This window comes from Rhinatrema bivittatum, chromosome 3, assembly GCF_901001135.1.
Source record: "Rhinatrema bivittatum chromosome 3, aRhiBiv1.1, whole genome shotgun sequence".
Lineage (NCBI taxonomy): Eukaryota > Metazoa > Chordata > Amphibia > Gymnophiona > Rhinatrematidae > Rhinatrema > Rhinatrema bivittatum.
Window position 1 is genome coordinate 291200458 of NC_042617.1, and position 121896 is coordinate 291322353.

General features: G+C 47.6%; 1 protein-coding gene across 1 annotated transcript; it reads left to right on the top strand.

The window, feature by feature from the left end:
• Positions 1 to 36146: 36146 nt before the first annotated feature.
• Positions 36147 to 115192, top strand: LETMD1 (LETM1 domain containing 1). The gene is made up of 9 exons (XM_029594948.1): positions 36147 to 36372; positions 49269 to 49420; positions 69974 to 70089; positions 85999 to 86081; positions 91447 to 91633; positions 93113 to 93214; positions 95706 to 95858; positions 107562 to 107658; positions 114353 to 115192. The coding sequence occupies exons 1-9, from the start codon at positions 36296 to 36298 to the stop codon at positions 114424 to 114426; spliced, it is 1041 nt and encodes a 346-aa protein (XP_029450808.1). The 5' UTR covers positions 36147 to 36295; the 3' UTR covers positions 114427 to 115192.
• The last annotated feature ends 6704 nt before the right edge of the window (positions 115193 to 121896 follow it).

The following is a 121896-nucleotide window of genomic DNA, read 5'->3' on the forward strand; positions in this document are numbered from 1 at the left end:
AGTTTATTTTCCTTGTTTTTTGTAACTTTCCCTCTCCCTTTTTCTGATTCACTGTATTTAAAGTTCAAGGTTCTTATTGAAAATATTGTTTTTTACGTTACGTTATGCTTTACACTCCTTGTTATTTGTAAACCGGGTTGATGTGATGCCTATCATGAAACTCGGTATAACAAAAACAATAAATAAATAAATACTCCTCCCTCTTTTCTGTCCTTTCTTAATAAGTTATACCCTGGGATGGCCATATTCCAATAATGAGAATTAGTGAACCATGTCTCAGTAACAGCAACAATGTCCAAGTCCGCCTCCACCATTAGGGCCTGCAGGTCTGGGATTTTTGTTGCCCAGACTACAAGCATTTGTACTCATAGCTTTCCAGCTGCTCTTCATAGTCACTCTTTCTGCTTTTTTTAACTGATTGATTTTGTTACTTACTTTTCGTTCTTCCTGTTTTGCTTTGGGGTGACATGCCAAATTCACTGGCCACGTCCCATCACCCCTGTTCCCTAATTTAATTGCCTGATAATGTATGATCTGAATTTTTCACTTAACATCCTCTTTCCTGCCACAGACAAATGAAGGCCATTCTTACATTATACCGTATATACTCGTGTATAAGTTGAAAAAGTTTGCCCCAAAAATCGGTCCTTAAAATCTCGGAAATTTTATCCACGGGTCAATCCACATTGATGCTGGTAATTCAAGAAGCATGATTGAATCGTTTGCTCGCTCCTCCTCCTGATCCCTTAACTCACCCGCTGCTTTGAGGATGACGACGAACTTGCGGATGCTCAGGCGCATCTTCTCTTCTCCCTTGTGGTGTTCCACTGAGGCATTCGGACAGCTTCTCCTCAGAACACCTCTCTATTCCTTAACTCACCTGCTCGCTGTTATCAGAACGACGACAGGATTTGAGGTTGCACAGGCAAGTCCTCCCTCCTTCCAAGCCAGGACCTGATTGGCGTACTTAGAACCACATGGTTCAAAGCACACCACTGGTACCCCACAGGGGAGGAAGGAGGAAGTGCCTGAGTGACCACAAGTTTGTCGTCATCCTCATAGCAGCAGCGAGCATTTGAGTTAAGGGATCCGGAGGAACTGTGGGGGGAAAGCTGTCCTACCGCCACAGTGGGACACCACGGGGTAGGAGGAAGGTCGTTCCTGAGCATCTGCAAGTGCCATCATTGTCCAGATAACAGCGGGTGAGTTAAGGGATCAGGAGGGGTGAAGGATTCAAACAGGAGTGGCAGCCATAGGAGAGGGAGGAAAGGAGTCAGACAGCAGGACAGCCATGGGGGAGGGAGGGAAGGATTCAGACAGCAGGGACAGCCATTAGAATAATGACTTTTTACCCTCAGGAAAATGAGCCCTGAGAAGAAAAAGAGAGCATCTTACACTGCATCACTGAAAATGAAGATTATTGAACATGCAAAAGAGGCCAAAAATTGTGTAGCTGCAAGAGAATTTGACATTAGTGTAAAACTCATTAAAGATTGGAGAAAAAATTAGGAAAAGCTGATAGAAATGCCAAAGTCAAAGAAACCTTACATTTCAAAATTGCACCTTTTGAAGGAATGGAAAAGGATTTGAATGGCTGGGTAATGGAATGCAGAAAGAATGGCTACATTGTGACTCGCTTGAACATAAGGATTTATGCCCTTCAAATGGCAAAAGAAGAAAAATATTCAGCAAATGAAGGTCTGAAAGAATTCACAGCATCATCTGGTTGGTGTTTGCGGTTCATGAACAGAGATGGATTGTGCCTTTGTCAGTGGCCAAAGATTTCACAGAAACTGCCTAAAGAGCTTGATGAAAAGATCTGTTCGTTCCACAAATTCATTATTCAGCAGAGATTAAAGAATCATTTCGATATGAATAACATTAGTAATATGGATAAAACGCCAATGACATCTGATATGCTTGGCAATCGCACTGTAGCTGGCGTTGGTAAGAAGACCATGATTGTAAAAACAACTGGTCATGAAAAGACCCCGTTTCATGCTGGTCCTGTCTTGCCTGGCAGATGGAACAAAACTGCGTCCAGTGATAATATTCAAGAGGAAAACGATACCAAAGACCCTAAAAATTCCAGCAGGTGTAACTGTTTGGGTTCATTCTAATGGCTGGATGGATGAAGAGGGAATGAAATGGTGGCTGTGTGATATGTGGAGTAGACGACCAGGCATGGGGCTAAGAAAACAACTGTCACTATTGGTGTGGGATATGTTCTGCGCATATATAACAGAGGATGTGAAGGATGATGCAAAGAAAATGGCAATCACGTTAGCAGTGATTCCAGGTCTGACATCAATGTTCAGCTGTTAGATGTCTGTCTCAACAAGCCTTTCAAGGACCAATTGCAGCATATGTGGCAACAATGGATGTGTTCTGGTCAAGCAATGTTAATGAAAGGAGGGAACCTGATGAAACTGACTTTGAGTTGGTAGTGAAATATATAAAGGATGCCTGGGAGTCAAGTCCATCAGAAATGGTCAAGAAGTCATTCCTGAAATGTGGGATTAGCAATGCTATAGATGGATCAGAAGACGACGCCATCTATGAAGACAAAGATGAATCAGCATCAGATGATGGTTCAACAGATGGAGACAGCGAAGACAACATTTACGCTGATGGCATCACCAGAGAACAGTTCCGTGATTTATTCGGACATTCATTTAATAACTATCAGTACCAGTAAATAAAAGAGTGCATATTTCTTATGAGACACTTTATTCTGCTTTCAAAAAATAATAAAATCAATTTTCTTAAGTTATCAGTTTCTTTCTTAGTATGATTTCACCATTTCATAAGCCCTCTAGGTTTTACCCTCGACTTATCCACAGGTGACAGATAATTCTTGATTTTGGGGCCCAAAAAATACCCTCGACTCATACATGTGATCAACTTATACACGAGTATATACGGTAATCTTTTATTGCTCCATTCATGGCCCCAACCCCCAATATATCCAAAATCACTTTCTTTACACCAGGTTTTGAGTCAGGCATTGAAACTATCTATATGGCAAAATCTTTCCTTTCCCTTTCCATGAACAGGTAATACTTCTGAAAAGGCAATAGTATTTGCCATGTGTCCATCTTTTTCCCTAGATTTTGCAAATCTTTTTGTTCTTTGGGGACACCGTTTCTAGCAAGGTCATTGATCTCCAGATGGATGATAACAATATCAGAGTTCTTACTTTCTTCAATAATTGCGTTGACTACCTGGTTTGCATTTCTATTAGCTGTGGATCCTGGATGCATTTAACTGAGATAAAGCAAACTATATTGGGAAACTTAGCCAAAACAGGAACCAAGTAAGCTGTGCAGCATTCAGCTAGATCACATGTGCTAGCATATTATGTATAACTAAAATTTAGTAGTGCTTGATTTGATTACCCCTTGCTTTGCAACTGATTACACCACACCCAGAAAATCTGGTAGGTAGGGTCCTGTGTTCCTCTCTTAAAAAGACACAGGGATTTAAAAAATAGTAACTAGCAAGATAATACCATAACACACCAGACAGAGTAAGAACCTGCAGAAATAAGACCACTCTCTATTGGAGACTTTTTTTTTTTTTTGGAATATTATTCAGCCACACACAAGACAGAAGCGGAACAGGAAAATTAAGCAATATCTATTGGAAAACAATAATTCTGCCCTCCACAAGAACAGATTCAAAACAGCAGAAATAAAGCAAAATATATTGAGAAAAATACAGAATAAAGTTATATTAGGCTATTAAACTTAGCTAAAACAGGAACCAGGTAAGCTATTGTGAACGCAGGGTGGGCGCTCGAGAGCATGAGCCCCTGTGCCGCCATGCGACCAACACAACCCCGGGTCTGGCCATGGTCCACGCCACTGGTGGGCGAGCGCATCCAGGCACGGGCTGACTAAAACAGAAAACTCTCTAGACTTGGAAACAGGAACATTCTTGACTTGGAACAGGAACACTTGGCCATCCAACACGCTCCAGGTACTGAGAACCAGCAACCCATGCTGGTCTCTGGGGTAGCCCTCTGGCCACTTGAAAGCCCTTTCCGACTGCTGCTTGGAAGTGGTTAGAGCATGAGGACAGACAGAGGCTGAGGACTCAGAAGATGACTCTGGAGACGTGGACAAGATGCTGAAGACTTGGAACAAAATGAAGGCTTTGAGAGAGGCCTGTGGTGCTGCTGCACACCCTACACAAGCCGATAGCAGCGCAGGCACTGGACTCAAGGTCTTGGAATAAGATGGAGGCTGGAACAAGAACTCTGAAGACCAGGGACCGGACTCAGAAACTCGTATTCAGGAACTCAGACTTTAAAACCAAAGAAGGACTTCTGAAGACTTGAACCAGCAATGAAGACCCAGAAGACTCTAGACAGGATGAAGGCTTGGAACCAGGAACAAGGCAAAGATTTGGATTCAGGAACAAGATGAAGACTTGGATTCAGAAACAAGACGAAGAGACCACAGGAACCAGGAACACGAAGCAGGAAACATGGAGGACCTTGAAAGCACTAGCAGACTTTTGCGAAGGCCTGGAGCAACGGAGGAAGTGGCCTTTTAAAGTCCCAAGGTAATGACATTATCAGGAGAGGCCGTGGGGCTTTTTCTGCCGCGGTCCCTTTAAATTTCAAGCAGAGGCGCGAGCACCTAGGAGGACAGTGCGCCATGTCAGGGATCGCCGCAGCATTTCAGGCTGCATAGGAAGCAAGAGTGGCATTGGCAGTATCTCAGTGCTGCAGGGATCAGGAGTCGTTGGGGACAGTGGTGCTCCGGCTGCGGGAGAACGCTAAAGTGGTGACAGGGCCGTTAAAGAGCAGAGCCAGCTGGCAGTGGTGAGTGAGGCCGTTCGCGGGGCCCTCCTGCAAGCAGAATCGCAGCAGTTGTGCAGCCTTCAGCCAGACCACATGTGCTAGAATCACAAGTATCAGCTTGTGTGTGTGTGTGAAAAAGTATAAAACTGAACATGAGTGTGTATGAGTGAAAGTTGGTGTGCAAGCTGCTGCTGCTACTGCTACTGCCCTGTGCTCTCCCTTCCCTACCCCTCCTCCAAATCCATGACAATCTCAGGGTGAGTGGAAATCAAACGTTCCCAGGTATGTCAGTCTCCCAAGACTGTTGTCCATCATTTCCCTTGACTTGGACCCAGCGACAACTGGGGAACTCAATCCTAAAAAGGGATGTTGCCCCAAGAACTTCCCTGCTTCTCCAGCTGTTCCGGAGTCTCCTACCATCTGCTGGAGGCAGAAAACTACCGACACCTTCCCAGCTGTACCAGGATATATATAGGGAAGAGAGATGCCAGATCAAAGATGGCACTCTGCCTCCATCTGTGGGTTGGGAAGAACAAATCCCACGTTTGGACTGGTCTACACGACGACGAGGAAACAGTTTTGCCAGGTAGACTTGGCAAAGCCATTGCTTATCCTTGAATGTGAAATAGATCAATTATTTGGGATCTGCCAGGCATAGGCGTTGGAACGGGGAAGGCCGCAGGGGCCACGACCCCACCAAAATTTGAGCCAGCAAGCCAAAACATGTTTATCAGGCCGCAGCAATTCCTTCTTGCTCCTCCGAGCTCATCCTCCTACATGAGCAGCAGAAAAGTGCCATGATCCACCCCCTTCTGTGCAGCTTGCTTGCAGCGGAAGTTACATCTGTTAGCAAGCTTAAAAACAAAGCCAGCATGCCTGGGCTCTTTTTATTTTTTTACCGCCAAACTGACCTGTGTTGCAGTTGATACTGCCTTGCCTTTCCTTCGGTTATTTACTCTTTCGGATAGTAGAAAGACTAGGGGGCACTCCATGAAGTTAGCATGGGGCACATTTAAAACTAATCGGAGAAAGTTCTTTTTTACTCAACGCACAATTAAACTCTGGAATTTGTTGCCAGAGGATGTGGTTAGTGCAGTTAGTATAGCTGTGTTTAAAAAAGGATTTGATAAGTTCTTGGAGGAGAAGTCCATTACCTGCTATTAAGTTCACTTAGGGGCGGATTTTAAGAGCCTTGCGCGCCGGTGCACCTATTTTACATAGGCCTGCCGGCGCGCAGAGCCCCGGGACTCGCGTAAGTCCCGGGGTTTTCCGAGGGGGGCATGTCGGGGGCGGGGCCGATCGGCGCGGCGTTTACGGGGCATGTCGGCAGCGTTTCGGGGGCGGGCCCGGGGGCGTGGTTTCGGCCCGGGGCGGTCCAGGGGCGTGGCCGCGCCCTCCGGAACCGCCCCCAGGTTGCGTCTAGGCGCGCCAGCGGCCCACTGGCGCGCGGGGATTTACTTCTCCCTCTGGGAGGTGTAAATCCCCCAACAAAGGTAGGGGGGGGTTTAGACAGGGCCGGGGGGGTGGCTTAGGTAGAGGAAGGGAGGGGAAGGTGAGGGGAGGGGGTTAGCGAATTCCCTCCGAGGCCGCTCCGATTTCGGAGCGGCCTTGGAGGGAACGGAGGTAGGCTGCGCGGCTCGGCGCGCACCGGCTACACAAAATCGGTAGCCTTGCGCCCGCCAATCCAGGATTTTAGCAGATACGCGCGGCTCCGCGCGTATCTACTAAAATCCAGCGTACTTTTGTTTGCGCCTGATGCACCTACAAAAGTACGCGAGGGCGCCCTGTTTGAAAATCTACCCCTTACAGAATAGCCACTGCCATTAGCAATGGTAACATGGAATAGACTTAGGGGCGGATTTTAAAAGCCCTGCTTGCGTAAATCCGCCCGGATTTACGCGAGCAGGGCCTTGCGCGCCGGCGCGCCTATTTTCCATAGGCCTGCCGGCGCGCGCAGAGCCCCGGGACTCGCGTAAGTCCCGGGGTTTTTTGTTGGGGGAGTGTCGGGGGCAGGGCCGATCGACGCGGCGTTTTGGGGGCAGGACGTGGCGTTTCGGGGGCGGGCCGGGGGGCGTGGTTTCAGCCCGGGGCGGTCCGGAGGCGTGGCCACGCCCTCCGGAACCGCCCCCGGGTTGTGTCTCGGCGCGCCAGCGGCCCGCTGGCGCGCGTGGATTTACATCTCCCTCCGGGAGGCGTAAATCCATGGACAAAGGTGGGGGGGGGGTTTAGATAGGGCCGGGGGGGTGGGTTAGGGAGAGGAAGGGAGGGGAAGGTGAGGGGAGGGCGAAAGAGAGTTCCCTCCGAGGCCGCTCCGATTTCGGAGCGGCCTCGGAGGGAACAGAGGCAGGCTGCGCGGCTCGGCACGCGCCGGCTGCCCAAAATCGGCAGCCTTGCGCGCGCCGATCCAGGATTTTATAAGATACGCGTGGCTACGCGCGTATCTTATAAAATCCAGCGTACTTTTGTTTGCGACTGGTGCGCCAACAAAAGTACGCGAACGTGCATTTTTTTAAAATCTACCCCTTAGTTTTTGGGTACTTGCCAGGTTCTTATGGCCTGGATTGGCCACTGTTGGAAACAGGATGCTGGGCTTGATGGACCCTTGGTCTGACCCAGTATGGCATTTTCTTATGTTCTTATGTTCCCTTGCTGCTGACTGTGGGACCTGCCTTCTGTGCCGCTGTCTGACCTGCAACGCTCAGGGGGAGGGCAAGATGGAAGAGATGAGGTCAGGAGGGAGAGAAAGCAAGAGGATGGGAGGGGTGGTAACAGAAGGAGGGCATGGGAGGAAGAGGTGGAAGAGAAGGGGTGGGCACTGGGAGAGAGAGGAGGAGGAATGGGAGCTGAAAGCAGCCAGTGATAGGAAGGGAGAGCAGGCTGTTGGCAGGGTGGGGAGGAGAGGGCTGGGAGCAGAGGGAAGGGGATGGTGGAGGAGGGGAGAAAAGAGAAGCCTGGTTGCTTTTGTGTGGGGAGTATTATGTTGGGGGCCGAGCCTTCATTGTTCTTTTGGGGGACAGGGCTTTTTTTTCTTTCCCCTCAGCCCACTCTTTTTTTCTTCTGGCCCCCAGCCCTTTCCCTCTGCTCCCACCTTAGGCCCCTTCAGCACCCCACCTCTCTCCTTCATTCTTTCAGCCTCTCCTTCACTCCCTCTCCTCACCCCTCTTGCTTTTACCTCCTGCCCTATTCTCTCCCCTCAGCTCCCCCTTCTCTCCTCCTTTTGGCCTCCTTCCTTCTCCTCCCCCTTCACCCCCCTCTTTCCACTGCTCCCACTAGCTTTCTCTCCCTCCTGTCCCCACTCCTATCCTTACCCCTATCTCTTTCCCACAACAAAAACTACAATAGCTCACAGAGAGCTCACAGAGAGCCGGGAGAGGGGGCTCCTGCTCTCCCGGCATGTGCACAGGACACTCTCCTGTGCGCACGATACAGTAAATTAATTTATTTAAATTAGGCCCGGCGGTAAAAAGGTGCTGGGGACAATAGCGCGTCCCTAGCGCCTCTTTTCAGACAGGAGCAGCGGCTGTCAGCAGGTTTGATAACCGACGCTCAATTTTGCCGGCGTTGGTTCTCGAGCTGACAGCCACGGGCTCGGAAACCGGACGCCAGCAAAATTGAGTGTCCGGTTTTCAAGCCGCGGGCCTATTTCAATTTTTTTTTTTTTTTTTTTACTTTTTTAAACTTTTGGGACCTCCGACTTAATATCGCCATGATATTAAGTCAGAGGGTGTACAGAAAAGCAGTTTTTACTGCTTTTCTGTGCACTTTCCCAGTGCCCGGAGAAAGTAACGCCTACCTTTGGGTAGGCGCTAATTTCTGAAAGTAAAATGTGCGGCTTGGCAGCACATTTTACTTTCTGTATCGCGCAGGAATACTTAATAGGGCCATCAACATGCATTTGCATGTTGCGGACACTATTAAGTTCGGGGGGGGGGGGGTTGGACGCGCGTTTTCGACATGCTAGCTTTACCCCTTATTCAGTAAGATACTGGGGAAGGGGAGAATGCTGAGGAAGAGGAAAGGGGCATGTTCTGGGGAAAAGAGAGAAATAAAGGATTGGCGGAGGCAAAAAGTAAAATAAGGGGTAAAGCTATCGCGTTGAAAAAGCGCGTCCAGTCGCGGGTTAACAGTGCGCTCCGCCGAAGCACACTGTACTTTATTGGCCTGTATGTTGGGACTGCTGAGCCGTTGTTGTTTTGCTTGTGGGGAGTGTTATGTAATAACGGCCCTCCCTCACTCCTCACAAGAACAATGTCTGGGGATTGCCTTCATATAGAAGGAAATACATTTCTGTTTCTAGTTCTCCAGCATTGCATGCATGCAGAGTCTGGCTTCTTGGGGATTGCCATTTTAGTTTTTGTCTGCATATTTCTGTTTCTAAGAAGTGATCACTTATTTTGTATTTGATGAGGGTCATTTTGCATGTGACTAAACTGCTAGCACGTAGTTTCTGTGTAGGGATGTGTTGCAATCCAGCTTGTTGTTTTTTTCCAATCTGTACCTCCCAATAGATGTTTTGATGTTCTAGAGTATGCTGCAATGTTTGCAAGGCTGTTCCGCTTGACAGATCTCACTGAAATTTGATAACAATCTTGCCAAGGTATTATAGTAATGATGTCAAATTTCAGAAAGATTGTCCAAGTGGAAAGGTCTCTGAGGTGTATTTTGTATGGTGAGTCGGAGAGGGGGAATGCTTTGCACCCATTGTTGGTGGTGGTGGGGGGTGCAGTGTTTATTTTATTTGTTTTGGCATACCATGACAAAAAATGAACATGTGTAAGCCAATCTCAAATTTACTGCTAATGCTCTTAATATTGCATTAAGCCAAACAGTTTCTTTCTGAAGCATTATTATAATAATAATCAATTATACTTTACATGGTTTGTGCAAAGAATGTATGTAAGAAAGATTGATATTTATTTTATTTATTTATTTGCTTTTCTATACCGACATTCTATTCAAAATTTCACATCGGTTTACACATAACAGAATTGTCTCCAAGTAAACTACGAAGACAGAATACAGTAAAACAGTTAAACATACTAAATAAAATTAAATATAAAATTTAAATCAATAATAAAATTAAAAAAAACAAACCCCAAACCTATATAAACAAGAGAACCAATTGTTCATCCATTATGAATGTAAAGGTTGGAGATGGGGGTTGAGTTGTAGGGCAATTTGCATTGCCATGGCAACCAAAAAGGTGTTCCGTTGCCCCCTTCTGCTAGGTACTTGTGCCCCAGACTGGCCATGGTCGCAGACAGGATGCTGGGCTCAATGGGCCTTGATCTCACACAGCGTGGCACTTATGTTCTAATGTTCCAGAATAGAAATTCTGAATTAAATTAATGTAGCTTGATGGGACACTGCTGCCCTTAAAGGTAATGGCAGTGTCCACACAAGTTAGCATGCGGCACATTTAAAACTAATCGGAGAAAGTTCTTTTTCACTCAACGCACAATTAAACTCTAGAATTTGTTGCCAGAGGATGTGGTTAGTGCAGTTAGTATAGCTGTGTTTAAAAAAGGATTGGATAAGTTCTTGGAGGAGAAGTCCATTACCTGTTATTAATTAAGTTGACTTAGAAAATAGCCACTGCTATTACTAGCAACGGTAACATGGAATAGACTTAGTTTTTGGGTATTTGCCAGGTTCTTATGGCCTGGATTGGCCACTGTTGGAAACAGGATGCTGGGCTTGATGGACCCTTGGTCTGACCCAGTATGGCATGTTCTTATGTTCTTACGGATAGAAATTCAGCACGGTGCCTGATGCCAAGAAGACTGAAGACATCATTTGCAGTAATCAGTAAACTATTTGAGCCCTTTATAATGTAAGGTGTATTGGAAAGGCTGTGACATAAGAGGCAAGTCTTTAAAGACTTAAAGTCTTTAAGTCAAACTATGATATATCTGCTAGAGTTTGCCTGAGTTGAATACTGGAGAGCTAATCTTCATTAAATCATTACCAGAAGATTGTTCAAGCCGTTGGAGGCTGGATACCTGCATGCAAAAGGCCACACCCTGCTCATAGTTGGTGAATGTTGAAAGAACTCTCTATTGTCTTAATCATGTGAATCTATGCATGGCTGGGCAGCCAAGCTTCACAAGGTTGCTGTGGACAGCACTCATACACACAGCTCAACTAAACTAAACTATATTAACTTTAGGTGTAACATTTTTGCATGGGGTGCTAACATGCACAGAGCGGCAATTGCTACCCTTAACAGAAGGCATGGGAGGTAGCTGCATGGAGCGGCAGTTACTACCATAAGTAACTTGCTGTATAGACTTAATGGACCATTGGTCTTTATCTGACATCTATTAATATGTTACTATGTAAGCAATCCCTCCTGTCCAAGTACATTCCCCTGCATGGAGAACAGAGGATCGGTGGCGAATAGTATTGATGGGAATCTCTGAACAAGCAGGCACTCCTGTTGGAAGTTGGGGGCCAAGCATAATGGCCCCCAACAGCCTACTGATGCCAGACAGAGATCAACAACTGCGTGCGCAGAAAGCCCTATCTGCAATCATAGTGTGAGCTTTTGCATGCTTCCCCCACCTTCACTGCTGCTGCCTCTAGCCCTGCTGCTGTGGTGACCTGGCACTTCTGGGTTTGGTACTCTCCCCAGATCTGCAGCAGGAGCAGTCACCTTTGTTCCCTGCCCACCACTGCAATCAGCTGTTTTCCCATAGGAGCCAGCACTGAGGCTCCAGGCAGACACTACTGAAGGGAAGGGTGAGAGGATTGCAGGGGCAGATACTGCTGATAGGTAGGAAGCAGGCAGGCAGGCAAGAGCAGATACTGGGGAAGGGGGAGAATGCTGAGGAAGAGGAAAGGGGCATATTCTGGGGAAAAGAGAGAAATGAAGGATTGGCGGAGGCAAAAGGTAAAACATATGGAGGGCTAGGAAAGGAGGAATTAGAGGCATGAGGACTTACATATGTGTAAATAGAGGAATAGAAGGAAGTGAAAGGGTTAGGAGACAATGAAAGGGAGTGACAGTGTAAAAGGGACAAAAATCAAGAGAAGGGCTCAGTGAGAGAGCTGAAAGATGTGAGACAAGCTATGAAGTGACAAGAGATGGCAATGAAAGGAAAATAGATGGAACCTGAAATGAGAAATGGGGGGGCAGAGTACCAGGGATCATTCCCAGGACAGAGAGAGAAAAAGCCCCTGGTATTGGTTGGATGGAGAGAAACATAGAAATGACGGCAGAAAAAGACCAATCAGCCCATCTAGTCTGCCCAGAAAGCTTTGATTCTTATTTTCCCCATACTTATCTGTTTCACCAATCACCAACTTCAGGACTCTTGTTGGTAACTGTTTGATTCAAATTTCTTGTCATCTCCTGTCACTGATGCAGAGAGTAATGTTGGAGTTGCATCAAAGGTAAGCATAAGGCTTATGGTTAAGGGTTGAAACCGCCGCATCAAGCAAGCTACCCCGATGCTTGTTCACCCAGACTGCACAGATCGATGCCTAGTTGGATGATGTCTGAATGCAAATCCTGTTTTCCTAACTTCCCCCTACCGTTGAAACAGATAGCAACGCTGTATATACTTTCAAAGTGATGTATCAGGCTTAATTGGTTTAGGGTATAACCACTGTAATAAGCAGCTACCCAGATTGTTTACCCAGATTGTGAAGTTCAGTCCTTATTGGTTGTTGCCTGAATGTAAATCCTGTTTTCTACTTTTTTCCCCCTGCCGTAGAAGCAGAGAGCAGCACTGGATATGTACTCAAATTGATGTATCAGGCTTAATTGGTTTAGGGTAGTAACCGCTGTAATAAGCAAGCTACCCCCATGCTTATTTGTTTACCCAGATTATGAAGTTTAGTCCTTGTGGGTTGTTGTTTGAATGCTAATCCTCTTTTCCACATTATCCCCTGCCGTAGAAGCAGAGAGCAATGCTGTGTATGCATTCAAGTGATGTATCAGGCTTAATTAGTTTAGGGTAGTAACCGCCGTAATAAGCAAGCTACTCCCACGTTTATTTATTTACCCAGATTGTGAAGTTCAGTCCTTTTTGGTTGTTATCTGAATGCAAATCCTCTTTTCCACATTTCCCTTTGCCGTTGAAGCAGAGAGCAATGTTGGAGTTGCATTAACCGTGCAAGGGATGTTTTTTAAGTAAGGGTAGTAATCACCAGGTAGTAAACATTCCAGCAAGCCACCCCATAGGTCTACTCTTCATTCCCATCCTCTAGCCTTTATGGATCCACAGTGTTTATATCCCACATCGCTTTGAAATCTTCACAGTTTTAGTCTTCACCACTTCCTCCGGAAGGGCATTCCAGGCATCCACCACCCTCTCCGTGAAGAAATACTTCCTGACATTGGTTCTGAGTCTTCCTCCCTGGAGCTTCAAATCATGACCCCTAGTTCTAGTGATTTTTTTTCCATTGTAAAAGGTTTGATGTTGACCATGCATCATTAAAACCTTTCAAATATCTGAAAGTCTGTATCATATCTCCTCTGCTCCTCCTCTCCTCCAGGGTGTACATATTTAGGTTCCTTAATCTCTCCTCATAAGTCTTTTTATGAAGAACATCCACCTTTTTGGTCGCCCTTCTCTGGACCGCCTCCATCCTGTCTCTGTCCCTTTGGAGATACGGTCTCCAGAACCGAACACAGTACTCCAGGTGGGGCCTCACCAAGGCCCTATACAAGGGGATCACCACTTCCTTTCTCTTACTAGATATTCCTCTCTCTATGCAGCCCAGCATTCTTCTGGGTTTAGCTATCGCCTTGTCACATTGTTTCACCAACTTCAGATCGTTAGACACCATCACCCCAAGGTCTCTCTCCTGCTCTGTGCACATCAGTCCTTCACCTCCCATCAAATACAATTCTTTCGGATTTCCACACCCCATATGCATGACTCTGCACTTCTTGGCATTGAATCTCAGCTGCCATATTTTCGACCACTCTTCCAGCTTCCTTAAGTCATGTCTCATTCTCTCTCTCCTTCCGGCATGTCCAATCTGTTGCAGATCTTAGTTTCATCCGCAAAAAGACAAACCTTACCTTCTATCCCGTTGGCAATGTCGCTCACAAAGATATTGAACAGGACAGGTCCCAACACTGATCATTGCAGCACTCCGCTTAACACCACTCTCTCTTCAGAGTAAGTTCCATTTACCGTAACACATTGTCTTCTGTCTGTCAACCAGTTTGCAATCCAGTCCACCATCTTGGCACCTACTCCCAAGCTTCTCATTCTATTCACAAGCCTCCTGTGCGGGACTGTATCAAAAGCTTTGCTGAAATCCAAGTAGATGATATTGAGTGCTCTTCCTTTATCTAATTCCCTAGTCACCCAATCGAAAAAGGCAATCAGATTTGTCTGACAGGACTTTCCCCTGGTGAATCCATGCTGCCTCTGGTCCAGCAGTTCTTCCGAGAAAGAGAAAGGAACTGTGATGGAAAAGGGAATGGGAAGAAAAACCCTGAATTTAATTGGGGAGGGAGGTAGGAATCCAGAGAAGTAATAAAGGAGAAAGGAAACGAAGAATGGAGGAGATAACATTGTGGGGGGAGGAGGAGAGGATATGCAGGAAGAAACTAGAAGCAAAGAAAGAAAAGCAGAGAGAAGGAAGAAAATATTAAAATATCCACTCTGAGGGAAAGAGACAACTGAAACAGAAAAAAAGGGGAAACATCAGAAAGAATGAAGAATAATTGATGGAACTAAGTGAAGATGGAGAACAAGCAGAGATAATACATCTAAGAACATAAGAAGTTGCCATACTGGGTCAGACCGACGGTCCGAGTCCAGCATCCTGTCTCCAACAGTGGTCAATCCAGGCTACAACTACCTGGCAAGTATCCAAACATTGAAAAGATCCCATGCTACTAATGCCAGTAACAACAGTGGTTATTTCCTAATTGGATAATTTTAAAAGAACATAAGAACATAAGAAATTGCCATGCTGGGTCAGACCAAGGGTCCATCAAGCCCAGCAGAGGCCAAAACCAGGCCACAAGAACCTGGCAATTACCCAAACACTAAGAAGATCCCATGCTACTGATGAAATTAATAGCAGTGGCTATTCCCTAAGTATAATTGATTAATAGCCAATAATGGAATTCTCCTCCAAGAACTTATCCAAACCTTTTTTGAACCCAGCTACACTAACTGCACTAACCACATCCTCTGGCAACAAATTCCAGAGCTTTATTGTGCGTTGAGTGAAAAAGAATTTTCTTCGATTAGTCTTAAATGTGCTACTTGCTAACTTCATGGAATGCCCCCTAGTCCTTCTATTATTCGAAAGTGTAAATAACCGAGTCACATCTACTCGTTCAAGACCTCTCATGATCTTAAAGACCTCTATCATATCCCCCCTCAGCCGTCTCTTCTCCAAGCTGAACAGCCCTAACCTCTTCAGCCTTTCCTCATAGGGGAGCTGTTCTATCACCTTTATCATTTTGGTTGCCCTTCTCTGTACTTTCTCCATTGCAACTATATCTTTTTTGAGATGCGGCGACCAGAATTGTACACAGTATTCAAGGTGCGGTCTCACTATGGAGCAATACAGAGGCATTATGACATTTTCCGTTCTATTAACCATTCCCTTCCTAATAATTCCTAACATTCTATTTGCTTTTTTGACTGCTGCAGCACACTGAGCCAACGATTTTAAAGTATTATCCACTATGATGCCTAGATCTTTTTCCTGGGTGGTAGCTCCTAATATGGAACCTAACATCGTGTAACTACAGCAAGGGTTATTTTTCCCTATATAAAAGGAAACGAGTGTGTGCCCATAAATGTGCGTATTGGTGGGTGAGCAGAAATATGCAGCAATTTTATATCGTGTGCACAAGTACGTGCATATTATTTAAAATCCTCTTGCCACGCATATGCGTGCACATAATCTTAAGAGGTGACTCGTGTAAATGTCCCGCGTGTATTTCTGCTAGGGCTTTGGCGGCTTTTACATGCATATGCAGGCAGATTTTAAAACATCCTCGCAGTTTTCCAATTAGTCCACCAGTTTGTCCAGTTGACATTGAGGTCTTCAAGATCCCTCTGGTTCTTCATCCTGTAAGCCCCCCACTTGACCCCAAACCTTCACGCTGTGCTGAAATCCCTAAAACTCGAGATCTCTAGTCTTGCTCCTCATCAGGACCTGCAGTAAAAAAAATTTTTTAATTTGGAGTTATGTAAGTCATGGCCCCGCCCCATAATGTCCATGCTCCGCCCCTTGATGAGCACATGGGTGGGGTTTTTTAAACTTTTTATTTAGTGAACAGGGAGGACATCAACATAAATCAAGAACTTTTGTTTCAGATCAATGTTTTACAACAATTTTAGATATGCAGCTCTTGTAGCATGAAAAAAACACTTTGTGAAAGAACCTTGCCCTCCGAATCTAGAACCTAATGGCCCCAGAAACTTAGGAACCCACCACATTCCTTGAGCTACCATACTTCCAGTAAGACTCCCATATTCTATCATACAAATATTCTTCTTTTGAAGGGAAAAAGTCAGCATGAATCAAATGGTTACCATAGCTTACGCTGTGCTCCTACTAGCTTAATGTCAGATCAGAGCACTACAAGGCAAATAGTAGGGATGTGCATTCGTTTTCAACAAATGTGTTATCCACAACAAATAGGTCCCTATTCGTTTGATTCGGGGGTCCGTGAAACGCATGGCAATCCCCCAAGAATGAAACATATCATATTAGTTTCATTTGTTTGGTTCGCAGTGCTTTCTTAGTAGCCTTTTGATTCCCGATTTCTTTTTTTTTTTTAAAGGAGCTGCTTGCTCACTTCGCGGAGCGGCCCCCAGTCCCTCGAGCAATTTATAGAAACATAGAAACATAGAAATGACGGCAGAAGAAGACCAATCGGTCCATCCAGTCTGCCCAGCAAGCTTCACACTTATTTTTTCTCATACTTATCTGTTTCTCTTGGCTCTTAGTAACCTTATGTTCTAATTCCCTTCACCCCCACTATTAATGTAGAGAGCAGTGATGGAGCTGCTTCCAAGTGAAATATTAAGTTTTATTAGTTGGGTAAGCGGCAGCATAGCTCTCTGCCATGAAGCAGAGGGCAATGCTGGATATGTGTGAAGTATTAGTTTTTCTTCTCCCCTGTCGTTGAAGCAGGGAGCTATGCTGGATATGCATTGAAAGTGAAGTATGCCTTGAAAGTCACATTAACTATCATCAAATATTGAAAAGCCTAATAATTGGTAATACCTATAGCCCATGAACCCATTTTTTTTCTTTTTTTTTTTTAATTGGGAGATGGCTGCCCTTCATCCTTCCGCTCCGTGAAGGTGGAACACCTACCACTGGCCACTGGCATCCTGCTTCGTGAATGCCTCTGTGGCTACTGCCGCTCCGTGCAGTGTTTTACTACCTGCTCTTTATATGCGTCCTCTAGACCTGATGGATCCCATCCCTGTTGTTTTTTTTTTTTAATTTAATTGGGAGATGGCTGCCCTTCATCCTTCCGCTCCGTGAAGGTGGACACCTACCACTGGCCACTGGCATCCCGCTGCGTGAATGCCTCTGTGGCTACTGCCGCTCCGTAAAGTATTTTGCTACCTGCTCTTTTATACGTGTCCTCTGGACCTGATGGATCCACAATGTTTATCCCACGCCCCTTTGAAGTGCTTCACAGTTTTGGACTTCACCACTTCCTCCGGAAGGGCATTCCAGGCATCCACCACTCTCTCCGTGAAGAAATACTTCCTGACATTGGTTCTTAGTCTTCCTCCTTGGAGCCTCAGCTCGTGACCTCTGGTTCTGCTGATTTTTTTCTGTCGGAAAAGGTTTGTCGTTGTCTTTGGATCGTTAAAGTTTTTCAAGTATCTGAAAGTTTGAATCATATCACCCCTGCTCCTCCTTTCCTCCAGGGTGTACATATTTAGATTCTTCAATCTCTCCTCGTATGTCAACCGATGAAGACCCTCCACCTTCCTGGTCGCCCTTCTCTGTACTGCTTCCAACTTGTCCTTGTCTCCTTGTAGATACGGTCTCCAGAATTGAACACAGTACTCCAGGTGAGGCCTCACCAAGGACCTGTACAAGGGGATAATCACTTCCCTTTTCTTACTCGATATTCCTCTCTCTATGCATCCCAGCATTCTTCTGGCTTTTGCTATCGCCTTGACGCTTTGTTTCGCAGACTTCATATCATTAGACACTATCACCCCAAGGTCTCTCTCCTGCTCCGTGCACATCAGCCTTTCCCCCCCCAACGAATACAGTTCATTCGGATTTCCACTCCCCATATGCATGACTTTGCACTTCTTGGCATTGAATCTCAGCTGCCATATCTTCAACCACTCTTCCAGCTTCCTTAAATCCCGTCTCATTCTCTCCACTCCTTCCGGCGTGTCCACTCTGTTGCAGATCTTAGTGTCGTCCGCAAAAAGACAAACCTTACCTTCTATCCCGTCCGCAATGTTGCTCACAAAGATATTGAACAGGACCGGTCCCAACACCGATCCTTGCGGTACACCACTTAAAACCGCTCTCTCTTCAGAGATAGTTCCATTTACCATCACGCATTGTCTTCTGTCCATCAACCAGTTTGCAATCCAGGTCACCACTTCGGCACTCACTCCTAAGCTTCTTGTTTTATTCACCAGTCTCCTGTGCGGAACCGTATCAAAAGCTTTGCTGAAATCCAAGTAGATGACATCTAGCGCTCTTCCTTGATCCAATTCCTTGGTTACCCAGTCGAAAAAGTCAATCAGATTTGTCTGACAGGATCTTCCCCTGGTGAATCCATGCTGCCTCTGGTCCTTCAATTCTCCGGACTGTAGATAGTTCACTATTCTCTCTTTCAACAGTGACTCCATTACTTTTCCCACCACCGAAGTGAGGCTAACCGGTCTGTAGTTACCAGCCTCTTCTCTGTTCCCACTCTTGTGAAGCGGGACCACCACCGCTCTTCTCCAATCACTCGGCACCACTTCCGTTTCTAGGGATCTATTGAACAGGTCACACAGTGGACCCGCCAGCACATCTCTGAGCTCCCTCAGAATCCTTGGATGAATCCCATCAGGCCCCATGGCTTTGTCCACTTTCAGATTCTTTAGCTCTTCCCATACATTTTCTACTGTAAAATGATTTTCATCTATTCCACTTCCCTCCAGCTTCTTGTGTAGAAATGGTCCTTCTCCAGGGTCTTCTTTAGTGAACACAGAGCTGAAGTATTCATTTAATATTTCTGCCATTTCTTCGTCTCTCTCCACACATTGATCATTTCCACAGATGAATTTACATTCATCTGTGTGAGTCCTTTGGTGATTTTGTAGGCCTCTGTCATTCCCCCCTTATGATTTTCACCTCTCCTCCCGCAGGGTCCAGGCAGCGCCCAGGGAGGGCGAGTGCGGCAGGAGGTGTACGGAGCGGCCGCTGGCCATCGCCCCGCGGGTCAACGAGCGAATGTGAGAGCGTTCGGGCATGCATGGTAAGGTGCGCCGCCCGTGCCAGAGTCTCACGATTACCCCGCACGTGCCCCAGCCGGTCCAGCGTGAGCACATAAACCCAGCGCTAATCCGTTCTCTCGGGCGTACATATGCACGTGTCCCCACCCCCAGCTCATCCCTTTCCATCCCCCAGATTTTCTCCTCGGCCTGCGACGATCCCCCGCAGCCCTTGCTGATCTCTGCCTGCTTCGTGAATAGCACCCCCCCTTCAGCTCTGCCAGCCTGTCTTGCCCCTATCAACCCCACAGTGACCTGACTACCTCAGCTCTGCCAGCCTGTCTTGCCCCTATCAACACCACAGCGACCTGACTACCTCAGCTCTGAAAGCCTGTCTTGCACCTATCAACCCCACAGCAACCTACCTGAGCTCTGCCAGCCTGTCTTGCCCCTATCAACCCCACAGTGACCTGACTACCTCAGCTCTACCAGCCTGTCTTGCCCCTATCAAAACCAGAGGGTCTAGACTACTTCCGCTCTGCCAGCCTGTCTTGCCCTATCAACTTTGTGCCACTCTGCCTTGCTGCCATACACCAAACGACTCTACTCCTTGTGGTGTTCTTGCCACTATTATGGTTCCTCAGTGTGTTGATGCTAGTCTTTCTTTGCTGCTTGTCCCTTTATCGGCGCCTTGTTGTTTTTTCTGACATCCTTTCTACTTGCTATGTTCCCCCTTCAATGTGCTGTAAGATGTTGATGCCACTTGTCTTGCCACTTTGCCTCTTGTGTTGCCTTTGAGGGTTCATGCAACTGTTATCGGTGCTCTCTTTTGAAGCTGTGGTGTGTTTTTGACACTCTTGCTGCTGCTTTGCACCTCTGTTAAAGCACTCTTGCCACTCCTGGTATCCCTTTTCCCCTTTACAGTGCCTTAGGCTAATCATGCCACTTTGGTGCCACTTTGCTACAGTCTAAGTACCTTGGAGCTTTCTCATTCTGATGATTGCTCCACAGAAGTTTCATCCGAATTGACAAGAAAACCCCAATTCTGCAGCCAAAAATAGGCTGCAAATACTTCTCCCATTGACTTTAATGACAAATGGAAATGAATGAAACTAATAAACGAATTGTTTTTTTCCCTATGAAACTAATGAAACAAATTTGGGTCCCCACGAAATTAAAATATGAAACGAAACAAATGTTTTCCTTCTGCACATCCCTAGCAAATAATAGGCTTGAGAGCTTCTTGCATCCCAGAATGTCCGCAATCCTCTGCCACCCCCTCCCCCAGAAAGTCCTCACTTGAGGGCATCCCCACCAAACTTGTGGGTAGGAGCCCTCCTGTCCATACCCTCTCAAACACAATGGGGATGAAGATTGATATATGGGTAGCCTAACATGAAGACTTTGGTTCAGGACTTTGGTCCACTCAGTTTATCCAGAATCCTTTACTTTCTTGGCCTAACTGAAACTGCTGGCATACAAGGAACTCAGACTGACCTGAGCGTGAATGGCTACTGGGAGATATCTGGAATGAATTCAGACCTAGCGAGATATGATGAAGGGTCATGAGGTCACAACAAACGTATGGACCAAGCTATGTTCTCACAGAATCCTGTCTCTGCTGTCTCGTCTGAAGAGGCCCAGTGTAATTGGATATTCCCATAAGATTAGGAGTCTGATCAAACAACTTGCACAGGAGTGACAGAACACAGAACTGCTAAGAACTACTAGAATGATTGAGAGCCATCATCAGACACGTGGCCTACTGAAACTAATCATCAGACATGCGGGTCTCTGCTAGGCCTAATTGGATTTTAAAGTGGGAGGGGGGATCAGGGAGGCTTAGCCATAGGTCTCTGATGTGGACACATGTGGTACCTGATTCTCTATGCAGTCCTATTAGGGATCATTGTATGTTTTATCTATAAAACGTCAGCCCTCACTTACAAACGGGGAGATAGGCAGGCAGAGCTTGGAAAAATATAAAGCTCCCTCTCTATCTCCCAGAGATCTTATATGATTGACTTTTAATATTAAATAAACTTAAATTGGTTTGTATTAAAGTTGGACCTCTGTGTATTATTAAAGCAGCACAGTTAAGCTACTTTTAATGGCACTAACCAATTAGACAAGATGAGGAAAACTTTGTAAAAAATAGGGGGTACTTTTATGTTCTCCTAAGCAGTTTATGCATACGTTCCAACCTGTGGCTACATATGGATATCTTATGTGCCTTTTTCCATATTATGCTCCAGTCTTTGTCTCCCATCCATTTTCCCAAATTCCTATTCCAACTGTCCACCAGCCTACCCATTGGATCCAACTCCTCTAACATTGAGATATAAGCTTTATATATCAAGGAGATTACGTTCCTCTCAGATCCCTGTAGCATAAACACCTTCTCCATACCATTAGGTGTTCTCCTGTCCTAGGAAACCTCCTCAGTCCCTCAAATGTACACCTTAATGTTTTCATATATTTCCCGCAAATCATTCTGCAACTCAAACTCCTCCTGTAATTCTTCAACGGAGAGCCATCCCTCTACATCCCATAGCTACCTAAGGAAATGTAGGCCGGCCCTCCACCAGTGTGCAGTGGTATTATGAAAGGTGGCTGCAGAGAGAAGTGGATTGTCCCTCAGTACAGTCAGTGGTGTCCAAGTCCCGTCCCCCCCCCCCCCCCATTTCCACTGAGCTCTTGCACATTTCTCTCCACACATGAATTGTGTGCTCCACAATTGGGCATAATTTGGAGGCTAATCTCGCTTGCGATGAGGCAGGTTGCATAAACAGTAAGAGTGCCAAGTCCTCCCCTCCCACCACCCCGTCCTCCAGAGACAGCCAGGGTTGTGAATAATCCCTGCTCAGCCAATTTTTAAATAAAGCAAGGCGGGCAGCCCCATAATACCCCAGGAGGTTAGGTAATGCCATCCCCTCCCTACATTTCGTTCTCCACAACATGCTTAATTTCACTCTGGGAGTTCTCCCCTGCCAGATAAACCTAGAGAAATGCCCACTAAGATTAGACAAAAATTTGTTAGGCAACCCTACAGGGGTTAGGTTGAAATAGTTACATTAGCCTGAGCAAGATATTCATTTTTAGGATCCCCATGTCCATGCCCAGGTTACCAGCAGACCTGACCAATTTTGCAGATAATCGGATGTTAAGCGTCTTGTTGTGCGGTATCTGGAGGCCTCTGAGTCTTTTTGAAAGATGGATCGCCTGTTTGTTCTCCAAGGTGGGAGTGCAGGCCCAGGAGGATGCAGCCTTTGCATGTGTGGTGTCTAGACAAATAGACTCAGGACTAGTGGGATGTACCAAAGCTACTCCCCAATAGGGTGGGAGGCTGCCCATGGACCAGTCAACACCGCACGTGCAAAGGCTGCACCCTCCCGGGCCTGCATATCCAGATGATAAAACCTGGAAAAAGTTTGTAAGGAGGACCACATCGCAGCTTGGCATATATTGACGGGAGACAACAGACTAACCTCCACCCATGACACTGCCTGAGCTCTAGTGGATTGAGCCCTAACCTGAGTAGGCAACGGCTTTCCAGCATCCACATACACGACTGTGACCATCTCCTTAATCCAACGAGCTATGGTAGCCCGCGAAGCTGAAGCACCCTGCTTACTCCTGCCATGGAGAACAAACAGACGATCTTTCTTTCAAAAAGACTCAGAGACCTCCAGATACCGCACGACAAAATGATTAACATCCAAGGAGCGCAAAAGACGAAACGCCTCCTCATCCCTGACCTTATCTAGGGATGGCAAGGAGATGGACTAATTCAAATGAAAGTCCAAGACTACCTTGGGCAAGAAGGATGGAACAGTACACAGCTGTATCGTCCCCGGAGTCACATGAAGGAACAGTTCCCGGCAAGACAAGGCCTGCAGCTCAGAAATCCGATGCGCAGAACATATAGCCACCACGAACACAGTCTTCAAAGTCAACAACCGTAGGGAAAGGCTACGCAGTGGTCAGAACATAGGGCCCGCCAAAAAGTCCAGCACCAAATTAAGACCCCACAATGGAATCGGTAACCTTAAGGGAGACCTAAGGTGCTTCACTCCCTTCAAAAAGATGGGCCACATCAGGATGAGACGACAAGGAAACACTATTAACCAGGCCTCTGAAACAGAGCTGCAACCTGCACCTTCAAGGAATTAAAGGCCAAGCCTTTATTCAATCCATCCTGCAAAAAATCCAGAATGAGAAGGATCTTAATTGAACAAGGAGGAACACCCCGCTCCTCACACCAGGCCTCAAAAGCTCTCTAAGCCCACACATAAGCCAAGGAAGTAGAGAACTTGCAAGCGCGGAGTAAAGTGGCAATCACTACAGAGGAATAACCACGCTTTTACAGACAAGCCCTCTCAAGGGCCAAACCATAAGACAGAATCGAGTCGGATCCTCATGAAGAACTGGTCCCTGATGAAGCAGTTCTATGTGCGGTGGAAGACGAAGGGAGGCCTCCACCAGGAGTCATCGCGAATATGCATACCACGGACGCCTGGGTCCGTGGTATGCATATTCGGCGCCACCAGGAGTGGTATGCATATTCTGGCGCCACCAGGAGTACTAGTCCCCTGTGGCCTTTGATCTTGCAAATTACCTTGCCCAGCAAGGGCCACAGAGGAAAGGCATAAAGCAATCTGTCTTCCAGCCAGACCTGTACAAGAGCATCTATTCCCAGGGACCACGGATCTCTCCTGCGACTGTAGAAGCAAGGAACCTTCGCATTTCGAGAAGTCGCCAGCAGGTCTAGGAACAGAAGGCCCCAGCGATCCACAATCATCTGAAATACCTCAGCTGACAATAACCAGTCTCCTGGGTCCAGACTCTCCCCGCTGAGAAAGTCCACTCTTATGTTACCTTTTCCTGCAATGTGAGAGGCCGAGATGATCTGCAGATGACCTTCCACCCATTCCATCAGCTGGTCTATTTCCTGTGACACTTGCTGGCTCTTAGTTCCTCCCTGGTGATTGATATAGGCCACCATTTGTTGTGTTGTCCGACATCACATGAACTGCTTGATTCCACAGCCTGTGGCTGAACTGCAAGCATGCCAGTTGTACTGCCCGGGCCTCCAGGCGATTGATGTTCCAGTGGGACTCATTGGCATTCCAGTGCCCCTGGGACGTTAACTCCAAACAGTGAGCCCCCCAACCATGGAGACTCGCATCTGTGATTACCAATCAGGCCGGAGAGGACAAGGGAACTCCCCTTCTCAGATGATCCTCCTGCAACCACTACTGGAGGTGGGAACAGATTTGCATCGGCAAGCAGAGTCGAACCACATAATCCGGAGACTGAGGGTTCCAACAAGATAGCAGAGAGCGCTGAAGAGAACTCATATGCACTCTTGCCCATGGCATCACTTTCAGGGTAGCTGCCATTAAAACCGAGTACCTGTAGTAGGTAGGACCACACCATTGGGCGTATGGTGTTCATTAACTGACGCACTAGAGACATCAATTTCTGGATCCGAACTTCTGGTAGGAAAACTCTGTCCTGTCCCTTGTCGAACCGGAACCCCAGATACTCCAATGACTGGGATGGTTGAAGATTGCTCTTGGTCAGGTTCACCACCCAACTGAGTTCCTGCAATAAGGAGATCACCTTGTGTGTCACCAAATGGCTCTCTTCCTCACACTTAGCTCGAATCAGCCAGTCGTCCAAATACAGGTGCACCAGGATTCCTTATTTTCACAAGGCTGCCGCTACCACCACAATATTGGAAAATGTTCTGGGAGCGGTGGCTAGACCAAAAGGCAGTGCCCGAAACTGATAATGGCACCCCAACACCGCAAAGCGTAGAAAGCGCTGGTATTCCAATCGAATGGAAATATGAAGGTAAGCCTCTGACTGAGTCAAGGTCAGAAATTCCTCCGACTGCATTATTACAGAGCGTAAGGTTTCCATTCGAAAATGAGTCATCTTCAAGTGATGGTTGACTTTCTTGAGATCCAAGATGGGACGAAAGGATCCTTCTTTCTTGGTCACAACAAAATAAATGGAACATCGCCCCATACTTTCTTGAGACGAAGGCACCAGAACCACAGCCCTCAGTCTGGGGAGCCTCTGAAGCTTGAACTCCACTGCCTGTTCCTTCTGCGAGGAGGGGCAAGGGGACACCATGAACACGTCCCAAGAAATACTGCAAAATTCCAGTGCATACCCTTCGTGTATCACCTCCAGGACCCACTGGTCCGATGTGATCTCGACCCACCTCCGATAAAAGAGAGAGAGTCCTTCCCCTATTTCCTGTTCTGGAAGGTGGGTTGGCAAACCTTCATTGGGAAAATTGGGAAGGACCACCACCCAAGGCCACTCCTTTCTTGGGCTGCTGGGGACAAAAGGACTGAAATCTACCGAAAGGCCAAGACCGCTGAAAGGTCGCCCCTCTGTAGGGATGAAAACACCTGGAAACCTGAAAACTGCCCCTCCTACCAAAGGGGCACTGTAAAGAAAAATTGGTTCTTACCTGCTAATTTTCGTTCCTGTAATACCACAGATCAGTCTAGACAAGCGGGTTTTATTCATCTCTACAAGATGATGGAGGTAGAGAACAAAACTTTGGGCACTGCCACATATATGAGAGTGCCAACTGCAGTCCCTCAGTATTAATCGATACCCAAGCCAAGATAAGAAAAATAAAGAGCGAACGAGGCTCCCAACATGGATACCCCTGACCAACTAGATAACCATGCAGAAAACGCTAAACCTAGAAATTGAAGCAAAAAAATGGCAAATATGCTTTGCAAATAAATACAGCAGTAGACCAAGCAGTCTTTCGGCAGAGATCCTCAGGGTGGGCCTCTGGACTCATCTGTGGTATTACAGGAACGAAAATTAGCAGGTAAGAACCAATTTTCCTTTCCTGAACATACCCAGATCAGTCCAGACAAGTGGGATGTACCAAAGCCCTCTTACACTGGGCAGGAACCCGAAAGACCCGCTCAAAGAACATTCTCTCCAAAAGGGGGCCACCTCCGGGGCCCGCACATCCAAACGGTAATGCTTGGTAAAAGTGTGCAATGAAGACCACACCGCAGTTCTACAGATCTCTTGGGGAGACAACAGCTGACACTCAGCCCAGGATGGTGCCTGAGCTCGAGTCGAATGTGCTCTAAGACTCACTGGAACCACTCTTCCTTTTGATACATAAGCTGCAGAGATAGTCTCTTTCAACTAACGAGACAAAGAAGCCTTAGACGCCTTTTTGCCCTTTTTTGCTCCCCCGAACAGGACGAACAAATGATCAGAATGACAAAAAGCATTAGTGACTTTCAAGTAACGTAATACCATCCGTCTCACATCCAAAAGGTGAAGTTCTCAGCCCATCGAGGGATCCCGAGCCCAATCCGGAAACCCGGGCAACTCCACTAATTGGTTTACATGAAAAACCGACACCACCTTAGGAAGAAACGAAGGTACCTTACGCAAGGACACTGTATCGGATGATATCCGGAGAAATGGATCTTGGCATGAAAGAACCTGCAATTCCGAAATCCTTCTATCCGAACAGATAGCTACCAAAAAGACCGTCTTCAGACTCAGGAGCTTCAAAGATACCCGATTCAGAGGCTCGAACGGCTCCTCGCAAAGGTCCCGTAGCACGAGATTAAGATTCCATTCTGGACAAATGCGACGCAGAGGTGGACGGAGATGCTTGACTCCTCATAGAAAATGCACCACATCTGGATGGGATGCCAAGGCCTTCCCCTGGACTCTCCCTCTGAGACAACCCAAAGCGGAAACCTGGACCCGAAGGGAACAATGGGCTAATCCTTTGGATAAACGCACCTGCAAAAAAGACACCTGAAGAGGGTCCAATCGCTGTTGTCCATACTAAGTCTCAAACACCTTCCATACCCTGGAATAGGCTAAAGAGGTAGCAGGGCATCTCGCTTGGAGCGGTGTGGTAATTACTGGTTCCGAATACCCCCTCACGCGCAATCGCCTCCTCTCAAAAGCCAGGCATGAGACAAAAGCGATCCTCCCGATCGGAAATATAGGACCCTGACGCAGGAGATCTGGTAAATGGGTCAGGCGTAGCAGTCCGTCCACTCCCAGCCACACCAGATCTGCAAACCACGGTTGGGGAGGCCATTCCGGAGCCACCAGAATCACTGACCCCGTGTGGTCCTCTACACGCCTGAGTACCTTTGCTATCAGCAGCCTTGGAGGAAAGATGTACAGGATACTCCGATAAGCCACGGACATACGAGGGCATCAAGCCCCACCGCCCCAGACTCCCTCCGGTGGCTGAAGAACCTTTGCGTCTGGTATTGAGACATGTTGCCATGAGATCGAACTGCGCAGAGAAGGTCCCAGGCCCTCTGAGAGAATTCACACTCCCCCGGATCCAACTGCTGCCAGCTGAGGTAATCCACCTGGATATTGTCGACTCCTGCGACATGGGAGGCAGCGATTCCTTCGAGATGAAGTTCTGCCCATTCGAACAGCAGCTGAGCCTCCTGCGCCACCATGGGACTCTTGGTTTCCCCAAGCGGTTGATGTAAGCCACCGGGGTCAAATTGTCCAAGAAATCTCGCACCATCCGATCGCGGACCAAGGGTAGAAACTGCTCCAGAGCTCGGTGCACCGCTCTCGTCTCCAGGCGATTGATGGACCATGTCTGTTCCGACATCCACCAAAGGCCTTGAGCAGACCTGCCCAGACAAACTGTCCCTCAGCCCCGAAGACTTGCATCCGTGGTGACCACCACCCACTCCGGGACCTCAAGAGGCATCCCCTTCTCCAGATTGTTCCATGTCATCCACCAGGCCAGACTGACCCTGGCTGACTCCATCAGAGCCAGGGGCAGGAAATATTGTTGCTACAGAGGATTCCAATGGGACAACGAGGTTCTCTGCAGAGGCCTCAAATGGGCAAACGCCCAGGGCACTAGTTCCAATGTGGACGCCATCAAGCCCAGGACCTGTAAGTAATCCCAGACCTTCGGCACCTGAAGACGAAGCAGATGCGCTACCTGCCCCTGAATTTTGTTCACCCTGTCGTCTGTAAGAAACATTCTGCTCCACTGGGTGTCGAAATGGGTTCCCAAGTATTCGAGGGAATGGGAGGGGACCAGATGGCTCTTCTGCACATTGATAACCCAGCCTAGAGATTCCAGGAGCGACCGAACTCGGTCCACGGACCATACACATTCCTCTAGTGACTTTGCCCATATCAGCCGATTGTCCAAGTACGGGTGCACCAGCAATCCCTCCTGTCACAGCGCCGCTGCCACTACCACCATCACCTTTGTAAAAGTCCGCAGGGCGGTGGCCAACCCGAAAGGCAGCACTTGAAACTGATAGTGCTGTCCCAGAACCATGAATCTGAGAAACGTCTGGTGCTCCTGATGGATGGGGATATGCAGATAAGCCTTGGTGAGATCCAGAAACGCCAAAAACTCTCCTCCCCCATACCGCCGCAATTACAGTGCACAACATCTCCATCCGAAAACATGGTACCTTCAAACTCTGGTTGACTTTCTTCAGGTCTAGGATAGGTCGGAACGTGCCTTCCTTCTTGGGCACCACAAAATAGATGGAATATCTGCCTTGTCCCTGTTCGGACACTGGCACCGGTACAACCGCCTCCAAACTTAACCGCTGAAGTGTTTCCTGGACCGCTGCCCACTTGCTTCGGGAATGGCAATGCGACTCCAGAAAGACCGACCGCAGTGGGCGAGAAAATTCTAAGGTGTAGCCGTTTCTCACCATGCTCAACACCCACCGGTCGGAAGTGATCTTGGTCCACTCCTCGTAGAACCGGGCCAGCCTTCCCCCGATTACCAGAGACGAAGAGTGGACCTGCCGGGTCTCATTTTGAGGACTTATTGCCACCTGCACCCTGGGTGGATCCGCCTCTAGATGACCTTCCAGCCCCTCGAAAGGACTGTTGCCTATGCGAGGACTGTCTTGGGGCTGAGGCCGCCGAGGACCTCGTCTGACAAAAACATCTGGACTCCCGAAAGCGAGGCCGAGAAAAAGGTTTCCGGACAGACTTTCGTTCCTCTGGCAGCCTATTGCCTTTGTCTCTCCCAGCGACTTCACCAGACGATCGAGGTCCTCACCAGACAGCAGTTTCCCCTGATAGGGCAGATTACAGAGCTGCGATTCTGATGACAGATCCGCTGACCAGTTGCGTAGCCACAAGTGTCATCTGGACGCCACCACAGACACCATAGCACGAGCCGTGGTTCTCACCAGGTCATATAAGGCATCCGTGCCATAGGCAACCCCTGCCTCCAGGTGGGCCACCTGGACGGAGGAAAGAGTCCCGGAGGCAGACTGTTCCTGCGGCTTCTGGATCCAACATAAATAGGCCTGCTGCATCAGACTTGCACATACCGCCACCCACAGGCCGAGCTTCAGATACACTTCCAACTTCTGATCCTGAACATCCTTCAGAGCGGAAGCTCCAGCTACCGGAATAGTGGTCTTCTTAGTGACTGCCGAAACTGCTGCATCCATCTTCGGAACCTTGAGAATGTCCAGATGGTCCTGCAGAAGGGGATAAAGCTTCGACATCGCTCTGCCAACTAGCAGACCCGAGTCGGGGGAATCCCACTCTTGGTTGATCAATTTCGGGATTTTCTTCGGAATTGGGAAAGCACTGAGGAGTCTCCATAGGCCATCCAGAACCGGATTAACCCCATCAGCATCTGAATCCTCCAGGGTGAGCTTAATCCCCAGCTCCTCCAACACCTGAGGTTTAAGCAGGTGAAGCTCCTCTCTCTTGAAAAGCCGGATCCCCCGCGGATCATTGCCTTCAGCCTCCAGACCCTCCAAGGTCCCCTGTTCAGTTTTAGAGTCCGCTGGGTCCAGAGGAGGACCCCCAATCGGGTCCCCATCCTGATCGGCCTCCGAGGAGACCTCATCCTCCTGCTTAGAATAGTCCAAATCTTCCGATTCCAATCGCGCTAGCCGTCCCTCGGGAGGCAGAGTTCTCGAGCCCGTGGAACCTTTAGTGGGGACCTTCCCCTGCTTTGCCGAACCCGTCGGGCCTTCTGTGACACCGCACTTACCTGCCTGCCTAGCCAGGAAGGCCTCGTGCAGTAAAAGTACGAATTTGGGCGAAAGCCCCCCCCGGGGCCCCCAAAGGGCACTTGGGGCCCAAGACATCCGGACCTTTTTCCCCAGGTCGAACCATGGGAGACAGGAGTCATGGGGACCCCCCAGACCGAAGCCCCCCTATCCAGCTCCACTTCTGCGGCCATAGCCACTCCTTCCTGTGATCCCAGCGCCACTGCCGCGGTCCATAAATGCCTCAGCGGCTTTGCTTGCCTTTCAGACTCCGTGCAGAGGAGGAGGAGGTGGTCATTCAGGCTGACTGCTACCACAGGCCCTGCAGGTCTCTCTGAGCTGCTTGTCTGTCATAACAAGCACCAAGAAATAAAGCAAGGCAAAATAAAAATCCAAACTGGCAATCCTATGCTTGCCGCATTTTCCCGCGGTCCAGATTGCGAGGGGGAGGGGCACATCACACGGCAGCTGTCAAACCCTGAAGAGGGCACACTGCCCCAAGAATTTCCCGCTGGCACAGTGAACAGGCCGCTGCCGCGACTGAAAATTGTGTGGTTCGTTCGGGAGTCAGCCAGCCCCCACTAGAGTGAATTTGCCCCAACAATGACCACCTTCCTCCAAATGATCCCCCGATCCGCCCACTTACTGCCCGGCCTGCACCTGACAATCTCGCCGAGGATTTCAGCCTGCTAGGCCGCACAGCCTGTCGCAAGCTTCTGCTGCTGCATTCAGCCTGCTAGGCCGCACAGCCTGCCACATGCTTCTGCTGTTGCAAAAGCAGACAGCTGCCGGTGACTTTTTTTTTTTTTTTTTACAACAAAGATTTAAAGGCCCAAACACACAGGAAAGCACAAAAATAAAAGTAAGGGTACTTCCCTGTCCTGGGCAGGCGGAGGGGCTTCAGGCCCACCGAGGGAACCAGACCACTGGCTGTCAGGGGTCGAGGAGCTTGTCACCTTGGGGAGCAATTTTCCTTAAAATATCCAGTTAGTCAGTACTGCAGGGTTAGCACCTCTACCATCTGCTGGAGGTAGAGAAATACTGAGGGACTGCAGGTGGCACTCTCGTATATGTGGCAGTGCCCAAAGTTTTGTTCTCTACCTCCATCCGCTGGTAGGGATGAATAAAACCCGCTTGTCTGGACTGATCTGGGTATGTTCAGGAACTGTTTCTTATCTTCCGGCAACTGAGGCACCGAAGACTCGCCCCACTTACTGGCCAGTTTCTCCAACTCGCTCTCAAACAAGAGCGAGCCTTTAAAGGGCATCTTGATAAGATTAGCTTTGGAAGCTGTGTCAGCTGACCAATTTTGCAACGAGAGTTGACACCTGGCTGCTATCACTGAAGCCACTCTTCTGGCCAAGGTCTGGACTAAATCACAGCCTGCGTCTGTTAAAAAGGCAGCAGCAGGTTCCATAACTGCTCTGGAATTCCCTCCAGACTCATCAACCTCCTGAGAGAGAAGCAGACAAGATCTCGCCACTAGGGTGCAACAGAAGGCAATCTGTAAATTCATCGCCACTGCCTCAAAGGCTTGCTAAGAATAGCCTCAATCGTTCTATCATGAACATTCTTCAAGGCCGCTCCTCATTCTACGGGGATAGTCGTCCGCTTAGACTTGGCACATACCAGAGCATCCACTTTGGGAAAACACAAACACTCTCTCACAGCCGGATCCAGGGGGTACAGGCCTTCCAATGTCTGACCTCCTTTAAAATTTGCCTCTGGAGAATCCCATACCAGATCAATCAATTACTGGATCGCATCCATCACTGGGGAAAAACAAGAGGCTTTACATAAGGAAACCAAAATGGAATTTTTCCTTGGCTCTGACATAGCATTCCGAACCAGGAAAACCCAGCTGTTTCAAGGTCTGGGAAATCAGGGCTGGCAGTTCATAAGAACATAAGAAAATGCCATACTGGGTCAGACCAAGGGTCCATCAAGCCCAGCATCCTGTTTCCAACAGTGGCCAATCCAGGCCATAAGAACCTGGCAAGTACCCAAAAACTAAGTCTATTCCATGTAACCATTGCTAATGGCAGTGGCTATTCTCTAAGTGAACTTAATAGCAGGTAATGGACTTCTCCTCCAAGAACTTATCCAATCCTTTTTTAAACACAGCTATACTAACTGCACGAACCACATTCTCTGGCAACAAATTCCAGAGTTTAATTGTGCGTTGAGTAAAAAAGAACTTTCTCCGATTAGTTTTAAATGTGCCCCCATGCTAACTTCATGGAGTGTCCCCTAGTCTTTCTACTATCCGAAAGAGTAAATAACCGATTCACATCTACCCGTTCTAGACCTCTCATGATTTTAAACACCTCTATCATATCCCCCCTCAGTCGTCTCTTCTCCAAGCTGAAAAGTCCTAACCTCTTTAGTCTTTCCTCATAGGGGAGTTGTTCCATTCCCCTTATCATTTTGGTAGCCCTTCTCTGTACCTTCTCCATCGCAATTATATCTTTTTTGAGATGCGGCGACCAGAATTGTACACAATATTCAAGGTGCGGTCTCACCATGGAGCGATACAGAGGCATTATGACATTTTCCATTTTATTCATCATTCCTTTTCTAATAATTCCCAACATTCTGTTTGCTTTTTTGACTGCCGCAGCACACTGAACCGACGATTTCAATGTGTTATCCACTATGACACCTAGATCTCTTTCTTGGGTTGTAGCACCTAATATGGAACCCAACATCGTGTAATTATAGCATGGGTTATTTTTCCCTATATGCATCACCTTGCACTTATCCACATTAAATTTCATCTGCCATTTGGATGCCCAATTTTCCAGTCTCACAAGGTCTTCCTGCAATTTATCACAATCTGCTTGTGATTTAACTACTCTGAACAATTTTGTGTCATCTGCAAATTTGATTATCTCACTCGTCGTATTTCTTTCCAGATCATTTATAAATATATTGAACAGTAAGGGTCCCAATACAGATCCCTGAGGCACTCCACTGTCCACTCCCTTCCACTGAGAAAATTGCCCATTTAATCCTACTCTCTGTTTCCTGTCTTTTCATCTCTATGAAAAAACAGCAAAATGGTTCGATATGGTTCCAGCCATCTTCCAGGGAATCAGGATCAACCTCATCATCAGTGCCATCCGGATTCCTGTTGGGAACACCCGCAGGGAGCTAAGGTGAGCCCCGGCGCTTAAGCATAGGACTGGAAGAGGGAGGAGCCACCGGCTGAGGGTCCAACCGAACAGAAATGGGGGAAGCGGAGGACTGCAGCTTAAGAAAGGCTTGTAAGTCTTGAAAAAATTCCACCCAAGAAAAAGTAGCTGGGTTCAGACCAAGCCCAGAAGGAAATGGAGCTGGTCCCACAGAACTGCCCTCAGTAGCGGAGGAGCCAGTCAAGGGAGAACCAAGATCTGGCATCCCCCCAGTCAAGGCTGTGACCAACCCATCATCAGAATGGGAAGAGCCAGGCTTAGCAAAATCCAAGGAAGACAACTCTCCCTGAGCGTCTGAGCAGCGTTGACACAGGTTAGAAGCCAGGTCAGGCTGAGAAGCCCTAATATGACAGGCAACACAAATAGGAAGGCGCTTAAGCTTCTTGTTTACCGGCGCCATTCTATGGTAAATGTGCGTCAGAACGGCTCGCGCTCAAAAATGAAAATCGCCCATAAAATAAGCGACTAGAAGAAAACACAGCAAGGTGCATGCATAACCTGTGCGCCAAATTAAGTGTGGAAAAAAGTTTATGCAAGTAAAAAGCACGCCTAAAAACCGAGCACACAATGCATGCACAGAGCCGACACACTGCACACACCAACGGCCTATAGAGGGCAGCAGAACATGCACAAGAGTGCTCGAAAATGGCCACCGCGGCCTACCACAAGGCGTGTAAGAAAAAGGCTAAGTGCGGGGCCTAGCCCACCGGGGGCCACTCAACCCGCCAGGCTGCCCAATTCCCCAACCGGAGCAGGAACGAATGTCGGCAAGGCGGGCCAAGAACGGGGACTGGAGGAAGTCCTGAAACCCCTCTGTCTCAGATTCAGGTAAAACTTTCTCTTTTTTTTTTTTTTTAAACCTTACCCGAGGTCAGCGCTTACCAGCTGAGTACAGACACAGTCCCTGGCTGCTGGGGGAGAGGGCATCTGCAGTCACTGCTGCGCTCAGCCTCCTGCACCCGCTGCCTTTCAGCTGAAGTAGTAGCTAAATCCACGCCAGGAAACCCAGCTACTGGACCAAGGAAACTGCCTCAGGAACTTTGAACTGGGAAAGGGATCTATAGGTATCACTGCAGGAGAGCGGGGCTTTCTTTTCCTGAATTTAGAATTTCAAATGTCTCCTTTCAAAAAGCTCAAAGCAATCCCCAAAGGGAGATGCACATCCACCATTCGCTGGAGGCTGAGAATACTGGCAGGCTGGGGTCATTGCATGGTTATATATATATGGTGATGTCAGCTTGCTCCGTCTCCATCTGCTGGCAGGGGAGCATAAACCCACTGGTCCTGAGTCCATCTGTCTTCACGCTAGCAAATATGACATTCTCTGTTTTATTCACCATTCCATTCCTATTAATTCTTAACATTCTGTTTGACCGCCACAGCACACTGAGCTGACAATTTCAATTTATTATCCACTATAAAGCCTAGATCTTTCTCCTGGGTGGTATCTTCTAATACGGAACCTAACATCTACAGCATGGGTTATTTTTCCATATATGCATCACCTTGCACTTGTCCACATTAAATTTCATCTGCAATTTGGATGCCCAATCTTCCAGTCTCGCAAAATCCTCCTGCAATTTATCGCAATCCGCTTGTGATTTAACTACTCTGAATAATTGTGTCATCTGAAAATTTGATCACCTCACTTGTCGTATCCCTTTCCTGTTTATAAATATATTGAAAAGCACAGGTCCAAATACAGATCCGAGGCACTCCACTGTTCACCTTTTTCCACTGAGAAAACTGACCATTTAATCGTACTGTTTCCTGTCTTTTAAACAGTTTGCACTCGATGAAAGGACATCGCCTCCTATCCCATGACTTTTTTTATTTTTGTTAGAAGCCTCTCATGAGGGATTTGCCAAATGCTTCTGAAAATCCAAATACACTACATCTATTGGTTCACCTTTATCTATGAACCTTCAAAAGTGAACCAGATTTGTGAGGCAAGACTTCCCTTGGGCAAATCCATGTCTTTATATATGTTCTACGATTTTGTTCTTTAGAATAATTTCCACTATTTTTCCTGGCACTGAAATCAGTCTCACCGGTCTATAATTTCCCAAATCACCCCTGGAGCCCTAAAGATACATAGGTTGCAAATTTGTTTATTTGAATATTGGCAAGGATTTCTCGCCTTTTTCCCTGTTATAAGAGGCAAGGTGCTCAGTGAGGTAGGGGAAACAGCCATTATCTGCCCTTCTCAGTCATCCCTGTTCTCACCGATGTAAATAAGGTATTTTTCTGGAAGGAAGGAGATGGGGATGATAGAGAAGGAGGATGGTGGAGAGAGTTAGCAGAGAGTGTAGGCATGCTAAACCACGGCTTGAAATAGAAACAGAGAAATGACGGCAGAAGACCAAATGGCCCATCCAGTCTGCCCAGCAAGTTTTTTCTACCTCTTAAAACTTGCTGCCCCTTGGCAGCTTTACTAACAAGACAACACTACAGTACTCCATCCTCTTCTAGAAATGCTTTCTGGTGAAATAAAATTTGGGAAGCATGACAGAAGGTGACATCATCTTCTCAACTCCTAGGACTCCCAACCTTAAATTCAATCGTTCAACAGAAAGATGAGCCCTCTATTTCCCCGCCTCTCGCGACTGCTCCCCCAAACCCATTGCCCTCCCGGCGCTCAATCTTCCAGCAGTGCCAGAACCAATGACGGCTGCGACTACCCGGCCTTATCATGTGACGTGTTTTCCGCCTGCCAACTTCGGAGCTAGCAAGGAGGGGGGCGGTGTGTGACGTCATCGCTGGCGCCGCAGGAGACCTTTGACTTGGCGTCGGTATCCTAGCGATAACCTTGCCGTCCCCCCCCCTCCCTCCTCCCCCCCCATCATGGCGCTGTCCAGGCTGAACTGCTGCCGGTGGTTGCTGTTGTACGGAAAGGGCGAGAGCAGGCCGGTGAGAGGCTGGTGAGTGTCTGGAAAGCAGCAGCAGGGATCTCAACCAGGAAGCGGCGTAGATAGGGGCAGGGGTGGGGAGCTTTACGATAATAATTATGAATTTTTTAATTTGCTTTTTTTTTTTCAGTGCCTAAAGCCTCCCACCTATGAGACACGAGGTGGTACTACTTAGCAAATAGAGCTGTGTTTACTCTGAAAATGGAGGGTTTTCTATGCTTTCTCCCTCCCGAGGCAGGAGTGAGGATCTCTCCTCGGGGGGGGGGGGGGGCTATTCCGCACCGCTCTGGACTTTGCTAGAATGAATGAAGCGAGAAAGGGATTCGAGCTTAGTTTTACCTGAGGAAAGTCACTCATGTCATCATGAAAGTGCCTTCCTGGCCAAGTCCAGGGCCAGTGCTAGCTTTTTTGCTGCCCTGCGCAAACAATTACTGTGCTGCCCCCCCCCCCTTCACTCAAAAAAGCCCAATTCTCTCCAATGATACAAACTTTAAAAAGTGACCCCCCCCCCCCCCCCCCACACACACACACACACTCACTCTCTCTCTGGAATTCAAGGCTGGTGCAAGGGTATTAGGTGCCTTAGGTGAACCTCATAGCCTTGCACAACACCTCCCCGTCCCATTCCACACACACAGTTAAGAGTTATACATTTATATTTTACTTGAAAAATATCAAAGTACAGTATTCTGAGGTAAAAATATCACATATTTACATGCACTGCTGTGATCTAACCAGAAATCCCTGCAAAAAAGACACTTGGAACCTATATGGTATTAGGCCTTGGAACCTATGGTATTAGGTTGGGTGTGGGCTTGACCCTCTGAAAGCCCGAATATACCACTACACTTCCTATTAGGAAAATGCCTCACCTCAGCCACACATGCAGAACATAAACAACCCCTCATTCAATACAGAATAGAGCAACCATTAAGTAGAAATACAAACACGCAGACAAAAACTGAACTGGAAATTGCAAGAAGCCAGACACTATGTAGTACAACAATGAAAATACAAAACCATCACCATTCCTCAATCATCAAACAAAATCAAGAAATAAAATAAATATATAAACATAATACTAAAAACATACTAATAATATTATTTAAAAAAATCTGATGAATAAAAGATCAAATAATTAAAAACTCATAGACAAGTTTTTTTTTAAATGTCCCAAACATCAATAAAATATTTCAAAACAGCAGACACATCAAATAACACTTGAAAAATAAAACTAAAAAGGATTTAAAAAATTCATGGACTCCATACCTGGGAACTTTTGATTTCCAGTCGCCTTGAGATTGTCATAGAAAGTGGGAGTGGGATGCACAAATGTTCTCCTTTCTTTCTTATATACACACAAGTTCATATACACATACGTTCCCTCTCTGACAAACCCACAGACATTTCCAGCTCTTCTTTGGTTGGGATCTGCCAACAGCCCCAGGCCCTTATCTTCATTTCAGCTGCTGGCAGGTTGGAATCCCCCTGCAGCCCACATTCTCTCTCTCTCACACATTCACCCATCCCAGGCAGGCTCCCATTCACACACATACATACACCCATCCCAGGCAGGCTCCCATTCACACACATACATACACCCATCCCAGGCAGGCTCCCATTCACACACATACATACACCCATCCCAGGCAGGCTCCCATTCACACACATACATACACCCATCCCAGGCAGGCTCCCATTCACACACATACATACACCCACCAGGCAGCCTCCCATTCACACACATACATACACCCAACCCAGGCAGGCTCCAATTCACACAAACGCATATGCAACCCAGGCAGGCTCTCATTCATATCCCAACCCATTCCAGGCAACCTCCCATTCACACACACCCTCACCCACCCCAGGCAGCCTCCCATTCACTCACACATACATGCAGTCCAGGCAGTCAGGATCCACGGTTCATTCCTCCTCCACTCCTGCTGCCAGCCTGTACCTCTTCTTTGTGAAGAGCATCTGTCCTGCAGCTCTTCATGTTCTGGCCCCACAGTAATTCAACACTCGCAGTGCTAGTACTTCCTGTATTCTCATCTCATGCATCGTGAATACCTTTTTGAATACCACGGGGCCAGCACATGAGGAGGAACTGCAGGATGAGCTTCCTCTTCTGCTGTGGCCTCCTGCTTCTGCCTCCGGTGGGATCGGGTCCACCAATGGCACTACAAGTCTCTTGCTTCTGTTGCTGGTAGGATTGGGTCCACCAGTGGCAGAACGGGCCTCTCCCTGTTCTTGCCCTGTGCCTCCCACCACCACCGGGTGTGCTGCCTTGTACAATTGCACACCCAATGGTGCAGGCCTGGCCAAGTCACATCAATACAGAAGTCTCTTGAGGGATTTTGGTTGTACCTCTTCTCCAGTGTCTCACCATCTTTTGTGCTTGCATTGAATCGGATGACCAAAAAATCAGGTGTTCCCTGTACGTACCCGGATCAGTCCAGGACAGCTGGGTTTTGCCTCCCCTCCAGCAGATGGAGACAGAGAAGAACTTTGCGGACTCCATTCTATACCCCTGAGGTGCCACCTAGAGTCTGTCAGTATTTCTCTGTCTTCAGCAGATGGTGGAGGTGCAAAATCTAGAGTCTGGTGTGTCAGTGTTAGGTGTTTTGTGCTGTTCTCTAGGGTTAAGTAGGTTAACTGGAGTAGAGAGCATAAGCATAAGTTTTGGGTTAGGAGCCCTTTTTAAAAAAAAAAAAAAAAAAAGAAATTAGAGGAGAAGTCAGTGTTTTTAGCCTCCCAGGGGGTTGTCAGGTCCTGGTGGGACCATCCCCCTGGTATTAGAGGCTCGAGAGCAGAGGGTTGGGAACCCTGAAACTGCCAGCAGCTGAGGGTGACACCGGAGGTCCTGGTTCACTCACCCTTGGAACAAGAAAGAAAAAAAAAATTAGAGGTATTTATTTTGCTTTTATTACTGGCCTAGCGGTCACTTTGCTTCCTTGTTCCTTCCCAACGCTGTTTTCGCCGGCCGATTCTGCACTTGGGAGCCCGTTTTCGCCAAGGTTCTTTTTTTCGGATAGATTTCTACTTGAGGCCGGGGATCATGCCTCATGGCGTGGCGCGCGTGGCTCTCCCGCGTTGGGATTTGTACAGCTTGTCTGTTGGGAGGGGAAGGCCCGTCGTTGGAGGCTTTTCAGCACAAGGCGCCGGGAGCCTGAGAGGCCCGATTGGCAGCGTCAGACCTCAGATCCTTTTAAATTGAGCACGGGGTCTGAGGCCTTGTTGCAGTCTGTTAGATCTCAGGAACGGGCAGCGTTGGGGGAGTGGACATTCCCGCCACCTCTGTCCCTGGGGTGGGGGGGTGAGGCTCTGGAGGATCGGGATGGTTCCTCAGAGGAGGAGCAGGGACAGGAGACTGAGGGGGTCTTCCTCCTTGTTCTCCTCAGAGTTTGTCATGATGATGCACAAAGTTTTTAAGGCCCGCAAGGCGGCAAAGGGCCTGCGTCACAAGATCTCACGGCTGCCCTCAGGGACGTTGGGCACTGGGAGAGGGTCCTCTTCGCACAAGCGCGCCAGATCTTTTGGGGCCAGAGGGGACCCCAAGGCAAAACGCCCTCTCCAGTCTCTTTCATGTCCAGTGGGCAGTTCAGCTCTGGACACATTGGATGAGGGTCATTTCCCATTGATAGCAGGGCTGAATTAGCTATGCTGTCATGGGATCTGTCAATCAGGCCCGGTAGGCGGAGCTTGTGTAGTAGAATACAGAGCTTTGCTCTGTGCGCCTGTGCATGCCTTCCCGCGCAGCAGAACAGATTCTCCTCAGTCTGTTCTTTCCGCGCGCGGGATCGCATGCGGGGCTTAGTAGTTCTCCTCAGAAAAAAGTTTTTTCAAGATGTCAAAAAAGATAGATCCGAGGCTGTCGGGCTTCAAGCCCTGTTCCTGTGGAAAAATCATGTCCATCACCGATGGACATGATTTTTGTTATCTGTGCTTGGGCGCCGAGCATGAACAGGCCTCTTGTCTCCACTGCGGCCATATGTCCCCTCGGGCTAGAAGGCAGAGAGCAATAAAGATACAGCAGCTCCAGGTCGCAGCAGGAGGACCGTATGCTCCCCCCTTGGAAGCCCATTCCTCACCGGGGCCTAGAAAGAACAAGGCCCCGAAGGTAAGAAGTGGAGCTCAGTGGAGCTGTCCCGGCATGGGGGCAGTTTAGAAGAGGCACATCGCCGCAAATCCTCGGCCGTCCGACCATCGTTTCCCCCCCGCCGACTTCAGAATCGTAGAGCATATAGAAAGACATGATTTAATGGAACACAGTCAACATGGATTTACCCAAGGGAAGTCTTGCTTAACAAATCTTCATTTTTTTGAAGGGGTTAATAAACATGTGGATAAAGGTGAACCGGTAGATGTAGTGTATTTGGATTTTCAGAAGGCGTTTGACAAAGTCCCTCATGAGAGGCTTCTACGAAAACTAAAATGTCATGGGATAGGAGGCGATGTCCTTTCGTGGGTTACAAACTGGTTAAAAGACAGGAAACAGAGAGTAGGATTAAATGGTCAATTTTCTCAGTGGAAGAGGGTAAACAGTGGAGTGCTTCAGGGATCTGTACTTGGACCGGTGCTTTTCAATATATATATATAAATGATCTGGAAAGGATTATGACGAGTGAGGTTATCAAATTTGCGGATGATACAAAATTATTCAGAGTAGTTAAATCACAAGCAGACTGTGATACATTACAGGAGGACCTTGCAAGACTGGAAGATTGGGCATCCAAATGGCAGATTAAATTTAATGTGGACAAGTGCAAGGTGTTGCATATAGGGAAAAATATTGCTTGCTGTAGTTGCACGATGTTAGGTTCCATATTAGGAGCTACCATCCAGGAAAAAGATCTAGGCATCATAGTGGATAATACTTTAAAATCGTCGGCTCAGTGTGCTGCAGCAGTCAAAAAAGCAAATAGAATATTAGGAATTATTAGGAAGGGAATGGTTAATAGAACGGAAAATGTCATAATGCCTCTATATCGCTCCATGGTGAGACCGCACCTTGAATACTGTGTACAATTCTGGTCGCCGCATCTCAAAAAAGATATAGTTGCGATGGAGAAGGTACAGAGAAGGGCAACCAAAATGATAAAGGGGATAAAACAGCTTCCCTATGAAGAAAGGCTGAGGAGGTTAGGGCTGTTCAGCTTGGAGAAGAGACGGCTGAGGGGGGATATGATAGAGGTCTTTAAGATCATGAGAGGTCTTGAACGAGTAGATGTGAATCAGTTATTTACACTTTCGAATAATAGAAGGACTAGGGGGCATTCCATGAAGTTAGCAAGTACCACATTTAAGACTAATCGTAGAAAATTCTTTTTCACTCAACGCACAATAAAGCTCTGGAATTTGTTGCCAGAGGATGTGGTTAGTGCAGTTAGTGTAGCTGGGTTCAAAAAAGGTTTGGATAAGTTCTTGGAGGAGAAGTCCATTAATGGCTATTAATCAAGTTTACTTAGGGAATAGCCACTGCTATTAATTGCATCAGTAGCATGGAATCTTCTTAGTGTTTGGGTAATTGCCAGGTTCTTGTGGTCTGGTTTTGGCCTCTGTTGGAAACAGGATGCTGGGCTTGATGGACCCTTGGTCTAACCCAGCATGGCAATTTCCTATGTTCTTATGTTCTTATTACACACCTTGGACTGTAAAAGAGCGTTGGTGTACTATAAGTCAAGAATGCACTCTACCTCCAGACCGTCACAACTATTTGTGTCTTTTAACCCTATTACGCCGAACCTTCCGGTTACTAAGCGAACGATTTCCAGTTGGATTGCACAGTGCATTCAGTTTTGCTACCAGAAGAAAAAGGTACCTTTGGTTTCTACTCCAAATGCACACCAGGTACGGGCAATGGCGACCTCCATAGCGCATCTTCGCCATGTACCACCAGTGGATATTTGTAAAGCAGCTACATGGTCATCTTTACATACTTTCATATCACATTATTGCTTAGATCAGCAATTACGAGTCAACACCAAATTAGGGACAGCTGTCTTGCACTCTCTGACCTTTTAAGTTCCCCTTGCTTAGATCACGCAAAAAAAAAAGAAACAAGGGGGGTTTCATTGGTGTAATAGACACGATGTCTCTCTAGTGCGTGATCGGGAGCTTGGAACTCCCATGACAGGATGGCTAATTCATCCTGCTATCTACGGAAACACCGTTTACGGTAAGCAAACTTGCTTGTCTCCTCTGCAGGCACCAGGGGAGGGGCCAGATGTGGATCCAGAACCTTTGCTTTAGCCAGCTAAGCCAGGAAGCTCACCTATGGTGGAGGGCGATGACTCCAAAGTAGTGCGGCTATTCCAGAAAGATGAGCTTGGTCCTCTTATTCCCGCCATTCTGGAGGAACTGGGTATTGAGGTTCCACCAGAGGATACTAGATTCGGGGCCATGGATCCGGTCATGGTTGGCCTCAGGGGCCCCGCTCGGTCTTTCCCTTTTCATATGTCAGTTACGGACCTTTTGTTTAAGGAATGGGATAATCCAGACCTTGGCTTGAAAGTAGGCAGAGTTATGGACAAGTTGTATCCACTTCCGGAAGAGGCTTTGGATTTGCTCAAGGTCCCCAAGGTAGATGCCGCAGTCTCAGCGGTTACGAAGAAGACAACTATTCCTGTCATGAGGGCCAATGCTCTGAAGGATTTGCAGGACCGTAAAATTGGAGCTGCTACTTAAGATTTTTGAGGTTTTGGCTCTATATGCAGCAGTTTTGCGCAACAGGCTTGTCTCCGTTGGGTACAGGATTGGCAGGCGGAAGCTTCCCTCTCAGATGCGGAGGCGGTGCAAGCTGGTCGTCTGGAGGCTGCGGTGGCGTATAGCACGGATGCTTTATAATATATTTTCCGTACGTTGGGCAGGACAATGGTCTTGGCGGTTTCAGCTCGCAGGCTCCTCTGGCTTAGAAATTGGTCAGCGGATGTTTCCTCTAAGGTGCAGCTGGGTTCGCTACCATTCAAGGATAAGCTGCTTTTTGGACAGCAGCTGGAGGACATGATTAAGTCTCTCGGAGAGAACAAGGTCCACAGGCTGCCGGAGGATAGGCCCATGTCCAGAGGGTCTTTTCCTTAGTGGGCGAGATTTCAGGGAAATCGTCGTTTTCGCTCTTCATGGTCCGCCGGATCGTCGTTTCGCCAGGGCTCCGGCCGCCAATCTTCCTGGAACCAGTCCTTTCGAGGTCGCAGGCCTGCCAGAGACGGAGCCCCAAGGCCACTCAATGAAGCGAGGACAGTCCACCCTTCTGTCCCAAGGATCGGGGGAAGGTTATCCCTGTTCCTGGAGGAGTGGGCCAAATTGACCACAGACCAGTGGGTCTTCAGATATTAGAGCATGGCTATGCTTTTAGATTTTGCACAACCAATCAAGGAGCATTACATAGTGTCCCCTTGCGCGTATCACCAAAAACGCCGGGCGGTGTTCCAGTTCCAGTGCCTGAAGGGCAGCTAAGGCACGGGCGCTACTCCATCTACTTCATGGTACCAAAGAAGGAGGGCAACTTTCGGCCCATCCTCGATTTAAAGAGAGTAAATCGCGTCCTAAAGGTGCCGCGATTCAGATGGAAACTCTTCGCTCTGTAATAGCGTCCGTGCACAAGGGGGAATTCTTGGCGTCTCTGGACCTCACGGAAGCATACCTGCACATAGCAATACATTTGGATCATCAGAAATATCTGAGGTTTGCAATCCTCGGGCGTCATTTTCAATTCTGCGCCCTCTCATTCAGTCTAGCGATGGCACTCAGGATTTTCACCAAGGTGATGGTGGTGATAGCAGCAGCCCTGAGAAGAGAGGGGGTATTGGTACATCCCTATTTGGACGATTGGCTGATCCAGGCAAAATCAGAGCGCCTCTGCATGGAGGCGGTCGCGAGAGTGCTCCGGATGTTGGACTCCATTGGGCTGAGTGGTCAACCCCGAGAAGAGTCACCTGATTCCCTCCCAGACTTTGTAGTTTTTGGGGGCTCACTTCGACATGGCCTTAGGAAAGGTTTATCTGACAGAGGAGAGGATTTCCAAGCTCACATCGCAGGTGGTGTCATTGCACTTTCTATCTTGACCCAGGGTCTGGGATTACTTGCAGGTCCTGGGTTCAGTGGCTTCAAAGATCAATCTAGTCCTGTGGGCCTTTGCGCATATGCATCCTCTTCTATCAGCCTTGCTCTCCCGGTGGGATCCCCCACTCGCAGAAATTTCATCTTTTTCTGCCCCTGATGGACAAGGCACGCTCTATTATTTATTTATTTAAAGGCTTTTATATACCAACATTTTTGATAAAAATCAAATCAACTCGGTTTACATCGAACAAGTAGGAACTATAACCAACCAAAAAAATAGAGACAGTTTGAAGGAGTATAAAGTTACATTATAACCAGGATGTGTTAACTTGGAGTAGGAAATGAGAAGGGGTACGAAGAAAGAGTATAATATACATTGGAGTATATGAGGGAGGCAAGGGGCAGTCTTCAAGGTAATTTGTAAACGTCCTCATAATAATAATTTATATACATGATTTAGTGCTAGCTTATATGCATAATAGCTAGAACAGTTATAAGTCAGGCTGTTGGGCTGGTGTCGGTGAAGGCTTGGCAGAACAGCCAAGTATTTAATTTCTTTTTAAATGTTATTAGACAAGATTCCTGCCTGAGGTCCGGAGGCATGGCGTTCCAGATAGAGGGACCTGTGATGGAGAATGTCCGGTCTCTGATGTTTGAATGTTGTATAGCTTTGATAGATGGTACATGTAAGGATCCCTTGTAGGCATCCCTTAAAGGTCTAGTCGTTGAGTGTAGTTTGAGGGGGTATAGCAGATCAAGGGGGGTCTGCTGGTGAATATATTTGTGGATAATTGTAAGTGATTTATGAAGAATCCTGAATTGTACTGAGAGCCAATGAAGATTTTTTAGAATGGGAGAAATATGTGCTCTCCGATTGGTATTTGTTAGAATTCTCGCTGTTGCATTTTGGAGTAACTGGAGGGGTTTTACAGTGGAGGCCGGGAGTCCTTGCAAAATGGAATTACAGTAGTCAATTTTGGTAAACAGAATGGCTTGGAGGACAGATCTAAAATCATAATGGAATAGGAGCGGTTTGAGTTTTTTGGGAGCCACCAGGGAAGCTCTAGTCTTCCCTGGTGGCTTTTGCCGCACAACTTGTGCCAGGGGGTGGATTTAGAGATTCCCTGTTGGATAGTGGTGACCACCAATGCCAGTCTCTCCGGATGGGGGGCGGTTTGTCAAGGGACGGCAGTCCAAGGACAGTGAACCAGAACGGGACGTCTCCTGGTCTATCAATCGCTTGGAGACCAAAGCGGTTCGGTTGGCGCTTCAAGCTCTCCTCCCTGTGGTACAGGGCAAATTGGTGAGAGTACTGTCCGACAATGCAATGACGGTGGCGTACATCAATCTCAGAGCGGAACTCTGAGCCATCTGGTGGCAACGGAGGCTCGGCTCTTGATCACCTGGGCGGAGAGGCACCTGTACCGAATAGCAGCCTCTCACATTGCCGGGGTGGACAATGTTAAAGTGGATTTTCTAAGCAGTCACCAGTTGGATACAGGAGAGTGGGAGCTTTCTGACGATGCGTTTCGTCTTCTGTGCGACCGCTGGTCCAGGCCCGCCATGGACCTGATGGCGACGTTTCGCAATGCCAAGGCTCCCCAGTTCTATAGCCATCGGCGGGAGCCAGGGGCTGAAGGGGTAGACGCTCTGGTCCTTCTTTGGCCGCAGGACATTCTCCTATATGTTTTTCCACCGTGGCCGTTGGTAGGCGAGATTCACGCAGGCAGAGTCATTCTAGTGGCGCCGGAGTGGCCACGGCGACCATGGTTTTCAGACCTTCTGAATCTGGCAATAGACGGTCCGCTGAGATTTTGTCCATCTCCGACTCTTCTACATCAGGGTCCCGTTTGTTTCGGGGAGGCAGAATGCTTTTGTCTAGCGGCATGGCTTTTGAATGGCGCAGGTTGAGGAGTAAGGGTTATTCGAATGCAGTGGTGGCTACACTTTTACATTCCCGTAAGACGTCTACCTCCAGGGCATACGTTCGAGTTTGGGGAGTGTTTGAGTCTTGGTGTCTCTACCACGGGGTACAGACGTATAGAGCTTCAATCCCGGATGTTCTGGAATTTTTACAGGCAGGTCTAGCTAAGGGACTGGCATTCAATTCCCTGCAGGTTCAGGTGGCAGCTTTTGGGTACAGGGGGTTGCGCTAGCCTCTCATCCGGACGTAGTTCGTTTTCTGAGAGGAGCTAAGCATCTGCGTCCCCGGTCCGGAGTCCTTGCCTCTCGTGGAAACTGAATTTGGTTCTCCGCGCTCTTTGAGGTGCTCCCTTCGAACCTTTGAAGCGAGCGACCCTGAAGGATCTGACTTTAAAGGTGGTTTTCCTAGTGGCTATTGCTTCTGCGAGACGGGTTTTCAAGCTTCAGGCATTATCTTGTAGGGAGCCTTTCTTATGGATTTTGGAAGCAGGAGTTTCCTTGAGAACAGTTCCCTCATTTCTCCCGAAAGTGGTATCCTCTTTTCATTTGAACCAATCGGTGGAGCTTCCTTCCTTTACTGGTCTAGATTCTTCTTCTCCAGAGTCTAAGGATTTGCGCAAGTTGGACGTCAAGGGGGTACTCTTGCGTTACTTGGAGGTTACAAATAGTTTCCGTCTTTCGGACCATCTCTTTGTTTTGTGGAGTGGACCAAAAAAGGGGCAAAAGGCTTCCAGAGCCACGATCTCTCGCTGGTTAAAAGAGGCTATTGTTTCGGCGTACCTGGTTCAGGGCCGTCCGATTCCGTCTGGTCTTAAAGCGCACTCCACTCGGTCACAGGCGGCCTCATGGGTGGAATGTCAACAGGTGTCATCTCAAGAAATTTGTAGGGCGGCTACCTGGAAATCTTCGCATACTTTCACGAGGCATTATCGACTGGATGTCTGGGCTCCAGAGCCCAGTTCTTTCGGAGCTAGTGTTCTCCGAGTGGGACTCTCTCGGTCCCACCCTGGTTAGGAAAGCTTTGGTACATCCCAGCTGTCCTGGACTGATCCGGGTACGTATAGGGAAAGGAAAATTGGTTCGTACCTGCTAATTTTCGTTCCTGTAGTACCACGGATCGTTCCAGACTCCCGCCCAGGAGGAAAAGGAGAGTCCGCTTGACTGGTATATTCTGCAAGTGTATTAAGTGCCCCCTTGTTCAAGGTACAGATATGGGCATAGTTGAGTTGAATAAATTTCAGGTTGCTTCACTCCCTCTGCTCTTTGGGGGGAGAGGTTAGTTGTGTGAAGTTATGGTTCTGGTTGTTCCTTGTCTGCTTGGGTGCAGTGTAATACTGGCAGACTCTAGGTGGCACCTCAGGGGTATAGGACGGAGTCCGCAAATTTCTTCTCTGTTTCCATCTGCTGGAGGGGAGGCAAAACCCAGCTGTCCTGGACTGATCTGTGGTACTACAGGAACAAAGATTAGCAGGTAAGAACCAATTTTCCTATACCTTTTCATTGGACTAACTTAATATATTTCTCGACTAACTTACTCCCTGCTCAGGTCAGAATAGAAATTAATTGAATAGATTCCGTTTTCACTTGAGGAAAGGAGTAATAGCTCCCAAAAGCTAGTCGAGAAATGTATTAAGTTAGTCCAGTAAAAAGGTATTACCTTTTTGTGGGGGGTTTTTTAACCTTTATTTCTGTGCATTCAAGTGAACTAACAAAACAACCACTCTACTTTATTTAGGGAAAGTGTTGGATATGCCACATTGAACTGAGACACAATGCACATACAGATTCCCATGCTCATATTTCTGCTTTTCTTAGTGACGGCCGGTCCTAAAAATAACAATTTAAACAATCAAGAACTCTGCAGATCAAGACTAAACCATACTTTCATTGATGGCTCTGTTTTTGAGGCCCTAATCCATTCTATGACATGTCCTGGCACTACGAATGCAAGTTAATGAAATTGCTAGGAGGGAAGTATCAGTGTGGATGGTTTCAAATGATCAACTGAGTATTTGATGTGTATAGTTAATTATTGTACACCTTGAGGTGCTAGCCAATTGTGAGGCAGCTCAGCATAGCTCATACTTGATGACATCATGGGGCAGTTGTGCTGTTTTTAAAGCAGAGTTTTCTTCTGTAAGAAAATTTAAAATAAATTACAAATTACTACCATAAGAAGTTGCTGGGCAGGCTGGATGGACTATTTGGTCCTTTTTCTGCCATCATTACAATGTTACTATGTTAAATTGTGTTTTGTCTTGTAAACCTAGGAAGATATGTTCTTTAAACATGAGACTTAAGGGAGGCAAAGCACCCCTTTAAAACATTTATTTATTTATTTATTTATCTATTTAATTGATTTATTTATTTTGAAGTATTTATTACCCGCTCCTCCAGTGTTTGGGGAGGGTACAGTAAAAGCATTCATAAAAACAATTATGACAAAACAATAAGACAAAACAAAATTCAATATTGAGGCTGAGCAAAATTTAAAAAATGGGAGTGTTTGTTCTGTGATAGACTTTATCCAAGGGTTGCAGAGATTCAGGGCCAGTACAAGAATATTTGGCACCCTAGGCAAACCGTTCGTCATGCACTCTCTCTCCCTCAACTTACCTCCCAGCACAGCACATCCTCCTACTGGCAGCAGTACCTCCAGTGCAGCTCCCTCTTCTATGGCGGTATTACCTTTGGCACTGCACTCCTTTGAGCCTCATACTGGTGGGATTTGGCTCCCTCCCCTCTCAAATTTTGGCACTCTAGGCAACCCTCTAGTTTGCCTAATGAAAGCACTGCCTCTGTAGAGGTTTATCACTGTATTCATGTATGTTTTGCTTCTCATATCTACACTAAGCATGGCAATCTCTTTAGGGGAGAAATCTGAATTCTTTTTCTGTTATATTTTTTTTTTACAATTGCAGGCATTCATCATGTCGGTTATCTACAAATACAAATCCTGAAAGCTTGTTCTCTACTATATTATCTAGAGTCAAATATGTGAATGAAAAATACAAGACGTTTTTGGAAAGGAATTTTCCTAGGTTCTATTCTTTGTATTCAATCTTCACCAAAGGTAAACACATTTTTAAAAAAAGGATTTTGTTTTAAAATATTTGACATATCCAGTAGCTGACTTTTAGGTTGAGCATAAGTTTTTTAAATTCAAAGCACTTTGACTGTAGTTTTTTGTTTTTTTTTTTAATTTATTGATCAGGAAACATCTTGTTGAGGCACTGGGAGATAAAGTGACTTGCTCTACTGCCCCACACTGCAAATCAGAAGGGAGTTTTGAAATCACATTTGATGACTTCAGAATTGTATTTGAATGTTTTCTCGTCGATAACAGGGCTGAATTACCCATGCTATCTGGGGAACATCCTCCAGTGGCCCTGAGGCGGAGCTTCTCTTAGCGATCACAGAACCTTGCTCTTGTACGGTTGTGCGTGTCTTCATGCATGATCAGCCATCTTCTTCTCAGTCTGTTTCTTCCATGCTGCCATCCGTATGCGAAGTAGTTTCTCATTTCTCCTCAATTTTTTGCCTCACTCAGAAGACCCAAACAGCACTTTTCAGTGCTAACATGGCCCTCAAACTGCCTGGCTTCAAGTACTGCCATTGAGGTAAGGCAATGTCAATCACAGACAGACATAACTACTGGGGCTGGACCATGACTAGTCAACATGCTGTAACTGTTTTTGCATGTCGCCGCGGGCCCAGAGACAACATGTGCAGAAAATTGTGTGCCTCAGGGAAGGAGGTAATGGCTCCCTACCTGGATGATTGGTTATTGGTAGCTCCAAACAAACCAACCCTCAAGTTGCACCTTCAAAACACAATCGATTGCTTGCAGGTGCTGGGATTCGTAATCAACTACAAAAAGTCCAGCCTCCAACCAACTCAAGTTCTACAGTTCATCAGAGCAAGAATAGATACCACAAGACAGAAAGCTTTCCTGCCTGAAGACAGGGCAGAGACCCTCAATGCACTGGCAAGTCAATTACAGTCCTGTGCAAGACCCTTGGGCATTTGGCAGCGGCAATATATGTAGTCCTGCACATCCGACTTCACATGCGTTGCCTATAGTGGGGCCTAAAGAGTCAGTGGACACAGTTCCTTAAACTATTATCGGACACAGTACTCCTTCCCTGAGCCATGAGAGAGGATATAAACTGGTGGTAGGCCCCAGCAACACTAGTGGGGGCTTTGTTCCAAACTCCGGGGCAAGAGCTAATTCTCACTACCGATGCCTCCAGCAGGGGTTGGAGAGCCCGCCTACAGACGCAAGAATTGTGGTCAGCTGTGGAGCGCACTCAGCAGATAAACCTACGAGAACTGCGAGCGATTCAAAATGCCCTCCTCACCTTTGTCGACTACATTCGGGGCAAGAATGTCATGGTACACACAGACAACCAAGTGGCCATGTTCTACATAAAACAAGATCTATGCAGGGAAGCGATTTCAAATTCTAGAATGGGCAGAGAAACAGTTCATCTCGTTGCAGGCCACCTATCTTCCAGGAATAGCCAACTCCAGGGCAGATTGTCTTGGCAGGATATTCCACCCCCACGAGTGGTCACTGAACCAGAGAGTGGCGGACGCCATCTTCTGAGCATGGACCTCTTTTCAACAGAGTTCAACAGGAAAGTCCAACAATTTTGTTCAGTGTTTCTGAGTCCAGAAAGATCAGCACAGGATGCCTTTCTAATCTCATGGAAAGGAAGCCTTCTCTACGCTTATCTTCCGATTCTGCTTCTATCTCGAAATATACAGAAGTGCAAGGAAGACATCGCTGATCTAATCCTCATAGCCCCAGCGTGGCCAAGGCAATCCTAGTACGTTTATCTGGTCAGACTATCAATAGCTCCTCCTCTACCTCTGGGGGAGGGGACAGATCTGCTGTCGCAGAATGGGGGGAAGCTGCTGCACCCCATGCATTCCTCACGTCATCCTGCAGCCTGGAAGTTGAAAGGACGATTCTGAACCATCTTGGCGTGTCATCAGACGTTCAGAACATCCTGATTTCCTCTCGCAAGGGCTCCACCAGGAAAACTATCAGCTCAAGTGGCACCGTTATTTGGTCTGGTGCCAGACACAACAGGTAGATCCATTCTCCTGTTTGCCAGAAACCCTACTGAATTATCTACACACTCTTTACCAGTCAGGGTTGGCAACAGCTTCAGTACGGGTCCACATCAGCGCTATAGCAACATATCACCATCTACACAATGGCCTTCCAGTGTCGAACCACCTATTGGTTTCTTGATTCATGAAAGGTCTCTTGCGCCTCAGACCTCCAGTCAACAAACCTCTGGTTCCCTGGGATCTGAATCTGGTGTTGGAACAGCTCATGCTCCCACTGTTTGAACCATTGACATTTGCCACATGAAATATTTGACTTGGAAGGTGGTATTCCTGGTCACTCTGATGTCTGCCAGATTAGTCAGTGCATTGTAAGCCTTGGTTCACTATCTGCGTATCTATAGTTCTACCATGACAAGGTAACCCTTCGGACTCACCCTTCCTTCCTGCCCAAAATGATTTCAGTGTTCCACCTGAACCAGTCTATCACGTTGCCAATATTTTTCCCTAAACCGCACAACAACGAGAGAGAACGCCTCCTACATACGCTAGACTGCAAGAGAGTGTTGGCTTACTACAAACGTTGAATGGAGTCTGTAAAGAGGACTTCACAGCTCTTTGTTTCTTTCAACCCTAACGCTCCTGGTCTTCCAGTAGCAAAAAGAACCCCTCGATTGGATTTTGCAGTGAATCCAGTTCTACTATTCCAAGCACTCGGCACCACTCCCTAGTAAAGCCAAGGCGCATCAAGTACGAGCGGTGGCCACCTCGATTGCTCACCTGCGCATGGTGCCATTATTGGACATTTGCAAGGCAGCCACTTGGTCTTCGCTACATACCTTCATGTCTCTCTACTGTCTTGACCAACAAGCATCCTCGGATGCGGCTTTGGGTTCGGCGGTGCTGAGAAATTCAACGTGATAAAAATTTTCTATGGTTGTCCATGGTAAGACAGATTGGACTCGCATTACTCCATAGGATGCGGAAGTGAGGAGGCATGGACCCGTCACTGGGTGAGACACAACCCGATAGCTGGAGACTCCCAGACAGCAAGGATAATTCAGCCCTGCTATCGACAGGAAAATAGTAAGTTTACTTACCATAATTGGTGTTTTCCGTAGATAGGATGATTTAGCCATGCTGACCCACCTGCCTCCCTGGACAGCCTTTCCGAAGCATCCACTGTGGATGAATTATTGTTATGATACAGGCTGAGGAGAAGATGGCCGATCGCACAGGATGACGTGCACAACTGCACAGAGCGAGGCTCTGTGATCACTAAGAGAAGCTCCGCCTCAGGGCTGCCAGAGGACGTCCCCCTAGACAGCATGGCTAATTCATCTTGCTAACTACGGAAAACACCATTTACGGTAAGCAAACTTGCTTTTCCACCCACTACACAACATCTTTCAGGACCACAAAGTTACCATTCTTTGACAATGCCCCGAAAACTAGTGTCTTAAAACCATTATCAGCCTAGTAAAAAGTGTCATTTCTGCTCAACCACTTTAGTCGTCTTTTTAAAAATATTCGCCAAGGTTTTTCTTTCATTCCAAGGCTATAGGAAAAGATCTTGATGAATTAGGTCCTTAATGAGCTTGCACCATGCTCCCTTTCTTTTAATTCTATCAAGAGCCTATTCCTCTTCATCCAGTCAAACAATGAGTTATGCATACCAACAGGCTTGTTGATGTCACCCCTTATATGCATCCGTGTTGACCTCTTCCTGCCCGTATTCTCTGCTCCAGCAAATGGAAGACAAGTATCCTGTGCAGGATACTGAGGCCTGCTTAGGCTGGATGAATAGTAATGTGGATAGAGTGGTTCCAGAAGTAAAAGATTAGCTCTTCCTCCCTTGGTTGAGCACAGCTCTGAGGCAGCTCCTGTAGTGACAGGCTAGACCTCCCTCCCTCAGTGGTGCCTGCCTGAGCCAGGGGGAATTCTAGTTAGAAGTAGGGTAAGGATTTTGTTCTCTCCTTCTCCTCCCCTCCCCCTTTCCTCAGGGGCAGCAAACATTTTTTCCTAAGTTGGCTTAGTCTTGTAACTTCTTTTCCCCCTCCCTTTCTCCCTCTCTCCTTTTTGCTCTGAAACAATGGAAAGTTTTTCCTAAGTCAGCCCATGAGATGACAGGGTCCTTCTCTACATCAGTGGAGCAAGCCTGAGCCAGAGAGAGCTTCCACTTGGCTTGCTGGATCTTATAGCCTATACCTCTCTCCTTCCTCCCCCCTCCCCTAACCTGATTTCAGAGATACCAGGATAATTCCTAAGGCAGCTTCTGAAGTGACAGCGTTCTCCTCTCTCCCTCAGTGGCCTATACCTGAGTCGAGGGGATTTCAGTTTTTTGTTTTACTGGACCAGGGCTGGGGTCAAGTAGCCGAGGAAAGTCACTCATGAATGTGCCTTCTTGGCCAAGACACATCAATACAGAAAATCAGTCTCTCCCCCCCCCCCCCCCCCCCCCCCAACCTTGTCTTCTAGCCTTTGGGCCTCTCATGGTATCTATATTTTCGTGCCAATAAAGTTTAAAAAAGAAAAAAAGACATTGAAGGAAAGCAATTGGATTGCAGTTGTCAACCAGAGGAGGTGTAGCTGGGTGGGTGGTAAATTTCCTGATTAGCTACAGCAGAAGGACTAGGGGATTTCACCCCCTTTTTTTGGTAGGGAGATGTGATCACTGCAAAATTCCCTGGACTTAAGAACATAAGAAATTGCCATACTGGGTCAGACCAAGGATCCATCAAGCCCAGCATCCTGTTTCCAACAAGAGGCCAATCCAGGCCATAAGAACCTGGCAAGTACCCAAACACTAGATCCTAGGCTATTGATGCCAGTAATAGCAGTGGCTATTCCCTAAGTCAACTTGATTAATAGCAGGTAATGCACTTCTCCTCCAAAAACTTATCCAAACCTTTTTTAAAACTAGCTACACTAATCGCACTTACCACATCATCTGGCAGCAAATTCCAGAGCTTACGTTTCTAAGATTGTATTTTTAAACAATGTCCATGCCTGTTGTACTCCTTTTACCCTTTGCAGCTGCACCTTTCAGTTTTTTTCTAACTATTTGCCTCATTTTATCAAAGTTTCCCTTTTAAAGATTTAGTGTTAGAGCTGTAGATTTACATATTGTCCCCCTTTCAGTCATTTAGTTCAAATTTGATCATGTTATGATCACTATTGCCATGTGGCCCCACCACTGTTATCTCTCTCACCAAATCCTGCATTCCACTAAGAATTAAATCTAAAATAGTTCCCTCTGTCGTTGGTTCCTGAACAATAAAACCTCCTCTCACTAGCACTAACTCGTATGCAATAATGGAATGTAAACACGAATCAACCAACCTCAAACCCTCTCTCACTAATTCCTGCTGAATATTTATCATACTATTACCATTCACAACTGTGTCATATTTATTCATTTGATTACCTATGTACCGTTTCATAGTCTTATTTTTTCACTTGCTATTCTAATGTATCAATAGGCTGAAATGTAAATATTGTGCTGTTCAATTTCTCCCCTTCCATCCCAAGTTTATTTTCCTTGTTTTTTGTAACTTTCCCTCTCCCTTTTTCTGATTCACTGTATTTAAAGTTCAAGGTTCTTATTGAAAATATTGTTTTTTACGTTACGTTATGCTTTACACTCCTTGTTATTTGTAAACCGGGTTGATGTGATGCCTATCATGAAACTCGGTATAACAAAAACAATAAATAAATAAATAAATAAATAAAATTGCTCCATGAAGCAGTCGTTTCTTCCATCCTGGAACTGTATGTCTCTAGCATGACCTGATGTTACATTTACCCAGTCAATATTGGGGTAATTAAAATCTCCCATTATTACTGTACTGCCAAATTGGTTAGCTTCCCTGATTTCTCGTAGCATTTCATCATCTGTCTGATCATTTTGGTCAGGTAGATGGTAGTATACTCCTATTAATATACTCTTATCCAACATACATGGGATTTCTTCACATATAATTCTATTGAGCATTTAGTCTCTTATATGATCTTTATCCTGTTGTACTCTATACCCTTCCGGACATAGAGTGCTACACTCCCACCAAGTTGATCCTCTCTATCATAGCAATATAATTTGTACTGTAATGTAGCACTGTCACATTGGTTATCCTCCTTCCACCAGGTCTCTGAGATGCCAATTATGTCTATCTCATCATTCACTGCTATACTCTCTAACTGTCCCATCTGACTTCTGCATTGGCATACAGCCATTCAAAATGCATTTTTTGTTTGTATTAATAACCTGTTTTTCAGTTGACAGGGATAATTAGGAATTCTTTAGCTCAGGTGATTCTTTACTTACAGGCACATGGACTACTTTTGCTTTTATTGGGACCTTTCTGTTGTGATGCCCTAACTCCTGTTTCTTTAGTATTCTTCAAAGATACATTCATCTGAACCATGCACTGCTGAGTGACTGTCGGCTTTCCCCCTTGTTGTAGTTTAAAAGCTGCTCTATCTCCTTTTTAAAAGTTAGTGCCAGCAGCCTGGTTCCTCTCTGGTTAAGGTGGAGCTCGTCCTTTCAGAAAAGTCTCCCCCCTTCCCCAAAAGGTGTCCAGTTCCTTACAAAACTGAATCCCCTGCACCATCGTCTCATCCATGCATTGATACTCCGAAGCTCTGCCTGCCTTTGGGGACCTGCCACCCTGGAGATTCTGGATTTCAGCTTTCTACCTAAAATCCTAAATTTGGCTTCCACATCCTCCCTCCCACAATTTCCTATGTCGTTGATGCCCACGTGTACCACTACAGCCGGCTCCTCCCCAGCGCTGTCTGTAATCCTATCTAGGTGACCCATGAGGTCCACCACCTTTGCACTAGACAGGCAAGTTACCAGGCGATCCTCACGTCCACCAGCCACCCAGACATCTACATTTCTAATAATCAAATCACCAACTATGATGGCTGGCCTAACCCTTCCCTCCTGGGCAGTAGCCCTGGGAGACTTGTCCTCAGTGTGAGAGGAACAATGCATCACCTGGAGAGCAGGTCCTTCCTATAGCATCACTTCCTGTTACACTAGAGTGGTGTTCTCCAACCGGGAGACCGTTCTGATCCAAAGCAGCACAGGGGCTTGAATGCCTAGTGCTGCAGGTTCAATCCCTGCTGCCTCTGACAGCCAGGGATTTCAGGTATTATCCTTATGGGCTCTGAAGAAGTTTTCTGGATTTTCATTTGGCCAACAGGTGATTATACAAAGAACAGAGAGAATTTCTGGCATCCATGGCCTGGACAGAGACTTATATTCATAGAAACATGATGATAGATAGACCGTATGGCCCATCCAGTCTGACCATCTGTCTAATTAATTAATTTGGCATTATAAGTCTCATTACCTCTTTAGAGATCCCCTGTATTTATCCCATGCTTTCTTGAATGGGATAAATACAGGGGATTCTTGTTCTAGAGCCTCCTTTCCATTGAAAAAGACTAACCTCCTGTGCATGGAAACCTTTGAGATATTTGAATGTTTATCATATCTTCCCTATTTCACATTTCCTTTTCTAGGGTATACATGTTTAGATCTTAATCTATTCCCATATACTTTAGAATGAAGACCCCTGGACAGACTCCATCTTGTTTATATCCTTTTGAAGGTGTGGTCTCCAGAATTGTACACAGTATTCCAAATGAAGTCTCACCAGGGACCTAAACAAGGGCAATATGACCACCCTTTTTCTGCTAACCATTCCTCTTCCTATGCAGCCAAACATCTCTCTGACTTTTACCGTTGCTTTATACATCTGTTTGGCTACCTTAAGATCATCAAATAAAATTACCCCCAGAACTCGCTCTTCCTTTATACTCAGAAGTTCACCTCCAATACTATACCTTTCCCTTCTGCATTCCAAATCCAGATGGCTTCTCGGTGCTTCCTCCAGCTTGTACTGCTGGATTGGTATTTTCACTTTCAGGTGCTGCCCTTTTGGCTATCTTCTTCCCTTAGCATTTTTTCAAAGGTAATGGTAATGGTAGTAGCAGCGACATTGTGCAAGGAAGGTATTTTAGTTCACCCATATCAGGACGATGAGTTGTTAAGGATGAAGAGTTTCTGGAGAGCATTTCTATCACATATCTGATGATACATTGTTACAGTAGTTTGGGTAGATTTTCAATTTCCACAAGAGTAATCTGCAGCTGTTTTAGACACTGGAGTCTCTGGGAGATCACTTTGTTATGAAAATGAAACATATTCGACTAACGGTCCAAAGAATTCAGAAGTTGAGTGGTCCATTCTGAGCAATTGGATCAATCAGGAATCCAGAGGTATGGTCCTACCTGCAGGATCTTGGAGCCAAGGCAGCAGCATTGGACCTGATGCTGTGGGTGTGGATGCACTTGTCCTCTGCTAGGGTCTTGCTTTTCAGATGGAATTCCCAGGCTCAAGACTATTCCAGGTGTCTGATGTTGCTGGAGCCAGCAATACTGAGCTTGCAATGATGGATGGACTGCAGTCACTTAGAATGGGAAGTGCACTTGGTGACCCCAGTCCGAACGTTGTGATGTCTGATACCAGTCTATTGGGCAGGGGTGCACTGTCAGGAGCTGTTTGCTCAGGGTTGATGGACTCTCGAGGAAGCAAGCTGGTCCATCAATTTTTGGAAGCCAGAACTAGTCGGCTGGCTTACCTGAAATTCGCAGTTTGGCTAGTGGGGCAGATGGTCCCTGCATGCCCCCCCAACCAAATCCACTCACGATCTAGCCACAAGAGAATGGGCCTTCTCTATAGCAGGACCAACCATTTGGAATACTATTCCCCCTGAACTCAGACAAGAACCCTGCCTGTTGATATTTAGAAAAAGGCTTAAGACTTGGTTATTTAAACAAGCCTTTCCCTAAATTCACTGATTTGCCATAGCTAAGGTCACCGATTCACTACAGCGAACATTATGGAACACTCAGCACACTGCAAATAATTTTCCTTATATTTGAGTTTCCTATGCTTTGTCGTCTTCTTCCCCCAGTTCTATCACCCCTGTTTTATTGTAACTTTTGCTTCTCTTTACTATGTTAATGTTTAAGGTTATTGTACCCCAGTTTCCAGTAAACAGACATGATATGATACTATCATGAATGCCGGTATAAAAAAGCACCAAATAAATAAAAAATAAATGGTCAGACAATGCCATAATAGTGGCATACATAAATCATCAAAGGGGAACCCAGAGTCCTCAAGTTTCGTTAGAGATGGATATTATTCTTCTTTGAGCAGAAATGAATCTACAGGCTTTGCTGGTGTCATACATTGCAGGCATAAAAAATGTCCAATTGAATTACCTCAGTCACAGTGTAATAGATCCAGGGGAATGGTCCCCTTCTCAAAGGACCGTCGATTGGATTGTCGTGAAGTGGAGCCCACAGGACTGGGATCTGAAGTGACCAGGCAGAATGCAAAGATACAGATTTTTCACTTGCAAGAGAGAGACTCGTTCAGGATCGGTGCCCTAGTTCAGGCATTTGCCCACGGAGGGGATATTACACATTTTTCCTCCTTGACCCATGATAAGGCAGGCTTCTTCAAAGAATCGCTGGGCATCCAGGGCTAGTACTGCTGGTTGTTCCGGATTGGCCCTGCTGGCCATTGTATGCATATTTCTAGCTTCTGCTGGGTGCGAGCTCTTTATCTTCCACCTCACAAGGAGTTACTGTGCCAGGGTCCAATGTTTCATGAGTTCCTGGATCAATTTTGTCTTATGGTTTGGCCCTTGAGAGGGCATGATTAGTGTAGAAGGATTACTCTCAGGCCAAAGCAGTTTCACTACTGAAAGCCAGAAAATTCTCCACTTCCTTAGCTTTTTGGGTTTGGAGAGGATTGGTGCTCTGGGTGTCAGTGTGCCTCTGGGGCCACACCTGTTCCATTGATTTTGGTATTCTTGCAAGAAGCCCTGTTAAAGCAGTTGACTCTTAATATGTTGAAGGTGCAGGTAGCAGCTCTCTCTCTTTATTATAGAAATTGTATTCATGGTAGACCGGTCTCTCTTCATTTGGATGTCTTTCGATTTTTGAAAGGTGGTTAAGCATGTTAGATTTCCGCTTCAGATTAGCGTTCCATCTTGGAATCTGAATTTAGTTTTATCGTCCTTGATGGGACTTTAGTTTGTTCTTCTTAAGGCTATTTCTTTAAGGCTGCTTACATTGAAAACAGTCTTCCTAGTCACTATTTGTTCAGCTCAGAGGGTGTCTGAATTGCAAGCATTTTCTCATAAGGAGCTTTTCTTACAGATTACAAAGGAAAGTGTCCAGATTTGTACCATTCCTTCCTTCCTGCCAAAACCTTGATAAGAAAGGCAAAGAGAGAATTTAAAAAGAAGCTTGCTATGGAAGCAAAAAATCATAATAAAATTTTAACAGGAACATTTGAAGAAGAATGTTTGCAAGGGAGTCAGTTGGACCACTGGATGATCATGGGGTAAAAGGGGCACTTAGGAAAGACAAGGCCATAGCAGAGAGACTAAATTAATTATTTGCTTCAGTCTTTACTGAGGAAGATATAAGGGAGCTACCCATACCAGAAATTATATTTAAAAGTGACGATTCAGAGGAACTGAAACAAATCTCTGTAAACTTGGAAGATATAATAAGGCAAATTGACAAACTAAAGAGTAGGAAATCACCTGGACCAGATGGTATACATCCCAGAGTGTTGAAAGAACTGAAAAATGAAATTGCAGACATACTATTAGTAATTTATAAGCTATCTTTAGAATTATCTACAGTACCTCAAGATTGGAGGGTTGCCAATATAATGCAGTTTTTAAAAAAGGGTTCCTGTTCGTACCCCATATCAGTCCAGATAAGTGGGTTTTGCATCCCTACCACCAGATGGTACTAAAACCTTTGAGGCACTGCTCCATAACCGAGGCTACTACCTGCAGTCCCTCAGTATTTCTCTGTCTCCAGCAGATGGTAGAGGTACAAACCTGCAGTTAAGAAGAAAGAAAGAAGGGAAAGAAGAAAAGTTAGAAGACGCTCCACCATGTGTTAGGTTCCTTTGTGGGCGAGCGAGGGGTTGGTAATCCCTGATTAGCTTTAGCCTGCAGCAGATCCAGGGGTCTGACAGCCAGGGGTCCTGGTTCCCAATTTTACCCTGAAGGCTCCTTCCCGGAGGTGTTGCCAGCAGGAGGAAAGTATTCCTTTTTTTGCTTGAATTTCTTCCTTTGCTGTGGCTGCTATTTGTTTAAAAAAAAATCCCTTCCCCAGGCCCGGGCTGGGGAAGGGAGTAGTGTAGCGCCTCTGTTCGTAGCTTTGAGCCATGTTCCTCTTCCTCTCCCGCAAGCCAAGATCATGTGGCTTCTGTTCCTCTGCAACAGGCTCGGCCGCGTGGAGACAAGATGGTTCCAACAACGGTTTCCCAGTGCAGGAAACTTGTCAGACCAGCGGCCTGGCTTGGGGACAGCTGAATGCAGCGGCACTATGCCACGATTCATTTTTGGAGGGGAAGGACCCTCCAGGGGAAACCAGGCTGGTAAGAGATCCACAGATTACCAAAACCCTGTCAAGATCAATACTGGGAGCCTAACAGCCTGTCAGACAGGAGAAGGGCTACAGCTCGGAAGGTGATGGACTGCCAGGAGCCCAGGGACTCCTCTCCCACATTGTCACTGGTGATCCCATCGGGGGGGGGGGGGATTTGGAGGAGGAGTTGCAAGCTCTGGGCGGACAGGGGGAGGATGAAGTGGAGTTTTCCTCAGAATTTGTCTTGCTTATGCATAAGGCCTTTTTAACCAAGAAAAGCACTGGCTATAAAAGGGCATTTCTGTCAGCTGTCTTGTCCTGCTGCAAAGAGGCCGAGGGGGCTCCTTAGCCAGGATCATCCTGAGGGGCCTGATGGCTCAGATGATTTGGGCTGAATGACTCGGAAGATGGTCTTGGGTGGATCAAGATGACCCAGCAGATCTCACGGCAGATGTCGATCAGGGAGGAGATAAGGACATGGCTGATCTGGAAGAGGGCCCAATAACGGAGGGAGATGACCTGCGGGTGGTTCATCTGTTCCATAGGGAGGAGTTCAGAAGGAACTGGGGATTAAGGTGATCCAGGATAAGTTGGTGTCAACAAAAAAGATAGATGCCGGACATCTTTTGAATCATTTATTGTAGTGGAGACGCACAAACTGCCCGACTCAGGCCGAGTTTCGCCACTTCTCAAGTGGCTGCCTCAGGGGCTGACTAGTTCTAAATATGAACAAACGTATGTCGTTCTGTATTAAGAGTGAACCAGCACCAGTCAATACATTTCGTTTTGACAGTCTTCACTTTTCCGGCATCTATCTTTTTTGTTGACGCCATTACGACTTTCATAGATCGCCTCCCTTCTTGCTTTGTGGGTCCAGGATAAGTTGGACAATAAAGGGGTGGATCCGGTGTTGGTTGGACTCTAGGGCCCACTGAAATCCTTTCCTCTCCCTAAAAAGATCAAGAAGCTGGTGAACCTGGAATGGGACGTCCCTGAGGCAGGCCTCAAGGTGGCTAGAGCTGTAGCAAAGTTGTATTCCCTCACGGAGGATATCCTGGAGCTGCTGGTGTTGCTTAAGGAGCATGCTTTGATCTCGGCAGTCACTAACAAGATGACCATGTGAGTTTGGCAGCGTTAAAGGATGTGCAGGACCATAAGATAGAGATTAATTGGGAGAGGATGTCTGAAGCCTCGGCACTGAGCCTGCGAGCGGTGATCTGTGGAAGTCTGATGCAGAGGGCCTGTTTACGCTGGGTCCAGAAGTCTGAGGAGAAGTCTTCAGCCAGGCAACTAAGATGGAGGCTGGGATTGCATATGAGGCTGACATGTTTTATGATTTGAGCTGGACTTCGGCCAGGAATATGGTCGCGGTGGTCTCGGTGCGACGTTTGCTATGGTTGCGGAATTGGTCAGCTGATGTATGGTCCAAGTCTCAGCTCTGAAATCTTCCCTTTAAAGGAAGGAAAATTGTCGTTCGGGGAGGACCTGAACAATTGATGAAGATTTTGGGGGAATCTAAAGGGAATAAGGTGCTGCCGGAAGATAAGATGACAATCAGGAAGTCTTTTCCACCTCGCTCTAGGTTTTGGGAGGTGCGGTGGTTTTCATCCCACTAAGGTGGTTTTCATCCCGTTGGTTCCATGTAACATTCCTAGGCGATGTTAAGTTCACTGTTAACCAGATTGTTCTATGTAACGCTCCCATGCGATGTTATGTTTATTGTAAACCGGTGTGATTTGTATCCTATACAAGAATGTCGGTATATAAAAGTTAAAAATAAATAAATAAGAGTTCTGCACTGTCTTTGGGGCAGAACCAGAGGTCCGGTAGGCAACAGTCCTTTTGAGGCACCCGTAGATTTCCCTGAGAGGGCTCCGATCAGGGAGCCGGTGGAGTAAAGAAGCCAGGCTGGTCCACTCTCTCGAGATGGTGGTAGAAGGCTGTCTATCACAGTTTTACAAAGCGTGGGCCAGGATTACCTCAGACCAATGGGTCCTAGAGATAATAAGGGACAGCTATGCTTTAGAATTTTTTCGCCTTATCGCAATGTCCGAGGCAAGCAAGCGGCGATTTGGGACATGTGTGTCATCTTCAGTGGCTAGCATGATAGTACCAGTGGTGGCCAGGGAGCATGGTCACAGGAGGTACTTGATTTACTGTGTTGTATCAAAGAAGGAAGGAGTCTTTGCCCATCCTTGATCTGCAAAAGGTGAAATATAATACTGTGAGTTCCCCGTTTTTCCACATGGAAACGTTGCAGGTAGTGATAGCGGCAGTTCGTCATTTGGAGTTTTTTTTTGGCCTCGCTGGATTTGACGGAAGCCTATCTGCACATACCCATTCAGGAAGAACATCAAAGTTTCTTCGTTTTATGGTTCTGGGGTAACTTTTCCATTTTTGGGCTCTCCCGTTCGGTTTGGCGACTGCATCTTGCACTTTCACAGAGGTGATGGTGGTGGAGGCAGAGGTTCTTTGCAGGGCGGGGATCCTAGTTCATACATTACTGGATGACTGGCTTATCCGAGGAAAATCGGAGGAGGTATGCCAGCAGTCTGTGTGCACGGTGATGGATATGTTGTGGTCCTTGAACTGGGTGGTGAATTTGGCAAAGAGTCACCTACCTAGATGCTGGAATACTTGGGGGCAAAGTTCAATACTCAGCTCGGCAGAGTGTTTCTCACCTCAGAGAGGATTTGAAAGTTACAGTCCCAGGTGATGCAGATTTTGCAGATGCCAGTGCCTAGGGCTTAAGATAATTTTCAAATCCTGGATTCAATGGCATCTACATTGAATTTGGTGCCATGGGCTTTTGCCCACATGTGCCCTCTAAATGGGGCATTGCTGTCACACTGGAATCTATTGTCAGAGAAATTTCATTGGTCTTTACTGCTGCAGGGTACTTCCAGGTACAGTCTCTCGTGGTGGCTGTGTCGGCACAGTTTGGAGAAAGGATGGGCCTGGAGGTTCTGGACTGGGTTATAAGGATCATGGATGCCAACCTCAAGGTTGGGGGGCGATCTGTCAAGAACGGGTGGCACAAGAACTGGTTGCCAGTGGAAGTATCCTGGTCTATCAATTGCTTGGAAACAAGAGCATTGTGCAGGCGTTGGTGGAATTCTTTCCACAAGTCCGAGGTCAAATGATCAGAGTGTTTTTGGACAATGCAACAACGGTGGCTTATATCAGTCGGCAAGGGGAAATGAAGAGTCACACGGTTGCCCAAGGAGCCCAGGACCTTTTTGTATGGGTGGAGTGATATTTGCAGGGGATAGCTGCTTCACATATTGCAGGAGTGGACAATGTGCAGGCGGACTATCTCAGCAGGCAACAGTTAGACCCGGGAGAATGGGAGCTGTCGAAGGAGGCCTTTGGCCTTATCCAGTCTCATTGGGGCAGTCCCTATCTGGATCTGATAGCATCAAGGAGCAACACCAAAGCAGCAAGTTTCTTCAGCCACAGACGATAGGTCGCCGCCGAGGGCAAAGACGCTTGGGTTCTTCCATGGCAGATAAGGATCCTGCTGTACATGTTCCCTCCATGACTGTTAATAGGTTGAGTGTTTAGGCGCATAGAGAGGCATACAGGCTAGGTGGTACTGGAGAAGCTGCTTTGTCTGCGGTTCGTGGATTTGGTTCAGAGCTCAATTGACAGGACCTGAGATTGGCTCATTTGCAGGGGCTGTTAAGACAAGGTCCTATTTTCTTGGATCAGGTGGATCACTTTTGTCTTGGGACTTGATTTTGAGAACAGGCGCTTGCAACAAAAAGGATACTCTGAGCCCATGGTTTTCAAGTGCTTAATTTACAATTCCTTGTAGGTTCAGGTGGCAGCCTTGGGGTATCTCAGAGGTATACTCCATGGAAAAAGTCATTGGCCTCGCATCCAGATGTTGTGAGGTTTTTGAAGGGGGTTGAGCATCTGCGGCTGCCAGTGCATAGATTAGGTCTAGCACAGAGTTTAAACTTGGTCTTGCAGGTACTTTGTGGGCCTCCGTTTTGAGCCGTTGAGGAAGGTGTCGTTAAAGGACCTCTCGCTGGTATTTTTGGTGGCGATTTGTTTGTTCAAAAGGATCTTGGAGCTGCAGGCTTTGTCCTGTAGGGAATCATTTCTGACTATTTCGGGCGAGGGGGTGTCTTTGCGCATGGTACCCTCGTTCCTATCGAAGATGGTATCTTCGTTTCACCTGAATCAGACTGTTGAGCTCCTGCCTTCCCAAATTGGTCTGCTGAGTCGCCGGAGGCAAAGGTCACAAACGTTTTTTGGTGGCTGGATCATTTGTTTGAGGGCATGATAGTGCGTTGGCCGAAGGAAGCTATTGTTTCAGCCTACCTTTGCAAGGGAGAAGAATTCCAGAGGGCTTGCATGTGCACTCTACTAAAGCGCAGGCAGTGTCATGGGCTGAGTTTAGTTAGTATTGCCTGAGGAGATTTGTAGAGCGGTGACATGGTCTTCTCTTCACAATTTATCTTGCTATTACCATTTAGATGTTCAGGCTCTGGAAGAGCCAACCTTTGGCAAAAGTGTGTTGAGAGGGGGTCTTTTGCGGGCCCACCCAAGGTAGGCGTGCTTTGGTATATCCCATTTGTATGGACTGATCTGGGATACGAACAGGAAAGGAAAACTGGTTCTTACCTGCTAATTTTCGTTCCTGAAGTACTCCAGATCAGTCCAGAGACCCAGCCCCTTAATGTTTTCAAGGCTGTTACGGCAAGTCCATGTTTTGTCATGCTTACTGGAAAGAACTTTCAGAATGTATATAAACAGAACCTAAAGAAGTTTGCCAGGTTGTGGTTAGCCCCTTGGGTTGATTTGTGGTTTTTCTGTTTGGGGGGCTCCAACGTTTGAGTTTGGAATTCACCCTCATTTAGGGGGTTGTTGAGGAGTTGTTACTCTATTGTTGCTTGGGTACAGGTCAATACTGACGAACTGCAGGTAGCACTCTCGCTTATGTAGCAGTGCCTCAAAGTTTTTAGCTCTCTGTCTCCATCTGCTGGTAGGGATGCAAAACCCACTTGTCTGGATTGATCTGTGGTACTTCAGGAATGAAAATTAGCAGGTAAGAACCAATTTTCCTTTTTTAGGGGTGTTCCCAGAAACTGATGTCAGTGCTGGGCAAAATGATAAAAATAATAAAATTACTGAGCATATAAATAGTCATAATTCAGTAGGACAAAGCCAAGGGAAGTCTTGTCTCTCCAATCTGCTACATGTTTTTGAAGGTGTAAAGAAACGTGGATAAATGTGAGCAGTTGATATAGTATATCTGGGTTTCCAGAAAATGGTTGACAAAGTTCCTCATGAAAGACTTATGTGGAAATTAAAAAGTCATTGGAGGCAATATTCTTTTGTGGATTGAGACCTGGTTAAAAGGTAGAAAACAGAGAATAAGGCTAAATAGTCAATTTTCTCCATGGAGAAAGGTGAATAGTGGAGTACCCCAGGGATCTGTTCTGGGTCCAGTGCTTTTTAACAAATGGGAACGAGTGAGGTAATTAAATTTGTAGATGACACAAAATTATTCAAAGTTGTTAAATCACAAGAGGGTTGTGATTAATTCCAAGAGGACCTTGCAAGACTGGGAGAGAGAGTATGGAAAAGGCAGATGACATTTAATGTGGACAAGTGCAAAGTGATGCACTTGGAGTAGAGCAATCTAAATTTTAGCTACACAATGCAAGATTCCACATTAGGAGTCACCACTCAGAAGAAGGATCTAGGCATCAGCATGGATAATATGTTGAAATCCTCTGCTCGGTGGGTGCCAGCAGCCAAGAAATCAAATAGAATGCTAGGAATTATTAGGAATAGAATAGAGAATAAAACAGAGAATATCATAATGCCTCTGTATCACTCCATGGTGTGACCACATCTTAAGTATTGTGGGCCAGATCTTAAAATCTACGCGTGGGTGTAGATTTGTTCGTGCAACCCGGTATGAACAAATCTATGCCTGATTTTATAACATGCGCGCGCATGTTATAAAATCCACACTCTCGAGCCTGAGGGGAGCCCCAATGCCTTTCCCCGTTCCCTCCAAAGTCGCTCCAAAATTGAAGCGGCCTTGGTGGGAACTTTTTTACGGCCCCACCCACCCTCCATCCCTAACTAAATCCCCCCCCCCACCTTTACTCCTAAAGTTACGCCTGCTGGCAGGCTGCCAGCACACTATGCCAACACACTCTACTCCGCCCCTCGACCACCCCCGGCCTGCCCCTTTTTGCAAGCCGCCAAGCCTATGCAAAATAGGCTTGGGCGCACTGGGGCAGATTTTCTCGGGTTACATGCGTAGCTTTTGAAAATCTGCCCCTTATGCAGTTCTAGTCACTATATCTCAAAAAAGATACAGCAGAATTAAAAAAAAAAAAAAAAAAGGTACAGAGAACGGTGACCAAAATGATAAAAGGGATGGAACGATTCCCCTATGAGAACAGGCTAAAGAGTTTAAGGTTCTTTAGCTTAGAGAAGAGACAGCTGAGGTGAGATATGAAAGAGGTCTATAAAATAATGAGTGGAATGGAGCAGGTGAATGCAAATTGGTTGTTTACTATTTCAAAAAGTACAAAGACTAGGGGTAATGCAATTAAGTTACCAAGTACTACATTTAAAACACATAAGAGAAAATATTTTTTCACTCAGTGCATAATTAAGCTCTGAAATTTGTTGCCGAGAATGTGGTGAAAGCTGTTAGTGTAGCTGGGTTTAAAAAAGATTTGGGCAAGTACCTGGAGGAAAAGTCTATAAACCATTATTAAGATGGACTTGGGAAATCCACTGCTTATCCCTGGGATAAGCAGCATGGAATCATTTTACAATTTGGGATCCTGCCAGGTACTTGTGACTTGGAATGGCCACTGTTGAAAACAGGATTCTGGCTTGAAGGACCTTTGGTCCAATATGGAAAATCTTATAATCTTATGTTTCAGATTTTCATTTGAATCAGTCAGTCTCCTTGCCTTCTTTTCACAGGCAGGCAAACTCTGAAGACTATGCACTCCTTCGCTCCTTGGATGTGAGGAGACATCTTTTAAGATATCTAAAAGGTCACTAGTGGTTTCAGGTGTTCTGTTTATTTCTTTGTTCTGTATGGTGGAATGCGGAAAAGTGAGGCAGCATCACGGTGGCATGCTGGATTAAAGAAGCAATTATAGCAGCTATTTTGGATTCTGGAATCCCTTTGCTGAAACAGGTATGGGCTTTTTCGGCAAGCGTGCAGGCTGATTCTTGGGCAGAATTAAGATTTGTCTTTCCTTTGGAGATTTGTAAGATGGCAGATCTTTGTATACCTTTTCTAAGTATTACTATCTGAATGTCAGAGCTCAAGAGGATGCCTCCTTTGCCTCAGTGGTATTGCATAGGGCTGGGGCAGCATCTTGCTCTATGAGGATGTAGCTTGGGTACATCCCACTGTTCTGGCCTGGTCTGACTGGATGAAAAGGAAGGAGAAATTACTACTTACTTGATAATTTCCTTTCCTTTAATGCAGTCAGATCAGGCCAGGACCCTCTCTATGTGCCAGTGTCCTTAATATGTTTATACGCAATGAAGCCAATGCTATAAATTGTACCCAGCCTAGTACATATTTGTACATTTATTTATTTTATTTTTATTTATTTATGAACTTTTAATATACCGATATTCGTGGGACACATCATACCGGTTCACAATAAACTCTTGGAGAAAAGGAAATAGAAATTACAAATAACTGGGAAGGGGGAAGGGGAGCAGAGGAGGAAACGGGAGAGAGGGGGGGTAGGGAGACAGAGCCTGAGGGGCGAGAAGAACAAGAGTAGGAGAGAAGGGAGAAAAGTGGATAGGAACTGAAAATAACTGTCTTGATTGGATGTGCCTTTTGGACGCGCTAGAGTAGCATCCAATGCAATAAGGAGATTAGCGGGACTAAAACAAGCGCCCAAACAAATGTGTAGCCGATAGTGCCCATCACATGTAGATGAGGCTATTAACCAATTCCCAGCTATAGAAAATCACTGGGCACCTGATGCATACTTTAATGTAGCAAATGTATCTCTAGCCCCAGAGGTGGTGTAAAGGATTCATGAGAAATTTAAAAATACAGTCCTCTGTGATTCCTCCTACTTAATGTCATTGTGATACTTAAATTTACTGCATGCAGTGTTGAAAAATACATGTATATTGGCTTGATTTAAAAAAAAAAAAAAAATCTTCTGGATACAGAATTTAGATGCCCATATCAAGGAGCGCTTAGCTATAGGCATCTTCAGCAACCTCAGCAAAATCAACCAGAAGCGGGATAAAACAGATGCTCGTATTGAGTGCCCATTGCAATTGTGGATGCCTGATGCATTTGAGCCCTAGGGATGCACAATTCTCCCCTAGCATGTCCTTTTTTTACACAGCCCCTCATTTGAATACTGCATCAGGTGCCCAGGGAATGTGACTGCATGCGGGTTAAGAAAATGGGTGCTCAATATCGGTGCCCATTTTCAATGTGCATCTTATTGCATCGGCCCCAGTCTGCCTGACAGGTAGTTTTAGGTGCAAGTAGGTAAGTGGAGTTGCAGATCAGAATGTGTATATATCTTGCTGCAGGTGAGTTGTTTCTGGTTTATTGTTGTGAGTTCTTCCCTCATTTCTTCCTTCATTTCTGATTCCTTGTTCTTCTGGAAGTCCATTGGTTTAAAAAATAAAACGATCATTTGAAACTGAGATGCATGGGGGTAACTTGCATGGCGCGGCAGATACCACCATAAGCTTGCTGGGCAGACTGGATGGATCATTTGGTCCTTTTCTGCCGTCATTTCTATTTATGTTTCTATGTATGTGAGTATGGTTGATGGTGGTGAGCTTATCCATAGTTAGCTGTACAGGAATACTGGCAGGTTGGTGTCAGCACGGATGCATATAAGGGGTAACATCAGTGAGCCTGTTGGTCTCTGTCTCCATCTGCTGGTTGGTGTGCATAACCCACTGGTCTGGCCTGGTCTGGTCTGACAGTATTAAAGGAAAGAAAATTCAGGTAAATAGTAATTTCATCTTCTCCAGTCATTTCCTTTGATTAAATGGTATCTTTTTTTTATATCTTAAAACACAGGGTTTCGACTCTTAATTTCGGATGGAAAAGAAATAAGAAAAATAAGGGAAAAAATGTCTCACCAGGGATTAATGTTTTACCAGCTTCCTTACAGGGAAATAGAAAAATTAAGACAGGTATGAAGAGGCCAGTTACTGTTTAGTACTTAAATAACTAGCTGATGTTGAAATGCACATAGCATTGTCCTTGAAAAGTATGCAGTAATCTATTGCACGCACCTACCAAATGCCTTGCCATTATGGAGTAATAAATTGTTAAAAAGAAAAAAAAGAAAATGTTCATTGTTTTATTTATGATATGCTTTTCCATAAAGAGAGTACAAAGCAAGATACAACCTGTTAAGCAGCAGCCCTTAATAATGGCCAAATAGCAAGCCCAGACCTTTATGTTCATTTTTTAACACATTTCACTAAAGCTGGATTGGACCTGTAGTCAAGGCTCCCAATTTCTCTTGGCATCTTTTTTTGAAATTCTGCAGCCATTCTTTGGCATATATGCATAAATTTTACATATGACTATATTACTTAATGTGTACAAAAGCTCCATTTTATTGAAAGTCTTAACTTTTAATATTAAAATAGTTTTCTAACCTTTATTACAGGAGTCAAAATAACTTTTCTTTTTACATTTTCCTTTTTTTATTTCTTTTTATTTATTTCTTTTATTTGTTAGGCTTTTATATACCGATGTTTGGACTTGCCGTCACATCGGTTTACAGACATTTCAAAAGTTAGAAACACAAATTTCAACAATGCATAAAATAAGAGGTCAATACAATCATAAAAACCGGCATTAACACATACACGTATTTAAAAAATAAAATATGAGTGTTAAAAATACCATAAAAATACAATATTAAACTATTGCTATAATACAATTAATAAATCATGCACATAACTTAACCTATGTAAATTATAAAAACAATAAGCCGAGACATGGTCTTAAGAACAGTCCATATAGCAAAAATATAAAACATTTGTTTTATATTTTTATTTTTCATTCTTTCCACCTCCTTTCTGCTTTCCTCTTACCCCACTCTCTCACTACAGTCCACTTCTTGCCTTTCATTGGTTCTTCAGTGAATTCTACCTGTCTCCACTCTCCCAGTCTCTTCCCCTCCAGTTTTTTCTTCCTTTCCTCAGTCTTGCCACCTCTGCCTTTCCTCTATTCTGTCATCCTTTTTCCTGGGTCTCTCTTCTCTCCCATTTCTTCTACTGATCCTCCTTCCTCACCTTCTCACGAGATGCTGCTGCCCCCCCTTCACCTTCCTTTCACTCTCTTTCCATCCAATTGCTAGCCGTCTCTGCTTTTCTGTCCAGCTTATGACCTCTTCCTTGTCTCCCTGCAATTCACTGGCTGCATCTTCCTAGCCCCGATCCAGCTTCTGTTATGGCCTCCGGCCTCTGCGACCGGGGCCGGGCTGCACTGTTATGGCCGCCGGCCGCAGTGATCCTTGACCGGGGCCAAGTACCTGTCCACAAAGTCGGGCCGTCTCTGGGGCTCCTATGGGAGCGGGCTGCTCCCTTCGACGTTCTCCATGCAGCCGCTGCTGAACCCGGCTGCTCCTCAGACCTTGCCTTGGGATTGAGGCTCTTGAGGGAGTTTGCATGTGCTCCGTGTTCCTGGTTCCGTTCTCCGTCCTGCTCCTGCTTCCGATTGGACTGCTTCCTTGGCTTTTGACCTTCGGACCGGCTGCGGTGATTTCTTGGTTTGACCCTGGACTGGCTTCGGACCTTTCTCCTGATTTGCTCCTGGACTGGCTTACGGACCTTCTCTGGACTTCGACCCTGGGACCGGCTCTTGACTATTCTTCGACTCCCACTCCTGGACTGTCTACGACCTGCTGGAGGCGCCAGCCGTCTGGAATCCACGATCTGCAGGAGGTGCCTGCATCCAGACCTACATTCAGTCTTCGGTGAGTCTCCTAAGTCCCAGCGGCCAGGTTCCTACGGGCTCCTCCTGGGGGAACCATGAGCTTCCAGGACGAAGTCTTCATTCAACTACTGAATCTTCAAGCCTTGCCCTCCGACGGTAGGGACCAGAGCGGGTTGATTCTCTCTTTGGTAGTATTAACCTTACCTCAGAACAAGGGTCCACCTCTGGACTCGTAACTCTGGACTCGTAACTCCTTTTCCTCACTCCACCACTAGCCTTCTCTCCTCTCCTCTCCTTTCCTCTCCTCTCCACTTTTGAGCCATTGACCTCAGCTCCTGTCTTCAGTTTTCACTGGCAGATACTGGATTCCTGCTCTCTCTCTGTCCCAACTTCCGCCCTATGGGGACAATTCTCCCTTCTTCCTATCTCTACCCCATATATACAGGCCGCTCTCCTTCACCTCCACTGCCAACTTCTGTGCTGGCAGCAGTGGTACTTGCCGCTGATATGGCACTGCGCCATCCTGTTTATTGTGAGGTGTGCGGTGCCAGTGCTAACTCTTGTGAGATCAGAGACTTTGTATTGACACCATGCACCTTGCTGTAAACAGTTCTACAGCTTTGGAGCAACAGTGGCACTTAGGGCAGCAGCCTAGGAGAGAGGGAGGATGGGGATTTGAGGTGAAAGGTCAGTATCTCAGGGTATGTGAGGGGGTAGAGGGAGACAGGCTATTTCGGGGAGGTGAGGCAATTTCCTGTGGAAAAGACAAATTATGCAGAACTGTGGAAAAACTGGATGCTTTTGTTGCATACCAGTATTTTACTATTGAGAAAACTGTTGTGCTGAATCCTGGCACAACTTAATACAATGAATAGTGTGTTTCTAATCACATTGGTTTGTAGGTTCATATATATAGCCTATAATCTCTGCTGATAAAAGTAGGAGGGGCAGTCAAACAGCATACTTTTCTATCAGTAATGTATTTTGTGACATGTATTCTAAAGGGCTTTATAATCGCATTATAATATGCTTATAAGAGACTGCAAAATGCAGTACATTATTATGCCATACACACAGTACTTATATCAGTTATCAATTGGAAGGCAGAGAGAGTTCCCTGAAAGCAGCTTAAATAAATAGTTTATTTTAGGTTAGAAAATTATTTTAAAATTTAAAGTGGAGTTTCAGTAAAATGGAGCTTTTGTGCACATTAAGTAATACAGGTCTCTGCAAATTTCTGCAGCTATTTTTTAGCATATTTGCATCATTTAAAAAAAAAAAAAAAGGATTCCACAGACGCTACCACTTTGGGGCTCTGTTGTGTGCAAGAGAAATATCCAGTCCAATAAATAAATAAACGGTAGATGCTGCAATGCTGGCTGCAGAAAATTGTTTTTGTGGTTGATCACATCTTGCCTTTACTGCACATATAGGGCCTGATTTTAAAAGCATTTACATGCTGAAAATTGGGTTTTACATGTGTAAATGCACTTTACTCGAGTAAGTGGGCTTTTGAAAATTGCTACAGTATATACCATTGGATTATCCATAGGAAAGGGAAGTAATAGAATTTTTTTTTTCTTCCTTTGGGCGGTCCACAGCAATAACCAACTGATGAAATGGCATTTCATTACTGCTTTAAAATGTTTTCCTGCTCTCTGCCATAGGTTCAAATAAAGCTTTATTTCCAGATCTAAGATGGCCACCATGTGTGTCATGCTTCCTTATCAATAGGAACACAGATTTGCAGAAAACCAAATTTTCTTCCCCTTTATCTCTTTAGACCTACGTCCTGGGTCCTGGTACTCCGTATTGAGCTCTTGGAGAGGAAAGAGGGAAAGAAAGACACTTTAAAAAAAAAAAAAAAAAAAAGACCTGCTTTTCCTAGCCTCTTTTTTTTTAAATCAAGGCACACACACAAACTAAAAGAAATTACACGACTTTCCTAGCTTTTAATCAAGGCACAGACACTAAAAAGTAATTTACCCCACAATTTCTTGTCTCTCCTCAGTATTACCCAGCAAGTCCTGCTTGTCCACAGAGAAAGCAAGCTTGCTTACCTGTAACAGATGTTGCAAGTATGCAGCAGGACAAATTAGCTACACAATCCCACCCTTTACCCATCAGAGTTGAAACTCAGGAAAAAATTTGAGGAGACTGGTGCAGGACTTTTCTTTTTGAGCTCTGAGAGAGCATGTTCAGATTGGTGCTGTTGGATGATGTCACCCAGTTGTGTGACTGATTTGCCCTGCCATCTGCGGAGTATAGCTGTTACAGGTAAGCAACTTCGCTTTCCCTGTACGTACCAGGATCAGTCCAGACTGCTGGGTTATGCCTCCCCTCCAGCAGATGGAGTCAGAGAAAAGCTGAAAGCACCCTCTAGATATACTGGTGTGCCACCTGCGATCCCTCAGTATATCTCTGACTCCAGCAGATTGAGAGGCATAACCTGCGGTCCTGATCCTATTCTGATTATCCATTGTTTGTACAGGTTTGACTGTCTTGTTGGACCTTTGACAAGACCAAAATTTCTTTACTTGTTTGCTGTTTAAAAAAAAGGGAACTTTGGCTCTTATTAATTTTGTCCACTGTTGATTGTGGCGCTGACTGCATGGGGGTTTTTCCTTACGGCAGGCTTGGCAGGGCAATGCTCTAACGCCAGGTACCCGGAGTGTTCATATCCTCGGTGGCCTGGGGAGTATTTACTGGTGGGCTGGTCACTCTCCCCAACCTATTCCAGGGGTGTTTCTCCCCTGAAGGGGGCTTGTAGTATAATCTCCATGTGATTTAGTCAGTCAGCAAGACTATGTTTTTCAGGGCTTGTGCAAATTCTCTTTAGTTGAATTCTTTTAAAAAAAAAAAAAAGAAGAAGAGAGAGAAGTTTTTTATATTTATTCGGCCCTGGGCCTCCGGAGGGGGTGGATTTTGTCACCCGGTTCGACACAGGACTGCCTTCTTGTTTTTTCACGCGCTTTCATGGTTGGGCCCGCCTTTGATATGCCACGGGCCTCTGCCTGAACGGCCTGCAGGGAGTCGGGGGCTCGGCTCTCTCGGGAGGGTCTTTGCTCCCGGTGAATCCCCGGGAGCGAGGGACCCTCTCGATGGCTGGTAGCTGCCCACGGCTCTCCTTTATCGCGGCCGCGTGAGCCGCGAAGGACTTTGCCGGCTCGGGGACAGAAGTCTGTCCCGCTCCCACGGCTCAAGGGAGTGGCAGCCATTTTGGCCGCGCCAAGTTCAGACGCCCAGGCAGCGTCGGAGGGAGAGGAGGACCCGCCTGCCTTAAGTCCTCAACATTTTGGCGATTTGGATGCAAATTTGGACCCTCCCTCTCCCCACCCAGCTCCGGGAGGGGGGGGGAGGTTAAAGCGGCCACATCTGTTTTCATTGAACTTTATCCTCTTGATGCACAAAGCCTATTTAGAGGCTGAAACTGATTGGGAGGACTCCCCTAACCTCCCTCCTAAGCGTCCCAGGGCCGGGCTGGATCAGGGAAGGACAGGGGTCCTTCTTCCCCACCCGGCAGCGGAGCCTGACTTGTCTGAGATTACGGGTCCCTCACACTGGTGTCCCAGATATGGGGGGCGATGGGGATGCTCATGTTCAGGTGGAAGGGGATGATCCCCAGATCCTTCGTTTGTTCAGTAAGGATGAACTAGACCCCTTGATTCCACAGGTGCTGCGGGAATTAGAGATTCCGGCTCAGCAGCCTGATATGGATTCCGCTCCCAGAGATTCTGTGTTAGTGGGGCTTAAGAATCCACCGCAGACTTTTCCTTTCCACCCTAAGTTGTTTCAGATTGTTTCCCAGGAATGGGACTTTCCAGAGGCTTCATTACGAGTCAGCAGGGCTATGGAGAAGCTATATCCCTTGCCGAGCGATTCCGTAAACCTCTTAAAGCTTCCCAAGGTAGATTCGGCGGTCACGGCTGTTGTTAAACATACTACCATTCCCAGTACGTACCAGGATCAGTCCAGACAGCTGGGTTATGCCTCCCCTCCAGCAGATGGAGTCAGAGAGAAAACTGAAAGCACCCCCTAGATATACTGGTGTGCCTCCTGCGGTCCTTCAGTATATTCTCTGACTCCAGCAGATTGAGAGGCATAACCTGCGGTTCTGGTCTGGTCAGTTTCTCGGTACTGGGAAATAGAAAAAAAAAAAAAAAAAAAAGGGGGAGACAAGGGACAAGATCAATTAGTTCATCTTTCTGTCCTCTGTCTGCCTGTTTGTCTTTGTTAGTTTGTCTTGCGCTGCGAGTCTGTAGTTCAGTGTGGGGCAGGCTCGGAGGGTAATACCCTCCTCTTATTCCCGGGATAGAGTGTCCGTGTGGCTGGGGGAGAGCTTACCGGTGGGCCGGTCACCCTCCCCCCCCAATACCAGGGATCTGACCCTGAAGGGGGTTTAAAAAAAAAAAAAAAAAAGTTCACCTAAAGAGTCATTTAAGACCTGTTGGGGACAGGCAGTGAGCTCCCCTGCTTTACCCCGACCAAAACAGCCTGCCCGTGCCTTTCGGACCCCGGAGGGGGTGGCTAGTTCACCCGGCGCGCGTTCGCTGGCCGAATTTCTCCTCACCAGTTTTTTGGCGCCTTTTTTCGCCGTCAGTGCAGGGCTCCCTCTTCAGATGCCGCGATCCTCAGCTTGCCGGACATGTGGGGAGGCGGGGGCGCGACTCTCCCGCGAGGGTCTCTGCCCCCGATGTATTCCAGGGGGTGAGGGACCCTCGGGGGGGCCGAGCGCTGCCCGCAGCCGCTCTCCTCGCCCCTCTGCGTCGCGGCACAGCAGTGCCTCCGGCAGCCGGTCTTCGGCCCCTCCTCCCTCGGGGAGGAGTGCGGCGGCCATCTTGGCCACGCGGCAGGATGAATTTTCAGCTTCGGAGGATGAGAACTCCCCTCCTCCCTCGCCGGACGCACGCAGCCCGCGCTCTCAGCCCAATGTGGGGTCTCCTCGGGGCCCCTCCTCGGCGGATGCCCCGAAGAAAGGTTTAAAAAGGTCAGTGCCTTTTTCGTCGGATTTTGTGCTTTTAATGCACAAGGCGTTTTTACAAGCAGAATCCGGCTGGGAGCCGGAGGTGCCCCCTCCCCCGAAGGTGCCCAAAACGACTTCCTTGCCCCGGGGGAGTCCGCCGGGGGTAGGGTCGGCCGGGGCTACGGCTCCCCGCCCGCGGGGGGGAGGCGCTGAGGACCTGAGCGATACAGGGGCCGCTCCAGAGTCCCCGGGGGCTCCGGATTTGCTAACGGCGGACGAGCAGGGGTCCGTAGAGGGGGATGACCCTCAGGTGCTCCGTTTGTTTGCTAAGGAGGAGTTAAGTGCCCTTATTCTCCATGTGCTGCAGGAGCTAGAATTAACGACACCGCCTCAGGAGGCGGACTCGTCCACAGGGGATATCGCGATGGCAGGGCTTCGGGCCCCCCCTCAGACTTTTCCTTTCCATCACAAGGTCTTGCAGATTGTCTCGAAGGAATGGGAACTGCCAGAGGCTTCCCTGCGTGTGAATCGAGCCATGGAAAAGTTATATCCCTTACCTAAGGATTCTTTGGAACTGTTGAAGACACCCGCGGTAGATTCGGCTGTCACGGCTGTGGTCAAGCATACGACTATCCCCGTGACGGGGGGTATAGCGTTGAAGGACCTCCAAGACCGCAAGCTTGAGGTCTTATTAAAGCGTATTTTTGATGTGGCGGCACTGGGGGTCAGAGCGGCGGCTTGCAGCAGCCTGGTGCAGAGGGCCAACCTCCGCTGGGTTCAGCAGCTGCTGACCATGCAGGAGCTCCCTCCGGGCGAGGCTGAGCAGGCAAATTGTGTGGAAGCAGCGGTCGCTTATACAGCGGATGCCTTGTATGACTTGTTGCGCACATCGGCTCGCATTATGTCCTCGGCGGTCTCAGCCAGGAGGTTGCTGTGGCTCCGTCGTTGGTCGGCGGATGCCACCTCCAAGGCGAGGTTAGGTTCCTTTCCCTTTAAGGGCAAGTTGCTGTTTGGCGAGGAGCTGGATCAGCTCATTAAGGACCTGGGTGACAACAAGGTTTACAAGCTGCCGGAGGACAAGCCTCGGCAGCCTCGGTCGTTTGGTAACGCCAGGGCTCGTTTTCGGGGACAAAGGCGTTTCCGTGGGGGAAGAGGGGGTTCCTTTTCCCAGCGGCAGCAGGCGACGAGATCCCAGGCCTGGTCTTCTTCTTCCTTTCGTGGCAGGAGGCCTCTACGCGGAGGCTCCTCCCAAGGTTTTGCTGCCATCAAGCCCGCACAATGAAGGTGAGCGGGCCCACTCCTCCGTTCCCGTTATCGGGGGCCGGCTGTCCCGGTTCTGGGAGGAGTGGGTCAAAATTACTTCGGATCAATGGGTCCTCGACGTGGTTCGGTACGGCTACGAGTTGGATTTTGTACGTCCCCTCCGGGATCTCTTTATGGTATCGCCGTGCGGCCCGGTAGAAAAACAAGTAGCTATAGCCCAAACGGTCGCTCATCTACAGGCTCTGGGGGCGGTGGTTCCGGTTCCGCGGGACCAGCTTCGGACGGGTCGGTATTCCATATACTTCCTGGTTCCCAAGAAGGAGGGCACCTTCCGGCCCATCCTGGATCTCAAAGGAGTAAACAAGGCGTTGCGGGTGCCTCGCTTCCGAATGGAGACCCTCCGGTCTGTTATTGCGGCCGTCCACAAGGGAGAATTTTTGGCTTCTTTGGACCTGACAGAGGCCTATCTACACATCGGAATAAGAGAACGGCATCAAAGGTACTTGAGGTTCATGGTGATGGGGGACCACTACCAGTTTTGCGCCCTCCCCTTCGGGTTGGCCACCGCGCCGAGGGTGTTCACCAAAGTTCTCATGGTGGTAGCGGCTTCCCTCCGCCGGCAAGGCGTCCTTGTGCATCCTTATCTCGACGATTGGCTCATTCGAGCGAAGTCGCATGCGGCCTGCACCCGGGCGGTCTCCTTAGTGGTTCACCAGCTGCAGGAGTTGGGTTGGGTAGTCAACTTCGCGAAGAGCAGACTCGAACCGACCCAACAGCTGGAGTTCCTGGGAGCTCGGTTCGACACCTTGGTGGGCAAGGTTTTTCTCCCGCAGCAACGCATGCTCAATCTCATGACTCAGGTACGGCGCCTATTGGAGCTCGAGATTCCCACAGTCTGGGATTATTTACAAGTCATTGGTCATATGGTGTCTACTATGGAAATGGTACAATGGGCTTTTGCGCATATGCGTCTGTTACAAAGAGCACTTCTGTCTCGGTGGGATCCCCGCTCGGAGGAGTACGGGATAGAATTGCCTTTGCTAGAGCCGGCTCGCTCCAGTCTCTCTTGGTGGTTGGCTCCGGACAATCTCCTACAGGGGGTGGACCTCGAACCCCCGTCTTGGTTGGTGGTGACAACGGATGCCAGCCTGTCGGGCTGGGGAGCGGTCTGCCAGTCCCGTGCAGTCCAGGGCACCTGGTCAGCACTCCAAGCGACTTGGTACATCAACCGCTTGGAGACCAGAGCGGTCCGCCTGGCCTTGCGTTGCCTCCTGCCACTGGTACGCGGACGAGCGGTACGAGTTCTGTCGGACAATGCGACCACAGTGGCGTACATAAATCGACAAGGAGGCACGAAAAGCCGAGCAGTAGCGACGGAGGCGGCGCTGTTGATGTCCTGGGCGGAAAGGCACCTAGAACGTCTCGCGGCCACCCACATTGCCGGCGTGGACAACGTTCAGGCGGATTACCTCAGCCGGCAGCACCTAGATCCAGGAGAATGGGAGCTCTCGTCGGAGGCGATGGCTCTCATCACGCGGCGTTGGGGGACCCCGCGCTTGGACCTCATGGCGACCCGTCGAAATGCAAAGGCGGTGCGCTTCTTCAGCCGGAGGAGAGAGCACGCGTCAGAAGGGGTGGACGCGCTGGTCCTTCCGTGGCCTCGTCACATTCTTCTTTACGTGTTTCCTCCGTGGCCTCTGGTAGGGAAAGTGTTAAGGCGCATAGAGTCCCATCACGGTCCGGTGATTCTCGTGGCTCCGGAGTGGCCGCGGCGTCCGTGGTTCGCGGATCTGGTCAACTTGGCAGTCGACGGACCACTGCGTCTCGGGCATCTCCCCAATCTTCTTCGTCAGGGTCCAGTATTTTTCGATCTGGCGGATCATTTTTGTCTGGCGGCTTGGCTTATGAAAGGAAGCGGTTGAAGAAGAGAGGTTATTCGGATGCGGTGGTGTCTACTCTCCTTCGGGCGCGTCGGTCTTCCACTACGCTCGCTTACGCGAGGGTTTGGAAGGTCTTCCATGATTGGTGTAACACGGCAGGTGTCTCCACCAGACGTTCGTCCGTGGCTGATATCCTTATGTTTTTACAGGACGGCCTGAAGAAGGGGTTGGCGTATAATTCGCTGCGAGTTCAGGTGGCGGCTCTGGGCTGCTTGAGGGGTAAGGTCGAAGGCTCTTCCCTTGCAAGTCATCCAGATGTGGCACGTTTCTTGCGAGGGGTTAGAAACTTGCGTCCTCCCGTCAGGCTTCCCTGTCCGTCCTGGAACTTAAACTTGGTACTCCGTGGTTTGTGTGCGGCTCCGTTTGAACCTATCAAGGCGGCTTCCTTGAAGGATCTGACTCTCAAGACGATTTTCCTTGTGGCCATTTCTTCGGCTCGCCGGGTTTCGGAGCTTCAGGCTCTCTCTTGTAGGGAACCTTTCTTGCGCATCTCGGCATCGGGAGTTTCTCTACGGACTGTTCCTTCCTTCTTGCCTAAGGTGGTTTCCACGTTTCATGTCAACCAGACGGTGGAATTGCCGTCCTTTTCGGACGAGGACCTCCAGTCTTCTCAAGGCAGGGATTTGAGACGTCTCGATGTTCGAAGAATTCTTTTGCGATATTTGGAAGTTACCAACGAATTTCGAAAGTCGGATCACCTTTTCGTGTTGTGGAATGGTCCCAGGAAGGGGCTTCCAGCTTCCAAGGCTACGATTGCACGCTGGTTAAAGGGTGCTATTGCGTCTACGTATGTTGCCTGTGGTAAGCCGGTTCCCACTGGGCTAAAGGCTCATTCTCTGCGTTCTCAAGCGACTTCATGGGCAGAGAATCACTTGGTCTCTTGCCAAGAGATATGCAGGGCGGCCACATGGAAATCCTGGCATACTTTTTCCAGGCATTATCGCCTGGATGTCCGGGGGCCTCCTGCAGAGTCCTTTGGGAGCAGTGTGATTCGAGTGGGACTCTCAGGGTCCCACCCCAGTTAAGGCGGCTCGGGTACATCCCAGCTGTCTGGACTGATCCTGGTACGTACTGGGAAAGGAAAATTAGGTTCTTACCTTTGCTAATTTTCATTCCAGTAGTACCATGGATCAGTCCAGACGCCCGCCCGTGGTGCTTCTGGGAGTCCGCTCGTATTCTATTGTTTCACCTTGCAGTTTTTTGTCTTGTGTCGGTCGCCACAGTGTCATAGGGCCGGTTGCCATTTTATTGTGTTCTTGTTGTACACTTGTGGTGTCCTGTTTGTTGTTTCTGGTTTTTACCTGTTTTCCAGGATGTGGCTATTTGATCTGGTCACTGTTTAAAAAAAAAAAAAAAAAAATTTTTGGGGGGGGGACGTTGTGTGTAGTGCTTAAGTCATTTCTTCTGCTTTGATATCACATATACTGAAGGACCGCAGGAGGCACACCAGTATATCTAGGGGGTGCTTTCAGTTTTCTCTCTGACTCCATCTGCTGGAGGGGAGGCATAACCCAGCTGTCTGGACTGATCCATGGTACTACTGGAATGAAAATTAGCAAAGGTAAGAACCTAATTTTCCTTTCCTGTGACTGGCGCTTAAGGATCTTCAGGATCGGAAGCTGGAGGTTCTGTTTAAACGCATCTTTGAAGTTTCTGTGCTCGGTGTCCAGGCTGCGGTCTGTAGTAGTCTCATGCAAAGGGCCACTCTTCTTTGGGTTCAACAGATGCTTACGACCCAGGACCTGCCCCCGGAGGAGGCAGAACAGGCTAACCGCATGGAATCGGCGGTCGCTTACACAGCAGACGCCCTATATGATCTTTTACGGACTTCTGCACGCACAATGTCTTCGGCGGTTTCTGCAAGGTGGCTTTTGTGGCTCCATAATTGGTCGGCAGATGCCTCTTCCAAATCCCGGTTGGGTTCTTTTCCTTTCAAAGGAAAATTGCTTTTTGGGGAAGATCTGGACCAGCTTATTAAGGATTTGGGGGACAATAAGGTTTATAAGCTTCCCGAGGACAAACCTAGACAGTTTCGCAAGTCCGGCACCTTTAGAGGCTGGTTCCGAGTGCAGCGACGTTTCTGGATGGGAAGGGGTTCTTCCTTCACACAGAGACAGTCTGCACCTCGGTCACAGGCATGAACTCATTCCTTTCGAGGCAGAAGACCTCAACGTTCGGGGGGGCCCTCATAGTTTCACTCTCAACAAGACTTCACAATGAAGGAACGCTTGCCCATTCCTCCGTTCCTCAAATTGGCGGGAGGTTGTCCCTCCTTCGGGAGGAATGGGTCAAGATTACATCGGACCAGTGGGTTCTCGATATTATAAATCATGGTTACGCTTTGGATTTTGCTCACCTACTCCGTGATTTATTTCTGGTGTCGCCTTGTGGTCCCCCGGACAAACAGGTTATTGCTGAGACGCTCTCTCGGTTACGAGCGCTAGGAGCCGTGGTTCCAGTCCCGTCAGCCGAGTGCAGGACCGGGCGTTACTCGATTTATTTTGTGGTTCCCAAGAAGGAAGGTGCGTTTCGTCTCATTCTGGATCTGAAGCAGGTCAACCGGGCCTTGCGCGTTCCACGTTTTCGGATGGAAACGTTGCGGTCAGTCATTGCAGCCGTCCACAAGGGCGAGTTTTTGGCTTCTTTGGACCTGACGGAGGCTTATCTGCACATAGGCATTCAAGCGCATCATCAAAGGTTTCTCCGGTTCATGGTCCTAGGACAGCATTACCAGTTCTGTGCCCTACCCTTTGGGTTGGCGACGGCGCCCAGGGTGTTCACCAAGGTGATGGTAGTGGTTGCAGCTTCCCTACGGCTCCAAGGGATTTTAGTTCATCCCTATCTGGACGATTGGCTGATCCGGGCAAAGTCGGAGGATCTTTGCAGAATGGCGGTGCAGTCTGTGTTGGACAAACTGCGGTCGCTGGGATGGATAGTCAATTTTGACAAGAGCCATCTTGCACCGTCCCAGAAACTGGAGTTTCTGGGGGCCCTCTTCGACAGTCGGGAGGGCAAGGTGTTCCTACCCCGCCAAAGGATGGAAAACTTAATGTATCATGTTCGGTGCCTTTTGGTTCTCCCTTTGCCCACGGCGTGGGATTATTTACAGGTTATTGGGCATATGGCGTGTACACTAGCATTGGTCCCATGGGCCTTTGCTGATATGCAACCTTTGCAAAAGGCACTGCTTTCCCGTTGGGATCCCAAGTCCGAGGACTATCGGCTGCAATTACCGCTCTTGGAGCCGGCCAGGAACAGCCTCAATTGGTGGTTGGTACCGACGCATCTTCTTCAAGGGGTGGACTTGGAACCTCCACCTTGGATCATTGTGACGACGGATGCCAGTCTGACAGGTTGGGGAGCAGTCTGTCAGTCCAGGTTGATGCAGAGGCGATGGTCACCTCGTCAAACCAAATGGTCAATCAACCGGCTGGAAACCAGAGTGGTTCACATGGCCCTCCGTCACTTTCTTCCCTTGATTCATCGCTGCGCAGTACGGGTTTTCTCTGACAATGCGACAACGGTAGCATATATCAGTCGGCAAGGAGGTACAAAAAGTCGCCTAGTGGCTTCCGAGGCGGACTTGTTGATGGCCTGGGCGGAGCGTCATCTAAGCCGTCTCGTGGCTTCTCACATTGCAGGAATGGACAATGTCCAGGTGGATTTTCTCAGCCGGCAGCGACTAGATCCAGGAGAGTGGCAGCTGTCGTCTGAGGCGTTGTGTCTCATAACTTGCCATTGGGGGACCCCATAGTTGGATTTGATGGCGACTCAGAGCAACGCCAAGGCGGCTCGCTACTTCAGTCGCAGAAGAGAGCCCGGCTCAGAAGGGGTAGATGCTCTGGTGCTTCCGTGGCCTCAAGACATTCTCCTGTATGCATTTCCTCCTTGGCCACTGGTGGGGAAAGTTATACGACGCATAGAATCCCACCGGGGGCTGGTTATTCTAGTGGCTCCGGAGTGGCCGAGGAGACCGTGGTTTGCAGATTTCGTCAACCTGGCGATGGAAGGTCCCTTACGTCTGGGGCAAGTCCCGAATCTTCTACGGCAGGGACCCATATTTTTCGATCAAGCTGATCGCTTCTGTCTAGCGGCTTGGCTTATGAAAGGAGACAACTGAGAAAGAAGGGTTATCCGGAAGCCGTGATTTCCACTCTTCTTAGGGCCTGCAAGGCCTACTCTTCCCTTGCCTATGTTAGGGTCTGGAAGATTTTTGATTCATGGTGCAGTGGGTTGAATGTAACCCCACGGTGGGCTTCTGTAGTTCATATTCTAGCCTTTTTGCAAGAGGGCTTGAGAAAGGGCCTGGCCTATAATTCTCTTCGGGTACAGGTGGTGGCATTGGGCTGTCTATGTGGTAAGATCGAAGGTTCTTCTGTTGCAGGTCATCCGGATGTGGTTCGTTTCCTACGCGGTGTCAAGCACTTACGTCCTCCGGTGCGAGCGCTTTGTCCGTCTTGGAGCTTGAATTTGGTTCTTCGTGGTCTCTGCGCCTCGCCGTTTGAACCCATCAAGCGCGCCACTTTGAAGGATTTAACTCTCAAAACAGTTTTTCTCGTGGCTACTTGTTCGGCGCCTCGTGTCTCCGAAGTACAGGCGTTATCGTGCCGGGAACCATTTTTGCGTATTACAGACTCGGGAGGGTCCCTGAGGACAGTACCCTCCTTCTTGCCTAAGGTGGTCTCGGCTTTCCACATCAATCAGTCAATAGACATTCCATCCTTTTCAGAGGAGGATACTCATTCTGCTCACGGTCGAGACTTGAGGCGATTGGATGTCCGGCGGACCCTTTTGAGGTATTTGGAAGTTTCTAATGAGTTTCGGCGATCGGATCATCTTTTTGTCTTGTAGAATGGTCCAAAGAAGGGACATATGGTGTCTAAGACTACCATCGCTCGCTGGTTGAAGGAGGCTATTGCTTCCACATATATATGCCACGGTGGTCTCAAGGCTCACTCTCTCTGCTCTCAGGCGGCATCTTGGGCGGAAAGCCAATGTGTTTCGCCTCAGGAAATTTGCAGAGCGGCTACTCGGAAGTCATTGCACACTTTTGCTAGGCATTATAGGTTGGATGTTTGTGATCCGGCTGTAGAGTCCTTTGGCAGCAGTGTGCTTCGATCGGGACTCTCTGGGTCCCACCCCATTTAAGGCGGCTCGGGAACATCCCAGCAGTCTGGACTGATCCTGGTACGTACAGGGAAAGGAAAATTAGTTCTTACCTGATAATTTTCATTCCTGTAGTACCAAGGATCAGTCCAGACGCCCGCCCAAGAATCTATATTGCAGGAGAGTCCGCTCGTTTTCGTGTCATATTTCTGTTGTTTTCTCTTTACAGATGTTAACATGTTATTGGTTTAAAAAAAAAGAAATGTGTGTTTTCTGGTATTTTTGCTCTAGTCATTGGTTCTTATATAAAATTTAAGGATGAGATATACGTTTTCATTCTGCTTTGATATTGATTATACTGAGGGATCGCAGGTGGCACACCAGTATATCTAAGGGGTGCTTTCAGCTTTTCTCTGACTCCATCTGCTGGAGGGGAGGCATAACCCAGCAGTCTGGACTGATCCTTGGTACTACAGGAATGAAAATTATTAGGTAAGAAACTAATTTTCCTTTCTTTTTCATAATAAAAGAAAAAGATAACATTTTAATATTCAACTGTATGTAAAATTAAGGAAATTGTCACATAACTGCTACATAATTTGCTAACTTGTGCTGCAGCCTTTTGAAAAATCAGCTGTCTGAAACCTGGCCACTGCTATACATTTGGAATGGAGGAGTAGCCTAGTGCTTAGAGCAGTGGGCTGCAAACCAGGGAAACCAGGGTTCAAATCCTACTGCTCTTTCTTGTGAACTTGGGCAAGTCACTTGAGCCCTCTGGGGACAGAGAAATGCCCACAGTACCTGAATGTAATCTGTTTGAAAGGTGGAATATAAATAGATTGGAATGGATGGAACTCTAACTTTATTCCCTTTTGAAGTTTCGCAGGGATATCATTAAAGCAGCCCCCGTTGTACTGTTATCCATCCCACCTTTTGCAAATTACCTTGTCTTTGTGCTGATGTAAGTATAGATCTGATTATAGTCTTTTTGATTGCATGTAATAATTAAACTATCCGATTGGATATTGCAAATCAAGTGAAAATGTGTTTGTTTCTTTAAATGAATTTAACAAAAATATATGACAGGTAGCACAACTCTCAGACTGGGATGTGAGGCACAGAGTACTCATTTCTAGCAGTGATACTCAAACCGGTCCTCAGCCCTCCTCCTCTTCTTCCCCTAATCCCAGCCATATACCTAATGAATGTGCAAGAGATAGATTTGCATGCTCTTCCATCTTCTGCATCTTCCTTAGGGGTATCCTGAAAATCTGACTAAGGAGGACAAGGACCGGTTTAAGCACCTCTGTATGACAGAATTTTTTGTACTGTTAGAAAGAATCATTTAGCAGTTTTGGTTATGCCCATCTTCCTCTGGTATTCAGGGAGCTGTTTCTCGCTCTCCTTGCCCTTGCAATGGTATAGACAGTACTAACAATGATCTCCTATCTCCACCTTTACCCACTCCTTCATTTCACACAGTGAAACCCACTCAGTTTGCTCGCTGCCCACTTCTCTTTCCACGCATGGTGAGGGGGAAGTCACTCAGAGGCCAATGTAATAAGGTGCATTTCTGTTCATAACCCAAATCAGTCCAGACAAGTGGGTTTATGCATCCCTACCAGCAGATGGAAGCAGAGAACAAAATTTTGAGGCACTGCTACTTAACTGAGAGTGCCACCTGCAGTCCCTCAGTATTTGTCTGTCTCCAGCAGATGGTAGAGGTGCAAACTTGCAGTCTGATAGTAGTTTAAAAAAAAAATTAGTTTAGTATTGAAGATAGAAGACTGAAGATGGAGCTCCCAGACGTGTTAGGTTCCTTCGTGGGCCTCACTCTGGTTGAGCAAGGCAAGCGGGGGGTTGGAAATCCCTGGCCAGACTCGACCCTTCATTCCAGGGGGAGGGAAAGCCAGGCTTCAGGCTGGCTACTGCTCTGAGAACATTCACAAAGGTGATGGTGGTAGTGGCGGTGGCCCTCAGAAGAGAAGGGATGCTGGTGCATCTGTATCTGGACGATTGATTAGTTCAGGTGAAGTCAGAGGTGGTGTACTGCTGTTCCATTTGGCGAGTGATAGAGCACCTGGAATCCCTGGGCTGGGTGATAAACCGGATGAAGAGACATCTGGAACCTTCCCATTCCTTGGATTATCTGGGAGCACAATTCGACACACGGTTAGGCAGGGTGTTTCTTACCCCAGAAAGAGTGCTCAAGTTGCAGTTGCAAGTGGTTTGGCTGAGGGACCTGCCGGACCCCAAGGTCTGGGATTATTTGCAGGAGCTAGGGTTCATGGCTTCTATGCTGGAGTTGATGCCATGGGGTTTTACGCACATGCGTCCACTTTAGAAGGCACTCCTGTCCTGTTGGAATCCGATGTCGGAGGAGTTTCAGCTGCCATTGCCACTCCAGGAGGAATGTCCAGTCTCTCATGGTGACTGTCAGCACAGGTGCCAGTCTCAGCAGTTGGGGATCGATATGTCATGGATCTGCAGCCCAAGGGCAGTGGTCTTCAGTGGAAGAGTCATGCTCAATCAAGGGCAGTCCGGAGAGTGCTGTTCTTTCTCTGATTCAGGGACGAGTGGTACGTGTATTCTTGGACAATGCAATGATGGTGGCCTATATTAATCGACAGGGTGGAACGAAGAGTCGCTTGGTGGCTCAGGAGGTTCACAAACTCTTTGCCAGGGCGGAACTTCATCTAGCAGCACTTGCAGCCTCTCATGTGGCAGGGGTGGACAATGTGCAGGAGATTATCTCAGCAGACAACAGCTGGACTCGGGAGAATGGGAGCTGTCAGCGGAGGCCTTTGCTCTCATTCGGCGCAGGTGGGGCGAGCCCCAGTTCGATCTCTTGGCAATGTGGAAGAATGTCAAGGCCACCAAGTTTTTTCAGCCACCGAAAGGAGTTTGGCTCCATAGGGTTCAACACTCTAGTTCAGCCATGGCCAGAGAGGCTCCTGCTATGCCTTTCCTCTGTGGCCTCTTTTAGATCGGGTGTTGCATCGCATCAAGCATTATCAAGGACGAGTGATCCTGTTAGTGCCAGAGTAGCTGCGCTGTCCGTGATTTGCGGACCTAGTTCAGCTAACAGTAGACTATCCTGTTCGGTTAAGCCACCTAAGAGGAGTGCTGTGTCAGGGACCAATCTTGTCAGACCAGGAGGATCGCTTCTGTCTAGCGGCCTGACTTTTGAGAGGCGACATTTCTGCTTGAAGGGGATTTCCAAGCCGGTGATTACTACTGTTCTTCAGACAGAAGAACCTCCACTTCTTTGGCATATATCAGAATTTGGAGGGTGTTTGAGTCCTGGTGTGGGGTGCATGGCAAGGATCTCTTGCAGGCAAATGTTGCCCAAGTCTTGGCCTTTTTGCAAGAGAGCTTGTCAAAGGGTTTAGCCTATAATTCTCTCCAAGGCCAGGTTGCAGCCTTGGGTTGCTTCAGAGGGAGGTTGCAGGGGCGAACCTTGGCATCTCACCTGGACATAGTACGGTTTCTTAAGGGAGCGAAGCATTTGTGCCCTCCAGGCCATAGGCTTTGTCTGTCCTGGAATCTTAATTTGGTTTTGCGAGTACTGTGAGGTACTCCTTTTGAGCCTTTGCGAAGGGTTTATTTGAAGGACCTTACCCTGAAGACAGTGTTTCTGGTGGCAATTTGCTCAGTGAGAAGAATTTCTGAGCTCCAAGCCTTTTCGTGCAGAGCCTTTTTTGAGAATTTCCAACAACTGTGTCTCGTTGTGGGTGATTCCTTCCTTTTTGCCCAAGGTAGTGTTGGCTTTTCATCTTAGCCAGACAGTGGCGTTGTCGGGGCTTTTGCACATGACATCAGATTCTCCCCGTGCAAGGGAACTTCATCTTTTGGATGTGCGTTGGAATTTCCTAAATTATCTTAAGGTGACTAATGGATTCCGGTGCTTGGACCATCTTTTTGTGTTATTCAGTGGACCAAAGAAGGGTTGCAAGGTGACTAAGAGTAAAATTGCTCGTTGGTTGAAGGAGGCGATAGTTTCAGCCTATATTTGTAAAGGTCAGGTGCATTACACTAAGGCTCAGGCCGCCTCTTGGGCGGAGTGTCAGCTAATATTGCCGCAGGAGATTTGTTGGGCAGCAACTTGGTCCTCTTTGCACACTTTTACCAGACATTACTGTTTGGATGTCAGGGCCCCAGGGGAGGGCTCCTTTGGTGAGAGTGTGCTGCATACAGGGTCTTTCGGGATCCCACCCAGTGTAGAGGGGCTTGGGTACATCCCACTTGTCTGGACTGATCTGGGAGATGAACAGGAAAGGACAATTGGTTTTTACCTGCTAATTTTCATTCCTGGAATACCACAGATGAGTCCAGACTCCCACCCATTATAATGATTTTTTGAAAGACCTCTCCTGATTCTGGATGCTCCTGGTGATGTAGACTTTGTTTTGTGCTGCAGAATATTATTGTATATAGTTGTCAATTGTTTGAGACTCAAAATTCCTTTTTCTTGGCCCTGGTTCAGCGGTCAGCTTGGTTGGGAGTTCCAACTTGTTCCCTAGCTCTTTTTAGAGGAAGAAATTCTGGAGGTTTGGGGGTAGACATCTTGGCTTGGGTACAGGTCAATACTGAGGGACTGCAGGTGGCACTCTTGGTTAAGTAGCAGTGCCTCAAAGTTTTGTTCTCTGCCTCCATCTGCTGGTAGGGATGCATAAACCCACTTCTCTGGACTGATCTGTGGTATTCCAGGAACAAAAATTAGCAGGTAAGAAGCAATTTTCCTTTCAATGGCGCATACTATTTAACCCACAGTTATGTGCACGTTTTGTGTGCAAAATTTACTCTCGATGCAGAAAGGAGACTTGCGTTCAAAAAAATTATGCATAAAACTGTGTGCTTTGGTTAGCATTCTTGCATGGAAATCAGAAGTTAATGAAAACATTAGCTATTCCCCCCCCCAAATGCAGAGAAGTGCATGACTTAGCTCGTGCTTTCTTAGCACTGGAAACTTAACTCCTAATCTGAAGTGCAGTTAAGTTTCCAGATCTAATGTTAGTTTGTGGGCAGAAGCAGGACTTCTGGATCTGGTACCTGTAGTCGGGATTTATGTACAGAAAACATGCTTTGTACACAAACAGGTTTCCTGCACATAAAATCAGTTTTCTGTGCTGAACACATTTTTGTGCACTTAAATCATGTTTTAAGTGCAGGAAATATGCTTTGTGCATAAAACGGCGAGGGGAAGGAACACACCAAATGTTGCAGTTGTCGTCCATGCACAGGGTATCCAAGTGGCCCTGCTTGGGCAGCTGGTTGCAGCACGTGAGCGTGTGACTTCTTTGCATCGTTCTGGCCCTCCAAGGCAGTGACTGTGCAACAGCAGCACCTGTATGGCCTTTTCTTCACCAGCTGTTAGAACCCCAGCAGAGAGGCCTTCATTCTCAAGAGTGACTGCTTGGATTTAGTGGGGCCAGTTCCAGGACAGATGACAATGGCCCAGCGGCAATCTCATTGACTCGCTCAGCCTTGTGCCTGTCCAGACCGGATTCAGTGAGGCAAGGAGATGCTGAGGGTCCCCACAACTCGAATGCCCCCAGCTGCACCGGCGAAGGGGCTCTGGGAGATGGCAGCATCCTGGCAGGAAGAGCTTTGGAGGGAGAAGGGTAGCTTGACTGGCCTGAATGGTTGGGCTTGGCAAAACTGCGTCTCTCTTGTCCTCTCACTACTTCTCCCACCCCTTGTGTCCTCTGGGCTCAGCTCTGCTCTGTTCTGCCTCATGATTTATGCACACAAACACACACAAATCATGTTTTGTGTGCATAAGATTTCTATGCATAAATTGAGTTCAAGAGGCTTCTCCCTCTACTTTCCCAATCCCCAGGTTAAAATGTACACTTAGACTGTGCAAAAGACCGAGTGCACATTTTTGTGTTTGCCTGCTTTTTTTTTTTTTTTAACTCTCGATGCATTCGCATATCATTTGCTTACTGCAGCAGGTGTTAATTTTTTTTTTTTTTTTTTTTGCACATGCAGTAAGAAAGTTTTCTGAATTTCAGTGCACAATCAATGCACAGCTTATTATGCTGGCCTCTTGGACAGAATATCAACTCAAATTATCTATTCTAGTTTTTTCATCACTTCTAATTCCTTTAGTGCTTTGATTGCTTGGGAGGTGACATGCTGGCACTTTGTCATAGATAAAAACATGACTGGATTCACTTTAGTAAAAATCAGTAGCTGCAAATGGTGTGGTTGATCCTTCATCATGTTGGATAATTCTCCCAGACCTTAGGTTGGGGATATGCTAGATCTGTTGCCCTCTTTAGTTTCTGACTAATTGGATATTATATTTCCTTTCTGTAAAGGTATTTTTTCCCCAGACAGTTGTTGATACGACACTTTTGGACTGCAGAGCAACAAGTAGAGTTTTTGGACGTGTACCATGCCATGCGGGTGGAAGCTTATCCTGAAGTGTTAGCTGGATTGCAGCAGGCAGTTCCTCAGCTGTCTGACCAGCACCTTCAGAAGCAGATGCTGCAGCTTTGCACAAAGGTACACCAGACAAAGGTGTGGAGGTCCATATTCAAAAGCAATTTTGACGGATAGCGCAAAAGTTATCCATTTAAATGACAAATGGCATATGCACCCACTTAGCCGGCTAAATTATAGACGAGGGGCTGAGATAACCGGATAACTTAGCTGAATATCAGATGTATCTGGGTAAGTTAGCCGGATAACGTTAGACCTGCTTTAGAGCAGGTCTAACATTAAATGGCCTTATGTAGCCGGATAGCTCCCTACTTATCCAAATATCTTTAAAAGATATCCGGGTAAATAGTGCTGTCATTAAAGAAACTAAAAATAAACGGGGCCAGCAGCTCTACTCTTCCCCTCCCAATCCCCAAATTTTAGATATGGGCCATGTACCCCTAATCTCAAACCTCTTCTTATACAGGTTACTGGCCCCCCCCCCCCCCCCCCCCCCCAGTCCCAGTAACATACATCAGATAGCAGTGCCCTTCCCTTCCCCAATCCCTCCCACCCACCTGCTTCCTCTAGGAAGAGGTTGTGTGATTGAAAGGAGAAGCATCTTTGGCCCTGATCAACACCATGGGGAGGAGGAGAAAAGAGGAGGCATTTTTTACTCCAGTTGGGGCCTGAGAGGAGAGAGGTCTGCGGCAAAGGTAGTGAGGTAGGGGTGTAGAGGAGGAGCGAGAGAAGGCTGGGAGTAGAAAGGAAAGGATGAAAGTGAGGACGACTGGGGTGGGGTGAGGAGGTGTGCGTTCATCAAGAAAGAAATACACTCCTGCTGCTGTCACACACATCCCTCCTACCCAGAAACAAATTATTGGACAAGGAGGAGTACATGGCAAGTGCATTTCATCCCTGATAAGTAAGTCCTGAGGGAATTTTTGAATTTGTCCCTACAGAACCTTTGCCGGATTCTTACATTTTGTCTTTCAGAGCACATGTCTTGCAGTGCTTGTCTTAGACTTTTTTAGCTTGCATCTTTTGTTTTTTCCCTCCCCTGTGAAACTTTTTTCTAGAAGCTTCAGGAAATTGTAGTTTTGGCCAAAAAATATAATTCTAAACAATGCAAACAAACTGACTTTCTGCACTTCATTTGCCTGAATCTTAAATCTGGCTCTTTTTGTGTAATTGTGATATGGTCCCCAGACCCTCAAGGTAGGTGAAGCAATAAGCAGTACTCATTCATTTAAGTAGATCTGCAACAGACTCATCAGGGCCACCCATATAATTCCATTCAAAACCAACACATGTGAGAAAGAGGTGAACACTGAGCTCGGTAGTGCTTGAATTTATTCCATAATATGTCTGTCCCATCCTGGGCTGTATCCAGGTGAAGATCCCAGGATAGGGCTGAAACATTTTGGTGAGTAAGTACTGGATTGTTTTGCATTAGTGCAGTCCAGGGTGTCTTAATCTTTGGCATATATAATAAAATAAACACATTTCATGTAGGCATAGCATGATAGGTGCTAAGCTGTTTTCATATCTTTACCATCCAAGGTTCAGCGTGGTTCTCATCCAGAAGTTGCAGAGCTGAAGGGCATCAGTGAGGCCTTCTCTGGACCTCCACTGGGTCTGAAGTACTTGAAAAAGCACAAAATGGTGAGTGTCTGTCTTGCTCCTGTCCCAGGCTCATGCAGTCCACTTTGAAACTACATTTTTAAAGAGAGATTAATCATATGGGCCTATAGTTAGTTTATATTAATTCTGTAGAAGGAGAAGGGATATAATATAGGCTTCCATAAAGAACAGGAGGTGTTTGCGTTTTATCCCAGAAAATAAACTCAGGGAAAAAGAAGGAATTTCAGAGGAATAACACCCAGGGATAAGTAGTAGTTTTCCTCAAGTCTACCTGATTAATAATGTTTTTGGACTTTTCTTCTAAGAATGTGTCCAAACCTTTCTTAAACCCAGCTACTCTAGCTGCCTTAGCCTTATCTTCCAGCAATGAATTTCAAAGTTTAATTGTGCAGTGAATAAAAATATATTTTCTAAGATTTGTTTTAAATGTACTACTTACTAACTTCATGGACTGTCCCAGAATCCTTCTATTTTTTTTGAAAGAGTGAACAACCGATTCACATTTCCCCTTTCTGCTGCTCTCATGATTTTGTAGACCTCTATCACGTCCCTCCTCAGTCATCTCTTCTCCAAAATGAAGAGCCCGAAACCCTTTAACCTTTCCTTTATCGTTTTGGTTGCCCTTCTCTGTACCTTTTTCAGGTCCGTTATGTCTTTTTTTTGAGATGAGGTGACCAGAATTGCACACAGTACTCTAGGTTTGGTCTCACCAAGGCACAATACAGAGGTATTATGCCATTCTCCCTTTTATTCTCCATTACTTTCCTAATAATTCCTAATGTTTTGTTTGCCTTTTTGACTGCCACCCCACACAGAGCCGAGAATTTCAAAGTACTGTTTCCTGAGTGATAACTCCCAATATGGAACCCAATGTCATGTAACGACAGTTTGGATTAGTTTCCCCTAAATGCATCATTTTGCACATGACCACATTAAATTTTATCTGCCATTTGGATTCCCAGTCTCCTGCAATTTCTCACTATCCTCTTGCAATTTAACAACTCAGAATCATTTTATGTCATCCACTTCTTTACTGAGAGGGTGTGGATGGCTGAAAATTCAGAAGTGTAACAACTGGAACAGGAACAGAATTCAGAAATGCTTGGAATAGATACAGCAGGTGGCGGTAAGGGTGAGGGATATGACTGGAGACTAAGTAGGGTCTGTGTTGACACAGTTGTCAAGGGGGGGCAGCTGGGCATATTGGGAAGTCAAAAGTCTCTTATTTGACTGATAATTCCAGATGTGCCAGAAAAAGAAGAATCCTTTACTTCCTTTTTGTCCTGACAGTTTTCCTCTTGCTCAGTTTGGGCTTTTAACTGAATTGGAACCAGCTCTGTTGAGCCACAATGGCATGAGCCTTCATTTGCAATTACCCAGAATGTTTATCCCTATTTTATATCCCCCCCCCCCCCAACTTAATTCAGCCATTGCAATGATAGTCTTTGGCTGTGGGGGTCACAGACTACAGTCCCTTCCAGAATCCAGTTAAAGTGGATCCCAAATCTGGTCACCAAGTGTCACTGTTGAACAGCATCCCCAGCTTCAGCCGGCCTGAGGAACAGAGGCCTAGCCTGGAAACACTGGGCAACAATGAAAGTGTTACTGACCTAAAAAGGTCCTACTCTGTAGTATCTTGATGTGCTGAACACGAATATGACCATGAAAAGTTTTTATTGGCTCTCGTTTTGAAGATATTTAATATAGTTCACTTTCTATGTTTAGTCATGTAAATGTATCCAGTAGGACTGTAAATAAGCCTAGAATGATGTAATATTGCATCATATTGCATAATGCCATCATGCACACATCATCAAGAGTTTATTACATCATTTTCTGATGCAATGCAGTTCTACTGCCATGCTGCTGCTGAGTAAGCTGACGTCAGCAGTGTACTATATGAAGCCCAGTCAGAAAGGGTGAGCATTTGAAATATTCATGCTGGCTGACTACTGCTGGACACTTCGCAGAGATGCTCCTGAACAGGTGTACAAGAGACAAGCAAAGAAATCTAAGACGTAGTCTATGACTTCATTTTTCAAACGGTATTAACCGTAGGTCTCCTACTATTGGCATACAATTCAAGATGTAATTATATTATTGCATATTACAAAAAAACTAGAGCCAATTTTGCATTTTCACAGTCACATTCATGTTTAGCACATGGAAATTTATAAGAATTGACTAATTTCATTTCAGTAACATGACTTTTGTGAAAATTTGTTGCCCAGTGAGCTATTGGCATACAGTTCACGATGTAATTATATTATTGCATATTACAAAAAAACTAGAGCCAATTTTGCATTTTCACAGTCACATTCATGTTTAGCACATGGAAATGTATAAGAATTGACTAATTTCATTTCCGTAACATGACTTTTGTGAAAATTTGTTGCCCAGTGAAATCGAACCTGTGTCCTCTGCAGCATGGTAGTGCACAGCACTAAGACTCATTCACTGTACTGGCCCTGGTTCTTTTTTTTTTTTTGTTAATTTCATATTTCTGCTGTAGAAAGCCCTCAGTCGGGTTCTGTTCCTGACAACGCATCTGCCCACATTTTTCCTGCGTCGGAGGCTGTGGAGTCATACATTTGAGCTTCAAAAACTCGACATAGCACTGCTGAAGCTTGGGGTCAGTGAACTGTCAGATGAAGAACTAAAAACAGTAAGTGAAGATGGGACTTCATTCCTAGAATTTAACAGGGGCTTTGTTTGATCTCAGGTGCAGATGTCTCTTCAAGCAGCCAGAATTTAACAGTTTTATAGAAGCAGGTTTCAGGGGTGTGTTTTGGAGTCAGTGTGAGAAATGTCAGAATGTATGGTAACACTACACAATTTATTTAATTTTAAAAGTACTTATTACTTGCCCTATCTTAAATTCTAGGCAAGTTCCAAGCAACTTACATAAAACCAAATACATTACACTGTGCCATGCCAGGTTTCACTAGTATAAACCCTTCCAAACACCTGATTGCTAACTATTTGGGTGGACCTGCAACTTGGCAAATACTCTGAGATTCATATGAAAGTGCTTAAGTCAGGTTCATCCCTTAACGTATAAGGTAGTGCATGCCTCGTTTTTTGGGCCTACTATGGCAGGAGCACATTCCCTAGTGTCACTCATATGGGTAACTCTCAAGGAAGGTATTTTCAAAAACGTTTTACCGTGTGAATGTTGAGATCAGCATGGGGTACAGATATTCAGTAATGCACTGATTCTAAATGGTGCCTTGGAATGGAGGACCTTGTCGATTAGTGTAAGAATTGGGGCTGGTGCAAGGGTATTAGGCATCCTAGCACCTTCTGTCTTGTGGCCGCCACCCCCCCCAATTACACTGCCCCACCCGGGCTCGCGCACTCTCTCCCACTCCTCCTCGCAGAGAAAGCTGAAGCAAGATGGCGAGAGGCAGCACGAGTCTGGCCTGAGGGAACTGCCGCAGGTGAGGTGGGGGAAGAACCAGGTTACCGCACGGCTGGCGAGCTGTGGGTGCCTGTGAGGGAGAGAGAAGCGCTGGGTTGGGTGAGGACGGATGGGTTGCTCATAGGTCTTTGCTGTCGCAGCTGCTGCCCCAGGACCCTGGTACCCTATGCCGCCACCTGGTGCTTCCGCCAGCCCTGGTAAAAATTTTCAACTTTATCCTTCATACCACTGGCAACCAGTGCAATCTAAACAGAAATGGAGAAATATGCTTCTGTCGATCCTTGCTAATACCCTTGCAGTGGTGTTTTCTGAGGACAAGCAGGATGATAGTCCTCACACATGGATGACTTCATCAGATGGAGCCTCAACACTGAAAACTTATGTCAAAGTTTCTAAAACTTTGATTTGGCACACTGAGCATGCCCAGCATGTCCTATACCATGTGTCCAAGTGGGGTCCCTTTCCAGTCTCTCGTTTTCCACTGAGCCGCAGCATCGCGGTTAATGAGCTCTAATTTAAGCCTTTTTGGCCTGTTTTTGGAATACATTTTCTCTTGCTGCTTTTGCGTTTTTTTCGATGTTCGACGATGGTCCCTCTTGATCCATCCCTGATAGCGGGTCAGGGTTTTTGTCATTTATCGGTAAGTTTCTTTCGCAGTCAATTTCCCCGCGGCGGCGGTGCTTCAGTGCCTGCTGCTATTGATTTTGATTTTGCGTCTATTTTATTTAGTCCATTCATGGCCATATCTGGTTTTTGGCAGTGTCCTCAGTGCCTGAAAACTATGTCTATTACTGATCCCATGAGACATGTGTCGTCTCCCTGGGGGCATTGCATGACATCCAGGGTTGCCGCTTATGCGCACAGATGACCCTGAAGAGACATTGTCTTCGACTCGACAAGATGAAACAACTCTTTGGGTGGAGGAAGACTGAGCTGTTGGCATCAGCAGTGATGGATCTCAGAGCCCCACCGATGGACACTGCGCCATCGACATCGGTGGGACCGCCAGTTCCGTCAGTGCTGTCGGCGGATAGGGGCGCCGGAGATTGACCACCGTTGAGCTCCTCCAGGCCGAGGACAACTGGTTCCTCATCATCGGCCTCTGCACCAGGGAAAAACCAGGCCGAGCATTGAGGGAAACCAAAGAAGCATTGGCACCGGTCCCCATCAATGCATAATGTCAGCACAGGGTTGCCCTGGCACATGCTGTGATGCCCCTGAAGCGACCCCCATGGCAAGTAGTGCCAGTCCTCCATTGGTGCTGGGGTCTGTGACTGTCTCCACCGGTCCTGATGCCAGTCTCCGATCCGCCTCGCAGGTCCAAAGAGGATCTGGCTACCCCTCCTTCCTTCTAGTCAGTGATGCCATCTGCAACATTCGAGGAGACGTGCAGCAGTGAGTCCAGATGGCAGTGTAACGGGCGATGCATGGCATCGGTACTGTGGCACTGACAGCACCAGAACCGGTACCGTCTGTCCTGGAGCCACTGCTGGAGAAGCACAATGCGCTCATCAGTGCGTTACCAACTCAGTTGTCTGTTCCCGGTATGGCATCTGTGCTTGTCAGGGCACCTCAGCTTTCCTCTACCAACTGTGGTCGTTGCTGGTTCCTTAGAGGAGGAAGGTCCACCCAGGCTGGCAGATACACTGAGGCCTGTAGCCCCCTATCCAGTTCTGCCCGTGCCTGCACTTCTGGATGAAAGTTGAACGCCTAAGGCCCCAACCCCCGTTCCTTACAATGAGGATGAGGGTCCTTATGACCCAGGGGGGATGACACTATGGAGTCCTCTTCCTCTGAGTACCCTTCGCCACCAGAAGATTGTAAGCCCTCTGGGGATAGAGAAATACCTACAGTACCTGAATGTAATCCACTTTGAAGCGCTGTGAAAATTAGAATATAAATTTAAATAAAATTTAAAAAATAAAATAAAAGAGTGAAGGAAGTTTCCACCTGAGGACTTAATCTTTGCAGAGTTTGTGAGTGTGATGGTGGAAGCCACCCTATTTCAACTACTGATGGAGAAGGATGCCAAACACAAAATGATTGAGATCCTCCAGTTTGTGGAGTCTCCTAAGGAGATCGTGGCAGTTCTGGTACACTGTCTTTAAAGAAATGCTGCTGAGGATACAGGAACATCTCCTCAGTGCCTTCCGTTAACAAGAAGGCTGACAGAGTCTACCTTGTCCAGAAGGCTGCCGGATTTGATAAGCATCAGCTGCCCCACCAGTTGGTGGTAGTTGAATCTGCTCTCAAGAGACCAAGCGTTCTCTGACCCATTGCTCGACAACCCTGTGTAGGACCAAAGAGTGATGGACGCTCTTGGGAGAAAAGTGTTTCAGGGGACCATGCTCATTGCCTGCATAGCTACCTATCAGCTCTACATGAGCCAGTAGTTGTGAGACATCTGGAAGCAGGTGCAGAAAGTGGCCAAGCATCTGCCTCAGCAGCAGCAGGACACCCTCATGTCGCTGGTGCATAAGGGCCTGGAGTGCAGAAAACAAGAGGTCCGAGCAACCTGCAATGTTTCGAGACAGCAAAGAGAGTCTCTGCAGCGGGAATCAGTGCCCGCAGAATGGCATGGCTGCGGGCTTCAGATCTCTGACTGGAGGTACAGGAACAACTGGTTGATATGCTGTGTACTGGGGAGAATCTCTTTGGAGAAAGGGTGAGGGTTGCGGTAGCCCAGCTCCGAGACTACCATGAAACCCTCCAACAACTCTCCACCAGCACTCTGGACCCGTCCTTCTCCTCTAAGAGGTCGGCGACATCGGGGCAGAGGAAGTCTTTCTTTCACCAGAGGAAGTACTGTCTTCTGCCCCCTCAATCCTGTCAATGGCATCAGGGCTCACAAGGCCATCCCAGGCAGCAGAGAGCCCCCAAGCCCCAGCCAGTGCCTCAGTCAACTCCAGGGACAGGGTTTTGACTGGGTCGTAGGGAGCATAGGCCAGTTGCCTGGACCTAGATCATTGAACCTTTTGGTTGGGAACAGGCTGTGATTCTTCATGAACCAGTGGCCCACTATAACCTCGGACCAGTGGTTTCTTTCCATTGCCTGTCAAGGGAACCAGCTGAACCTATTGGGTATCCCACCCAATTGCCCTCCGAGCCTGTTTTGGGGGCTGTTCAGGAGGTACTGCTAACAGAGCTCTCCTCCCTCTTAACAGCCAGAATGATCAAGCCTGTCCCACCAGGGCAAAGAGGGTGGGGATTTTACTCCAGGTACTTCCTGATTCCAAAGAAAATAGGACTCCTTCATCCCATCCTAGACCTAAGGGCCTTGAACAAATTTCTCAAAAAAGAAAAGTTCAAGATGGTTTCCCTGGACACCTTGATCCCCCCCTTTTACAAAAAGAGGACTGGCTATGCTCCCTCTGTCTAAAGGACGCGAACACTCACATTGAGATCTTCCCCAGTCACAGGAAGTATCTCCGATGAGTCTTCACAAAATACCTGGCCATGGTGGCAGTGCACCTCAGCAGACTGGAGGTGCATGTTTTCCCTTATCTGGACGATTGGCTGTTCAAGAGCACATTTCAGGCAGGGGCCAGGCCATGCAGAACCTCCAGGACTGCATCCAAGTCACCCCATCTCTCCGGGATTCATTGTCCTTGTGGCGGGTACTTTCAAATCTGGAACACGGGGGATCTCTTTTAAAAGTCCTCCTACCCAAATTGTCCTAACCATGGATGCATCCATCCTGGGCTGGAGAGCTCATGTAGATGGGCTCAGCACCTAGGGTCTCTGGTCTGCTCAGGAAAGCTGTCATCAAATCAACTTCCTGGAGCTTCAGGTGTTCAGGTACATGCTATGGACTTTCAGAGATTGGCTGTCCAACAAAGTTATCCTGATCCAAACTGACAACCAGGTATGTCGTCAAACAGGGCAGTACAGGATCGTCCCTCTTGTGTCAGGAAGCAGTCCAGATCTGGTCATAGGCTCTATCCCAATCTATGGTGCTCAGGGCCATGTATCTGGCCAGGACAGACTAAGTCGTGCTTCAGACCCCACAAATGGTGGGGTCTGAAGCACGACTGATATTCACCCCCCCTGGTCCAGGGGGGGTGAATATCCGATTCACCACCCCCTGGACCAGGGGGTGGTGAATCGGATATTCTGCCTCCGGGGGAGCCCGGACGTAGATCTATTTGCGTCCCCTAAGACCTCCCACTGTCTTGGGACCTCAATGCGGTGTTAACTCAGCTGATGAAAGCTCCTTTTGAGCCTCTGCGCACCTGTGACCTGAAGTACCTGACCTGGAAAGCCATGTTTTTGGTGGTGGTCACCTCAGCGTGCAGGTTCAGTGAACTCCAGGCCTTAGTGACTTATCCATCTTACAACAAGTTTTATCATGACAGGGTGGTCTTGCGTACATGTCCATCTCCTGCCTAAGCTGGTAATGGACATTAATCAGTCCATCGTCCTGCCAACATTCCCTGTACATCCCCAGATCAGTCCAGATTCCTGGTTTTGCCTCCCTGCCAGCAAATGGAGACAGAGAAAGTTTTACTGACACTGCAATATAACCTTGTGTCACCTGCAGCTCCTGTTTTTCTTTGTCTCCAGCAGATGGTAGATGGTGCAAAACCTGCAGTTCTGCAGTGGAGATGTAGGTTTTTTTAGTTTGGAGCCTTCCTCCCAGGAGTTTTTTTGGATCCTTCCCTGTGTGGTGGAGGTGGACGAGCCGGAGGTTGGATACCCTTTTGTATGCTCGGTCCTTGCGTCCATGGGGTGTAAATCTCATGGTCCAGATCCCTCCCCTTCAAGAGGCTGCTAAGGCGGCTGCAGGCTCAGGGAAGTTTTTCTTCGGAGGTGATTTTATTCCTCTGGCAGTTTTATTTGACAGCCAGAGGAAGAAGATGCTTCATAAAGTTGCATTTTAAAAAGAAAAAAAAAGGAAACTAATTTAAGTGTAGCTGTACTTTTCCAACGACTCCCCACTTGCTTGTCTGGGCGGCTGGGGTGTTGAAATACAAAACTTTAAGGCCGGCGTAATTTGGGCTGCGCTGACATAAGAGAGTCCGTTTGACTGTGATGGGACTCGGGTTGGTCTGTCATGCTTGTAGCTTGGTGCGATCGCGAATTAATAGAGAGGGGCTGTGTTCCGGCTGTGCGTTGGGCAGGGAGGGCCCGTCCGACACTCAGATGAGCGCAAAAAGGCAGCAGCTGTCTTCCCCTTCATTGCCCTCCACATGCCGGGGCTTGCGATCGGCAGGGGATCCCTTCCTGCTTGGTGCGGGAACGGTGGCCATCTTGCATTCCTTGTTGGCAGTTCCCCCATGTTTGTCTCCGGCTTGTTCCAGCTCCAAATATGAGCAGGAGAATTCAGAGGGAGAAGAATTTCACCCTCTTCCTTTGCCTGCTACCTCCAGGCTTTTTTCTGCTGATTTTGTTTTATTGCTGCATGAATCCTATTTGGCTAAGCAGCAGGCGGTGTCATCCTCTCTGGAGCGGGTTCATCTGCTGGGGGGACATGGTAAGAGCTCCAAACTGGCTCAAAGTGCTACCAAGTGGGTTTCCCCTGTCCAGAGGTTGGTAGGTCCTCCTCAGGGGGGACGTGGTGGGGATGAGTCTGAGGATTTGGTGGAATCCTCAACGGGAGCAGGGAGTCCTTCTGGGCATGATTTACCAGTGGATCCAGATCCTGGAGGCAACGAGCAGGGAGATTATCCGGAGGAGGTTCTGGTCTCTGAGGGTGATGATCCTAAAGTGGTCTGTCTCTTTCAGAAGGAGCTCTGCAAGAGCTTGGGGTCAAAGCGCCTCAGGAAGATTTGGATTTGGAGGGGGCTGATCCGGTCCTAGATAGGCTGAGGAGTCCAGCAAGAGCCTTCCCATACCACAAATCCGTGAAGAAACTGGTTGAGAAGGAGCAGGGGACTCCTGATGCAGGTTTAAAGGTGGGAAGGGCTATGGCGAAGCTGTATCCCTTACCCAAGCAAATGTTGGAGCTTTTTGCCCTTCACAAGGTCTATGCTGCGGTCTCAGTGGTATGTGCAGGATCGAAAGTTGGAGATGCTCCTTAAGAGGATTTTTGAGATGTCGGCTCTAAGCTTACAGGCAGCTATTTGTACTAGTTTTATGCAGCGGGCTTGTTTACACTGGGTTCAGCAGCCTCAGGAAAATCAGCCGAGCTCTGGTGGGGAGGCAAGCTCTGGTGGGGAGGGATGAGCGTGTAGAAGCGGCGGTTGCTTAAGGGGTGGATGTCTTGTATGTCTTGGTGAGGAAATCATCTAGGATTATGGTGTCTGCGGTCTCAGCCAGGAGGTTGTTATGGTTGCGTAACTGGTCCACAGATGTATCCTCCAAGTCTCAGTTAGGGTCTCTACCATTTAAAGGTAAACTCTTATTTGGAGAGGACTTGGAGCAGTTGATGAAAAACCTGGGCAAGAATAAAGTTCACAGATTGCCTGAAGGTAAGCCTAAGGGCAAGAGGTTTTTTCAGGTTTGATCTCATTTTAGGGATAGCAGGAGGTCTCACCCGACTAGAGGAGCTTCTGGGCCGCAGAAGCAATTTTCGTTCCGGGGTCAGTCCTTTCGAGGGGGACACAGACCTTTCTGTGACCCCACAGTTAGTGGTGCTGCGGGAGCCAAGTCCTCCCAGTGATGCGAGGCTGGTCCACTTCATCATTCCTTGTATAGGGGGTCACTTAATGTGGTTTTATGGGGAATGGGCCAAAATTACTCAGAATCAGTGGGTCCTCAGCATAGTCAGAGATGGCTACGCATTAGAATTTGTGCGCCCCATCTGAAATTTGTTTCTGGTTTCCCCTTGCGGGTTGTTAGCAGGGCAACTCATGGTGTGGGACACACTGAGCCAGTTGCAGCAGCTAGGAGCAGTGATTCCGGTTCCTCGTGACGACGAGGTACTGGAAGGTATTCTGTTTACTTCGTCATCTCAAAGAAAGAGGGCACCTTTCAGCCAATTCTGGGCTTGAAGAAGGTGAACACAGTGCTCAAGGTTCCACGTTTCCACTTGGAGACCCTGAGGTCGGTTATAGCGGCAGTTCACAAGGGCAAATTTTTGGCTTCCCTAGATCTGATGGAGGCATATCTGCACATACCCATTCAGCAGGAACATCTACAGTTTCTGTAGTTCATGGTTCTGGGTCAGCATTTTCAGTTTCAGGCCCTGCCCTTCGGGTTGGCTATAGCACCATGAACCTTTACCAGGGTTATGGTGGTAGAGGCGGCGGCTTTGCGTCTGGAAGGAGTTCTAATGCATCCTTATCTGGACGACTGGCTTATCAGGGCAAAGTCAGAAGATCTTTGTCGTCGGTCGGTTCTGAAGGTAACCGGATTACTCGAGTTACTCGGTTGGATAGTAAACTTGGCAAAAAGTCACTTGATTCCTTCGCAATCCCTGGAGTATCTAGGCGCCTGTTTCGACCTGCAGAAGAGCAAAATGTTTCTCACGGAGGAGCATGTTCAGAAGCTTTAGGGACAGACTTGATGCTTGTTGAGGTTGCCAACCCCAAGGTCTGGGATTATTTGTAGGTTCTGGGCTCAATGGCATCAACCTTGGAGGTGGTACCGTGGTCTCTAATGAGACCCTTGCAAAGGACTCTTTTGGATTGATGGAACCTGCTCTTGGAGGAGTTTTATCTTCCTTTGCCACTTGAGGGGGACGTGCGAGACAGTCTGTCTTGGTGGCTTCTGAGTTCCAGTTTAGAGCATGGTGTGGACCTTGAGGTGCTGGATTGGGTGGTGCTTACAACAGATGCCAGTTTATCTGGTTGGGGAGCGGTTTGTCAACTGCAGTCTGCTGAGGGCTGCTGGTCCATGAAAGGGACATCCTGGTCAATCAGTCTGTTAGAAACCAGAGCAGTGCGCTTATCCTTGCAAGCTTTTCTCCCTTTGGTGCAAGGTCGGTCTGTGAGGGTCCTGTTGGACAATGCAACAGTGGTAGCTTATATCAATCGACAAGGGCAGAACCAAGAGTCAAGCAGTAGTCCAGGAGGCCTGAGTTGATTCGTTGGGCAGAGCATAACCTGGAATGGATAGCAGCATTGCACATTGCAGGGGTCAAAAAAATCCAAGCAGATTTTTTGTCACAAGATGTTGGATCCAGGGGAGTGGGAGCTGTCAGAGACAGTGATGCAGCTTATTCATGAGAGGTGGGGTTCCCCTCACATGGATCTAATGGCGACTCACCAGAATGCCAAGGTGTTTTGGTTTTTCAGTTGAAGAAGGGAGCATGGGGCCGAGGGTATCGATGCTCTGGTGGAAACCTTGGCCTCGGCAGGTTCTGTTTTACATCTTCCCTCCATGGCCACTAGTGGGTAAAGTGTTGCGGCGGATAGAGAGACATCCAGGTGAGGTAGTGTTGGTGGCTCCAGAGTGGCCACGCTGGCCTTGGTTCGCGGATCTGGTCAACTTGGCCGTGGGTGGGCTGATACACTTCGGACATCTAGCAAGCCTGCCTCATCAGGGGCCCATATTTTCAGACCAGGCTGCTCACTTTTGTCTAGCGGCATGGCTTTTGAAAGGCAGTGTTTGAGGCACAAGGGCTATCCTGAGACTGTGATGTCTATGCTCTTAAAGACTAGAAGAAAATTGATCTGTCTTTCATATGTGAGGGTCTGGAAAGTTTTCGAGTCCTGGTGTGCCTTGCACGGGGGTTCAGGTTCTGAAATCTTCCTTGTCGGATATTCTATCTTTTCTGCAGGAAGGTTTGGTCAAGGGTTTGGCTTTAAACTCTCTGAAGGTCCAGGTGGCGGCTCTCGGTTGACTTTGAGGCAAGATTGAGTTTTCCTCCTTGTCGTCTCATCTGGATGTAGTTTGGTTTCTCTGGGGGGCTAAGAATTTGCACCCTCCGGTGGGGAGAGTTTGTTCATCTTGGATTCTCAATCTGGTTCTCATGGGGTTGTGTGAAGCTTCCTTTAAACTGATCAGAAAAGCAACTCTTAAGGATTTGACTCTTAAGGTGGTTTTCCTGGTGGCAATATGTTTGGCTAGGAGAATATCCAAGTTGCAGGCTTTGTCTTGCTGTGATCCATTCCTTCAGATTTCCATCTCCAGAGTTTTCTTCCGTACAGTACCTTCTTTTCTACCGAAGGGGTTTCGGCGTTTCACATGAATCAGACAGTGGAGCTTCCAGCCTTCCCAGGGTTGGATGCTTCCACTCCTTACGCGAGGGAGCTTAAATTGTTGGACGGGCGTAGGGTGTTGTTGAGATATCACAAGGTTACTAATACCTTTAGAAGGTCAGATCATTTCTTCGTTTTGCTCAGCGGTCTGAGAAAAGGTTTTCAGGCATCTAAGGCTACGACTGCGAGGTGGCTCAAGGAGGCCATTGGGTCGACTTACATATCTAAGGGTCATCCGATTCATGAGGGTTTGCATGCTCATTAGACACGTTCCCAAGCGGCTTCATGGGCAGAGGCTCAACTAGTTTCTCCACAAAGATGCAGGGCGGCAATTTGGAAGTTGCTGCATACCTTTGCAAGACACTATCCTCTAGATGTGGGAGATGCAAGGTCCCAATCCTTTGGTGAGAGTGTTTTGCGAGCGTGACTCTCCAGGTCCTATCTAGAGTAGGGAGCTTTGGTACATCCCAGGCATGTGGACTGATCTGGGTACATACAGGGAAAATAAAATTGGTTCTTACCTGCTAATTTTCGTTCCTGTAGTACCTCAGATCATTCCAAAACCCGCCCAATCTGTAGAAGGGGAGAGTAATCTGCTCATTTTATTTTTTGTGGTTTGAAAAAAATATTTTTTTTGGTTTACTACTTGGTTTGTTAGGCTTGGGTAGAGGTCAATACTGAGGAGCTACAGGTGGCACACAAGGTTATATTGCAGTGTCATTAAAACATTTTCTGTCTCCATCTGCTGGCAGGGAGGCAAAACCAGGAGTCTGGACTAATCTGTGGTTCTACAGGAACAAAAATTAGCAGGTAAGAACCAATTTTCCTTTCTTTTCCAGGCCCCATTTGCACCAAGGCAAACGAGCACTGCACAGTTTGGACTGCAATATGCAAGCCTTAGCCTTCTATCTGGAGAGGACAGAAGCCCCTAGACAGTCCATCCAACTTTTTATTTCTTTTGATAGGAATAGGTTGGGTATTGCCATTGCCAAACAGACACTATCCAGTTAGCTGGCAGATTGCATCTCCTTCTGTTATGCATCAGTGGCCCACTTGCGAGTAGTTCTCATGGAGGAGATCTGCACGGCTGCGGCGTGAAGTTTTCTCCGCACTTTCACATCTCACTATTGCTTGGATAGGGATGGTTGACGTGACAGTAGGTTTGACCAAGCTGTCCTTCGGAATCTGTTTGATGTGTACAACCCAACTCCCGCCTAGGGCCCATTGTTTAGGTTCAGGTTATCTCCCCTTCTCGTTACCAACAGCACCATTATTGTTGTGCCTGTTGGCACCTGGTTGGGAGTCTGTTGGTCACCCTTTTATGTTCAGGAGCAGCCTGTAGCTAGGGATTCACTAATGTGAGGACTACCATCCTGCTTGTCCTCTGAGAAAGCAGAGTTGCTTTCCTCAAACAGGTGTTCTTTGAAGACAACAGGATGTGAGTCCTCACAAAACCCGCCTGCCACCGCACAGAGTTGGGTTTCTCCTTTTTTTATTTATATATCATTCTATGTTATAAGACTGGAGAGGGGACCCCGTGTGGACACATGGTATAGGACATGCTGGGCATGTTCAGTGTGCCAAGCCAAAGTTCTAGAAACCTTGACATAAGTTTTTCGTGTCATGTTCCATCTGATGATGTCACCCATGTGTGAGGATTAACATCCTGCTGTCCTCGGAGAACACCTGTTATAGATTAGCAACTCTGCTTTCTCTATCATCTGAAGGGCATGTACCGTGGCTGAAAGCAATTTGATTATATACTGCATTACAATAGTCAAGCCAAGAAGTGAGCAAGGTTTGCAAAATTGTCTGAAAATGATTGATTGACAAAAAAAGGCTCAAGTCTCCATGTTTTTGTTAGGCATGTTATATCCGTGGGCTGAATTCTACCCATCTGACTGCAGCAGAATGCAGAAAATGGCTCACCCAGTGGCTTCAGCTCTCCAGCAGACTGAAAGGTAAAGCAATTTCAGATTTTCCAAGATCATTCTCCAAGAGAAGCGGGCATTCTGCTTGTCATTGACACCTCTGCTGCAGCTGGTGCAGTAGCTTGGAGGCATCACTGCCTGCCATCACTCAGCCAACCTGAGCTCAATTCTTGTTTCCTGTACGTACCAGGATCAGTCCAGACTGCTGGGTTATGCCTCCCGTCCAGCAGATGGAGTCAGAGAGAAACTGAAAAGGCACCACTGATATACCCTGGTGCGCCCCCTGCGATCCTTCAGTATATCTCTGACTCCAGCAGATGAGAGAGCATAACCTTGCGGTCCTGATCTCCTGTAAATTGAATTGTGAAGGGGTTTCCCTATCAGGTTTGACTTAGTATATAGGAGAAATCCTGTGACTGGATCAAGGTAATACTTTGTACCTAATTTGGTACTGCTAATTTGGTACTGCTAATAGGAGCCGTAGCAGGCAAGGCAGGGCACTGCCCTACAGCCTTTTCCCGGGGTTTATTTCAGCCCTACCCAGTGAGAGGAGGGGAGAATTAATTGGTGGGCCGGTCACTCTCCCTCTCCGCCTCCTGAGAAGTTTAATTCCTCGGAGAAAAAGTTTAGCCGGGTGCATTACACCCCCTATCGGCTCCACTAACAAATTGTTTGTGAGGTAGTTTTCTTAGCTGCCGGTGGCAGCGCTATCAATAAAAAAAAACAAAAAAACAAAAAACGAGGTAATTTGGTCCCAGCCTGCTTTACTCACTGTGGTCTCCGGAAGGGGTGGCTTGTCACCCAGCCCTTGTTCGCGCCGTTTTTCGCCCCGTTTTTTGGTTTTCTTAAAAAAAAAAAAAAATGCCCCGAGGAACCGTTTGTACGGCGTGTGGGGATCCCGGCCGCCGGCTCTCCCGCGAGGGCCTTTGCTCCCGGTGTCTTCCCGGGGGTGAGGGCTCCTCGCGGGGGCCAGCCGCGGCTGGGGGCTCCCCTTCCCCTCGGCTTGGTGCACGGGCAGCGTCGGGCAAATCTCGGCAGTCCTCGCTGCCGATACCGATGGCGGCGGCCATTTTGGAAAATTCGGCAGCCATTTTGAATGAGCTCGATGGCGACGCGATTTCGTCAGAAGAGGGGGAGAACCTCCCCCCTCTGTCCCCGCCGGACCTTAGCCCCCGCGGGCCAGATTTGCCACCTGGGGGAGCAAAAGGAGGTTCTTTGAAAAGACCTCATCCCTTTACCTCACAATTTGTTCTTTTGCTCCATAAGGCGTATATGGAAGCCGAAACGGAATGGGAACAGGGTAATCCTGGCCCAGCTAAACAGGGGAGAATTTCTACTGGTCTCTTTGGCTTGGGGGATCCAGCTCTGGCTCCTCCTAAACCTCCGCAGCAGGCTACTCCGGCTCCTTCGGCTCCAAAACCACCACAGCCTGCAGCTCCGGTTCCCCTTTCACAAAATCCGTCCACCCCGGATCCTGATACGGATGTGGGGGGTACGGACCCGGTTGACCCGGTTGAGGGAGATGATCCTCAGATTCTCCGGTTATTTCATAAGGAGGAATTGGATCCTTTGATTACTCATGTTCTTAGGGAACTAAAGATTCCAGTACCCCAGATAGACGCAAATTCCCAGCCAGGGGATTTTGAATTAGATGGGCTCCGCACACCCGCGCATGCTTTTCCTTTTCACAATAAACTGTTTCGGCTTGTATCCCGGGAATGGGATAATCCGGAGGCAACTCTTAGAGTCAGCCGGGCTATGGATAAGCTTTATCCTCTCCCTGCTGATTCCTTGGAGCTCCTTAAGGTGCCAAGGGTGGATTCGGCGGTCACTGCCATGGCAAAACATACCACCATTCCCGTAACAGGGGGTACGGCCCTTAGGGATCTTCAAGATCGGAAGTTGGAGACGTTACTTAAACGCATCTTTGAGGTTTCAGCCTTGGGAGTACGGGCGGCCGTTTGCAGTTGCATGGTACAAAGGGCTACCCTTCGCTGGGTACAACAGATGTTGACATCTCAGGATCTGCCTCCAGATGAAGCAGAGCAGGCAAACCGCATAGAATCTGCGGTGGCTTACGCCGCAGATGCCTTCTATGACCTCCTCCGCACTTCGGCCAGGTCTATGTCTTCGGCAGTGTCGGCACGGAGGTTACTCTGGCTGCGTCACTGGGCAGCAGATTCTTCCTCCAAGGCCCAACTCGGTTCTTTTCCTTTTCGGGGAAAACTATTATTTGGCACCGAGTTAGAAGACCTTATCCGGTCTTTGGGGGAGAATAAGGTGTTCAAGTTGCCAGAGGACAGGCCTAGATTTTTTCGCCCTTCGGGTACCTTCCGCGGACAATTTCGCGGGCAGCGACGTTTTCGATCGGGGAGGGGTTCCTCTTTTGCTACAAGGCAGCCATCTACGCGCTCCCAGTCATGGACTCCTTCCTTTCGTGGTAGAAGGCCGGCACGCGCAGGGGCGTCTCATACCTTCGCCTCCTCTAAAGCGGCTCAATGAAGGGACGCCGGTCCATTCCTCCGTCCCGGAGGTCGGAGGACGACTCTCTTACTTTCGGGAGGAATGGGCCACAATTACCACGGACCAATGGGTCCTCGACATTATAGCTCACGGATACGCCTTAGATTTTGCAAAACCCCTGCGCGATTTGTTCCTAATCTCTCCCAGCGGTTCTCTGGTAAAGCAACAACGAATTGCTCAGACCCTGGAACGGTTACAGGAGCTGGGAGCAATAGTGCCAGTGCCGCCCGCCGAACAACGCGCAGGCCGTTATTCCATCTATTTCATCGTTCCCAAAAAGGAGGGCACGTTCCGGCCGATTCTGGATCTCAAGCGGGTCAACAGGGCTTTACGCATACCGCGGTTTCGGATGGAGACCCTGCGCTCGGTCATCGCCTCGGTACACAAAGGCGAGTATTTGGCTTCCTTAGATCTCACGGAGGCTTACTTGCACATAGGAATCCAAGAGTTCCATCAAAGATTTCTGCGCTTTATGGTCCTGGGATCTCATTTCCAGTTCTGCGCTCTTCCGTTCGGTCTCGCGACAGCTCCGAGAGTGTTCACCAAAGTAATGGTGGTCGTGGCGGCGAGTCTTCGGAGAGACGGAGTGTTGGTACACCCTTATTTGGACGACTGGCTTTATTCGCCGAAATCGCGCCGTCTCTGCGAAGACGCAATTCAGGCGGTTCTCCATCGGCTCCACTCCTTGGGTTGGGTAGTCAATTACCCCAAGAGCCATCTGATTCCCTCCCAGAATTTGGAGTTTCTGGGCGCCTCGTTCGATACCAAAGTGGGGAAGGTTTTCCTGCCACGGGCAAGGATGGAGCGGCTAATGGCGCACGTTCGCCGTCTCCTCGCCCTTCCCTTGCCAGTGGTATGGGATTACTTACAGGTCCTTGGATATATGGCGTCCACTCTGGATTTGGTTCCGTGGTCTTTTGCGCATATGCGACCGCTACAGAGGGCCCTTCTGTCTCGTTGGGACCCCAAATCGGAAGAGTTTCAGATACCTTTGCCACTCTTACCCCCAGCAAGGACCAGTCTGCAGTGGTGGTTGGATCCGGTCCACTTGCTCCAAGGTACCGATTTGGAGCCACCCCAATGGATCATTGTCACGACTGATGCCAGTCTGACGGGCTGGGGAGCAGTCTGTCAGTCTCAGTCTGCTCAGGGACGTTGGACGCCTTCTCAGACCAAGTGGTCTATCAATCGTTTGGAAACAAGGGCGGTTCGCCTAGCGCTACAGCATTTTCTGCCTTTGATTCGGGACAGAGCAGTTCGGGTTTTGTCCGACAATGCAACCACGGTAGCGTATATAAATCGGCAAGGCGGTACACGAAGTCTACCGGTGGCAACCGAAGCCAGCCAATTGATGGTGTGGGCAGAGCAGCACCTGTCTCGGATCGCGGCGTCTCACATCGCAGGAGTCGACAACGTTCAAGCAGACTATCTCAGCCGGCAACGACTAGATCCGGGAGAGTGGGAACTATCTCCCGAGGCACTCAGACTCATCTGCCGCCGGTGGGGAACTCCACGGTTGGACCTCATGGCAACTCGTTTGAATGCCAAGGCAGCTCGCTTCTTCAGTCGCAGAAGGGAACACGGGTCGGAGGGCGTGGACGCGCTAGTTCTTCCCTGGCCCACGCACATTCTTCTGTATGTGTTTCCACCGTGGCCGTTGGTGGGGAAAATATTGCGGCGAATAGAATCCCACACGGGACCCGTCGTTCTCGTAGCCCCGGAATGGCCAAGGAGACCGTGGTTCGCCGACCTCATCAATCTAGCGGTGGACGGCCCCTTGCGTCTCGGTCATCTGCCTCGGCTCTTTCGGCAGGGTCCAGTATTTTTCGACCAGGCCGATCGCTTTTGTCTAGCGGCTTGGCTTATGAGAGGCGGCGATTGAGAAAGAAAGGATATTCCGAGTCGGTCATTACTACTCTTCTGCAGGCTCGTAAGCCCTCTACCTCGGTTGCTTATGTCAGGGTATGGAGAGTTTTTGACTCCTGGTGTCAGGGTCTGGAAGTACCGTCGCGGAAGGCTACGGTGTCTCATATTCTGACTTTTTTGCAAGAGGGTCTAAAGAAGGGTTTATCCTATAATTCTCTGCGTGTGCAGGTAGCAGCCCTAGGCTGTTACCGCGGTAAACTTGACGGAATTTCCATTGCCATGCATCCGGACGTTGCACGATTTTTAAAAGGAGTTAAACATTTGCGACCCCCGGTACGACCTATCTGTCCTTCTTGGAGTTTAAATTTGGTTCTCCGGGGTCTTTGTATTTCTCCGTTTGAGCCCCTACGAAGGGCTACTCTCAAGGATTTCACTCTCAAAACTGTTTTTCTCGTCGCTATTTGTTCGGCTCGCCGAATCTCGGAACTTCAGGCGTTGTCTTGTAGGGAACCTTTTCTCCGTATTTCTAATTCGGGGGTTTCTCTACGTACCGTTCCCTCGTTTTTGCCTAAGGTGGTTTCTGCCTTTCACGTCAACCAGACGGTGGACCTACCGGCTTTTGCGGTGGACGGCGCTGAGGCGTCGCGGCAACCGGAACTTTGCAAGTTGGATGTTCGCAGGACGCTCTTGCGGTACCTGGACGTTACCAACCCCTTTCGGTTGTCTGATCATCTGTTTGTCTTGTGGGGTGGTCCAAAGAAAGGGAATAAAGCTTCGAAAGCTACGATAGCACGCTGGTTGAAGGAGGCGATTGTTTCTACTTACATTTCCCAAGGTCACGCCATTCCGGAGGGTCTTAAGGCTCATTCTCTGCGCTCCCAGGCGGCGTCTTGGGCAGAGAGTGGTTTTATTTCCTCACAGGAAATTTGCCGAGCGGCTACTTGGAAGACGTTGCACACCTTTGCGAGACATTACCGTTTGGACGTGCGCGCTCCGACGGTGGACTCCTTTGGCAGTGGTGTGCTTCGTGCGGGACTGTCAGGGTCCCACCCCGTTTAGGGCAGCTTGGGTACTTCCCAGCAGTCTGGACTGATCCTGGTACGTACAGGGAAAGGAAAATTAGGACTTACCTGATAATTTTCATTCCTGTAGTACCAAGGATCAGTCCAGACGCCCGCCCATATCAGTGAGGAGTGTAAAGTCTCGCAACTGTTGTTCTTTTTTCGGGTTCCATTTTTACGGGTACTTGTTCTTGTTTTGTATGGTTGTCTGCAGGGTTTCCTCATTTTCCACATGTTCATAATTTTCATCTTTCTCTTGATCTAGTCACAGAGTTTGCCATAGTTTTCTAATTTTCATACTGCTTTGTTATGGATTATACTGAAGGATCGCAGGGGGCGCACCAGGGTATATCAGTGGTGCCTTTTCAGTTTCTCTCTGACTCCATCTGCTGGACGGGAGGCATAACCCAGCAGTCTGGACTGATCCTTGGTACTACAGGAATGAAAATTATCAGGTAAGTCCTAATTTCCCTATTTAAATTCCTGAGCTTGAAGCTTGATTTAAGTTCCTTACCACAGTCAAAGGCATCTGAAATGTTACTCTAGTGACACCTACTGACCAGCGGGAGGACTGTCTCCTTTAACCTTAAACTGTTGCTTTGAGTCTAAACTGGGAAGATGACAATGCAGAAAGTAGAATCTCAAAGCTGCCTCCACTCTGAATGTGGGGCTGAAGCAGGTTCTGACTTGGGTTGAAGTCCAAGAGAAGGGAGAGCAGCCAGACTGCTTGCCTCCTCCTTCCATCAAATATTCTATCAACAAAAATAAATTGGTTAAAATAAAAAGCAGATCCAAAAATGGAGTAAAATTGAAAACTAAAAGCTAAACTTTTACTGCTCCTGCCTGGCACGCTCCGTAGCACTAGCCAATTGAGAAAATAAACTTGTTATAGAGGAGATGAAAAAGTGGACTTGCTGTCCTAGGTGGGAAAGGAGCAGCAAGCAGTGGGTGTATGCTGCTGATACGTGCCCGGGAGAATAAAAAAACATCCCCAGTTTCTTCCCGTTAGTCTTGCATGTTGCTTGGAAACTTGTGTGCAAAAATATAGCCACCATTTTTCTCCTTTAATGTGGATGGAGTTGACGAGTTTAAAAGTAAACAAGAAAGCATAGGACAAGGGTAGAGGATCCCAAGCTGAGTGTGATCGGAGAGGGGAGGGTAACGCTAAAGATCCAGGAAGGTCTGCAGAGCTGCAGGAGTTAGGGAAATTGACAAAGACTTGGAAGGGCCTAAAGGTCTTCATATTCTCTGTTTTTGTTTTTGTTTGCTTTCAGATTCTGAGGCTTCTCTTCTGTTGTTTAGTCTGGTTTTGCTCTCAACCAACTACCTCAGCTCTCCCAGGCATTGATGGCATGGAGTCTGTGGGCAGTGTGGGCGTCTCCTGACTTTTCTTCAGCAAAGGAAGAAAAAGCGGCTGTACTGAGAAGAATGATTTATAATTTGATGTTGAGATACAATTATCTCATGGCACCAAAAAGACAAGCAAGCTTAAGATGCACAAACGTGGAACTAGCACTGTTTTATTGAGCATTGCAGGGAACAAGGAAGGAGCAGGCTCTCTCTCTCTTTCCTTCCTTCAGAAAACCATCATTCCCTTGAGCCATAAGTGAAGTTTTAGTTCAGGGATTTGGTATTGCCAATCACATCTGCTTCAATGTTTTGGATGATCCAGCAAATCCAGCTGTGTCCATGCATCAGGAATGGGAAGCATGGCTCTAGAAAAAGCAGTAGAAGGGCCTTGTGCAGCTATGGATCTCTTGCTGGGAAAGGTTCCCAGACCACAGATTTACCCATATGGTGTTCATATGATGGTGTCCTACATGTCCCAAGCTGTAAAGCTGCAGTCCATAGGAACCCTTAAAATTTATTTATTTATTTTTTTTTGCTAATGGAGGCTGTTTGCCATACCATCTGTATACCCATCCCATGCAGTGCTGTATGTTGTAAAAAAAAAAAAAATTACATTTGTTTTTCTTGGATCTTCTTCCAGAGGTTAAACTGAAACTCTCTCTCTAACTCCCACTAGCAAATGGCATAAGGATGCAAGGAAAAATAATTATTCAATCTTCTGTCTGATATTGTTTCTATGCTTTAAAGATTAGTTTTATATTTAATGGAGAACTGTCATTGATTTAAAGAATATCACTGATAATGAACACTGTAATTGCAGTAGGAGGTCATGATTTTCCTATAGATAAGCAGCATGAATTAGCCATGCTGTCTGGGATGACCTCCGTGCCACTAGGTGGCGGAGCTCTCAAAGCTAAACTGATCTTTGCCAGCGAGGTGCGCCTGCCTGCATGATCCCGCACCGCCTCGAGTCTCCTCAGTCCGTTTTTTTTCTGTGTGACTGAGTGCATGTGGAGCTCTTTCTCTTTCTCTCCTCACAGACGTTTTTCTGACAAAAAAACAAAGAGAAGAAAAGAACAGGAAAGAAAACACCTTGATCGACACACCAAGTCCGCTGGGCTTCCAGTTTGCCAGAGTGGAAAAAGGATGTCAGCCACGGACTGGAAACAACCGGTGTTCCCCCTGCCTGGGCCCTGATCCAGTTAGCCCAGCCAGGACTGCAGCCGCATGCCCCCTCCTGAACCCAGCGGCAACGGGCGGCCCGCATCACAGGGGAAGAACCAACATCTGCCCTTTCAGAGGACTCAGCTAGATCCTCTACAGCCCCCCCCCCCGGTCCGCCTACAGGACCCTTCCAGGGTCAAGCCTACTTGGTGACCTCCCGGTTCGTCCAGGCCGGCATTGAGGTGAGCTCCCGCGGCAACGATGCACGGAGCAGGGGGTTTGCGTCTACAGCACTGAAGCATCAACAAGGCGCATTGATACACCAATGCATCGCCAGCGCATCTGTCGGCGCACTGACACATCGGCCAGCATGCTGACGCATTTAATGGCACACAGACGCACCAATGCATTGGGCTATGCACCGACGCGTCTGCTGGATGCACCGACACGTATGCTGGCGCATCTGCTGGCGCTCTGATGCATCTGCTGGCACACCCAATGTATAGGCCAGAGCACCGATGCACCAGCGTCAATAAGTCAGCCCCTCGACGCGATGCCAGCGCGAACATCATACACACAGGGCATCCAAACCACCCAGGGAACATCTGTCGGGGCATAAGTGCCCCATAGTCCCTTCTCCCCTTCTGGTGGTCAACTTGGATAAGGCACCTTCTTCTCCAGGCACCGATAGGGTTCACGCCTCCCACAACCTTTCCAAGAAGAGCACCCACGGCCTTCGGTGGACATCCTATTCCCAGAGGTCCGGACAGCCATGTGCTGCTGGCAGCAGTACCCCAAAAGGCGCTCCAACTCATCCACGGGCACTTCCTCTGCCTGACGAGGTCCCTCATGCTAGGTTTTCAAATTACCAGAGGACTTACAGTTTTTCTGCTGATTCTAGAGCGACAACATCAACACCCGCCCGACAAAACTGGAATGGCCTACAGTCACCACCTTCAACAGCTGGCCAACTTCCCCCGCTGTCTCCCCCTGCAGGAGACTCCTCTCAACAGTCCTATCTGTCGGGCTCTTCCACAGGGTGCCCCTGAGCTACTATCTAAACTGGTCTCTCCATCAAACAATGTATCTCATTAAATTCCTGAAGGACGGGGGACAGAGCCTTGAGGTGGGCACTCAGAAGGTCCGTGACCCAAGCAACAGATGTTGGGGATACTCCAAAATTTCAACAGTCCTGCAAAGCCTACGACCTTGCTTCACCCACTGTCCTTCACGCTGTGCGGACCAAGACTGAGGAATCCAAGGGGCCCGCCAACTTCCCGTCAGACAGATCTCACATTCAGTCTACGGAAATCTTTCCCTCCATGGTCCAACTTCCTCAGGCCTCGGTCGTGACGGAATCCGCGATGCAGAGAGTTGAAAAAAAAAAAAGAAAGAAAGAACGAAGGTCTAGACTTCATTCAACTAAACCCCCCTCGCAAGGACTGTATATATCTTGACACCTTCGGTACAAAGGCGTTCTACTCCAAATGCTGCATGTGACAATTCAGCAATACATAATTTATGTGGCATAGTCTTTTCACAAGTGTCTCCAGTCTCTAAAACCTCCGCCCCAGGACGTTCAACCCCACAAGCATTCCATGACATGGAGGAATGTTTATGACATCTTCTTCGTTCCATCTATGAAGGCTTCGACACTTCAGCAGAATCCACCGCAAACGCCAGTGCAGCTCGTCACTTGGCTTGCTTACGGGCGAGTGCCATTCATGTCGGCGTTCACAAGAAATAGGCGAACCACTCTTGTTCTCCTGACAATTTCATTGGGGATAAGCTGGAGAAAACAGTCGCTCAGCTACAGAAGCAGAGAATGGGGGTCATGTCTCTGACCACCCCCTTCACAAATGCTTCATCAAGACCCTATCCCAGACGACTTGTCTACGTGCATCGTCTTTATGGGCCGTATCAATCTTACCAGCCCCCATCATTCCGACAGAGTCATCTTCAACCTTCACAGCCTCAGGCATGGTGGCGGCGTTCCCATCCCCCCTCGCCATCCTCGATGACCCCTCAGAGAATTTAAAGGTCCTTGTACCCACCGCCTATGGTAGGAGGCAGGCTCTCCCACATCATTTTATCCCGAGAACACATCACAGCCGAGCTTTGGTCTGCACATCATATGGGAAATACACTCCCTTAGCTTCCTTTCTCTTCCCTTTTCCTGCACCTGGTCCACCTTGAACCACCGCAATCCACACTACGGGCTTCTGCTCTTGCACCTTCACCAGGGCTTATTCCCAATACTTCTTCCTTTCCAAGAAATAGGATAGTCTCCAGTCATCCTGAACCTTCGTTTCTTTCAGCAGATACCTAATGAGGGATGAATTCTCTGCCCCAGGGTTTTTTTCACCAATGTTCTCCCAGTGGACCTGGCTCACCTTTGTTGACATAGGATCCAGTACATTTTTCTACCTGGCTGAATGCCTGTGGGTGGCCACTAACCAATCCACCCTGCAAATCAATCTCCCCATATACCCCTTTTCTTGCCTGGTCAATCTATGCCTGCTCATCGCCTATGAGAAATCCCATCTACGACCCACCCAGGCCTTGCAGTTCATCGGGTTCTTTTTGACCTCATTCAGGACAGGGCTTTCTTCTGAAGCCCCGGGTGCTTGCCCTGACAACATGTGCTGGTTGTGCATCCAAGCAGGAACCACTGCCCTGAGCCCGCAAACCCTTATTCTCAGTCACAGGACAGCTTCAATTTATGTCGTACCTCACATGCGACTGCATGTGCATCTTTTACACTAGGGCCTGAGCTCCCAATAGAGTCAATTCTTCCATCCTTTCTCCACTCCTGTCACACTCACTTCCAGCATGCACATAGATTTGGACTGCTGGCTGGCCACATCGACACTATCTGGATACTTGCCTCTCCGACCCCCTCTGTCTACCAGGGATTCAGGGGCTGTCGTCCACTTGGGAATGGGCGTGACACGTGACTCGCCCGAAACTTCGGGCCCCTGACACACTCTTTGGACATTCGGGCAAACCCTCCGTGGACAGACTCCTATAGTCCACCCAGACAACTAGGTTCCATGTTGTACATCACCAAAGAAGGACAGTCAGGTTCCTGGTCCCCTGCAGAGCAGCTGTAGGAATCCTTGAAGGGATAGAAAGCAGATCCATCTCCCTTCATCCTACTTATCTACCCGTAATTAACAACTCCAGGGCATTCAAGCTTTGCAGAATATTTCATACCCTTGACTGGGTACTTCATTAGGAAGTGACAAATTTAAATCTTTCGCACTTGGAGTCTCCACCATCTCGACCTCTTCACAACTGAGCAGAACAGAATACTCGACCTTTTTTGCTGGCTGTACCCCACTGCCTGCCAACTACCACAGATCGCATTCCTCATAGACTGGAAGGGAGCCTACTCCCTCCCATAACCTGCCTTCCCCACAGACAGCATGGGCCTAATTCTCATCGCTCTAGCATCGAGCCCAGCAGCCGTGGTTCACCTTCCTAATTCAGTTATCGGTGGACCAACCGATCCCTCTGAGAAACAACCCATGCCTCCTTACCCAAGCGGTGCTTCCCTGCTCCACCCGCCTCACGCATTTCTGAATTTCACTGCATGATAATTGCATGGCTCATATTCCAACTCCTGCATTTTTCTCCTTATCTTGGGGTTCTTCGGATCTCATTCCAGGGCACCCTCTACTCACATCAACCACCAGCAGAAGCTGTTGAGGTGCGTGCCATGGTATTGAACGCCTCGTAGATGGATCGATTAAGATGGAACATGCGCTCTTTCACATCTAAGAGTGGTTGAGGGCATGCACTTCCACCTCTACCAGGTGGAAAGAAAGGCTTTAACTTCTATACAATCGTGTAAGTATTGAATCATATAAAATTGGTGAGCTGAGATTTGTGCATTAAGCGCTGAAACACCTTAAGAACATAAGAACATGCCATACTGGGTCAGACCAAGGGTCCATCAAGCCCAGCATCCTGTTTCCAACAGTGGCCAATCCAGGCCATAAGAACCTGGCAAGTACCCAAAAACTAAGTCTATTCCATGTTACCGTTGCTAGTAATAGCGGTGGTTATTATCTAAGTCAACTTAATTAATAGCAGGTAATGGACTTCTCCTCCAAGAACTTATCCAATCCTTTTTTAAACACAGCTATACTAACTGCATTAACCACATCTTCTGGCAATAAATTCCAGAGTTTAATTGTGCGTTGAGTGAAAAAGAACTTTCTCCGGTTAGTTTTAAATGTGCCCCATGCTAACTTCATGGAGTGCCCCCTAGTCTTTCTATTATCCGAAAGAGTAAAAAACAGATTCACATCTACCCGTTCTAGACCTCTCATGATTTTAAACACCTCTATCATATCCCCCCTCAGCCGTCTCTTCTCCAAGCTGAAAAGTCCTAACCTCTTTAGTCTTTCCTCATAGGGGAGCTGTTCCATTCCCTTTATCATTTTGGTCGCCCTTCTCTATCACAATTATATCTTTTTTGAGATGCAGCGACCAGAATTGTACACAGTATTCAAGGTGCGGTCTCACCATGGAGCGATACAGAGGCATTATGACATTTTCCGTTTTATTCACCATTCCCTTGCTAATAATTCCTAACATTCTGTTTGCTTTTTTGACTGCCGCAGCTCACTGAACCAACGATTTCAATGTGTTATCCACTATGACGCCTAGATCTCTTTCTTGGGTGGTAGCTCCTAATATGGAACCTAACATTGTGTAACTATAGCATGGGTTATTTTTCCCTATATGCAACACCTTGCACTTATCCACATTAAATTTCGTCTGCCATTTTGATGCCCAATTTTCCAGCCTCACAAGGTCTTCCTGCAATTTATCACAATCTGCTTGTGATTTAACTACTCTGAACAATTTTGTATCATCTGCAAATTTGATTACCTTTTTACCAGAATTGTCCAATAACCTGGGATCCTTCCTTGGCAGAGTATTTGCATATATTATCTTCTTTGCTCTTTTTAGAGCTGCATCTACAACTAATTGATGGGGTAATTGCACTATCCCAAATTCTGGGCATTTTTATACCCTATGTTTGAGGTCTAGTTTCCTTGCAACTGGTGTACAGGAAATGGGATTTTCATGTTTGCAATTCTTGCAGGATATCATGGCCCAGGATAGCCACAGGTCCCTCCAGTGTGTCCAGAATTTAAGGGAGACTAAAGACTTTAGTATGTGGATCTTTGTCTTTATGCATGTTCACTCTGAACGCTCACCCCAACTTGTCCAGAAATTTGACACAGCTAGCCCTAGTATACTAACTGCCCTACCTGGAGTTTTACCATGGCAGGTTTACGCTGTGTACGCATCCCGCCTTCCTCCCACAAGTGTTTTTCGGCTTCCACATCAACCAATCCATCGCCCTCCCGTTTTTTTTCCCCAAAACCTCAGGCCTACCAAGGCGAACTTAGGCTCCACACGCTAGGTTAACCGAGCACTCGCGTCTGAGCAATGTCGCACTCCTTCTGACTGCAAGGCCTCACAGCTCTTCGTCTCCTTTAACCTGAAGGCCCCTGCACCCCCTGTCTTCAAGTGCACCCTCTTGTCCTGGATCTCGAGCTGCTTTCTTTGTTTGCTATCAGCAGCGACAGAGACCTTGTCTGCCGCCCCTAAGGCGCACCGGGTCCCTGCTGTGGCTACTTCACTAGATCATCTCCATGAACGGCCTATCCTGGCTATTGCAACACAGCCCCATGTTCCTCGCTACATCTGTTCACCTCCCGCTACTGCTTAGACTGGCAGACTGCGGATGACGCACACATGTGAAACACAATTGTCAGGGAGCAAACGTATTGCCCACAGTGACAACAACATCATAAGAACTGTCTGCCGATTATCTACGTCTTGAGCGCATTTTTTCCTCATTTTCAATATGGACACATGATGTGGGCTATATGCGCTCAATACTTCAGCTGGGGACTCCCAGACAGCATGGCTAATTCATGCTGCTTATCTAGGGGAAAAAAGCAAGATTGCTCACTGTATGAATTAGCCATGCTGACCCTCCCGCCTCCCCGGACAGTTTTTCACCTTTGCATTTTGTCTTGCTTTTATACGGACTGAGGAGACTCGAGGTGGCGTGGGATCATGCAGGCAGGTGCACCTTGCTGGCAAACATTAGTTTAGCTGTGAGAGCTCCACCACCTAGTGGCACGGAGGATGTCCCAGACAGCATGGCTAATTCATCTGCTGCTTTTTCCACTGGTGCTTTGGTGGTAGGAATTGAGCTTCTGTTTTGCAGACCTGAAATTCCTGCAGTGACACCACTGCATTTTCACACATGGAA

Coding starts and splice junctions, on each gene's coding strand:
- LETMD1 (XM_029594948.1), top strand. CDS start 36,296: ATGGCGCTGTCCAGGCTGAACTGCTGCCGGTGGTTGCTGTTGTACGGA. Junction 49,421..69,973: donor GTATTCAATCTTCACCAAAG/GTAAACACATTT, acceptor CTTAAAACACAG/GGTTTCGACTCTTAATTTCG. Junction 95,859..107,561: donor CAGATGAAGAACTAAAAACA/GTAAGTGAAGAT, acceptor TGTTTTTGTTAG/GCATGTTATATCCGTGGGCT.